This window comes from Theobroma cacao, chromosome 9 (assembly GCF_053813885.1).
Source record: "Theobroma cacao isolate CCN51 chromosome 9, ASM5381388v1, whole genome shotgun sequence".
In the NCBI taxonomy this organism is placed as follows: Eukaryota; Viridiplantae; Streptophyta; class Magnoliopsida; order Malvales; family Malvaceae; genus Theobroma; species Theobroma cacao.
The window spans coordinates 48,526,706-48,665,319 of NC_142647.1; the positions used below are offsets into that span (position 1 = coordinate 48,526,706).

At 34.4% G+C, this 138,614-nt stretch overlaps 17 protein-coding genes, 3 non-coding genes and 2 pseudogenes across 41 annotated transcripts; 15 read left to right on the forward strand and 7 right to left on the reverse strand.

Moving 5' to 3' along the window:
• Positions 1 to 631: 631 nt before the first annotated feature.
• On the forward strand, positions 632 to 3,885 carry LOC18590754 (Protein-tyrosine phosphatase-like, PTPLA). Its single transcript, XM_007016463.3, has 9 exons — positions 632 to 791; positions 884 to 969; positions 1,207 to 1,254; positions 1,362 to 1,450; positions 1,685 to 1,738; positions 2,438 to 2,505; positions 2,585 to 2,634; positions 2,809 to 2,906; positions 3,543 to 3,885. Exons 1-9 carry the CDS (start codon positions 733 to 735, stop codon positions 3,645 to 3,647), a joined length of 657 nt encoding a protein of 218 aa, XP_007016525.3. The 5' UTR covers positions 632 to 732; the 3' UTR covers positions 3,648 to 3,885.
• A 596-nt stretch (positions 3,886 to 4,481) lies between these two features.
• LOC18590755 (aquaporin TIP1-2-like) lies at positions 4,482 to 5,743 on the reverse strand. Its single transcript, XM_007016465.3, has 3 exons — positions 5,523 to 5,743; positions 5,118 to 5,368; positions 4,482 to 5,034 (listed from the first exon to the last, which is right to left on the reverse strand). Exons 1-3 carry the CDS (start codon positions 5,653 to 5,655, stop codon positions 4,660 to 4,662), a joined length of 759 nt encoding a protein of 252 aa, XP_007016527.3. The 5' UTR covers positions 5,656 to 5,743; the 3' UTR covers positions 4,482 to 4,659.
• Positions 5,744 to 16,741: 10,998 nt separating this feature from the next.
• LOC18590758 (uncharacterized) lies at positions 16,742 to 18,992 on the forward strand. 6 transcript variants are annotated; one of them, XM_007016468.3, is made up of 2 exons: positions 16,742 to 16,901; positions 17,946 to 18,992. In XM_007016468.3, the coding sequence occupies exons 1-2, from the start codon at positions 16,866 to 16,868 to the stop codon at positions 18,852 to 18,854; spliced, it is 945 nt and encodes a 314-aa protein (XP_007016530.1). In that variant the 5' UTR covers positions 16,742 to 16,865; the 3' UTR covers positions 18,855 to 18,992. The 6 variants fall into 6 exon arrangements, with proteins under 6 accessions (XP_007016530.1, XP_088665496.1, XP_088665495.1 ...); XM_088809370.1 differs by lacking the exon at positions 16,742 to 16,901 and adding an exon at positions 16,984 to 17,083; XM_088809369.1 differs by lacking the exon at positions 16,742 to 16,901 and adding an exon at positions 17,096 to 17,119.
• A 1,830-nt stretch (positions 18,993 to 20,822) lies between these two features.
• LOC18590759 (RING-H2 finger protein ATL8-like) lies at positions 20,823 to 21,535 on the forward strand. Its single transcript, XM_007016472.3, has one exon. The coding sequence runs from the start codon at positions 20,823 to 20,825 to the stop codon at positions 21,453 to 21,455; it is 633 nt and encodes a 210-aa protein (XP_007016534.3). The 3' UTR covers positions 21,456 to 21,535.
• A 340-nt stretch (positions 21,536 to 21,875) lies between these two features.
• Positions 21,876 to 21,946, reverse strand: TRNAG-GCC (transfer RNA glycine (anticodon GCC)). Its single transcript has one exon. It is a non-coding gene; the product is annotated as a tRNA-Gly (tRNA).
• A 643-nt stretch (positions 21,947 to 22,589) lies between these two features.
• On the reverse strand, positions 22,590 to 24,730 carry LOC18590760 (large ribosomal subunit protein uL23). The gene is made up of 4 exons (XM_007016473.3): positions 24,615 to 24,730; positions 24,480 to 24,520; positions 23,374 to 23,731; positions 22,590 to 22,901 (listed from the first exon to the last, which is right to left on the reverse strand). Exons 2-4 carry the CDS (start codon positions 24,490 to 24,492, stop codon positions 22,817 to 22,819), a joined length of 456 nt encoding a protein of 151 aa, XP_007016535.1. The 5' UTR covers positions 24,493 to 24,520; positions 24,615 to 24,730; the 3' UTR covers positions 22,590 to 22,816.
• A 480-nt stretch (positions 24,731 to 25,210) lies between these two features.
• Positions 25,211 to 28,514, reverse strand: RIBA3 (monofunctional riboflavin biosynthesis protein RIBA 3). The gene is made up of 7 exons (XM_007016475.3): positions 28,354 to 28,514; positions 27,929 to 28,253; positions 27,545 to 27,766; positions 27,093 to 27,418; positions 26,442 to 26,571; positions 26,043 to 26,339; positions 25,211 to 25,654 (listed from the first exon to the last, which is right to left on the reverse strand). Exons 1-7 carry the CDS (start codon positions 28,407 to 28,409, stop codon positions 25,388 to 25,390), a joined length of 1,623 nt encoding a protein of 540 aa, XP_007016537.2. The 5' UTR covers positions 28,410 to 28,514; the 3' UTR covers positions 25,211 to 25,387.
• A 1,341-nt stretch (positions 28,515 to 29,855) lies between these two features.
• LOC18590762 (UDP-N-acetylglucosamine (UAA) transporter family) lies at positions 29,856 to 34,327 on the forward strand. Of its 2 annotated transcripts, XM_088809436.1 has the most exons (12): positions 29,856 to 30,358; positions 31,082 to 31,195; positions 31,454 to 31,546; positions 31,707 to 31,772; positions 32,070 to 32,168; positions 32,524 to 32,603; positions 32,950 to 33,062; positions 33,170 to 33,258; positions 33,453 to 33,539; positions 33,639 to 33,707; positions 33,782 to 33,907; positions 34,121 to 34,327. In XM_088809436.1, the coding sequence occupies exons 1-11, from the start codon at positions 30,245 to 30,247 to the stop codon at positions 33,896 to 33,898; spliced, it is 1,041 nt and encodes a 346-aa protein (XP_088665562.1). In that variant the 5' UTR covers positions 29,856 to 30,244; the 3' UTR covers positions 33,899 to 33,907; positions 34,121 to 34,327. The 2 variants fall into 2 exon arrangements, with proteins under 2 accessions (XP_088665562.1, XP_017981985.1); XM_018126496.2 differs by having other exon boundaries at positions 29,859 to 30,358; positions 33,782 to 34,327.
• Positions 34,328 to 34,713: 386 nt separating this feature from the next.
• Positions 34,714 to 34,785, forward strand: TRNAH-GUG (transfer RNA histidin (anticodon GUG)). The gene has a single exon. It is a non-coding gene; the product is annotated as a tRNA-His (tRNA).
• Positions 34,786 to 37,163: 2,378 nt separating this feature from the next.
• LOC18590763 (glutelin type-D 1-like) lies at positions 37,164 to 39,650 on the forward strand. The gene is made up of 3 exons (XM_018126480.2): positions 37,164 to 37,665; positions 38,523 to 39,243; positions 39,347 to 39,650. Exons 1-3 carry the CDS (start codon positions 37,470 to 37,472, stop codon positions 39,498 to 39,500), a joined length of 1,071 nt encoding a protein of 356 aa, XP_017981969.1. The 5' UTR covers positions 37,164 to 37,469; the 3' UTR covers positions 39,501 to 39,650.
• A 1,078-nt stretch (positions 39,651 to 40,728) lies between these two features.
• On the forward strand, positions 40,729 to 46,802 carry RAD51D (DNA repair RAD51-like protein). Of its 8 annotated transcripts, none has more exons than XM_088809836.1 (11): positions 40,729 to 40,880; positions 40,979 to 41,058; positions 41,161 to 41,276; positions 41,353 to 41,434; positions 42,066 to 42,200; positions 42,327 to 42,440; positions 42,527 to 42,614; positions 42,864 to 42,934; positions 43,082 to 43,231; positions 43,434 to 43,480; positions 44,820 to 45,294. In XM_088809836.1, exons 1-10 carry the CDS (start codon positions 40,793 to 40,795, stop codon positions 43,464 to 43,466), a joined length of 957 nt encoding a protein of 318 aa, XP_088665962.1. In that variant the 5' UTR covers positions 40,729 to 40,792; the 3' UTR covers positions 43,467 to 43,480; positions 44,820 to 45,294. The 8 variants fall into 8 exon arrangements, with proteins under 8 accessions (XP_088665962.1, XP_088665963.1, XP_017983560.2 ...); XM_088809837.1 differs by having other exon boundaries at positions 44,824 to 44,895; XM_018128071.2 differs by lacking the exons at positions 43,434 to 43,480; positions 44,820 to 45,294 and adding an exon at positions 45,415 to 46,802.
• LOC108663488 (Tetratricopeptide repeat (TPR)-like superfamily protein) lies at positions 46,567 to 48,206 on the forward strand. Its single transcript, XM_018128069.2, has one exon. It carries the CDS (start codon positions 46,567 to 46,569, stop codon positions 48,019 to 48,021), a length of 1,455 nt encoding a protein of 484 aa, XP_017983558.2. The 3' UTR covers positions 48,022 to 48,206.
• A 343-nt stretch (positions 48,207 to 48,549) lies between these two features.
• LOC18590765 (dirigent protein 10) lies at positions 48,550 to 49,617 on the forward strand. The gene has a single exon (XM_007016480.3). It carries the CDS (start codon positions 48,621 to 48,623, stop codon positions 49,524 to 49,526), a length of 906 nt encoding a protein of 301 aa, XP_007016542.3. The 5' UTR covers positions 48,550 to 48,620; the 3' UTR covers positions 49,527 to 49,617.
• A 763-nt stretch (positions 49,618 to 50,380) lies between these two features.
• Positions 50,381 to 51,405, reverse strand: LOC18590766 (dirigent protein 24 pseudogene; annotated as a pseudogene).
• A 3,386-nt stretch (positions 51,406 to 54,791) lies between these two features.
• On the reverse strand, positions 54,792 to 56,179 carry LOC18590767 (Chloroplast-targeted copper chaperone protein). The gene is made up of 3 exons (XM_007016482.3): positions 55,650 to 56,179; positions 55,375 to 55,450; positions 54,792 to 55,189 (listed from the first exon to the last, which is right to left on the reverse strand). The coding sequence occupies exons 1-3, from the start codon at positions 56,067 to 56,069 to the stop codon at positions 55,020 to 55,022; spliced, it is 666 nt and encodes a 221-aa protein (XP_007016544.1). The 5' UTR covers positions 56,070 to 56,179; the 3' UTR covers positions 54,792 to 55,019.
• Positions 56,180 to 59,634: 3,455 nt separating this feature from the next.
• On the forward strand, positions 59,635 to 61,840 carry LOC18590768 (large ribosomal subunit protein uL29-like). The gene is made up of 4 exons (XM_007016483.3): positions 59,635 to 59,792; positions 59,903 to 60,038; positions 60,139 to 60,295; positions 61,581 to 61,840. Exons 1-4 carry the CDS (start codon positions 59,681 to 59,683, stop codon positions 61,653 to 61,655), a joined length of 480 nt encoding a protein of 159 aa, XP_007016545.3. The 5' UTR covers positions 59,635 to 59,680; the 3' UTR covers positions 61,656 to 61,840.
• Positions 61,841 to 62,795: 955 nt separating this feature from the next.
• TRNAR-UCG (transfer RNA arginine (anticodon UCG)) lies at positions 62,796 to 62,869 on the reverse strand. The gene has a single exon. It is a non-coding gene; the product is annotated as a tRNA-Arg (tRNA).
• A 10,332-nt stretch (positions 62,870 to 73,201) lies between these two features.
• Positions 73,202 to 75,379, forward strand: LOC18590769 (exocyst complex component EXO70H1 pseudogene; annotated as a pseudogene).
• Positions 75,380 to 85,442: 10,063 nt separating this feature from the next.
• LOC18590770 (3-ketoacyl-CoA synthase 12) lies at positions 85,443 to 87,396 on the forward strand. The gene has a single exon (XM_007016485.3). The coding sequence runs from the start codon at positions 85,655 to 85,657 to the stop codon at positions 87,050 to 87,052; it is 1,398 nt and encodes a 465-aa protein (XP_007016547.1). The 5' UTR covers positions 85,443 to 85,654; the 3' UTR covers positions 87,053 to 87,396.
• Positions 87,397 to 97,565: 10,169 nt separating this feature from the next.
• Positions 97,566 to 101,323, forward strand: NUDT9 (nudix hydrolase homolog 9). Of its 4 annotated transcripts, none has more exons than XM_088809387.1 (10): positions 97,566 to 97,758; positions 97,868 to 98,036; positions 98,143 to 98,217; positions 98,293 to 98,349; positions 98,587 to 98,669; positions 98,879 to 98,937; positions 99,363 to 99,511; positions 99,650 to 99,793; positions 100,390 to 100,548; positions 101,054 to 101,323. In XM_088809387.1, the coding sequence occupies exons 2-10, from the start codon at positions 97,953 to 97,955 to the stop codon at positions 101,147 to 101,149; spliced, it is 906 nt and encodes a 301-aa protein (XP_088665513.1). In that variant the 5' UTR covers positions 97,566 to 97,758; positions 97,868 to 97,952; the 3' UTR covers positions 101,150 to 101,323. The 4 variants fall into 4 exon arrangements, with proteins under 4 accessions (XP_088665513.1, XP_088665514.1, XP_017983978.2 ...); XM_088809388.1 differs by having other exon boundaries at positions 97,909 to 98,036; XM_018128489.2 differs by having other exon boundaries at positions 97,915 to 98,036.
• A 6,802-nt stretch (positions 101,324 to 108,125) lies between these two features.
• On the forward strand, positions 108,126 to 111,937 carry LOC18590772 (ankyrin repeat-containing protein At5g02620). 2 transcript variants are annotated; one of them, XM_018128239.2, is made up of 4 exons: positions 108,126 to 108,592; positions 108,758 to 109,444; positions 109,537 to 109,949; positions 110,971 to 111,937. In XM_018128239.2, the coding sequence occupies exons 2-4, from the start codon at positions 109,102 to 109,104 to the stop codon at positions 111,847 to 111,849; spliced, it is 1,635 nt and encodes a 544-aa protein (XP_017983728.2). In that variant the 5' UTR covers positions 108,126 to 108,592; positions 108,758 to 109,101; the 3' UTR covers positions 111,850 to 111,937. The 2 variants fall into 2 exon arrangements, with proteins under 2 accessions (XP_017983728.2, XP_007016552.3); XM_007016490.3 differs by having other exon boundaries at positions 108,852 to 109,444.
• Positions 111,938 to 113,603: 1,666 nt separating this feature from the next.
• LOC18590773 (E3 UFM1-protein ligase-like protein) lies at positions 113,604 to 122,707 on the forward strand. Of its 5 annotated transcripts, none has more exons than XR_016028316.1 (21): positions 113,604 to 113,993; positions 114,342 to 114,653; positions 114,739 to 115,005; positions 115,519 to 115,566; positions 116,352 to 116,417; positions 116,535 to 116,638; positions 117,415 to 117,508; positions 117,596 to 117,652; positions 118,418 to 118,844; positions 118,961 to 119,115; positions 119,269 to 119,334; positions 119,418 to 119,486; positions 119,584 to 119,676; positions 119,768 to 119,833; positions 120,051 to 120,097; positions 120,219 to 120,282; positions 120,730 to 120,807; positions 120,894 to 120,956; positions 121,414 to 121,506; positions 121,766 to 122,165; positions 122,459 to 122,707. XR_016028316.1 is itself a non-coding variant. In XM_018128107.2 (21 exons), exons 1-20 carry the CDS (start codon positions 113,820 to 113,822, stop codon positions 121,865 to 121,867), a joined length of 2,445 nt encoding a protein of 814 aa, XP_017983596.2. In that variant the 5' UTR covers positions 113,604 to 113,819; the 3' UTR covers positions 121,868 to 121,908; positions 122,000 to 122,205. The 5 variants fall into 5 exon arrangements, 2 of the variants coding, with proteins under 2 accessions (XP_017983596.2, XP_017983595.2); XR_016028315.1 differs by having other exon boundaries at positions 122,540 to 122,707; XR_016028314.1 differs by having other exon boundaries at positions 122,666 to 122,707.
• Positions 122,708 to 138,614: the final 15,907 nt, after the last annotated feature.

Genomic DNA, 138,614 nt, shown 5'->3' on the forward strand with positions numbered 1-138,614 from the left:
AGTATATATATACTAAAAGTATTAATATATATAATATAGTAATTATATTTCTTATAAATGAATTCAATATATATAATGTATATATTAAAAAATATTTCAAGTTAATTAATAATCATATTTTTATGAATTAATTTAATTAACTATATGAGTTTGTTTTTAATTATTTGAAATTAAAAAAAAAATTAGATTCCAAAACTATTCTAATCTCAAATACTCTTTTTAAGTATATATATATTATAGGTTATAATTTTTGTAATATTAACATAAAATTAAAAAATAAAAATATTTTAATTAAAAAATATATATAATAGTAATTATATTCTTTTGAAATATGATATGATATTTATATTTTTTAAATATAATTAATAATTTAATAATTTTTAATTAAATATATTAATGTTATCACATTAATAATTTAAGTAATCATATTTTAAAATATATTTATCAGTTTTTAATAAAAAAATTATTTGTAAAGAAGGTAAAGTTTTAATTGTTTTTCAATCTAAACATCCGAAAAAATGAATATTTTTAATTTAATTATTTAAATAATAAAAAATATATATAAACGAATATTGAAACTAGATTCGGGACGGGTAGCATAAGGACGGTACTCGAACCCATGCCTAACAGACCAGAAAAAGGACATAAGGGGCGTTAAAAGATTTTGTTAAGTAAACTAATATCAAACAGAGAAACTGTAACTGTAGATAGGGCGCGCAGGTTTTGTTGACAATGTCTCAACTGCTGAAGCTCTATCTCTTTGCTTACAATTCTCTTCAGGCTTTTGGCTGGTGACCCATCTCTCTCTCTCTCTCTCTCTAAAATCTCCTTTCATTCTTGCAACTTATCTTAAGATTACTTCTTTCTTCTTGTTTCTTGTCAGGACAATTTCTCTGCTCAGAATTCTGATCAGTATCATAGCCACCAACTCAGTCAATGGAGCTTATGCTTCTGCTGGGGACTTAATCTGTCAGTTTTTTTTTTCTTTAATTTAATTACCCATTTTTGTTTCCCAATAAAATGAAGGAAAATGAACTTAAATTTTCAGTTATAGAAGGGAATATGAAGGATATGTAAGAATTTAAGATGTTATAGATTTGTCATACTTTCTGTTTCTTACCATTTCTCACTGACCTGGAGATTCATTTAGTGTGGAGACATGGGTTCAAAGTGTAATTTGAATGTTTATCTCTTTTTTCTTTGAAGGTTTGTTACAGACTTGTGCATTCTTGGAAGTTATACATGGAGCAATAGGTAATTTCTTTAGGGTTTAATACATTCAGCGGCAAAAATTTTTGGTGGGAATGGTGCTATAATTTTGTGATGTTATTGGTTTCTTCGTATCCCATTGTGGAATATAGGGATTGTTCCAAGTGGAGTGTTGTTTCCTCTGATGCAATGGGGTGGAAGAACACATTTCTTGTTAGCGATTGTCCGCCAGATTGATGAGGTTGTCATTTTTTGACTTAAAGTTTTGGTTTTTCGGCTTTGACAATCAAAATTAGCAAGTTGGCTGCTGATGCACTGGCTGCCTATGTACACAATACGATTTAAAGCTGAGAGTAACTAACCATTCTTTTCTGGTGGCCTTGTTCAAGCAATGACACAATGACCATTGGGTCTAACATAAAAGTATACTGATAAATGCCTGTTTCTCAATATATTTTTCATCTAATTTTAACAGGTCCAGGAGTTTCCTGCAGTTTTCATAACTTTTTTTGCTTGGAGCCTTTCTGAGGTGAGTATATTTATTAATCTATCTACTTGAATTTGGTATCTTTATGCATCCTGTAACAAGATGGGATTTTTTATGAGCTTCTATAGTGGCATGTTACCTAGTTATGGTAGAAGATGGGAAATTCATCACTGTCTTGTATCTTTTCAAAATGATTAAATTTAGAGTAATTTACTGAACGATATAATGTACACATTTGCCACCCACCATATTGTTATGAGTTGAATAACAGATATGAAGACAGTTAATGGTAGTAGACCATCTAAACCAACTAAATTCAATCTCAGGATTGACTGATCAAACTAATTACTACTTATGCCTTGTCATTGAAAGCCTGGTTGCTTCCAACAGGCCATCAATACCTAATAGTGGAATTCTCTAGAACTCTTAAAATAGTTTTCATACTAGATGTGTTTTGGTGCAATTATGGTTTGCACTGTGTTTGGAGTGTTTAATGTTTATGTGTTTGGTTAAGTTCCTTTTGGTTTACTGTAGAGGAATTGCAAGTTTCAATTTACTTACTGTAATATGCCAAATTTTGTTCACTTCATTTATTTTTTCTTTATTCAAATTATTGAAACGGTCACGAGTATTGGCTGTTCATCCTTCTAAATTCCCTTACTCATCGTGTTCCTGGTTTTACTTCATGATTGTTTCAGAATTTAAAGTAAATTACATAGAACACTAACATCCTATCTGCAGGTAATCAGGTATTCGCATTATGCTTCAAATACCTTTGGCAGTTGTCCATCTTGGCTCACCTACCTCAGGTCTGATATTTTCCTTTCCAACTAGAATTGCATACAGACTAACTTTCTGTTAAAATTTAACTTTTTTACTTCCTTCCAGGTACACTGCATTCATTGCGCTGTATCCTATGGGACTTGCTCCTGGTGAAAGTGAGTTGAAGATTTGCATTCATCCATGTTTAGAATTGATATAGTTATCTTGTTCTTTGCTTGGACAATATTGATGATGTCGACCATAAATTTATGCTACTCAATCCACCATCTTCGTACTTTATAATTGCTTTTCCTTCTGATTTATTTCATCCTTTGAGCACTTCATTGCAGTGTGGCTCATGTACGAAGCACTTCCATTTATAAAGAAGAAGAACCTCTATGAGGATTTCTTTGCTGGTCTTCCCTTTAGCTATTATAATTTTCTCAGGGTACGTACAGTGTTTTATATCTGCAAATATGAGAAACCTTGATTTTGCTTTAGCTATTGTAATACATAATGCTTATGTTGCTGGGCCATGGATAATATGCCTTGCACCTGTTTATGGAACCTGGGGTGGTGCATGTGTGTTTGGCCAAGGTCTTAACAGTTCTTATTTGGGGTTTTAAAATGTTTCTTTGCTTGAATTAGCCGGTCCAAGACCTGCCAACAGCCATTCCCAACTTAAGAGTGCACTCAGGCTTCAACATGAGTTCTTTTTTTTGAAAAATATAACTATGAGATAAAAAGGCTTACATAAGTTTTCATCATATTTGAAAGGCAGCAGCAAAGTGGCTTGTTTACCCATCCGTATTTGCTAAACTTCCTTGCTTTCTTGTTAGGTAGTTGTGCATGGACCTGGAATTATTTATTTTCACTTTCTCTCCTCTGTTTTCCCCATGGATTCCTGTAAAAGAAGATTGGTTTAGTCTCCTTTTTATCCACATTCCAGATATATCATACGCTGTGACAGGGTTCTGTTATTATATGATGATTAGTTTCATTTCCTTTTCTTCAAAGTTTATGCTTTTTTTTTCTTAAGTTTTCTATTGTTTTGCTAATGATCACTTCATATGTTTTGAATCAGGGTTTTCTTCTCATCTACCCTTTCCTTTGGTTGAAACTTTACCTCCATTTATTTAAGCAACGACGGTCAAAACTGGGCAAACACCATGAGAAGAAGAAAAGATGAAGGTTGGACATTTTTCCTATACTTCAAGGGCCAAATATGAGATTAACCCTTTTTTATTTACTTTTAACCAGTAATTCTGGAATATAAGTTACTAGAACTTTGATATTCATGATGATAAAAGATGGACTTCATCAATTCGTAGCGTATTTTTTATGTAACAAGCAAGGTGTACTTCCTGGGTTTGAAATGTGCCCTATATTAAGCAGATGAATCAGATCCTTCTGTTCTTCAATTTATATGCTTATGACTTGAGATTTTTAGTGAGTTTACTGCTTCTTGTTTATATCCCACGGCATTGCTTCTCGACCAAAATGGATACTCTGTTTTTTTTTTTTTTTGTTGAACTAACTTGTTCTAATTAAGTTCTAACTTGTGATTTGAAATACCAAAGCTCATTTTGATATCTTTGCTCCTTTGAATTTGATAGCCTCAATCTTTGAAATGGATGCAAGAAAAGTTATACTAATTGAAAGAAATATGAAGTCTTTTCCCAAACAAGAAAGAAAGGAAATTTGAACTTCACCAAGAGGGTTTTTTCGCCCTTTGCTCAGCCATTGGATTAGAAAAGAAACAAACAAAAAAAAAAAAGGGAAAAGCTTACATTTTGTGTATATTAGCTAATCATTAGAATGTTGTCGGGACTAAAGTTTAAACTTTTCTAGGGGAATTTGTGGCTAAGGATGACAAATATAAACAACTTGTCCAGATTCTTTGGTACCTTTCATATTTTTTAATCTATTAGGTTGTTGAACCTTATACTGTTTTTGTGATTGTAATCACCAAATTAAATGCTTTTTTTTTTTTGGGAGCTGAAATCTGTCAACTGAGCAGAAGTGAAGTGAGAACAATATCAAATGATTGAACAAAAAACAGAAGTTCACAGGAAAAAACAATTAACAAAGGAGAGATACAAACAACAAGGAAGCACCCACAACAATGAAACCAAAGTGACCCACCCAACTTTCAACCCCTTGTTCATCAAATGGAAACCAAGCAGAGACCAGAGGAAATCTTAGAAATCTGCAGATGGAAGCTGCTCATGTGTGTTTGGGGCGATGAAGAAGATCTCATAGACAACGGCTGCAATGGCAGAGCCAACGAATGGGCCGAGCCAGTAGACCCAGTGGTTGTCCCATGTCCAGCTGACGACAGCTGGTCCGAAGGAGACTGCAGGGTTCATGGATGCACCGTCGAAGGCACCACCGGCCAAGATGTTGGCACCCACGATGAAACCAATTGCAATGGGTGCAATGATCCCAATGTTACCTTTCTTGGGGTCAACAGCTGTCGCATAAACGGTGTAGACCAAACCGAAGGTCATCACAATCTCGAAAACAACTGCGTTCCATGCTCCCACCCCAGATGACAAGGAAAATGCTGATGTTGTCTGCATCAAAGCACGAAAATTTTCAAAAACGATTATTTTTAATCATTGAATTAAACTTAGTTTTTCCATCTCGATTCACGTACCAATCCACCAGTTGAAAACTTAAGAAGCAAGCAAGCAACCACGGATCCGAGCAACTGAGCAATCCAGTACAAAATACTCCTGACCAAGCTAATGTGCCCGCCAACAAAGGCACCGAATGTAACGGCGGGGTTTACGTGCCCACCTGAGATGTTAGCACCGACTGAAACCGCCACAAACAAAGCGAAGGCATGAGCCAGTGATGCAGCTACTAGGCCGGCCGGTGTTGATGAGCCATTGTCAGTGAGCTTGTCTGCCAAAGGTACACACACCCTTTAGTACACAGAACATACTAAACACGAAACAAACAGGAAAATTGCCACTGTTAACTTAGGACACGACATTTCAACACATGTTTTAACATTAAATACGTTGTCAAGACGGTGTGATGGAATCAGGATACGTACTGAAAGCCATGCCCGAGCCTTCACCGGCGAAAACAAAAATGAGCATGGAAATGAACTCAGCTAGGGCTGCCTTGAGGGCATCCGCTTGGCCAGCCTCAGCTGGAGATCCCACTGCAATTCGAGAAATCGGCATTTTACTTTTCTAAAACTGAAATTTTAGCTTTGCTTTTGAGCTCTGCGCCAATTTCTTGCTACTCTCTATCTCTTGCTTGCTTCAGCTTTCTTTTGTGTTAGTTATATATAGGGGTCTAACGTAACGCCTAGGAACCGGAAGAGCCGGTTTCGAACCGGTAAATAAGCCAAAATTTCCAACTACAGAAGGAAGAAAAAAGAAAAAGGAGGATGTCATTGTCTGGGAAATATTGTAGGCGAAGGGCCTCCAAATCGTTCCCATGATGCCACGTGTACGGTTGATGTGGACTTGGAGGCCCAATCGGAGCGTGGAGAATTTTGATCACCGACCAACAGTGTTGGCAATGGGCCCCCCAGTGATTGTCGTTGTTTTGTGGCTTGACCGACCTTTCGATTGTTTGTATTGTGGTGACGTGGACGGTGGTGGTTAGCTTTGCTGGCTTCATTATCATGCACTAATCGAGCTTCATTAAGTGGTAAATACTAATCATTTATGCTGTTTTTTCTTCTTTTCTTTTGGTTTAGTGGCGATCATGAAACAGGCAATGACATCAGGTGCTAGATGGAGTGGATGTGGTAAATTCCACCGTCTGATTTTGGTGATTGGGGCCCCATTAAATTTGTTCAAAAATCATAATAAAAAAAATTTCTTTTTTTTAATGATTTACTTTCCTCTTAATATCTAAACTTAAATATAAAATTAACTTACAATACAAAATTAAAAATTTTAAATCGAAATTCCTACATCACGTTATCTTTTTAATTTTATGTATATATGTACACAAATATTTATATATTTACATATAAATTAATTAATTTATTTTTAAAATTTTTAACTAACTGACAATCGGATATTGAAAATGTCATTATCATGAAATGATTGATACAATATTTGATCAAATACGTCACGTCCTAAGATACCTCGTAGAAACTAAATCTTAAATATATCATATTTTTTTATGCCTTTTGATGCTTTTTGTTATTTTAGCGTAATTGGAAAAAAAAAGAACAAGGATGCAAACGTTGATGGAAAACTACTTCTTAGGAATGGAAATGAATTGCAGGAAGGAAATTATTGCATTGAAAAAGAATTGCACTTCCCCACTCCTTTCCCACAATCTGATTAAGTTATACACTTTTGAAGTAAGAATCTCAACATAGATAGAGTTAAAACCTTAAAGCTATCACCCTAGGTAGCTAGCCCAGTGAAGTTAGCAAAAGATTGGAAATTGGAATCTCATTTTCCGCCACATTTAAACTATTTCTATGGCTAGTATTCAATCACATTAAACTATTATCTCATGCTCTTATCACTCTTGGCCAAGCATTGCCATGTGACTTCACTCCATGATCTTGCAACTATAATTAAAGAATTTCCATCTCCCTCTCCCTTTCTCTCTCTCCCCATGTGAGCACTTTGATCTATCTACATATCAAGATCAAGTCAACCTAAAACAACAAATAGAAAAGGAAAAAAAAAAGTGGGCAAATTTTTTTAGAGGGAAAAACTTGCTCAAAATCTTAAAAAAAGGGTATGCAATTAGAAAGTTTTTAAAGGGTTTTGGCTACTTTTATGTGACAAACTGACAATAACATGTTCACTTATATATGCTCTAATTTTAATATCACTCTATCAATAGTCTAAGCTTCTTTTGTTAATCGGATTAGATCAGGAGAAAAGCTCAAATGAGTTGTTAGAACTAATTGAAAATTAAGTAGGTAATGTGGGAAGGTGGACTTGAGGAATTCAATAGAAATAAATAAGCAAGAATGATTATCAAACCCAATATTTATTTCCCCATTCCAAATCATATGATAATATGTTTATAAATTTTAGTTTCATGCATTATCTGCTGGTTTTATCTTGTCCAAGAATAAAATTTGATCAAGTGCTAACTTCTTTAAGCCAATGTCTGACATCTCTTCTCCTTGTCTTTGCATATTTAATCTTATCTATGGTCATTGTTTAATATGGGCGGCTCAATTGGGAGTCCCACAACTTCATTCAAACCAAATGCCTCTCCCCTTTGTTTTTGTTCTTTATATCTTTGGAAGAAGAACAAGGCTATATATAGGCAATTCTCCCCTCGGATTAGATCACTGTCTCAATCCAATGCCTTTAGCCAAATTGGGTCACGGGGAGAACCTAATCCTGTAGAAAAAAGAATGGTTCTTTTGGAGCTTTTTGTACCTAAACTGATGTAATTTTGAAGTTATGTACAGCTACGACATAAAAAGTAAAAGATGTTAGCATCAATTGAGAGAAATCAAAGGAAGTAGAAGCTAATTTATGAGTTTGACTATAAATATTTCTGGGAATTGTCAGTTTGTCACTGGCCAAGATTCAAGCTAAAACCTGTGCTCATTGTGCTAAGTCTTGTAATGGTCAGTTTCTTACATGACTGTGACAGGGTTCCAACATTCAGTTTCAGTTGCTTATTTCAGTTTCTGGGAGGTCAATAACTTGACTTGCCATCTCATGAGTTCGCACTGCCTGTTTTTCTGTTTGCATCTCATGGTAATCCTATCCGAGTTCATATATTTTTCTGTTGATGAACTGGGTGTCTGTACTGTCTTGGTTCAAATCAGTCATGTTTTAGACTTTTAAGTAATCAACTGTTTCCTGTTTGTTTTGCATCAACAGAGGAGGCACTAACTCTTGAATTTAAGGTCCTTCCTAGCTAGTTTCCCAACCCAGGTCAGAAGCTTACACAACCTTTTTAAACTCTCATCTGGGCTTGAAGATTCCCAAACCCATCCTCAGATCCTCTTGGCTACTTCACTAATCAAGTTTTTTCACATTGACTGAGGAAACTTTACAAAGAAAATCTGGCCTCTTTGTTTCTAGTTCAGTCCAATTGTAAAGATCCTTTGTTTTGGATTGAAAAACGTTGCAAAGTTGGAAATGTCCCAGTCCAAATTAGAATGACAAATCTAAGTTTTGAACAGAGCCCAATTCTTTTTTCTTTCCATGGTCTCAAGCCCCAGTGCTTAACTCATCTCTTCTCCTATGTTTCTCGGGAAACATATCAATTATTTTGAACCAAAGAAAAAGGAAAGAGATCTCCCCATAATTGTGAGAAGAAGAATGTTGAAGGAACAATCCCTCCTATTTTGGGATCTTTCCCTTAATTCCCTCCTAATTATATGCTTCCTTAAAGTTTTTCAACTCCTTCCTACTAGGCTTTTCATTTTTTTTAAGAATAAATTTCATTAAAACCTTCTGTGATGTTAACATCTCTTATGTAATATTCTGTAATTTTTTTTATTAGAATTATATGATAACTTTTATTCTCACAAGAATTAGATTATTAATTTTACTTAATAAAATTACAAAACAATCTTAATTGCGAACAAATAAATTAGTTTTGAATTAAAAATATTTTGATAATTTCACCTGATAAAATTGATAACTTAACTTCCGACAAGAATTTAAATGATTTACGGAATATTAATTGAGAAAAAAGAAATCACATATCAATTGAAAAAAAAGTTAAAACGGCAAGAGGTGTAAGTAGAGTGTACTATTTTTTTTAAAAAAAATTTAATTAATTTCTTATAAAGTTAAAGAATAAAATTAATCTTTTTCATTTCATATATATATCATCTTTAATAAAGTTAAATTTAAAATCAAATTACCAACAAAATCCACCTTATAATATATATTAATTAATTAACTTACATATACGTTTAAGTTCTCGAACATGTTAATTTCCTTGGTTTTTCTTGTTCTTCTTCTTCCAATGTGTTTACAGGCTGTCCTTGAGTCCTGCTGGAGCCACATTTAGCCAAATAACGCGTCTAAAATCATCATCATCATTCGCAATGATTTTGTTGAAAGGCCGTATAGCCTGTTAATGACTTTTGCTGACCAACAAAAATCCCCACCGCCTCAAACTTCTCGAGACTTTTCCTCGTCATTTTCCCCTTCCAAACTTTTTCCATGGCTATGAGATCCAGACATCTCCATCCTTCTTTTTATATTTATAAATTTATATTATATACAAAAGAAGTTACAACGGAGTTTCTATATTTAACCACATAGAGAATTTAGGAAGATTTTTAACAAAATTTTCAAATTTTATTATATAAATTCTAAAAAAAGAAGTTGTGATGTATTTAATAAATGACGCACGAATTTACTTTTAATATATTTTAATCCAAATCTTTGTATTTTTCACTTCTTGTCCACCTTGGTTGTTGGATCTTCTTGCCGCCATGCAACAACTTATGGATCAAACAGGCATTTCAAATTTAATGCAGATGTACAAAACAAGAAGCTCATCATGCACTTTGTTCAAACTTTAGACCAGCTTTTTATTATTAGGCAACAAGTACAGAAGGGAATGTTCTCATTGGAGATCTTCAGTCAAACCATATCCGACCCTGTTTTCTATGTTTGGTCAAATCTGTGTTGAAAAATCGGAAAGCTCTTCTGTCGAACAAATGGGTTAAGAGGGAACTTGGAATGGTGGGAATCCTATGACACAAGCATACTGCAAAATGACCTTGCTATTGATTAGTACGTGTTTGGAATGGGACTTGCTTCTTATCTTTATGATTTGCTTGCCTCTATTTAAAGTTAGGACTTATGTCAAATATAATTTGGTTTAAGTTCTTGTTTTGTTGCATCTGATCTTTGATTATTTCCATTTCTATGATAATTAATAAAGTTAATAACTTACCGTCTAAATATAGTAAAATAAGTTCAATTGCCTTGTTCAACTTCAAAATTTTCTGACCCCATTTTAGACAAAAACGTATAAAACTTTTGTTTTGCCGAGTAAAATTGGCATCTTGATCTTCCCCTTACTACATGTGAAGCACATGATTAGCTAGCATAAATAGCATCGGCAGTACAATAAGCAGACATACCATGCCAGTGTCAAATTTAGCAGAGGAAGCTTTGAGAGGGCTTTGCTCTAAAGGGTTCTAGTTTCAAAATCATGGTGTGCACGAGGTCGGTTTGGATAGAGCAAATGAAGAAAAACTGGGGGCTTTCAAGTTTCAGGTTTGAACCCCAGGAAATGCGCAAGGTTTGCTGTCTGGCTTCATTCACCAATGGAATCAATGAAAGAATGAAAATTTGACCAACAGATGATGACAGTGCAACGTATAGGTACTGAATTATGCATAAGGCACTTATGAATGGGTTCAACACGTGACATTAAATCAACTTTTCTTAATCATTTCTCGTTCAGAGTTTCAATTTTAGTCAAACACATGCTCCTCAATAAACCCTTTTCCTCCCTCTCCTTCAACGTTGATTGTTCCCTATCCTCGCCTACACGGTATCCCTCTGGCAATCACCATCATCACCCACCTTCATGAACTGGAAGATGGAGTAAGCATATGATAGCAGCCGTTGCTACAGCTAGTCTTGTTGCCCTGCGTTATAGTTAGTTCCATTGCACTTGATCATGACAATTCCGCGACTTTAAATTTCTATGTCCCCGTTAGATACTTGGCTTGGAAAATGGGTGAAAGCTAAAATTAGACTGCTGACTTTTATTCTGCTAAACCGTTTTGTACGATCCCAGCTAAGAGTCGAAGTTCCCTTCGGAAAGACTTACGGAAGTCGATTTTATGTTTTTTTAGCACAAGCATAAGATGTAAAAAAGTAAAATGACTTTAAAAGTTAGTAAAAGGTCATAAATTCAATAAAATTTGATAGACAGATTACAAATTATAATTCAATCATATATTTTTATCGATTTTTTTAATCAAACAATTTAATTATGTTTGTAAGTTAAATTTTGTAAATATGAATACGAAACTGTCGAATCAGAAATGAAATTACGTATCTATATATATCTCAAAATCGTCATCTTGACCTCGTAACAGAACCGTTTTGTTTTCGTATGAACGGAGGCAATGCCGTTTGTGGACTGCATTCCTTAAAGAGGACTCCCACCGCATATGCCAACGCAGAGGAAAGACCTCGGTTGTTATCTTGCGCGGCACTTGTCCAAGTCAAGTTTCTAGTTAGCAACCTGGGGCGCGTGCAACCTACCATCTTAGCTAGCATAGAAATAGCAGCGTTGGCATGTGCCACGCCGCACGGTCCTTACGGCAAGTTCGTGCGGCTTCGCACGGTGACTCCGTCTCCTGTTTACAAGTGTCATACCGCCGAGGCCTCGCACATGACCGGTACCTAACCGCCATGTGCAACGTGCACTAGATGACAACTCCATCAGCTAGCGCACTAGTTCCCAAAGCCCCACCCTTTGAGAGACTTTTATTTCTTGTCTCTTTGCTCATGATTTTCCTTTTATTTTTTATTTTTTGGCTTAGAGAGCCAAAAACCTTAAAAAAGTGCTTAGAGCCAAATATATTCTGTTGACAAAAGAATTTTATCTTTAAATTTTACATTTATGTTTATATTTATTATTAGAGTGATAATAAAAAATTTTTAGGTTTGCTTAGTTAAAAATATGTTAAATATATAATTATGTCCGTCTTGACGTATTTCAATCGAAATTTAAATCATTTAATAAAATCAGTTAAATTATACAATTGATCTATGTGCTTTATTAAAAATATGAATATATTCTTTATACAATAATTTATCTAAATTAATTTATTGTACTTTTTTAAGTTATTAATTTCAATCCAAATCTCAATACGATTTAATTTTCATCAGTAAATATACTATCGTGACATTTTCATCGAATTAACATAATATTGATTGAAATGATGTAACATTTTTTTATTAATATCAATTTAATCAAAACATCATGTCAGCATATATACTTAACAGTGAAAATTTAAAAATGTTAAAATTTAGATTGAAAATAATAAATTAAAAAAATCTAAAAACTAAATTAACACAAATTATTATGTAAAGATTAAATTTATAATTTTTATAATTTAATCAATAAAATCTGATTCCGTTAATAAGGAAAGTCATTGTGGCATCCTAAAAATAACAAAGTAAACTTGGTTTCTTTTTCAAAGAAATTCCTTCTGTTCGGTGATAAATAATAGTTGAATTCTCAAAGTTTCACATGAGTGGGTCGACAGGTAAAGTCGTTACCCGTTAGGAAACTAGAAAAAATATATATATAGATAGTAAAAGAGGGAAGTTGGTTTCCACTTTATTGGACCGTTCTTCATCTTAACCTTATTGCAATTACTGGGATAACCTTATTTATTTAGTAGCCCTAGGCCACTGTTACTCCCCTCCCTATAGGTTAAGTTTTTAATGCATTGCATTTTTCCATATCTTATGGCTTTTTCTTTTCCTTATATTAAGTATAGCTCATTAGATGCTAATTAAGCTAGTGGGTATATGCGCCAAGAAGATACGTTAAGCAGTTGAAAAAAAAAGGGGTTTGAATTGTAATTTTTTTTCTTTATTTTAATGTTGAAACTTGAAAGATTTTGTTGTTAAGTTTTGTTATTCTTTATTGTTTATATAGAGTGACTGATAAATTATTTAATTAAAGATAACAAGATTGAAATAGTCAAAGATTGAATAAAACGTAATTATTTTGGAACCTAAAATGTGTAAGCAATTACATGCAAATTTAAGCACTTGGTTTAGAATTAAATAATTTGAATCAAGATCAATTGCTTTTTTAATTTTGATTAAAAAAGGAATTAAATACTAATTTTTTCCCTATTAGAAATTGGGCATTATGAAAACATATAAAATTACTCGAACATATCTCTACTTCAATCCTCTTAATTTTTTCTTAATTAATCAATCGATATAACTACTAAAGCAATATTTTCTTGTTATTACATCTATATATATATATATATATACATTTTATTGTAATATATTTTCTGTACATATTTAATCAAAACATTCTTTGTATATATATTTTATTTTTTAATCAATACAAAATAGAATAATTTAGTCTCAAATTTATCCTCGTAACATAATATAGGAATGACCAAGACACTAATACTATAAATCAAGCTTCCAAGAATATGAAGCTGGTGTTGTGAAAGGGTGGTAGAGTGTGCTTTGAAGTAGCAAAGACCATTGCGTTCTCTATCGAATCCAGTCACCTTGTTCGTTATAAAGTTTTGAAAAAAACAAAAATTGGAAAAAGACCTAACAAAACAATTCAATTGTTTGATAATTTTGCTAATGGACAGAAGATCGAATTCAACCATATACTTTTCTTTTAGCATACACCATATACTTTTCTTTTAGCATACTTTTACACCCTACTCCCTAATTTTAAATTAAACCCTTTAGTTTTTCCTAATAACTAATTTGAAAAAAGGTTGATTCTAGCACCCAAAGTCTCTTTTTGAGTAGAATATTCATTTTTGACTGTTAATTAGTGGATTCAACTAGAAGGAAATATTTGATAAGAGGGAGTTGAAGTCTATGAGGGCTGAATTTTTCTTATTTGTTCAAATTAATTTAAGTTATTAGTTTTACTGATCAAATTCAGAGGATAATTAGGGTCAACTGATAACTCATGCAAGTGCCCAACCGATAAAGCAAAAGATTAAACAATGAATTAAACACAATCTCTCATACACTCTCACAAGTCACTACATTCATTGTATTAAGCACACCAAAAAAAAAATATATTTACATCTTTGTCTTAAACCAAATATATTTTATAATTCAGCAGCTTTTGTCTGCTTCCTAAGCCAAAAACCAAAACAATAAATAAATAATTTATTTATGAAAAGCTAGCTTTTCCATTAATATTAGCATTACCCAGTTGTACACAGTTCAAGTGTGCTGCGAAGAGATTAACAGTTGGATTAAGGAACAACGCCATGATTAGTAAAGAATGTGGCATCATTATTGAGGGTAATGATGTGGGGGTATGGAGGCTTTTGTTCCACAAGGAGTTATTTTATTATGTTTTGGTAATAGAAAATTGGAGATGACATGTGAAAGAGTGCCGAAACCGCTTGTCGGGGATAAAAGAAAGAGCTTCTTGGTTTCGTCTAACATAATTCCTCATCCATGTTCATCGGCTCTGTCAGAACGAGGTTTCATCAGGTTGGATTTGTACCTTAAATATATGAAGAATGTATTACAAAAAGGATTTTTTGCTTTGCATGAATTTTTGTTGCGACATAAGGATTTGTGCCGTGTGGCAATGGATCACGAAAAGTGATTGGTTACTAGGAATTATTTAATCATAATTTTAGCTAATTATTTCCTCTCGAGTTCAATGAATTTTTACATCTATAAAAATTACTCTCGATATTAAATATATTTATATTATAAGTTTAATTTTACCTAATTATTTCATCATGAGTTCAATGAATTTTTACACTATAAAAATTACTCTCAGTATTAAAAATATTTTAATATTAATGTTATCTAATTATTTCATTCTGAATTCGATTAAATATTACATGGTATAAAAATGACTCCTAGTATTAGAAATATTCTAGTAATAATTTTGATTAATTATTTCATTGCGAATTCAATTAATTTTTACATGTATAAAAATTAGTCTTAATTTTAAAAATATTTAGAGCAATAATTTTAATTAATTATTTTATCGTGAGTTCAATGAATTTTTATGTGTATAAAAATTCAAATAAGTAAAGAACGATGAATTTTTACAGGTATAATTTTTTTTTTAAAAAAAAGAAGAGGGTAAAGAACAGAACAAGCTAAGCATTGCTTACTGTTAGTGATGATCGGAAAGGCAAGAAACTTGATAATCGGAAATTTGAAGTTATTTTGTTCTGAAATTAAGGGTAATGTTAAGGAGTAAAATAGACAAGGTAATAATTTCTCCATGATTATAGCTAGAATTTTGAAGCCTATTCCAATTATTTTTGGTATGCCTTCCTGACAAAATGTCGAAGAAAAAACAAATAAAATTTGATTCTCAAAACATAAGGAATCGAAACACAGACACCATCTGAAAACTTTGATGGATTACTTGTCACTAGTTTTATGCTTATTCGGGATGCTGACAAAAGACTATACAGAAATCATGTGGAAATAGGGGAGAGAGAAATCTGCCGTGGCTAGACAGCTATAAGGAGCTTTTTGAGAGAAAAAAAGTTTAGCAGATTAATATTAGAATAAGCAAGCCGAATAAGTCAAGGCATTATATGGTTGAGTTTTTCAGTTTTCTTGGGCAGTTCACGAATGCAATCTAGGACAGACCCTAAGGCAGATAATATAAAAAATTCTGGAAAAACCCTGATCATGTCCATGGTGAAGAACAATCCAAAAACCATTTTCATGTTTAAGCATAAAACAATCTTTAAAACCCCATGTTCACAGCATGAGATATATACACACTCAGTACAGATTCAACTCATCTTTATCAAAGATTGCCACATAAACTCGTGTGAGTTGTAATTGTTCAATCCTGGTTGTCGTGTATGACAAAGGAGCACGAAGGTTTATGCATGGAAATAATTAAAGATCATATTAAGAAATTAGTTCATTTGAAAAATTTCCCTCCCTTGAGCAAAAGCTTGTTTGCAAAGGGTATATCTTAAGCATTTAAGAGCATTAAAACCCAAGATTTCATTCTACTAATGAAAGCTAAGACTACCAATTACCATAGTTTAGAGAAACCAATGAACGGTGTTGATCAGCTGTTACTTCCTTGATTAGCCAATGAAAAGAGGGGATACCATTGCTGACAATGGTTTGGTTTCTCATGAACAAACAACAAAACCGCGTGAACTAGGAAAAGGAAAGATTAAAAAAAGGGGAAAGGAGGGGGAAAAAAATGAAAACAGCCGTTTATTCCTCTATATAAAATGCCATACAGAAAGAAAAATCTTACTGGTTTAGTCATTGACCCTTGAGAGATGGCTATACAAAAAAAGGGATAAAAATAAAAAAATAATTTTAAACTATGGAGAAAGAAAGGGAGGGAGGGAATTTTGTTTCAAGAAAGAGACAAGAGTCCTGAAAGAGTGGGAAGAGCTTAATGGAGATAAAAAAAAGGCGAATCTCTCCAAGGTCTTTTATTTATTTTTTTTCTAATTGGAAAGTTTAGAGCTTTCCTTAATTTTTTTTTCATTTCCTTTGATGTGGACTTGTTCCTCTCTAACATTGTGTGTGTGTGTGTGAGAGAGAGAGAGAGAGAGAGAGAGAGAGCCATCTCTTTCTCTTGTCTTTATTGGCCTTTGAATGCTCTATAAATGACTGACTAGAGACCTTGTGATAACTCCCACCCTCAGCATTTTTGGTTTTTCCTCCTTTTTTTTCTTTGCATTCATTATTTTTCCCTTCTAGGACCCCAGAAAATGGAAGAGTTGGGCTCCTTGGGGAATTTTCAAGAGGTGGGTCTTTTTTCTGTTTCTTCATTTTCTGCTTTTATCTCAGTGGTCTTTCTTTCTTGTTCACCTTGTGTGGGTCTTGTTTAATTTTGAGACATCAAGTCCATTTCATTCTGTCTTGTTCACTTTATCTCTTTTTTTTTCCCTTAAAGCTATCATATTGGTTTCTGTCATTCATATTTCAGGTGTTCAATCTCAAAGTTAATGGTTTTTCATGTTAGGCCGGTGCCTTTCTGTTTCTGTTCTCTTCTCTGTTTTATTGCTATCCAAACTCTTTTTGAAAGGAGTAACGTTTCCGTCTTGAAATGAATAACTTTGAGTTGTCTGAATTCTGACATCTTTTCTTGTTTATAAGAAAAACATTACCACAATCAAATTTTCCTTCAAACAGCCCTGTTATGGTATATGCTACACCATTTTCTTTCTTCATTTTCTTTGTGGGGGTGTCCAAATGGAATTCTTGCAGCATATGGCATGTAGTGTAGTTTTTGGGTAAACATGTGCATTCGTTCTGTCCTGATATGAGCAAAACATGCATTGGTAGAAATTTTGAGTTACTACTTGTCGGTTTTGGTGGAAACTAGTGGTATTTCGTGGCGTTAGGAAATGGGGTCCAATGTCTTCTCATGGATTTTTTTTTGGGGGGTTTCACAAGGGTTTAATGAAACATGATTTCAAAGTGAATCATGGTTTGACTGAAAGCACTTAGGATCCACATGGGCTAAGCAGTGATTACACTGTTTCTCCTAACTTTGAACTGGTTGTTGATCCACTTGGTTTGTTTGCTTTATGTTCATATCTTGTTAAATATCTCTGCTTTTTCCAAAGACTAGTTTTGGTCTACATGTCCCCACTGAAGCTATAGGTTTGGTAAATGCAATTTTGCTGAAACCATAATGATTCAGTTTTAGTTCCATCTTTTTATGTTTTTGTCTTCATTTTCTGGTGCATGCTTTTAAGTGAGTGAGATGTTTTTTGATTTTGTTCTGTGCTTTGTTTTCATACTTGACGAAGTCTGATACTAACCCTTCTTTTCTGAATTAACAGATTTTTGATGAACTGAAATTGAAGCTTCAATACACTACAATTGAGCTCGAGTCTGTCAAAATGGAAGCAAGTGAGCAGATTTGGAAATACAGGGAGGAGGTAAAGCATTTGCTCAATCTTCTAAAGCTTGCGTACCAAGAAAGAGATGAAGCAAGAGATCAGCTGCAGAAACTACTTAACAAGTTATTGCCTTCCAGTCCAACTGAACTGCAACCCATCCTCCCTCATCCCCAATCTGAAAGTCCCCTTATGGTTGCAGCAAAAGCAAACTCAAGCATAACTGAATCTAACAGTTTATCAGACACATATAATCACCACTCACATGGCTCTTCCCAAGTGGATTCCTTCTTCGATGCGGTCACTTCACCAGAGTTCTCAAGCATTAACATGGCGGATTCAGGTAGCCTGGGGTTTGTGAATCAGCCCTTTGTTCAGGAGTATAACAATGGTTCTATGCCAACTGGGTTAGTCTCCTCAGGGGTGACCAAGATTGATCCTGCTACATCTGTAATTGATAATCTTGCGAAGGGGAAACCTTTGCCTCAAAAAGGAAAGCTCTTGCAAGCTGTTATGGAAGCAGGCCCTCTTCTTCAAACACTTCTTGTTGCCGGGCCCCTTCCTCGATGGAGAAACCCTCCTCCTATGCAGACTTTCAAAATCCCCCCTGTTTCCATCAAAGGTTGTGATTCTGAAAGAGCTAACCAAAAACCAGGGGCCAATCCGAATAGGACTATCGTTCAAAAACGATTGAACTCATCATCATATCCTGAGATGTCTCGTGGGTCACGTCAAATGTGTTCAGCAGCTATTTTGAATTTTGCAGGTTCTGCTTCTGCGTCAGGACTGTCGAGTGCTGGTGCTGGTGTTAGCACTCAAATCATAGCAGGAAAGCGCCAAAGGTCTCAATGAGTTAAAAGAAAAAACCAAAACAAGCTTTGCTTCATTTTTGTAAAGATTAAATTTGAGGGGTTTTATGGTGTAAATTGGATACGCTTTTTTGGGGTTTGAATTAAATGATATAGCATAGCTGCTTCAACACTTTTTTAACTTTGGTTTATTCTTGTATATCCTGATTTCACATTTCTTGTTCATTTTTTCCCTTTCTGTTGCATCAGAATTATGAAATAAATCAACTGCATAGTACAACCCTACATATACCTGAAAAATCTTCTCCTTCCAGAGATAGCTAAGCCATTAATTTGATGCTAGACTAAACTAAAATCTATTATGATTGGTAAAATGGCAAAAAGATAGTCTAAAACAGTGAAGTTTTGCCAGTATGAAAGGTGCAGATTCATTCAAGAGAGCTCCAAAGACTGCAGATGTTCATGTTAAAAGTTAATTCTGTAAATTCTTTGGAGTACCAGGAGCAAGCATTTCGAATCAATCATCCCAGATGCAAAGAAAAAGCCGGTTGTTATATTTGAATCATCAAATTAAAAAAAAAAATGTTCACTATCCTCTTTGGTGAAATTTTATATGATAATTTGTTCATATTGCTGGTCTAAACAATTTTCAAGCCTTGTCTCCGGCTTTTCTTAACTTTGTGATCCTGATTGATTCTAGCAGGGATACAAAGAACAATGCTAATGCATTTGAAAAAAAACCAATTAGTGGTTAAGCCAGCTTAACTACTTAACTCGACAAAAATGGATGAACTAGGCCACAAGATGAAGCCAAAACAGATATGGAGAATAAGGAGATGGAAAATTGGGAGACTGGTCTCAGTGCAGTAGAAACTAATTGTCAATGAAAATGGAAAGAGGTTGGAATGGTAGTTGAGTTGGTGCAGCACCTTGTCTCCGGATGGTGGCCGAAGATTTTCTGATTGTTAGGCATGAGTGATGTAGACGCCTTCACTGTTTTACCACCACCACTTTCGGACTTGAATTGCAGCAAATAAGGGCAACTTTCCACCCTGCTCATCTAGGGCCTATTTAGACTTAGAAGTATACATTAAGAGGTAATGCTCCAAGATATCTCAGATAACGACACGACTTCATAACATGACTATATTTCTTTATTTTGCCTCGAGACTTGGAGCTTCTGATGTTCTCAGTAGAGTAACCAAAAAATGAAAAATGTTTGTAACTCTGCAACATTTGATATCGGCTGTTGCTTGTCAAAATTTGAAAGGGCCCATCCTGATTGGTTTGGTACTGGACTATAATCCATTGCAATTGGAAGTCAAACCCAGATGAGTAAAATGCCCATTGATGAGTTTTTTCTGTATGGCTCTCCTGAGAAAAAGAAAGCCAATTTAGAGCAAACTTCCTTGCCAAGCAAAGTTTTGGTTTTTAAGACCCCTGCAGTGTTGAAAAATGTGGTACCAAGGGAAGACATAATATAGCTTACCATAAATTATAAGGTAAGGTTACAGGAATATGTCAATCATAGTGGGTTTTTCTGTTTTTCATTTCTTTTATTATTTTTTCATTATTGAAACCTAGCAACTTCTATTACTTGAAAGAAATCAGAACTCGGGTGTATTCTTGCTATATAAGAAAAATATTGAAAGTTGCATGTGTGTTACAGAATGGAAGAATAAGCCAATATTTGGCAGCCAATGGAAGAAGTTATCCTTGATTTTGTCTCCAATCTTAAATGTCAGTATCTAACTAGCTGCTGCACTATTTGGCGGCCGATGGAATAAGGCATCTCAATATTATCACCAGTGCCTGTATGTCTTTACTCGCTCCTTTCTAGTTTTAAACGATTCCCCATTTCAGCATTCCACTGGGACCGATATTCCTAGAGGCTTTCTCAAGCAGGTTTCCGGAATTAGCCACCATAAATCCATCAAGTTAGCCTAATTCAAAGCCCTTTTTGCATACTTTGCATTTTCACATTTCATTTAACTGTATCTTTGATTATAGCATGCCTTCAACTCCTTTTCTAGCTCCATCTTCACCTGCACGACCTGGGCTGTGCAGTCCTTGGGTAATTGCCTCAATTGCTATCATTTGCATTATCTTCCTGGTGTTTAGGTATTACGGGGAACTAAAACGTCTCTGCTGTGCTTTCACTGCTGCAACATACTCTAGAAACCAGGGTCAAAGGCGACTTCTAGATGACGGCGACTTTGATCCTCCTCCTTCACAGAACCAGAGCAATGCAATGGAATCTACCGTTATACACTCTCTTCCCATCTCCCAATACAAGAAGGAAAACAAAGAAGAACCACAGCCGAGCAACACTGATTGTGCAGTTTGCTTGGGTGAGTTTGAAGAAGGAGATTTGCTAAGACATCTACCAAATTGCACACATGCGTTCCACATTTCTTGCATTGACACTTGGTTTCAGTCACACTCAAGTTGCCCACTTTGCAGATCAAGTGTTTCTGAGCTACCAATAAGGCCAGAATGTTCTGTATCTATATCTATGTTCACAATGTTGGAGACCTTACGCAGAGAAGATTTTTCGCAGGACAGGGCAGCACATTACCAAATGCTACGCTCTGAGGTCCTACGACATTCAGCACTAAGGTATGAACCAACAGGTGGTCTATAACAATTTTGAGTAGAGAACACACATGGGAAGGAGTCGTCAGATAGCTTGGCTGGTAAAGAACATTGGAATTGTACCAAGAACTCGCCTTCCCAGGGCTAAATTAAGCTGCCAGAGTGCAATGAATCAACTTATAAGAGATAAGTTGACAGCAAAAAATCTCAAAACCAAGATAATTTAGTTCCTGTAGGATAAACGGATACCATTTCTGGCGAAAGCTATCTTCAATTTTTGTAGCAATACAAACAAAAAATGTGGGGTTGAATTTTTTGTAGTAAGTCCACATGAACGCTGCAGATTCTGCAATCCAAGCACAAAACATCAAATAACCAAATTTATGGACCTTCTAACTAGTTGAACTCTCCTAGTTAATGAGATGGGATCGAATGGTTCACGGTAGTCATGAAATTATTCAAAAAGAATTGCACCAGCCGGGAATCGAACCCGGGTCTGTACCGTGGCAGGGTACTATTCTACCACTAGACCACTGGTGCGGGTTTGTGCTAGCTGGGTGCACCTTTTTAATGCTCTTCGAATAATTTTCGAATAATTTTGCCAATTGAAATGACCAATTGAGGGATCTTTCATGGGTGTCCTCTACTCAAGTTCTTGTTGATATAAGATCATTTTCCCATTAAGAAAATTAGATACAACGCCCTTCACCACCTGTGATACTTGGGTTGAAAGCAGTCCTCAATCAGCGAGAAAGTGGCTACAAAAGATTCATGCAAACCTTAAGACCGCATCAAGAGGCAAAAGGTTATATATATATATCTTGCACGTATAAACCTTAAGACCAACCTCCTGAAATGCCCAACTAATGCAAATATTCAAACTTAAATTCAAGCAACACGCCTCCAAAATGCAATCATGTTAAAGAGGTTTTTGCCTTAAAATCTTTTTAATTAGTTAGTGTCAGCTCGCTGCAACCATGAAACCATCACCACGACTGGTCGCCTTTGTTATTTTGAAGCTTGCCAATCAAACCAGAATACACATGAAAGACTGATTGATGCACCGTCACCGGGATCATAACTATTGCAGTGGCTTTGAACAAATTACTGCTGGGGGAATAAATTTCAAAATAAGTGTAATCCATCACCAGCTCTCAAGGAGATCATGTCAGAAGCAAATAGCTAACTTTCAAGCGCTGAACCATTTTCAATAAAATTTCGAAAACACGTAAATCAAAAATCACCTTTTGTTTTACGTTAAACCACAGAAGATTAACTGGCAGTAAACACAAGATTACAACTTTAACAGCTAAACTTAAATCTCCCTGCTCAAAGTCTCAAAAGAACTGTCTTTACTCTTTGCAACAAAACAAAAAATAAATGCTCAAAACAAGGTAGCCACCAACTATCTTAGATAACTCCAATTTTGTTTGCTACGTCCAAGGCATCATAATCAGGTGTCAACCTAACGTATGCCTTCTTTGTACCATCAGGCCTGTATCATCAGAAACACATACATTAAGTCCGCATAATATCATAAGCATAAAAGGAGGGTAGAAAAGAGGAATATATAGAAATGAATTGAATGCATAATCAATAAAACATTAAAACAAGGAGACAAAACATTCAAGAACACAAAGTAACCATATATACTGCTTTAGAATATTCAACACATTGTTCTAAAACAAATGGGACAGAGAATACCATATCAACACAAGGAACAAATAGTTAGAAATACAATAACATGCCTAACTAATGTCTTATTCTTTTAAAGTCCTCCACATGTAGCCTTTTAATAACAAAGGAGTTGTCCAAATGTATGTCACATATTTTGCCAGTTATCAACAAATAACCTACTGGTCTACAATCTCATGAAGAAATGATCATATCAAACAATACAACACCCTGAGCTATAAACTAAAAGCTAGTGGACAATATAATAGGTAACAAGCACAAATAAAGGTTACCTGATCAACGTGTTCACTTTCTTGGCCTGAATATCATACATCTTCTTGACAGCATCCTTTATCTTCTTCTTGTCTGCACGAATATCAACAATGAAAACCAAAGTGTTGTTGTCTTCGATCTTCTTCATCGCTGACTCAGTTGTGAGGGGAAACTTGAGAATCTGATAATGGTCAAGCTTGTTCCTTGGTGGAGCACTAATGCGTGGATACTTAGGGTTCCTATCCTTCTTCAAGGTCTTTGGCCTGTGGAATGTAACCTTTGTTCGGATCTTCTTGGCCTTCTTCTTAAAAGTTGCTCCAGATTTCACTGCTTTCGCAGCCTTCAAGGCCTGTGCCTTTGGATCTGCCTTCTTCTCAACTGCATAATATACAACAGTCGATTTAATAAATGAAAAGAAAAGCTATAAATGCCATTATTAGAATAAGTTATATCCTGGCCGAACATTATACTATGCAACTCCAATGCCATTGCAAAAACCATATCCTACAGAAATCACTTAAATAAATTCTAATGAACCCCTCTAATCAAATACTCAAATGTGGCAGCAGTTACTCATCCAACTGGATTCACAACACAGAGTAATACCAAAATAGGAATAAAATCAACAAACCACAATAACCCAAAGATACAATCCTATAAATATCGAAACAACAAAGCTAACAATGTCATCAGCAAGTTCACATAACTTCCAATGAAAACAGTTAAATCAGATATGAGAAAAATTTCCCAATCCAGCATTCAAAGTTCCATAGCTACGCAATGAACAGACAAATAAAAAGAACATAAGTTGTGCAATGAAAAGCTATGCCATTTAATTAATTATCTCCCTACAAGAACTAATCCAACAACCAGACAGACATAAGAAAAATATCAGAACTAGACTTAACAGTAGCACTAAGTTTACAAAAGCAAAAGAATGCCAGCAATCTCCAACCAGTAGAAAATAAAAATACAAATTTAAGCCCATTTCAACTCATTGCATCTATCAACAACCAAACAGAGATTAGATAAACAAATCACAGCTAGAACTAGTATTATAAAGAAAAACAAAAGAAATGGAAGCAAACTATGCAGTTGGAAATCAGTTAAAGCTCAATCCAAATACCTTTTGGAGCCATTGGTTGATGCCTCAAACCCTTCTAAACCCTAACCAGAAAAAAAAAGAATTACCGAAAATGAAGCTTAAAATCTTTTTAAAAACCGAAATGAGAAAGATAAAGAGAGAGAGACGGAAGGAAACCTGTCGATGGGGAAAAGCGGTGGAGCCGTTCTAGGGTTTGCTGGGAGAGGTGGAGAGGAAACTAGGGTTTATATACATAGGGTTTTCGAAATTACTTGTAGTGTCCAATGGGCTCTTGATGCGGGCCTGCTTATCCAATTAAAAACACTACAAATAACAGGCCTTGGTCCGTTTTATAAGGGCCAGATTAGGATACCGGGTCATTTAATTATTTTATTTAAGAAAAATGAAAGTTATTTTGAAGTTTTAATAATTAAAAATAAATAAATTATATCTATTTATGTTATTAAATTTTTATTATTTTTATTGCACTTAAATGATTTTTTTTAATCTGAACTCACGTAACTTCAAAAAATTAACAACCGTTAGATTCAATATCAATTAATATTTTCTACCCACGTAATATATGATATGATTTTATAATGTAATCATGTTAATTCATTTCATGTCAATTGTCGTACAGATACATTTAACTGTCATGTGAACACGGTCATACGTTGCGTGCACGTAATATACCAATTATTATTTTAATTTTACGATTTTTTATTAAAAATACAAATTTTAAAAATTAAGAGAAAAAAAATCCGAAAGAAAAGTTTACTCAAGTATGTATATCAGTTTCAATTATTATCAATTGCCAGGTTGGTAAAATTTTATGTAGAACAAAAACAATAACTGCTTATGTATTGGCTTTGAAAATTTTTCTTTCTATGTCATGTGTTCCAAGTGAATTCTTTCTGCTTCTGGAGCAGAGCCAAGTTGGAACAAGTGTATCAGTCTGCCTTATACTCCCCCTCAGACGATTCTTTCTTATTTACAGTTGGTTTGGTGAATTCAGCCAATGGTCCTTGCAGATCAGAACCATAAATATGACCCATCTTGGTACGCTTTGTTTCCAAGTACCTCTTGTTTTCCTCTGTAATGGGTGTCAAGACCGGCACTCTTCCAATAACAGCCAAGCCATAACCCTTGAGACCAGTGAACTTGGCCGGGTTGTTAGTCATCAGGCGCATGGTCTGAATGCCTATGTCTCTCAGAATCTGCTGTCATCGAAAGTTGAAGAAGTTAAACGTTGTTGAAGTCTAGTGGTTAGATTACAAATAGGAACATTATCAGAATGGAATGATGCAGAAAACTACTTTGACAAGGAAACTTATGGACAGTAATTTTTAGTAGGTAGATTCTGAAAATGGTTCAAAATAAAGCACTCTGAAACCATCATTTACACCTTATGATGAAGCATGATTGCTATATATTAGTCAATATGGAGGTTAAATCAACCAGGGTCTAAGAAGTTGAAGGAGATGCATGAGGGAAAATGGTCTGTCTGATTTTTTCTGCTAAATACATGGCAACTTGTCTATCCCCATTGTTTGAAACTGAGTTCTTCTATTGATGATTGAGGGGGAAGGGGGATAAATGACTGACCTGGGCACCAATACCATATTCACGAGCATCCACAGCTAAACCAAGTTCAATGTTGGCTTGAACTGTGTCATGGCCCTGATCTTGCAAATTATAGGCCCGGAGTTTGTGACCAAGGCCAATCCCTCTCCCTTCGTGACCTCGAAGGTAAACCACAACTCCTCTACCAGCTTGTTCGATTATCTGCATTGCCAAATCCAACTGGTTGCCACAATCACATCTTGCTGATCCAAAAATATCGCCTGTTAAACATTCTGAATGAACTCTTACAAGAACATCTTGTCCATTCCCTATGTCTCCCTATTTGAGGTTTGAAAAGAGAAATCAGCTTGGCAGACGTCTTTGGACAGTGTGAAGTTAATAGAAAACAACTGAACCTTGTTTTACAAGGAGCAGTTTTACCTTAACAACAGCTATATGTTCTGTTCCGTCTAACTTTGATCGATAGCAGTAAGCCTGAAATAGACCCCATTTCGTAGGCAGACGTGAAATGGCAGTTCTTTCAACCAACTTTTCCCTCTTTCTCTGGTACCTTCGTAATAACAGGCCACACTTAGTGCAACTTGAGAAGACAATGGCAAGACGACAGGCATAAAATGTCCATAGATAAAACTTTAATTTAAATATATGGAGAAAACCAAAGCAAAGGTTCAATAATGAATTGACAAGCCGAAAGAATTTGAACTGGCAAATATATTGACATAGAATATCTAAACAGTTTTTGGTAAACTTTATGCTATATATGTTTATTTGTTTACTTGATAAAATTGTATTTGAACTAACAAGTACAAACAGGAATGGGCGATTCTGTAGGATAGAATGTTGTGTAAGTCATATACTCATATATTACAAGAATATTTCTTTACAGATGACTCACTCATAGCTTTCCATGAGTGATTAGAGACATTTCTGGCAATGTCAGTGCATCAAGGGTGAATAAACAATGTCACTGAATTCCCAATTAAACCCATGGAGAGAGCCTATGTAGTTGAAACTGAAACTGCAAGTTTAACACCGACATTGTTAAAACCAAGTTCCATTCTCATTGCTTACCTGATCAGATCAGTTATCGAGATAAGTGGTATGCTGTGCTCCAAAGCCAACTTTTGCAGAAAGGGCAAAGACGCTATAGAACCGTCCTCTGGATCAACAACGGTCGAAAGAACAGAAACTGGCTGCAAACCAGTGAGCATGATCAGATCCACAGAAGCCTCAGTATGACCAGCTCTCCTTAAAACCCCACCATTCCTATACTTGAGAGGAAATATATGACCTGGCCTTCTGAAGTCATCAGGCTTTGACTCTGGAGAAGACAGAGCAAGAACAGTCTTTGCCCTATCTGAAGCCGACACTCCTGTTGATGTACCGGTTTTTGCATCCTAACAAAACATATGAAGTTACCGGAACACCTTGAATTAAATTATTATGACAAGCTTCAAATCTTAGTATGCAACAAGTTAATTCAGCGCTTACAATTTAACAATCTTAAGGCTTGCAAAACATACCACTGTGACTGTGAAAGTTGGGGCAGAAGAATCTTCATCTTCACTTTCTGGTGACATGAGAGGAAGCTTCAGCCTTTCAAGATCCTCCTCTTTCATACCTACAGAAACAATGCCTGAACCATGCTTAACCATAAAGCCCATCTGCTCTGGAGTTGCATGAGAAGCTGCCATTATGAGGTTTCCTTCGACATCCTCATTCTCATCATCTACAACAATCACAAACTAAGAAAATAATGCAGTGATGATTGTCAACACTAGTCATGTTGTACATAAAACAGTTCTATAAAAATTGGATCAAAGTAATCCATTCAATTCACATTGAAGAATTTTAATGCTGATCCAAAAGATGCAAAAGGATTAAATAGAGTGACAGTGAGTCCTAACCTTTCCTTGGCGTAATGTATTTAATGCCTGCTCAATGGAAGCGAATCCCTTCGAAGGGCAGTCAGGATCGCCCTCAGCATCACTAACGAAAAAATCAATGGTTTCAGGGGTAATTTCAGCATCCACTGTTCCAAATGGTGCTGAAGCTGACTCATCAAGTGCACCCAACAAGGATCCATTTTCAGCCCCGTTCAAGGAGTTGTCATCAAACAGGTTTCCAGCTCCAATCTCAGATACCCCTAGAGCACAGCAACTAGAATTCAACCATCTTTTTCTGTATAGCCTGATTTCTACTCCACGAGGGATACCAAAACACCTAGGAAATCTGTAACAGCACCATCATTCCATCACAAAATTCAATATGGACACAACAAAATAGATCATAGTTCACATGTGACATGTATTATTGAGATATATACATATACCTTGGGTTTAGGAAGATATGAGGGAACAAAGGGTGAGGAAACAAAGCACATTCCATGGAATGAAAGCTTCTGGGGAAAAAAAAGGGATTTGAGATAGTAGAATCTCTTCTACTTGCTTTGTCAGTGTTTTTCTTGGTCCATAATTTGCATATAACGTGCCATGGAAAGAAAAAAAGCCCACCTCTAGTTGTGGATGGTATTTCACTTGTAGCCATCCACATGATATTAATCAAAATGACATGAATGCCCCTCTAACATGACAGCATCTGGCTGGAACCAAATTCAAGCCGAACTGTCTCTTTCTTACCCCATCCAAACAGAGTAATGAGCCAAAACAATGTTCTAATCTCCTCAGCCTAACCAATCCTTTTAGTCTTGAACTTATATTCTTCTGTCACATAGTGGAGAAATCACAAAAGGGATAAACAGAATTCTTTCTAAAAGGTTAAAAGGGTGCCCCGGAGGTTTCCCCACTTTGTTTCTCCAACGACTGGATAGTGGATACTTTTGCCATCAAAAAAAGTTTGACCATGGTTGGTTGCGACTTGTCTAAAGGACTTCAAAATTACCAGTAATTTGACAATATTTATTGCTCCTCTGTCTGTGGCGTTTTCTTTTGCATCGCAACCGGCAAAAATTTGTTCTGTTGAACACAAAACGCAAAACACAAAAGTGGAGTACATTTCAAGCTAGCCAAAGACTAAAACGCCCTGCTTTGCCTTCTTTTTCCCGACAGAGATATATTAGTAACAGTTCTTTAGATTTTGACCCTTTAAGCCCGTCAAAAGGGCATTCTTCTTTGCAATAAACGTTACATGAAGCCAAATTATTGCAGCAGCAGTCTGATTTCTTTGTTTCTACTAGTAATTGCTGTAGGAACCCGACATTGTCACACACTTCTGTGGGATGCCCCTTCCCGGTTTGTTTTTTGGAGCTCGAATTGTCTAATCATTTTTCTTTTCTTTGGGGACCTTAACCTGATCTTGACATAAGTCAGGTTGTTCTCAGTCCTTTGTTTCAATGGTTTGCCATTTGACAGTGGCTCCATCTTATGGTAAAATTGGCAGGAAAAACCCACAAAGAAAAGATTGGGCATTTGCCTTATTTCCCCCCCTGCTCAAAAGTTGTTTCAAGGTCCTTTCATTTGAGCTTGAAGTTCATGAAAGTTACTTGAATTTCACATCGAGTAATCTAAATTGATTAATGAAGAAATCCCATTGATCTTAAGCAATCTTAAGTATGGAAAATTATGGTCACGTGAGTTTGATATTGAGACCTGAAAGCAGCAGAGTTTGACAAATAACCCGTGAAACCATAGCCAGTCTCCATAAGGAATTGACCTTTAGGGTCATCTTCATTTAAAGTTTGAAGCTGTAGTTTCTCCAGGCCATAAATAGCCAACAAACCAAATTGAGTTGACTCATTCTCTCCGTTCTTGACCCAGAAAAATAAAATAAAAAAATAAATAAACAGACGGTAGAATCTCACGCGCTCGCTCTTCTTGCGTTAAAGCCCATTTCTCGGCGACTGACGTGGCAAACCCTTTTAAACCCTCTCGACCGCCCGACCGTACAATCCATTCAAAAAGCCAAAAGCTTTTATGGCCCAAGGAGAGAGACGGCAGCTGGAACTCGCCGGCTTAAAACGACGCTAACTCTGATCTCCCCAAAGCTTAAAAACGACAACTTTTTGTTTTCTCAGTCCCAAGCTTCCGCTTCTTCCTCTTCTTTTTAAAGACCCTCCCTTCCACCACGTATCCCGGCGAAAAAATGTCCTCTCTTTGATCCCCTTCCGTACATCGATTTTCTCTTCGCCTTCCAAAGCTTTTTTTATTTTGAAAAAAATAATTTTTATTAAATTAAAATTGGTTTGATTTAGTGCTGAATGGGCCATGGCCGAACAATTGCCGACGACGAATGGGGTGAAGGAGAACAACAAACTATGGAAAGGGATTTTTGCTGTCAGTGGAATCATGATTACTCTTGTTATTTATGGAATTTTACAGGTTCGTCTTTTCTAATTTTTCTTTTTAAAATTTCGTCTCTATTTCTTTATTTTTGGATTCTTGTCTTTATATTCATAGGATTTCTGTTGTTATTTTTTAGTTGCATCATTTGTATTTAAAAAGAATTTCAAAAGATTGAAATGTTGGGTTTATTTTGTAATTTCTATGTCTGTTTTCAATGTAAACTGCTTATATAAAGAAAGTTTTGATTTTAATATCTTTATCTAAAGCTTCTAGAACGATTGATTTAGTAAAATATGCAAGCCCAAATCTTTATTTGTAATAAGTTCTGATGGAGGATTTTAATACCTTTTTGGTTGGAAACTTGGAATATGCAAAAGAAAAAATGTAAAGAGGGAATTTTAACTGTGGTGATGGATATATCACAATGATTCTTATATTTTTCATCATAATCTAGGAAGATGTAAGTTCATTTTCTTATTTTGATAAGTACGTCCATGCTAGAATTGAAGATTGGAGTATTAATTCCAGCTCCAAGCAGGTTGATCTTTCTTGTTAAAGGGGTGTCGAAAACAGAAACTAAGAAATGTAGACAATGGCAGTTATGTCAATAATGTCTTACTTCGTTAATATTGCAGAAACATGGTTATATATTAACAGCAGCATGATCATGTTTAGTGCATATCGTTATCATCTATAAAACGGTAGTGTTGCCTGTGTTCTTTTGTTCCAAGGTCTTAATTGACGTTAACTTTCATGCAGGAAAAGATCATGAGAGTTCCATATGGGGTGAACAAGGAATATTTTAAGTACTCACTGTTTCTTGTTTTCTGCAACCGCATCACAACATCAGCTGTCTCTGCTGGTTCTTTACTGGTATGTAACTGTTATTGACAAGTTGCTGCATATGTATTTACTACTGTTGTATTTTTTTATTTGTGATTGGCATTAAGGGGAGAAAGAAAAGGTTTATAGAGATCATAAGAGGGTCACACACTCTGCATCTGAAATTTTGGCTTAATGTTAAGAGTGGCATGCCTTGTGACCGTACAGTAAAGCTACAAGATGAATCTCACACAGAAGATGGCAAGATGTGCTGATATATTTTCATTTGCTTTTATTTTCTCTTTCTAGGCAAGTAGGAAAGCCTTGGATCCTGTTGCTCCAGTCTATAAGTACTGCCTCATATCAGTATCAAACATCCTAACCACAACATGTCAGTATGAGGTAAAGCGTTCTTCTTATATCAGCATTATTATGATGATGTTGCTCTCCACAAAAACTCTAATCTGCAGACAGTATTTTTTATTGAACATATATTTGCTTTAATAAGCACCTCTAGATGCAGTTATGGTATAATTTTAATGACAACACTTGCGTGTTCTAGGCCCTCAAGTATGTCAGCTTTCCAGTTCAGACTCTTGCTAAGTGTGCCAAAATGATACCTGTTATGGTAAGTTAGTTTTGCATGCCTAATTATGAAGGTTTATGCATACAATTTATCCAAATGGTTGTGTAAGTTTTTGGGCTAAAAGTCATTGCAAACATCCTTGCTTCCTAATTTTATGTTGTATGTCTTATATCCTTCCATGAAATATGATGTTGCTCATTGTCTGAGGATGATTTTTTCAATTTCATCCAATGGATGCTTAATGCTAGTTCATCCCTTTCCCCCCTGCCCCCATATTTCTTATTATCACTTTCAAGTGGCAAAGTTTTCTGACTTCTTTTCTACTTTTGTTTCATACAGATTTGGGGTACTTTCATCATGCAGAAGACATATAAGGGTTTTGACTATTTGGTGGCTTTTCTGGTGACCCTAGGTTGTTCAATATTTATACTATTTCCGGTAAAATTCTGGTCTTTGTCTGCATCACTAATTCCGATTTCATTATTTTCCTTGTGGTCATTTATGCCTTGGATGCTTTGATGATTCTCAGCATGTCTTCATTTCCATGTACATGATTTGTTTGGTTTATATAAGAGCTTTATTGGTGGATGGAAGGAGAATAGATATATAAAATCGTGAGGCATTGAACCATGGTATTATAAATAGATATTGGTTTAGCTGCTTTATCTGATGGTTGCTGTAATACATGATTCATTCTATACATGATGGTTTCTTGTTATTTTTAGTGCAGATTAGCTGCTTTAGATTGTGCTATAACTCTAATATTTTTAAACTAATTCTGCTTTCACCGTAGGCAGGAACTGACATTAGTCCTTACAGCAAAGGAAGAGAAAATACTGTTTGGGGCGTTTCCCTGATGCTCGGTTATCTTGGGTATCAATCTGAAACTTATTCCTCTCACCATAAAGGATATTTTGTATTTGTTCATCCTTTCTGTAATTGGATATTCAAAATATAAAATCATGTAAGTACAATGGTAGGTCTAAACTCTCAATTGCTTATTAATTGATGATATCCGTTATTGTTCAAAAAAAAAATCGATGATATCTGTAACATTGATTTGACTTATATTAGTCAATAATGGCTCCTTCATACAAGGCTACTTTCGACTGAAGTATTTCTTTAGTCTCAATCCAACTAGCATTGCAATTCTGAATGCTTTCAGCTTTCAGGGGAAAAGGTTTTTGATGCATTAGATGCTTATTTCTTTGTTTCATAGGTTTGATGGCTTTACAAGCACATTCCAAGATAAATTATTCAAAGGCTATGATATGGAAATACACAATCAAATATTCTACACAACATTGTGTTCTTGTGTTCTCAGCTTGACAGGTAAAATTCCTTCTCATACTCTATTTTCGGAAGGATCCTCTGTTTTACCTTTAGGTTTGGTTTGTTTGCTTTTGCTGATTGTGTAAACTTTTTTCTGTTTGGTTTAGGTCTTATATTACAGGGACATTTGCTTCCAGCTATAGATTTTGTTTATCGTCACAATGATTGTTTCTTTGATATTGCATTACTTTCCACTGTAAGTGATATTTTGCTGTCCTGTTGTAAGTTTAATAGCCTCAAACAGACAATGGAATCTGCAGTTGTGCTCTTCGGTTTTTTTTTTTTTTTTTAATTTAGTTTTGAGTCCTATATGTCAAGTGTTATTTTCTCCATCTTATAGAGAAACACATAATGTGGGACTCTGAATTTGTAAGGGATTATTTCTTATAGGTAGCAACAGCCAGTCAATTCTTCATTTCTTACACAATTCGTACATTTGGCGCCCTCACATTTGCTGCCATAATGACCACGAGACAGGTATAGTCAAAGTTTCTACAACAAGTTTAATCTTTCATTTCCACCTAAAGCTACATTTTTTATTAATGGTGATTCCTCCGATTCTGTTTGTTGTTCAAGCTGGCGAGCATCATGCTGTCATGTGTGTGGTTTGTCCATCCCCTTAGTTGGGAACAGTGGATTGGGGCGGTAAGTCTTCACTGCAATTGTTCAACATCTTGTTGATTTCCAAAGCCTGATGATATATCTGATTCCTTGATCAGGTCATTGTCTTTGGCTCCTTGTATGCGAAAAGCTTCTTGAAAAAAGCATCACCAAAGCCCCCTCCTCCGCCACGAACACTGAATGGAGCTTCTAGTCCTTTGAAAGGGAACCCCTGATATCTACAGGTCAAATTTTGCACCAGTTGCTGCATCTAATTTCATTGTGATAAAGAGTTTGTCTGTGTTAAAGCTGCATAATACGAAGCTTGTCAGCAAAGACTCAGGGTCGAACAATTTCATGAAATCCAAGCAGCACCTGAGCTGCAGCTTCATAGCTGATGGAATTGAAATTTTGGAAAAACAAAAAAATTAAAATAGTGACACTACATTCTTCTGCAGGGATATGAATGATGAACAACACGTCAACTAAAGTACAGAAATGCTCTTTGTCCATCCTGCACCCTTTTCTTTTCTTCTGTGTTTTGTTTTACTAAAAGGAATTAGATGTATATGCAACTGCTCAAGCATATGATTGTAGGTCTTTCTGTCCAAATTTGAAATAGAAAAAGAATTGAAGAAAATTATTAAAGTGGATTGATTTGGTCAGGTTGCCTTTCATTGAAGTCTCTTAATTTGCATTATATCCAATTCAAGTTTGAACAAAGGGGGAGGGAAGAAAAGGCCAAAAGAAGAGTAATGAAGGTCATCATTTTAGTTGGTTGAAAAGTCATAATACAATGTTATGAACAATTTGTTCTTAATTTATTGCCTCTCTTTTATACACAAATTCCCACCCAACTTATAGATCAAATATGAAATTAGAAAAACATAAGGTCAATTCTAAATGATATGAATTCCATTTTCACTTGTTTCTAAAGCTATCAAATTCTATGATCAACGACCAAGGAGAAAGGAGTCATTTTCACGTGTTGACGTTGAATTCAACCTGTCATAGAATGGTACTTAGTTGGAGGAAGCCCACATTTGGGGAAGTGGCTGTAGTTTAGTGGTAAGAATTCTACGTTGTGGCCGTAGAGACCTGGGCTCGAATCCCAGCAGCCACATTTCCTCTTTTTTCCCCTTATTTTTTATGAACAAAGCTGTGTCACATGGATCAAATAGTAAAAGTTCAAAGACCTTTTACTTTTCTCATGGTTTTTCTCAAATAGTAAAAAACTTCTTTCCTATTGTTCATTTTTTAAAATTTAATTTATTTTTTATAAATTTATTTTAATTTATTAATTTCAATTTTATTTATAATATACATAAAAATTGATTTTAATCAAGTATTTAACGAATATATTTATTTAATGAATAGTGTCAAAGATATTCAACTAATAATTTAAAATTTAATCAGATATTTATAACGTTCGGACATAATACCTCAAAAATAATGAATATTATACCATTGACTAAATTCTCAAAACTGATGATGAGGATATTAGATTTTTTTATTTAATTTTTATTTCATCATTTTAATAATGTATAATTTTACAAACTAGAACCAAATTCAAATAATCAAAATTCATTTATCATGAGAATACATGGGGTGTCTTATTTTAAAACTTAACCAACAAAGAAAAATAAAATACTACTAAAATAGGATAAAAATGATAAAATTGAAAATGACAGCCAATCTTTCTTTAAATATCTCTTATAACCAAGTAACAATTCCTTTTTTTTTTTTCTGTTTTTGGCCCAAGTAACTTAAAACTTTAAGAGGTTGAAAATTCAAACATATAATATTTTTTTGGGTACGTTGCTATTTATCTTATATTATTATTATTATTTAACAAAACCAAGATTTGAATTGCTCATTTAATAATTTTGAAATGGACTCAAATTTATTTGTCAACATAATCCAAGGATAATTAGAAATATAATTTTTGCGTAGCTCACAAATAATGTGTGTGTATATATATAAACATTCAAACGTAGTAGACACCTCAATTTGTCTGAGGTGTTTATTGAATTTCAAAAATATAAAAAATAAAAAATAAAAAATAACAAAAAAGAAGAGAGATAAACATGAAGAAGGTAAAATAGATTTACACAAATCCTAATTCTATATGAACTTGAAAATCTAAAAAAAAAAATTAAGTTAGATTGAAAATTAAAAAGGACATTAAGTTAAATTGAATCAAAACTCAAAATTTATTTATTTGTCAACATAATCCAAGGATAACTAGAAATATAATTTTTGCGTAGCTCACAAATAGTGTATATATATAAACATTTAAACATAGCAGACACATCAATTTGTTTGAAGTGTTTATTGAATTTTAAAAATATAAAAAAATAAAAATTAAGAAAATAACCAAAAAAAGAGAGATAAACATGAAAAAGGTAAAATAGATTTACACAAATCCTAATTCTATATGAACTTGAAAATCTAAAAAAAAAATTAAGTTAGATTGAAAATTAAAAAGGATATTAAGTTAAATTGAATCAAAACTCAAAAAACCAATTTAAGAAAAAATAAAACACATGGGCTATAAATATACCCAAGAAGAGAGAGCAGTGAAAATAATTCTTGAGTTCTTTGGATTTTGGATTTTGGCTTTCAATTTTTTCTAAATCTAGGAGAAACGCCGCGTTTGGTATTTAGGTCTGCAAACCGGGTGAGTTTTCTTTTATTTTTTTATATTGAAAATAGTTTAATTGATTTTATTTTCTTTTATATTGAAATTAGTTTAATTGATATTTAGTGTTGATTAAAGTGTTTTTATAATTTAATAACTTTTGAATTAATTTTTTTAATTTTGATTTTGATTTTTAATTTTTGTCATTTAAAAATTAAGAATTTGCATAAATAAATTTATGAAAATTATCCTATAATAAATCTAAATAGTCCAAAATTATGTCAAAAGAGTTTGGAACAAAAAATAATAAAAAAATAAGTAAAGGATATAAAATTGAATATTGAACTAGCACCAGTTAAGGTATTGTGAAAGTGCTAATACTTAAATAAAATTTATTAAAAAAATAGATTCGCTTAGGTGTTGAAGTACTAATTAGGGTGAAAAAATAGACTTATATGTAAAATTGAATATGAAACTAGTACTAAAACTTACATGTAAAATTGAATATGGAACTAGTATTAATTAAGACGTTGTGAAGGTACTAATACCTAAACAAAACTCATTAGAAAAAATAAATTCACAATTAAATCGAACTTTTAGGTTTCAAGACTCATTAATTTATTATTAAGATAGGAACATTGGATTCATTGATAGTGTATAAAATTTATATGTGGGTAAGATTTCAAATATAAATTCTAGATTAATTTACTGATTATTTACTTCAGAGTTTAAAAATCATAAAAAGATTATCTAATTTGCTTATTACAAAAAAGAAAGAATCTCACCTAATAGTAATTAGTTTCGATCCAATCTCTTAATTAACTTCATCCCTAACGTGTCAAATTTACATTAACAGGCATTGAAAAAGTTTCCTTTTTTTTGCTCCATCAAACTTTATACCATGAATAAGAATCCCACTAAGAAACAACGAAAATCTTCAACGTAATCACAATTAATTTCCATTAATTGGATATCCTAATTCAGAATCCCTTTCTGTTGCTAATCCTTATCTGTATATCATCATGTGACCCTTGGACTGCTATAAATACTCTGTATCACTCCCTCAGTGTCACACTCCAGAAAATCAGTAGTAGATTGATAATTGTAGAATTTCATTTGATTCTGGGATTTGGGTTGTTTTTACTGACGCAAGAAAAGGGAAGAAGATGGATATTGATCTTACTCCAAAGTTGGCCAAGAAAGTGTACGGTGAAAATGGTGGTAGCTACCATGCTTGGTGCCCTGATGAACTCCCTATGTTGCGGCAAGGCAACATCGGTGCAGCCAAGTTGGCGCTTGAAAAGGATGGCTTTGCCCTTCCTCGTTACTCTGATTCTTCCAAGGTTGCTTATGTTCTTCAAGGTGATATCTTTGCAAATCTGTCTCTTTTTTTTTGTTTATGTTTCTGGGTTTTTGTCTGACTCTATGTTCCCGTAACTTTTTCTGGTTAGGGTGTCTGCTTTATCTGTAATCTGTTTTTCTTTTAATTTTTGTTGACTTATGATATATGATCAGAGGTAGGATATGATCAAAATATGTTTTTTTTTTTGTTTATGTTGTTCAGTGTATATGATTTGAATTTTGTATGGATTCATTTGCTGTTTTATTTGTGGGGAAGTGAAAAGAAAGGAGTCGGTTTTGTGTAGGAATGGTTTTTGGGGTATGGAGTTTACCGGAATACTTGATTTTCTTTATTCTTGATGTTTGATGTCCTCGGATGTGGTTTTCCCGTATGGAATCTGCTCTGTGTTTTTATTCTTTGTTCTTTTTTGTGTTGCTTTTATTTGGTAGGGAAAAGACAACTTAATATATTTTTGGAATATTGGTTATACATCAAATCAATCCTTGCTTGTGAAAGGGCCAAGAATGATTTATTTAAGTCCACAAGTCCTTCATTTTTTCATTTTTCTTATTGTTTTGTTGAGGAACCGACTGTTTTACATCGACAAATCTTTGTTTAATGGGTTTCCACATCAGTAATCACTGAGAATGGCACAGGCTGTGGTTTTTTTCCCAAAATTGTAGTTTTGATCTAATTGAAATACCAATAGGCAATATATCAGAATCGAAGGGCTATTTTGTAAAATTATAGTACTATCATATTTTGTTTCTGCAAGCAATTCATAGTCTTTGTTTCTGTAATCGAAATATCGCAATCCATCTCCATCTGTATGTTTGATCTCTTCACTGACTTAGCTCCTTGGTATGACTTTATGTAGGAGCTGGTGTTGGTGGAATTGTCCTTCCTGAATCAGAAGAGAAAGTGATTGCAATTAAGAAGGGTGATGCTATTGCTCTTCCTTTTGGTGTTATTACCTGGTGGTATAACAAGGAGGACACTGACTTGGTGGTGCTCTTTCTGGGCGATACCTCAAAAGGCCACAAAGCTGGTCAGTTTACTGATTTCTTTTTGACGGGCACCAACGGCATCTTCACTGGCTTCACAACTGAGTTTGTGAAACGAGCATGGGATGTGGATGATGACACCGTCAAGGCCCTCCTCGGGAAGCAAACAGGCAAAGGCATTGTCAAGCTTGATGCCAATGTCAAGATGCCTGAGCCCAAGCCAGAACACCGACAAGGATTGGCGTTGAACTGTGAGGAGGCGCCATTAGATACGGATATTAAGAATGCTGGCAACGTGGTGGTGTTGAATACTAGAAATCTTCCTTTGGTCGGTCAGGTTGGGCTTGGTGCTGATCTTGTCAGGTTGGAAGGAAACGCAATGTGCTCCCCTGGTTTTTCCTGTGATTCAGCACTGCAGGTGACTTACATTGTTAAGGGCAGTGGCCGTCTCCAGGTTGTCGGCGTTGATGGCAAAAGGGTCCTGGAAACCGTTGTGAAGGCCGGCAATCTGTTGATTGTACCAAGGTTCTTTGTCGTTTCAAAGATTGCTGATCCAGATGGTTTGTCATGGTTCTCCATCATCACTACTCCCAAGTAAATCAATTCTTTCCTGACCCAGGCTTCAACTTTCAATTCTCTAACATTCAACTGTTGTCTAATTCTGATATATTTCTTCTTCTTTTTCTATGTTTCCCAGCCCTGTATTCACCCATTTGGCTGGAAGCATTGGGACTTGGAAGGCTCTATCTCCTGAAGTGCTTAGGGCATCTTTCAACATTCCTGATGAGACAGAGAAGCTTTTCCGCTCCAAGAGAACCTCGGATGCCATCTTCTTTCCCCCGCCAAAATGAAGAAACAAAGCTTCCTTTTAAGCTACTAGAACTAGGATGGGGAATTCCAATAAATGTGATTCTGAACTGGATTTTTCCTTATGTCAGTGGATGATGTGATATCAAACATGGTTTAATTTTTCACATATGAGTTAATAGTTTACCCCTTCCCGCAACTATTGTTATATATATATTGTTTCGACAATATGAAAAATTGGAAAAAAAAAATTACATTCAAGTCATATTGTCTTTTTTTTTTTTTTTGCTTTCAAAATTGAAAGTGAAGCAATTTTTTTTCTTCTTGCTATAAAATAGAACAAAATTGTAGAACCAAACAAAAAAAAAAAAGAAAAAAATTAAAAGAAGTAAATCATAATTTGCTTAAAAATAAATTAATGGGTAATAGAATAGTCTTAACAAAAGTGCGATAAATTGTACTTAAGCCCTTTTCAATTAGTATCTTGTGGATAACTTCTATTTCCATTTAAGCTAAGTTGTAAATTTTGTTGAATGAAATTATCAAGATACATTGGATTCAAAATTCCCCTATTTATTTGGCAATTGGATAGTGGGATTTACCTATAAATTTGATACAAGTTCATTTGGACTCTTTGTTAACTATAGAGAAGATTGCTAGTTAGGTAATAATCTTGATTCAAATGGTCATCTTTATTGTGAATCATTGCGTAGATTCGTTGACTACACATAATGAAGATTTGCTTTTGGGACTTCATATATTTGAGTCCTTCCAGATGGAATATTTACATGTCTTTTTGCTAATAATTTAGGAGTTGCTTAGATTAGAATGATGTAATTTTTGTATTTGTTTCTTTCCCACTTATATATATATATATATATATATATATATATATATATATATAATCAACTATTCGTTTATACTTACAATTTTTTTTGTAATTTTATTGAAAAAGTTAACAATCTATCCCATTGTGAGAATAGAAGTTATTTACATATACTAATTAAGAAAAAAAACTAATTAGGAAAAATGTGAAAAAAATTGAAATAAGATAAATAGAATTTACACGAAAGTATAATGATATTTTTCATAAAAAATAAAATTATAATTTTATTATTCATTTGTAGATGTTGGGCTCTTTTATATCTTTTTGGGTTTGCATCCTTGAGTTTTGCGTTATTGAGCCCGAGGCGTTGGTACTCTCATGGGCTCGTTCTTTTAATTAAATCAAGCGCCGTTTTCGCATTTTCTTCTAATTTACTTTTCATGCCCTCTCCCGCGCGCGCAAAAAACCTACTCCCGCTTCTGCCTCTGGTCTCTCTAGTTTAGACCAAAAATGGCGCCGTTGAAAAATCTAGAGCAAGACTATACGATTATAGACTCCAATTTCCTAAATTTCTGCGCTTCTCACGGAATTTTCTCAGGTCTATTTATTTTCCCCCCAACAAAATTTTTTTCATTCCCTTCTTTTTCCATTTTGGGTCCTTCTAAATGTTTGATTTTGCATATGAACCCTTCGCAGTCGAAGATTTCCTGATTCATGATCTCTATAAGTTAGCCGCTTTCGCGGAACAAAATATTTCTTCAGAGAGATTAAAGGAGGTTAGATTTAAGAAATATCCTTTGTTTTATCTTTTCTTTTCTTTTTTTTTTTTTTAAATTGTAACTTACGATTTTTGTTTATTTGGGGGTGGGGGCATTTAGGGAATTACACAAGTCCTCTCTATCATAGATGATATGCATCAGCCATGGTTGAATGGGATGGAATTGTTGGAAGATGCTAAAAGGAATAAACACTCTTTACCAACTGGAATTCAAGGGTATAATTGTCACTTAATTTCTTATAATGTTAATTGTGGGTACAATGAGGAATTTGATGAAGTATTGTTCATGTAGGATTGATTTTTTACTCGGAGGTGGAATCCGTGTTGGCCAATTAACTGAATTAGTTGGACCATCATCCTCTGGTAAAACACAAGTAAGAATTAATTCCCCCTTTTTTTTTTATGTGTTAGTGAAAATTTATGCAGAAACTGTTATGTTATGTCTTTGATTGTACCTATATAAGTTCTTTGCGCAAGTTAATGATGACAAATGTTCTGGTTTTGGGTCATGAGAGTCACCAGTTTAGTACATTATGAGGTAAGAGCCCAATGTACAATTCTCCATCATCATATGAAGCAACTATTTTTGTTGTAGTCTCGATTTCATACTTTGCTAGAGAATGTTTAGTGGTTAGGTCTATTGTTTGTTTTTGTTTTGTTTGTAAATTGGGTTAGCTTGTTTTGCTTTGTAAGGTTAATAATCAGGTTCTACTTGATGACAAGAGTGGGAGTTCATTCGTTTCATAATTATCATCATTGATGTTTTTGCCTGTTTAAAAACTGAATTCTGGGTGAAGTTGAGGCTGGCCTATAAATTGCCTCAAAGGTTGTTTTTTGTTTCTAAATTAGGACAAGTTGTGTTGTTTCTAAGGACTAGGATGAACTAATCTGGTTCTACTTGATCCCTAAAATATCTTCGTAATGAGACCATAAGTCTGTTTGTTTCGTCATTAAACATTTTTTTTATCTGTTTAAAAGCTGATTCAAATTCTTGTTGATGTTGAGGTTTGCCTACAAACTGCATCAAATGTGGTGAGTAATCATATGGGCACTGTTGTGTACTTAGATACAGGCAACTCTTTTTCCCCTCAACGCATTGCCCACTTCCTTGGAGTGACTAATGACCTTGCATCTTCTGAGGTGAAGTATTTCATTTTTATTATTCTATTTATTTCTTAGTTCCTTTCTTTATCTTATATCCTTACACTTCCATTTTTCCTTTTGATGCTAACTCACTTTGGTCTCTACTTGTTTGTCATTTTGCAGATCAAAAACCAAATTCTGCAAAGAGTAATGAGCAACATATTGTGTCACTCTGTGTTTGACATCTTTGAGATGTTTGATGTGCTACATAAGCTAGAATATCAATTGAGATCTCAGGTTTCAATGAAATGAAGAATCCACACTGTTATGCTTTGATTGACTTTCATTTTCTAGTGTTGTTGACCAAGTGAACATCAGTTCAGGACAGAGGAGGCTGTCAGATGCGATTGCTAATAATTGATTCAATCTCATTGCTGATCACCCCTGTACTCGGAGGAACCAGCTCACAGGGTATATATACATGCATCACTATTTCCTCTGGTATATGATGTACTAATTTGCAGATCAATATTTAGATAGAAGGTTCTTTTTTAAGTAGAATGAAAAAGAAAAAAGAAAAACAAATGGTTTTTTCTTTTTCCCATGTTAATAATTAGAAAGCCTACTCTATGTGTTTCTTTGTTCGTTCATAGGACTGAACATGTGATATACTGCCAATATGCATATAAGGAGTTGTTAATTCAAGCTTAATGTATTCAGGGCGTGCTTTGATGGTTTCTGCTGGATATTTGCTGAAAAAGCTTGCAGATCAGCATAATCTTGCGGTGCTTGTAAGTTTTGCTCTTGAAGCAATTCTGTGCTAGCATGACTTGACCAATAAAATTCTAAAATTTGACTACCATTGCTTCCAACCAGTAATTTCTAGCCATATAACTATTTCTCCTTGTAATAGCTATTCATTAGGAATCTTGTTATAGGTGACCAATCATACAGTGGGTGGTGAGGGAGGGACTTCCAAACCAGCTCTTGGAGAGAGTTGGAAGAGCATCCCACATTCAAGGCTTCTTCTGTCCTGTGACCGTGGGAGCAATGTCTGCAATGTTTCCATTTTAAAACACTCATCCATGGTATGCTCACATGTTCTTGTTTCTCAAATTCTCCACATTCATAAATTATTGCTTTCATGCATGCCTTTACCTTGCGGCTTTTATCTTGTTTTAGTAATCACTTTGCATTGCCCCTAATTATGGTCTGCAACTGAAAAGCACTTAGCGGTCCTTACAACCTTCTTAACCATTCGTTTAATTTACTTTTTCACATTTATATTAGGCTTCTGGCGAGGCTGCAAGGTTTGTGATTTAGGGCAGACTATACAGGTGAGCTTGCGATGTAAAGAAAATAGTAAAAATGGAGCTGTTTCATGAAGTAAAAATGCTAGTTACCTTTTAAGCATAGATGATCTCAGCTGCATTAGTCAGGAACAGATGTAATTCAATTGTATACGGCAAGTGCTGATTGTTTTGACTGCTTTCTCTTCTCTTCTTCTTCTTCTCTCAATGTCTTATTGATTGATATAGGATGTTTAAGGGTCTATTATTGGTTTGACTTACGAAACTCTTCTCCTTGTATTAAATCAATGTTATTACCACCAAAGTCATGAAGGAAAGTTGTTAGTGCTGAAGCTTTTAGCTGTGTGAAGAACTGCATTTCAAATGAATCTTTATATCTATTGTCAAGATGAAGTTTAGAATCTTTCTCCTAATGCTGGCAGAAGTCTCTAAATCAATTTTATTCAAGGTTGCTTTCTTTTCATGATACCTTTCATGGTGGGTCAATTTCAGGGGGGGAGGGGGGGTTCATTGAAGTAAAGTCAGTAAGAGAAACCACCTTCAGATCCCCAAAATAAAACCAACATAGAAGATGGAACGGGTAAGCAAGTGTTTGAACATAGGCTCCTTCCCGGCCCCTTCTGTACCAGGCTCCCACCAGTTCTAGCCTCTAGCTGGCCAAACTTGATTAGGATTTAGCAGTCAGTGCAGGAGCAAGGCAGTTGGAGGTCTGTTCTTAGTCCTTAGCCTAGATGTAGAATCTAGATGAGTCTCTCCAATAGCCATGAGGCCGGATTAAGACTCATGATTTTACTCAATATAACCAACAAACTAATTGAGGTAAATAGAGGCCTCCAGTGGACTTTTGCAATGCTGTGTGTTATTCATAGTTTCAATCATGTTTGTTTACTGCAAAATGCTGAGTTTATTAATATCCCAAGTGCCATGGTTAATGAAAACCGCTGGTCACCTCGATTATAATGCCTCATCATCTCTTAGAATCGAATAACATAGTCAACTATCATCACCAAGAATTCCCGTTGATTGAAAAAGGACTCATGACAATTATTCTTGCTAGCGGCCATTTTGAACTCTCTAGGGGGACTCTTGTGGAGGACAAAAGCTAATCCTGCTGGTTCATAGAGGGCAACTTAAGCCAAATTCATGGTACTTCAGCTTACCATTTATGTACCTAACCTGAAAATTTACACTTCCAAAAAGCTCACTCGTATACCTTGCACGTAAATTTCTAGTTTAGTTTCACTCTAGTATGATCATTAAAAAGATGGCAGGACTCCTACTTCCAATTTTTTTGTTGTTCATTGGGTAAATTGCATGATGAGAGTTAGTTCTCTTCTTCCTATAAACCCTTCAATCTTTACTAAAGGCAGGGTTCACCACACATTCGGCACACCGTCAAAGGCTGTTGAAGTTTGTGATTCCAGTAGCTGAAAGTTCAAATAAGGGCGCGAATTAACAGTGTTGAAGGAGAAGACTGAAGGGTGTTTTACGGCATCGTTTTTGCTTCTTTCATTTTTATGTTGAAACGCAACGTGTAGTGTTGTTTCTTTTGTCATGCCTTTAGTTGCTTAAGTCATACGACTTAGCCTATTGTCGTTTCATGAGTCTGTCTGTTAAGCCGATAGAGGCTATGTGTTTATTTTCTTTGCTTCTTTTTTTAGCTGTTAAGAACCGTTGCTGGCGCAAAAATCAATGCTTTGATTGTTGTGCTCAGCAGTTTTTCTCTTCTTTTTTGTGCTCATTATAGATCTGAGCTTCGTGGAAGAGATTGTAATCACGAGGCAAGAGTTGGTATATATACTACGGATGAAAACTGAATCAGTGCTTGTTGGTTCCAAAAATTTCCTTTGTTCTCATCTTGCTCTGTTTCTCATATTACTCTCTGAAAATCATCTCTACTGAATCTTGTGAGCTTCATTTGCAATTTTCTTCAAAGGACACTTACAGCATGTTAGCCATAGACAGGTGAAGATAAGGGAGTAAGGTGGGAGAGGGAGATTAATATGCATTTAGATACGACAGCCACTGCAATTGAATGGGCACTGGCCGAGCTCATCAACAACCCAGCAGTGCTTGAGAAAGCGAGGCAGGTGATGGAAAAAGTTGTTGGAAACAATAGAATAGTACAAGAATCGGACACTGCAAATCTTCCATACATTCAAGCTATCATATAGGAAACACTTCGGCTTCACCCACCAGTCCCTATGCTCACAAGATAATCAAGACAAGATTGTAACATAAACGGATACCATATTCCTGCAAAAACAATAATATTTGTAAACACATGGGCTATCGGAAGGGACCCTAAGAACTGGGAAAACCCTTTGCAATTTCTGCCTGAACGATTCTTGCCTGGCCATTGAATTGATAATGGGACAAGTGTTTCAGATGTTAAAGGACAACATTTTCAACTGTTACCATTTGGTACTGGGAGGAGGGATTGCCTCGGCATCTCATTAGCCCTGCAAGAATTGGCGACTGTGGTGGCAGCCATCATTCAATGCTTTGATTTGAAGGTGTTCACTCAGGTGGTCACTCCTGATGGAATGAAATCCTGTGGCAGAGATGTTGTTGATATGACTGACCGGCCTGGATTAACAGCTCCAAGGGTAAACGATCTTGTCTGCATTCCAGTGCTTCGATGTAAACAACTTAATGTCTTGGAACCTGTTTGAAAAATATCTGAATCGTTCTAGATAACTCTCATAGTCCATAGCTATATAACTCTAATGGCAGTTTCCAAAATTTTTGCATTGTTGTAGGATGGTTAAATTTCTGTCACGAGATCCGAAAATTTAATATTGATTTTCAGATTATGAAGAATATTAGCTCTCCCAGGTTCTAACAAAGCGTACTGTATGGTATGATTTTTTATAGATTAGAATGCAGATCCTGCTGTATCCTGGAATATGTTAAACTAGAGTCTAGAGAGTCAGGACAGCCTAAGCAACCTGAAAAAGTGGAAAAAACCCGACCCAAACTGGCCGACTCCCGGCCCAATCACAACTCTAATATTGTGTTTTTTCTTCTCAAGCTCTTCATATTCTTTTTTATTTTCTTTCTGGGATAACTCAGCTCTGCATATTCTTTTTCCCATTTTCTCGCAATTTTTCATGGGAATCAAAACATTTTTTTCCCTTCTAATGTTCCATTCTTCCTCAAGAGTGTCAAGACCTATAAACCAAATACAACGAATTCTAGTAAAGCATTTCGTGATTATCCACAGACATTCTAAACATTACCACACTTTTGGTCCTAAAAAACCAACGACCAAGCCCGACCATGAAACTCCTCAAAAAACCACAAAAAACCGACGCAGAAAATGGCCACCGAACCCTTTTGTCACAAATTTGAAAGAAATACAAGAACCAGATGAAGCTTTGTCTCTTTTCCATGAATATTACCAAATGGGTTATAAACATGATTATCCCTCATATTCTTCTCTGATTTACAAACTTGCAAAGTCTCGAAATTTCGAGGCTGTTGAAACCCTTCTTGGCTATTTGCAAAATCTTAATATTCATTGCCAGGAAACCCTTTTTAATGCTTTGTTTGAAAGTTATGGAAAAGCCCGTTTGATTGAAAAAGCCATTGAACTTTTCCATAAAATGCCTTCTTTTAATTGTGTCCGCACGGTTCAATCTTTGAATTCGGTTCTTAATGCTCTTGTCGATAACGATAGGTTTTTTGATGCAAAAGTGATCTTTGATAAGTCACCAAAGATGGGTTTTCGCCCGAATTCGACAACATTCAATGTAATGATCAAAGGGCTGCTTAAAAGGGAGGCGTTTGATGAAGCTTGCTGTTTGTTTGATGAAATGCTTGAGAGAAACGTGGAACCCAGTGTTGTTACTTACAATAGTTTTATAGGGTTTTTGTGTAAAAAGGGTGAGATGGAAAATGCTGAAGGTTTAGTTGAAGACATGGTTAAGAAAGGGAAGTATCCAAATGCTGTGACTTATGCTTTGTTAATGGAAGGTTTGTGTTCTCTAGGTAAATACAAGGAAGCTAAAAAACTGATGTTTGATATGGAATATAAAGGTTGTAAAACAAAAGTTATTAACTTTGGGGTTTTGATGACCTATCTTGGAAAGAGAGGGGAGATTGAGGAAGCTAAATCATTGCTTCGTGAAATGAAGAAAAGGCGGTTTAAGCCCGATGTTGTGATTTACAATATATTGGTGAATTATCTTTGCAAGGAAGGTAGAGTTGGAGAGGCCTATAAAGTTTTGATTGAAATGCAGGTTAAAGGTTGTGAACCTAATGCTGCTACATATAGGATGATGGTTGATGGGTTCTGTATGGTTGGGGATTTGGAAGGGGCTTTGAAGGTTTTGAATGTGATGTTCACAAGTGGACATTGTCCGCGGTTGGAAACATTATGTCAGTTGGTTGCCGGGCTATTGAAGTGTGGGAAGATTGATGGTGCTTGCTTTGTTTTGGAGGAGATGGAGAAGAGAAAGATGAGCTTTGATTTGGAGGCTTGGGGAGCTTTGGTTAGGGATGCTTGTGGTGGAGATGATACTAATGACCTCCAAACTCAACTTATCTTGGTCGCTAGTGATTAGTTAACTAGTAGATTTCCCGTGCTTCTGTTGTTGCGCTCAAATTTTCCCTGTCAACCCCTGATAATCATTGTTTGAAATTCTTAGTTTACGGGGATCTGAATTCAGGTTCCAAGAAATGTATTGTTTGACTTCTAGTACTTGTAAATGCATAATAGTAAGAAAAAATCTTTCATCTTTCCTCTTTATTAATGTTTCTTCTATAATTACCTTGCAATTAGAATATGGTAGCTAGCACATGCGTACTTCTTCATCAAGACTAGCTTGATCGATACTGTGTCATTAATTATCATGCTGTATTTACGTGCGCTCAAGGTCTGAGGCAGTGGATTAGGTAGAAATATGAGACAAAACGGAACAGTATTGTTTTATGCATCCACTTTATTAAATCTACGTCTTAAAGACTGATAATGTCTTCAAGTTCTAACCAAAACACCATTGGGATGAAGACGCAAGCACCTGCTCCATCTGATCAACTCCACAACACGCTGTCTTGGATTTAGCTTCTATATATGCATTACTACCCACCTTAAGTCATTATATCTCCCCAAGGAAATCTCAAATCAGCAACATCGTAGGTTTTCATCTTACCTCCCAAATTCATGGCAACCTCCACGCTCCTTCTCTCCATCACAATCTTAGCTCTCACAATCACCTGTGCGGCTGTTGCTCGAGTCCTTGATGAGGAGGACAATCCTGTTCCCACCACTGTACCTGATGATCCTAGTTCAGTGGCACCACCCGTTGCTGGTGCTGCTCCTGTTGTTGCTTCCTCAGCTGCTGTCACTGGCACTACAGTGACCAGTGCCGCAGACCCCCACCATCCACTTACTTTCTTCATGCATGACATACTTGGCGGATCAAACCCCTCAGCAAGAGCTGTTAGTGGGATTGTCTCCAACCCAGCAGTCAGTGGTCAAGTCCCCTTTGCCAAGCCTAATGGTGCAAACCTTCCAGTTAACAATGGTGTTTCTGTCAACAGCAATAATAATGGAATCATTAACAACAACAACGTTCCCTTTCTCACTAGCCTTGGTGGTACTAGTGCAACCAATGCCGTTCAAAACAATGGAAACAACCCAATAAATAATGGCATCGGGGGGGTTGCCGTCCTGAGTGGAGGTCAAGTCCCTGCAGGAAGTACTATTCAAAAGTTCATGTTTGGGACATTGACAGTTATAGACGATGAGCTAACTGAAGGGCATGAGCTTGGTTCAGGTTTGATTGGCAAGGCAGAAGGGTTTTATGTGGCTAGTTCCATTGATGGGAACAGCCAGACCATGGCTTTCACAGCCATGTTTGAGAGCGGTGGCTATGCGGATAGCATCAGCTTTTTTGGTGTGCATAGGACTGCTGTTTCAGAGTCCCAACTTGCAATCATGGGTGGCACTGGTAAGTACTTGAATGCTAAGGGATCCGCCATTGTCAAGACATTTCCAACTACAAACCAGCATGAAACCGATGGATTTGAGACTCTACTGCAGTTTACTGTTTATCTTTCTTACTAGTGTGTTTTGGATTGAAGGTGTCTCTTCCAAGGTTGCTAAAGTACATGTACAAGTTTTATGAATACTAAAGGATCTTTGTGATTGAAATAAATGAATCTTACTTAAACAAAAGTTTCAATCTAAGGAAAAATGTGGTTGGCATAAACAATACTGCTCCGTATCCAAAAGTTTTATGCTGGCTCTTATATCTTTGGCATGATTTGGTACTACAGCATTCCACAGGCCTGAGACTTCCACAAGGTTTTCTTGTTCCTTCTCAACTCTCATTTCTCTTCATGAACTGAATGAGGTCAATGACCAACAGCCAGTCGGGTTTATGCTAAAACCTTGTATATTGACGATGCACTTATTTTAATAGAAAATTGTCAGAAAGAAAAACTGAAATGGAAGGACTCCAAATTCTATGACAGGTATGCAGTTTCCGAGGAAATCTGAGAGTTGAGATTCTCCTAAATTAAGCTCTACAAAATTGAAGGCTTAATTTGGCCTCAGTTTTTGAATTATCATTACTATTTTTTTTTATAATTGGGGAAGAGGGGATTCGAACTTTACTCTATAGGTAAGGGATAATGCACCAACCAAAATAGGGGGATAATGCACAACTAATGAGCTAAATGCTCGGGTGCGAATTATCATTACTATTTTGTTTGAACTTTTTTGCTTGAATTCTAAGTATAAATATGTGCTGTGCACATGTCGGCTCCACATTTTAGTTCTGCCAATCAATTCAAAGGGGAAATTTCCACAAGTTGCAGCTGGAAACACCAAAGTTGTAATCTCTCTTTGCTAGTGAACAAGCTTTTCTTCACTTTTATGAATATCTAGGGACTGCTTTTGTTAGCAAGATATATATATAGCACTTGAATATCAAGACTCAAGAGCATTTATTCCAACCAAAAATTAAGAACCCCAGCTTTTTTACTACAATTGCAAGAAAAAAAACCTTAACTTAGTGTGTTAAGAAGACAGTAAACTGAAGAAGCGTGTCGATTCCATCCGTGGTGTGCTCATTTGTGTGCTGAAGGGTCTGAATTACGGCATACCCTTGAGCATTCTCGTGTTTTCCAGTTCCACCAACTACAGCAATATGAGACTCAAGCGCAGCCGTGCGGTGCACCCCAAAGAAACTAATGGCATCATCCCCAGCATCATGATCATCACCATAGTGAAACATGGCAGTAAATGCCATTGTATGGCTGCTACCATCCATCGAACTTGCCAGATAAAACCCCTGTGCTTTACCAATTATAGAAGAGCCTATTTCATGCCCTTCAGTTAATTCATCATCGATCACGGTTGTTGTTCCAAACAAGAGTTTTTGCAGGGTAGCTCCTTGTGGGAGCTGACCAGCAGTGACAAATGGGAGTCTCTTGTTATTTGTTCTGATCAAATTGTTGTTACCATTGTTGTTAATTACAGTGTTGGCTGTTGCACCATTTAGCCCTGAAGGGAATGGAAGGTTGTTGTTGATGATGACGCCCTTGGTAGCAGTGATCAAAGGGACACCACCACGTTTTGGGAAGACGCCAGCATTGGGTTTCGAGAAAGGGATTCCGTTGACTTGGGGAATGGCAATGATCCCAGCCACAACCCTTACTGACGGAGCGGAGCCACCGAATATGTCATGCATAAAGAATGACAACGTGGTTGCAGCCAGGGAGCTGCTAGTGCTGGGGGTTGGAGGTGTGACGGCGGGACCAACTGTCGCAGCTGCGTTTGCTACAGGTGTAGGAATGAAATTGGTTGCTATGGTTTCAGGTGGCGGTACAGGTGGGAGAGTGCTATCGTCAGGAAGGAGCATTGCTCCATGCACATATTTTATGGTGATGGCTAAGAGCAAGAGGTGCAATGTGCCCTTCATGCATAGCTCTTTGACCATTTTAGCTTTGTTGGGGCTGAAAGAAAGATTGAATTTGCAGGCATTTATATTTGTAAGCTTGATGAATGAGTTAAACCATGGTGGAGCAGGGAAAATCGCGTTTGGAGTGGTTCATACTTGATACTTTTCTGTTTTCTTCTGTTAGTCCTGAACTTTAGGCAAATGGAGTTGTTAAATGTTCTAGAGTTGGTTTGGGTTGAAGAACTCTAAGCCTGCAAAGGTAAGTTGACCTAGCTATTGGACTTGGACATACCGATTGTGACTCAAACCATAGTCCATTTTGGGTTAGAAGGGGCTTACTCGAATTGGCCCATTTCCATCCCATCTGTGTGGAAAACATCCAGCCGTGAGCCAACCAGGGGAAAAGAAGAACATGGTCCAGACAGGAAGCATCAAGCATGAAATCTTTCTTTAGGGTGCAAGGAAGCATGAAAATCTTGGTTATGGGTCAAAAGATAAAAGCCTTGCCATCAACTCGTCTACTTGAATGTACCCCGCGGAGACAAAGAACAAAACAATTCAAAAGAAGGAATTGTACGACCCCCCCCTTCCCCCCCTTTTGTTGCTTGGAAAAGAAAGAAGCAATCCTCATAATATTTGCTCCTCTTACCAATGATAATTCAAAATTCATTCCCGAAACCCCAAAATTAGCCTGCACAATGCAAAATGAATGATTGATTGTCCCTGTATGAAATGTCTTTACACAGTGAGTTAGCCAAGTCCTAACCACTTAAATTGTCTTGCTCTTGGAAATTTTGTGACAAAGATGATCTAATCTTGGGGAAATTAACTAAAACTTTTTAACCCCATAAGACATAAATTAAAGCTTCATGTCTGAAAAAGGAGAGAAAACAAACAAAGATATTTTGGATGGTATAAGGGTTTGATTTTGACATTTTACAATTCTTTGGTCCCTCTTCCTCTTGGCCTATCGTTTTCATCTTTCTTTCTTTCTTTTTTTTTTCTGCCATATTGGGTTTGTATATTGGAATTCAAGTTGCTTTTCTCCTCCTACTTTCTTATTATTGAATTAATTATAGAAAATTTAAAGGTTACTTAAAGATACAAGGGTGGTGGAAATTAAGCCCAACTTGCCATTGCTGCACTTTCAAAGACAAGCAATTAGTTTAGAAAAAAGGTTAATATATATAATGGAAGGTATGATTTTGGTAACATAGAGTAAACTACTTGAGGAAGCAATTTAACCAATTTTGCACAAGTTAAATAAGGTGCCATATCAAAAGCAAATATTATAAGAGGTGATTTAATGAACACTAAAGCGTTGGGTTTGGTAAAATCCATTTGGTTAAAAACAGTTTCCTACATTAATATTCTTGTTGTTTCTCTTCTTTATTTTATTTATCATATCAACTTTTACTTCATATCTAGATGTGAAGCAAAAGCAACAGATCTTAACATAAAAAATATTAGAGTGAAAGATGCGATTATCTTTAAAAGAATTCTCAATCACTATATGATATCTCGTTTGATTTTTTTTTATAATTTTGTATGGAATGTATAGTAAATTTTTTACATTAAGATTTGAAAATTAAATTTTTTGATTGATAATATAAAATTATATAAATAATGTAAAATTATAAAAAAAAAAACGAAGGAGGACATAAATTTTTATTCGTTCATCCTGTTATCTGGTAGTCTATCTCATCCATTACGCAATCATTACCAAAAACATAAAAAAATGATCAAATTCACCCATGTTTGTTGCTGCAAGTCTTTGACTTGTTACCTAGCTTATGATTCTGATATTGCATATATCATGCATTCACGTCCGAAGTAAATCCAAGTGAAAGAAAATTTATCTCCTTGCCCAATAGCCGTAGGAAACCATAGGTGGTGCGCCGACCCAGTTGCAAAATTTCTCCAGGAAAATCTTATAATAATCCCTAGACAGTGGCCCCCTTTAACGTTTTTCTAGTATTTTCTTTATCCAGCCGCCCGAGATTAGTCAAAAATACTAAAGTTATCAAAACATTAAAGACCAAAGCAAAGAAAAGGATAGTAGAAAATCATATATATATTCTAATCATCAATGTGGTGAGAAATTTGGGACTTTTCTCACTTCCACACAAACCAAATGAAATTTCTCAATACCCTTTTGTCCCACAAGTTGGTTAAGGGACGATAAAGTTTCAAAAGCAAAAAATACAAGAAGAAGAAGAAGAAGTTGAAGAAGAAAAAGCATCTAGACATAGAGCTAGCCCCACTCATATTGACATGGACATGCAACCAAAAGTGTTCCTTGGAGTCATCATTTGGTTTATTGTGGGGGAAGGCACGTACAATATTTGCCCACACTAGGAAAATGATGTGCCACCCAAGGATTGATTGGGGGCAAATGCTTGGTGTTTTGTTTCTTATTTGATGTTCTATAGTTGTAGCTAGGAACCATATCAGACCAAAGAATGTTTTGGTTTTGGTGTTGGCTTTGGCTTTGTTTTCTATATACTTTTCTTTCTATGGATGGTTAGGTTGATTCCGAAGGAACTTCCAAGAGTAATAAGGTTTAAAGGGTGTCGCAAATGGTTGATAGATTTAGAAACAGGAATTCTGCTTAGGTTGCTCAGCTAGAAGTTGTATTGGTTAATCTCTATAGTAAAGACAAGGTCAAATTTGAAGCTATCATTGGTTTTTAATTACTGAATTATTTCCCAATTTCAGGGTTTTCCATGAAGGCGTTTGATCAAGACAAATTAATGAACCTTTAGGAGTACACAGCTAGTCTGACCAAGAAAAGAGAGATGCTGATACTTCATAATTGAATTTGATATGGAAAAGCAAAGGGCAGTGTGGATGTTTTAATGTGATATTAGTTATTGCAATCCCATACTTTGACCATCCGAACAATACACAACCAACCACTTGATTCTTGGTCATCCAGAAGAAAGAAGAAGAAGAGAAAAAAGATTATTACTAGAAAAGAAAAAGTGAACAACAATTTTGTCCCAGGCTAAAAATTCTTGTCCTGTCACTGACTGCAGGCAATTCCACTACTTGTCTCCCTAAATTGGTATCATGCTCCCTCTACTGTACATATCATTAGTGCATCAGAACACGCGAGGGCCTCATGCTTGGGGACCAATTATGTTGTTTGATCAGATTGCTGTAACATACAGGTCTGTTAATCCTGATGCAAGCTGTATAGAGATTTTTGGAAACTTTTTGCTCATTTTATCACCCTTTCTGCTTTCATGGTGATGGAAAATTATTGAAAATTTCACATGGTAAGTTCTGGTGTTGCCCTGAAATGCTACAAGCCTCCACCACCAGCTGGGGCCTGGGGGTAACATCTGGGAGAGAAACAGGAAAAGAGATGCCCCAGAGCTGCCAGCCTAAGCCAAGGTTTTTAAATTCAGGGAAAAGGAATATTTGAAATGATTCCATTTGCTTGCTCCAAAGGAATGATCAAGATGAGAACCGAGAAAGCACCAAACTTCCTCTTTAAACTGGCCCCTAAAAACTTATGGCAACAATCCCCATAAAAGCTTACATTAATTAAAATTTACATTACATAAACTGCTGATATGTTAAAGTTCACACTCTAATGCTACATTTAGAAAAGAAAGAACAAAACCACCTTTTTTTTTTTTTTGTTATCAGTGACTCATTTTCACCATTGGGGAAGATGGAGAGGATGATGGTGTTGTAGATGGCCAGAGCTGTGCATTCTTCACCCTGGACACGCTTGCTAGCACGCTTGAGGGAGTTACATCCCCAATTACTGTCACTTTCTTTGTGGGCAAATCTATACTGAATGATGTCACTCCTGCACAAAATGTACAAAAAACCATGACTTAAAATATGGTAGTGCAACTTCTTTATGATCAAAACCACTAACTAATTAGGGTTTTATGGATAATAACTAACAGATGTAGCCATTTTGGCTTGCAAAAGGGTTCCGAGATAATATTTGAAAATTTACTTACAATCTGTTGAACGTTTGAAACTCACCTTCCATTTTGGAGATATGCTTTCTTACTTTTCCTTCACATCCTTTGCAATGGATTGACACCCTTAAAACCACCACCTGCTATGCCAAATACAATAAGAATATGTTTGTTAGTGATTTAACATCATCAAGTTTAAGTCCTTCTGCCCTTTTTTTTTCCCTTTTCGGAACCAAAACAGGAGATAAAGGAGAACAAAGAGAAGACATATTGATTGGGAACCTTAACTTCATAGCTGTTTCGTATGATCTAAGAAAAGAAGGGAGCTTAAAGACCAACCTGGTCGCGAGACGACCGAGCCGATGAAGAAGACTTCAAAGCAGGAGAATCGTTGGAGCTTACATGCTCAGGCTTTGCAGGCTGAGCAGGAACCAATGCTGAGACACGATCAGATTCTGATAACCAATCAATAAAGGGTCTATCACTTAGAAGATACCTAGCGGAACCAGGAGGACTATTTAGATCATGGGTATCAGCAGAGCTTTTTCGACGTACATCACTTGGTTTGACAGAGCTCTTTCTATTCTTTTCATGGAAAGGCCTAGGGATTATAGGCAACTGTGATGAACAAGGTGCGTAGGGCTTAGAATTTTGACGGTCGATAGGCCTATGGCCACGGCGGACCATGGAACGATGGTCCACGCTAGAGCAGATGGCTGTGGAAGCTGGAGAAGCACAGAAAAAATCCATTCTTTTCATGTTTGGAGAAGAGAGGGAATGACTTTGAGAGAAGTCTTGCTTGAGTGAATATGCTATAGTTTTTGGGGAAGAAAAACTGATATAGAGTTAGGCAAATGAGGATCTTCCTAATAAGGCCAACTAATCTGCTTTTAAAGTAGGTGGATGAGGGAGGGAGAGAGGGGATTAAAGATACTAAAAAGAAGCAGCTAGGTCCCACTTGAAGTGTTGATTAATCATACCTTGGAAAAATATGTGATTAAATTCAGGACCTTCAAAAGTTGTGATTAACTTTAGATTATTTTAGTTTCTAAATTTTTCTATAAGGTGGGGTAAGAGAGTTGGGTTCAACTTTGTACGATATGATTACAACCACTACTAGTATCATGGGGGCTACAGATTTTGAAACTTAGGTAGCTGATCTTATTATTAACACATCATTGGGTTAATTGAAAGCATGCATTCATAGGTAGTGTTGCATTGCATCTTTCTATTTGCCTAGCTAGCTCTTGTTGAATCCATTTCCCTATCATGAACTAGAACTGATAATCTGACATATGGCTTTCCTGCCTATATAATTATGGGAAAACTATAACTTTTAGGTTAAAAGAGAGATTGATATTAAAAGGGTTAGTTTGCATAAAATCATAAGCTTGTTGTTTGCTGTTTTTCATGATTTCATCCCCAATCTGCAGCCTTTGATCAGAACTCCTTCCTTCTGCTTATAGAGTGATCTTTCTATGCTCCATTTGTTTTGCCCTTCCTCAATCATGGAGGTAATTTCACCCCTGAATCAAATATAAACAATTTTGTTTTTTATGATTCTTCTCTTATATGGTACTTAAGCTTGTATATATGCTTGAATATTGACTAATTAAGACGTGATCGGCACCAGCAGAGCAGCATGCTGCTTCATATAGTCTATAATTAATCTAAGTTTATTCCATATAATAATCCATGTTTTATTCCAAACACACAGTTAATTAGCTAATAAAGGACCTACTTCTTTTGTTCTCATTTCCATTGTCGTCTTCTTGTGACCTGCAAATTTGTAGAAAGCGTATACATCATGTTGATCAGTTAAAGTATTCATCAAAACTCTTCCAGGAACTTTCATTGAACTTTTTGTCCATGAACTATAGAACATTAGCTAATATTCTAGGTAACCAGAGTTCGAGAAGATGTTTTCTTGTGGAACAAATTGAATCTGGTTAGAGCCTAAATTTTGGGGATTGCAATTAAGACCAGACAAAACAACGGTCAGAAAAACCAGTAATTTATGTCAAAATCTTCATGCATTAGGCAAGTTTTTTGGGGCATAAGAACCAGAGTTGGAGCACATGCAGTTCTCACGTAACCTGTAATAAATACAACAGAATATTCATTTTCTTATTCATAACAATCCAGATTGCAGCTGGAAATGTGATCAGTTCTAAGCAGTGTTGGCACCCTGACCTCTTGTAGAAAAATTCAAGACATGTTGAGTTATAATTCATCTGAAACTTAACTGGCATGTAAGAGTAAGAGATGTTCAAGTTGTCCCAAAACATGTGATCCTCATTTGACATTGGATCCCGAGTTCATCTAAGCTTACATATACTCTTGCATTTGAATGTAGATAGCATTAAATTAAAGCTGTGAACTGCTCACGACTACTGTTAAGCAGTGTCAATATATTGTTAAATTAGATTGTTGTAATGATTATGCCTGGGAAATGGCTGAGGTGTTTCCCATCAGAAGGCTGCAGCCCTCGTGGGTCCAGTCCTTTTTGCAGAACACTTAAGTGTGAATTGAAGTTGTTGAAAATCCCAAGTACCATCATCGATTGCAAACTGATTAGCATTAGAGTTGGCCACTTTTGTCTTGACCCTCTCTCCCACTCTGCTGCCTCTGCATTCTAGGAAGCATGAAGTAACTAACTATCCTTTTAACGGCCGTTGGTTTTAGAGGGAAAGGTGCTTTTTTTTTTTCACAGGAAAGATCAACCCCACAATTTACAGCTTCTTTGATTATTAAAAGCTTTTGCTGCAGATTGCTGAGTACATTTAAGTGGGGACTGATCTAGACCAAAAATAATTTTATTGATCTATGGAAATGCTCCCCAAAGAACATCAAGTTAGTGTCTATTATTACCATATCATTTGAAAATGTTTCTTTTGCAAGCAATGAAACTTAAACCCTGAACTATCCATCAAACATGGAATCTGGTTCAGCTGAAATGTTGCTCATCAAACTTTCCATATGAAAATCAAACATGAAAATTGCAGAAAAAGTGTGCATATAAATATAGATAAATAAGAATAACTGTATATCCATGTTTTGCTAACTTTTAAGCCAGTCATGATTCTTCTCTCTGTCTCTCTCTTCCATTATTTCTTATGTGATCAGCTACCTCCTTTAAGCTCCTTGTCCATTGCAATGCTGTGGGTCTCCCCTAATTCAAACCATTTGTTTTATAATCACGCGTTTAAAGATGTGGGGGCTTTAATCAGTGGACAGATTAAAGGGTAGTTAATTTTTCTCCTTTTCCTCAGCTCTCTTTTCTGCTTTCTGTTCTTTCCTCAGTTTTTAAGTTTCTTCTTTCTTTCCCGTACCATATGTATACGAAACAAAAGCAGAGACCTGGCTACATGTTTCCAAGCAGTTGCCTCGAACTCACAGAGTCACAGTCCAGCAAAACATTTCAGTTATATAATCTTCTTTTTCTATTCCAAAGCAGTTCTTTTGTTTATCATAATGTTAAAGCCTTGTAAGAATTATATATGTATATCACTACTGAAAAGAACCTCCAACCCCACATGCATTTGCTTGTTTTATAATTTAATTATATGATCAAACCAGCATTTGCTTTAGAAAGTAGATAAACTCTTTTTAGAAGTTATAGCATAAAAGTATTTGCACCATCAAACGAACTATACTAACACTGCTTGTTGAATGCAAGGCACACCTGATTGGTAGGAAATGGAACCAAACAAAGTGGGCTCATGTACTTGCTCAATAAGTTAAATCCTTTTCTGCAATGTTAAAATATGTGTGTAGGTTACAAACCAACAATTCCTTGCTCCCTATTTATAGCAAGAAATAGGTTGCATCAATCACCATCAGGGTTGGAAAAGCATGTCAAACATGTCATCCTGGAAAATCTATATAAAAATGTTTGAAGACAAATTATAGCAGAATTGGCAAGGTTGATTTGCAGATCAGGTTGATCTCTTTTGCTTTTCCTAAAGGTCAGGGTAGGTGACCCAGGTGTCCCCAACGTATCATCTGAAGCGAAAAGCTGAGCAATCCATGGCAACAAGGAAAGCGCAAAGCTGACCATCAATTGTTTTTGTTATAAGGCAAAGTCGATCAAGGAGACTTTCGCTTGTCCTTTTGGTACAAAGAAGGATCTACAGCATCCTGCCATCATAGTTTTTGTCTTCGAAGGCCCAAAACCAATTAGAATGAGGAACTGAGCAAAGTCCTGCACTTGCTGTCAAAGTTTGATTCTTTTTTTGATAGGTTTGGATTTTTAAACCCATGAAAGGGATTGGGTTCCCATCAACCAAAACACTCCTCAAAGCCCTGGAAGACCTCGGCCCAAGAGAAGTGAAAGTCCAACAACTTCACAAGTGCAATTCACACGTGTGATGAAAATTAGGGTTTTGGACAAAATGATATTAAAACCGCAAACCCTTCCACTTCTCTCCCTCCAGACCTTCTTCGCTTCAGAGAGAGAAAAACAGAGGCAGGCAGCCATGGGTAATGGCAATAACAATCAAAAACCCATTTGTCATTTACTTTTGAATTTGTTTTGTATCTATTTGTTAATGTCTTTCTTTTTTTTTTTCTTTATTTTTGCATGTTTACAGCAAGGATCAAGGTACACGAGTTAAGGAACAAATCAAAGACAGAGCTGTTGAGCCAGCTTAAGGACTTAAAGGCTGAGCTTTCTCTCCTTCGTGTAGCCAAGGTCACTGGTGGTGCCCCCAACAAGCTTTCCAAGATGTAACTCGATTTCTCTTCATTTCTTCTTTTCCTTACTCGTTTTCAATTTGTCTTCTTTTTTTTAACGATGGGTTTTCTTTTTCCGGTGTTGGGGTTTTAGTAAGGTTGTGAGGCTATCGATTGCTCAAGTATTGACGGTGATATCCCAGAAGCAGAAGGCCGCATTGAGGGAAGCCTATAAGAACAAGAAGTTTTTGCCTCTTGATCTCCGTCCCAAAAAGACCAGAGCTATTCGCCGCCGCCTTACCAAACACCAGGTTAGTTTGCATATTTTTCATTATCCTTTACTTTTGGTGTAGCATGGCAGCTTTGTTATTTGATTTCATTGGCATTTTATGATGTAACTACGTTTATTTGTGTGGAACTGAAATTTACTAATTTGTGTTGTTACGAACTTTTCTAGATGCTTTTATTTTAGCTTTATTTTTTTTAACTCAAGATGTCTTAGTATTTGCAATTCAGAATTTCTTAATCTTTTATGAATGATGGAGTATATGTACAAAGTGAAATAATCTTGGTTTGCACTATGTTAATGATTAAATTCTAAGCTTTCATATTCAGAGCTGTTGCCAAAGCTGTTAATATAACTTGCTTCCCTTGAGGCCTGATCAAATGTGCTGCTGCCTTTTCCACCCTTAATTTACTCCAAGTACTTTCATTTATGCATCATCAGCGCATTGCTGAACTTAATTTGTCTAACTTTGGCTATTCTAAAGGCTCAAAGTCTTGTAAGCACCGTCTAACTTTATCTCGTTGGTTAACGTTTGGTCTTAACACATGCTTTCTTTTTTACAGAGTACAGTTGAACTTAACTATGATAAAAACACTCCTTTATTAAAGAGTTCTTATCATAGTTATGTTTTTGTTTAGGACATGTTCTGCAATAAAAGCACAATTCTAAAGTTGCTTTGTAATATCTTCCTCCATTTCCATTCAGAAATTGGTGTATGTCTCTGATAGTTGTTCATATTCGAAGAAAATTGGTGATTTTCGTTCTTAGATTGGAATAAATTCTATTGTTCTAGCTGTCTATATTCTACTAAATAATTAAACCCTTTTTACCACCTTGATCAAGCTGATGAAACTCCAAATGTGTCTATTGACTTCCTTTGTACTGCACCTCAATTTTTTTTTTTTTTTTGATTGGGGTGGATCTTAGCCGGTTAATGTTTCAGGACCATGAGGTACTTGAGTTCTCGCATGCCTAATGGTCTAGATAGCATAAGGTTGAAGGACAATGAAATAAATTAACTGGTAAAACCACATAGATGACAAATTGTTCAGATAATATCTAAGTTTTAAATTGGAAGCTGTTTTAGAATCTTGCCCCCAATTTAAGTTCAATACTTGTCAACTGTGGGTTGTTTTTCATGGAGGACCTGCTTCTGTTTACCAAGTATCTCCAAAAATGTGTGTACTGCGCTTTTGCTTTCTCCTTAAACTATAGTTTCAGTGATCCTTTCTACATGTTAGTATTATTTGGGAACAAGACTGGATGATGTTGCTGTGTTGAATTGACCTCGTGCATTTTGTTTGATGCAGCAATCTTTGAAAACAGAGCGGGAGAAGAAGAGGGAGATGTACTTTCCAATGAGGAAGTATGCCATTAAGGTGTAAGCTTGAGATTAATTTAGGAAGGGATACCTTTGTGTTAGATTCGATGTGCCTATTGGAGGATATTATTTAAATTTGTTGTTGTTGAATTTTCATTTTTTTTATAATTTTTCCATTTCCCTCCCATCTTTCTCACTATTATGAATTATTGGAACTTAATGAGTGTTGGTCGAGCCTTTCTTTTATAATTCCATGGTTTACTGCTTTTATCAATGCTTGGTTGTGGGCTTGTGGCAGATTCAAGGGTTGGCCCCCCCTAACCCTCTTGAGCAATGTTGCATATACACACAGCTTAAAGAACTACTTCCAGTGTAGCAAAACCTAGGATATATCTCCCAGTTCCCATTGAAGTGGAAAATTTGATGCGAATTTAACAAGGTTGTTTGTAGTAGAATGTGTTCATATCTTCTTAATCCAAAAAACTTGAGGGGGGTGTGGGCAATCAGTCACAGTAGGAACAAAGAAGAGAAGGCAACCCCTTTTGCTTTGATTGTTGTTTACATTGTAAATCTCATGGAAACTGGGGGCTGGCTGATGGCTAGCAACTGAACCAAGATTAAAAGGAATTTGAATAGAATATGAACAATAAAATTGAAGTGGACAAGCTCTAACCTCTGAACCTCCACAAATTGTAATATGCATTATCTACTGATTAGATGTCAAAGGTAAAAGGTGTTTCTTTCATAATTAAAGTGATATTTTGTGATTAACAAGTTTCCTTTACAAGTAAAGTACATTTTGTGATTATAAGTGATATAGCATAAACAATTGAAGTGATATTTTGTGATTATGTAATTAGAATATAAGGATTATACGTTAATAGTGTATCAAAAATAAACTCTTATTTATCAATTGTGAGTTCTGACACAGGTCATTCCATTTGGGTTACGAGTGGAATGGATTTTTGTGGTAGATTCAAGATATCCCATAAAAACTTTTTTTTTATTTGTAGCTGTGACATGAGTCATTTCATTTGACTCGTACTGGATTGGATTTCTGTCTTTAGCATAAGGATTTTGTGGGGTTCGTCCAATTCAACCTAAAGGATTAAGCCCAAAACAGAGAAAAAAAGATAAAAGGAGACGAGATGAGTCAAAGATTAACCCGGCCCAATCATTAGGACCCAGAAGATGCAAAAGGAGCCGACCACAGTGGGAGTCGAACCCACGACCTTTTGATCCGAAGTCAAACGCGCTAATCCACTGCGCTATGCGGTCTTTGACTTACAATGCCTCATATGTTGCATATAGAAAACAAACTTTTGAAACCCTTTCCATATTCCATGCATGTGAATATCTCATCGCATTTTGACTTAACAATGAGTTAAATTTTAGTGCTTCACCCCACCCCCCCTAAAGTAATGTAGTTGTCACACTTTGAGGGTGGGCTTCAATCCTGGTTCTTAGTTCAACATCCTCGCTCTAGGTTAACTGAACCTCCTCACTGGAGTCGATGGGCTTTAACAATAAATTTTGTTTCATCTAAACTGACACATGGTTCCCTCCAACACCAAAATTGTCCCCCCCTAAATCCCTTTCTTTCAACACCAAATATCAAAATACGTACTCACAACGACTAAGTCAGAAAAATTTGAACTCAAAATCTCTCGAATAAATGCCATGTTAGGTCGATGGACTTCAATAATCTGAACCTTTACCCACATGCAGCACTCCATGTGCTTCACGACTTTTCCTTGTACGTATGGCTGCAAATTTCTCAAGAAGACGATGGAAAGACCACACACGACTCTTCTTTCAAGTTTCTCAACTTTTTGTGAACTAAATGTATCACAGCTAAAGTTCGGTTAGTCGGTTCAATGACGAGTCAGGATTTCGTGGGAGGTGAAAACAAACACAATCATACTAAAAATTCAATATTTGATAAAAATATAAAATAATTTAAATAAAAAAATTTATGTGAAAATTATACAAAATAATTCAAATTATATGTTAAGTATAAAATAAAAATATTTTTTAAATAATTATTGCATGTTAAGATTGAACATCTTTAATTGAGCTCGATAATCTTTTATAGAGTTACAAACATCTATCATTGAATTAATAACAAAATCTTGAATGATTTTCTCTTCAATGAAAAGATAAACAAATTTCTAAGAAAATTATGCAACATTTTACTACAAGACTTGTTCCCTACAATGGAATGAGTTTTATTCAACTAAAAGTATTTGTTGACTAATTACTGAAACATCTCATTAAATAAAAAAAATTCTCTTAAAAATAATATTATAAAATTTTTAAAACAATTAAAATATATTATGAAATTTTAAAACTTGAAGGTAGGGACCCCTAGTAAGTCAGTCCATTCTCTTACGATTAGGTGCAAAGGTTCATCATCATTCACGTTTGATCACAAGATAGACCGGCGGGATTCGGTATAATCCATCTTTGGTTTTTGTCTGTTGGAAAATTCTTCCAAGTTTCAACTTAATTTGTAATTATCCATGAATTTTTTTTTGGGTACATATATACTTTACTTTTAAGTTTTCATACTATTCATATTTATCAATTTTTAATTTCGATGGAGATATATATTTTTTAATTGAAAAAGAGGAATTGAAATTTGTTTTTTAGGTAAAGACTATACACTAATCAATAAGTCAAATGTTCGGATATAATTTAATTAATAGACGACAAGAACCTACTTGTACTTTACTACTCATAACTGAATTGTGGGGATGGGGTGTTGCTTAGGAAGTTTCTTGAGTTGACGAAAAGTAAGGACGCACTGAAAATGATGATGAAAAATAATTATTATTATTAATATGTAAAAAATTTAAGATATATAATTTCATCGCATCTAATTAAATTAAGTAATAATCACTTTTCATATAAAATTTTAAATACGTCATTGACAGAAAGTTTATCCACAAATTTTATTTTAATTTTGTTAAATTAAAGATGAAAACGTTATGGATTAAGTTGTTTTTTTTTTAACCAAATTCTAATTTTGGTGACAAGATAATGGCTCTAGGAGAGTATTGGGCCAACTGGTATATATCTCTGATGGCTTTGGCATTTGCAAATGGATTTATTTGCAAATTTCTAATCTTCCCAAGCGATGAAGTTTAATTTTGTTTGTATAGCAATTGTTCCAAATATGGTCCAATTTTGAGGACTACAAGGTTTTATTCGGCTTAATATAGAACTAGAGATTTGACCTAGCCAACCTGTTAAGTAAGGAAAAACAGTTCTTTTTTGGAGTGATTAATTTGGACACGTTGATAGCATAATTGATCATGACATTTTCATTCAGATACGCTTCCTTTTCCTTTTGGCAATGGTTTACCTTCCTAGAAACCATGCATAATTTCAATGTAAAATACAGTTGAAAAACAGCAGGAAATGTTCACAGGATTTAATGTTTGAGCCCAAAGGAAGACTCCTCTTGGCTCTCGCTTCTCCGTGTAAACAATGCAATCAACATCAAGATATTTTTCCTTTCACTTGCGTTTCATTAGCTGGGGTTTACTCTCAAACCTATGACCTCGATCATTTACTTTTCAACTCGGTTTTGACTGAGGTACGCGTCTGAGGTTCACATTTGTCCACATTTCGGACAATGTCTTGCTTCTAAAGCTGTAACATTTTGAAGTGGAAATTAAATTCGCTTTTTGTTCATATATTAACTAATCCATCGTATACTTCGTTAATATGTCACATCAGAATTATGAATCTTTGTCCCTCTTTCCTCGTCTTGTTCTTACTCCTTAGATTTGACTACAGCTTTCATTTTCAACTTCTTTCTTCTATAATTTAGACTGCCTCCCATTTACATATAGCTTATTCTTGCAGGTGGGTTGTTCCAAAACTTAATTGTGGGTGTAACTGTTGATAGATTCTTGATGAGAAATGGCAACAAATTTGTCATTTCATGTTTAATTTCCTTAAAGCTCAAGATCTTATAATGTAGAGATCATTCATGCCATTGTGAGAGAATTTCACTCAGTTTGGACACATTAATGACACATGCACAGAAAAAGAGAGCCTTCACATTATTTCGTTGACATAATGATTCTCTTCAGTTGTTCACACTGAAACTGATCGATTAAAGACTCATTGCATCTCGAACGACTTTCTCTTCTTTTTCTTTTCTCGAATCTTTCTAACAAAATGTCGAAGAAAATAATGGGTTTGCTTTTGTTGGGGCATTAATCTGTTAATTGTGGAAATTAGAGGCTTAGGTGTATAGGCTTGTCAGCTAGTTTAATTGTTGCTTGATTATTCTTGGTTTAATCATTGGCATATAGCCAAATTAAAGGTACTAAGAAAGAGTTTGTCTCTCTATGTATTGAATTCGATTAGCTCTCCAATAAGGAGATGTTGCATGAAATCTTTTAGTCATTAAAAAGACTCAGAAGCTATGGGTTCTTTCTTTTTGTGATAAATAATGGATTCCCTTTGGAAGAATAAGTGTAGCACAAGTTCACACATTAGCAGGGAACCAGGTACATGCCCATAGGCATAGCAGGTTGTTTTCAATAGTCTAAACGGAACAGTTGAACCCTGGAAATTTGTCTCTTTTGACTCTTGTTAGATATATATATATATACCTCACATTTCATCTATCTACACTGAAAAAGCCCCTCCCTTCCTTTTCCATAGGCCACAAAAAAAAGGGCAGGCTGTTCATTGGACCGCCTTTGCTGCTACCGAACGCGGTGGGGCTGATATTTACGTATGCAAACAAACATAGCTAGGGCCCGCAGGATTTTCTTGGTTGGTATCTTTTAAATTTCAGTGGAACTGAAAGTGAAAGCTTTTTCCAGCATGGGAAACCTTTCAACACAGTCACGTCATGGCCAGCCTTCACATTAGGTTTTTTTTTTTTAAATATTTGAATTCATATTTTTTTAAGTAATAAAATCATATATTAATTAATAAGTTAAATATTTAGATGTTTGTGGGACTTTTCTTAATTGCCGTGAAGTAATTTAGCATAAATCTAAATTCTTAAACTAATTAACTAGATCATATTCAATTAATTAAGAATAAAATTTTACTTAATTTTTACTGTTTTTAATTAAAGATTTTTTAAGAGATAAATATTGTAAAATTATATTGATTTTTGTATACAAAATAATTGAATTAAAGATGGAAAATTATGTCTATAAATTTAAACTTGATATATTCTCCTTAATTAATTTCTTATCTATTTAATGGCGCACACCAATGATGAAACAGTCAATATTATGATTTTTGGTCTCTTCAAAATGGACCACATATTTTGGGAGTTAGGGGCCTGCAAATTACTATATATATCAAAGTTTATAACTAATTCATCACTTACAAAAGATTGATGACCCCATGAGCATTAATTAAGCTCAGAAATCAAATTGTCATGGATTGGATAGGTATATAATATAATGCTAATAATAAAGACAAAAGCCAAATTATATAAAAAAAATTAATGGGACAGAGCACCTGATGATTCTCATAGCAACCAATTAACTAGACGATGGCTATGAAGAAGGAATTGGTGTAGTGCTCCTTTCATTTTCCTATTATTTTAAGTGAAACTCAAAAATAGAAAGAAAAAGAAACCCCAATAGGATTTTATAGTTTATTTATATATAAATTATTAATTTCTTGACTTAATCAAGCCTTACGATGGAGCAATCCTTTGGGTGCTTCGTCAGAAAAAAAAAGAAGAAAAAGGCATCAAAGTGATGTTTTTCTCATTAATAATTGTGTTTTGTTTATTAACCAATAACCACTTGCTTCGTCATTTCTTAATTGACTCTTTGCTTGGTTGTTACTTTATTAATTAATCTAATCTCTCTAATTCCAGGCACGTTGAACCTAATTTATACTTTGTTTACAAGAAAGTCTGCATTAGAATTTATTAATTTGATCCTTTTGTAACACATAATATTACTAGATATCTTCATCACACATCAATATAAGATTAAGAGACACCGCAATTTCCAATTAACATTAATCTCAATAATAATTTTTCTTTTTTGAGATTTTAATTTTAAAAACATCTTATATATATATATATATCCGTTTTGAATATATAAAATTATCTTTGAATATTTTTTTTCATATTTAAAGAAAAAATATAAAAGTAAATGTCAAAAATTTTCGGATCAACGACATTAAATTCGTTGATCTATGGAAATTATGTCACGTCCTCTCCTCTTTTAACTTCTTTTTAAAAATTATTTAAATAATAAAAAATATTAAATTTTTTATTTAAAGATTTTACACAAAATCTAATTTTTTGGCTGTACGTACCATGGCCCCTACGACACAATTAATGATCCAGAAACCATTTCGGCAGCGGAAATTGCACTTTCTGGATCTCAATCATGAAGCACAGCTACCTGTAATTTCACGTAACTGTTTGCCTTTTAATTTTGGAGTTTTTGAAGGGTGCATTAACCAGTGCATGCATGGTCCCCAGGCTTTAGATTTTGCTTTTATGAGAAAATGAATTAAGTTTTTTATTTAATCAGGCATCTATCCCACATGCAACTGATGCTTTCAACAGGAAAAAGGCGATTGAATTCATTAATTTCTTTTTGAAATTAAAACTTAGGCTCTACCAAATTGGGGAACAAGTGAATCATTCAAAGGCTGCATTTTTTGATTTGATGAATAGTTCAATATATCAGTTTAAAGTCGAAATCCTTGACATTTGACTGAATAATTCCAAAATTTTGAAAAGTCTAGCTTGTAAGCTAGAGAATTCCTTTTAATAATGAAATATAATTAAAATAAACAAAAAAAAAACCTCAAAATCTATTAAACTTTAACTGGTCCCTAACACCAATTACTTATAAAAATCAATATGTTCACTTAAAATGGATATATATAATGAAAACCCAAATTACTTGTGAAAAGCAAAATGCCAATGAAATTTAAAAATATTATTGATTTGATTTTTGAATAAAATCAATCATGCAACTCCACTGAAATTACTGTTAAAAAATATTATATTAACTTTATCTGTATGATATATTTTCACAGCACCTTTTACTCTAGTAAAAATTTTTGTATCAGTTCCTACGATAGAGCATTTTTATATGATAGAGCATCTGAAATCCTGGGCAAAATTAGCTCATTTCAGTGATATGAGCATCTGAAAACCTTGGCAGCTGAAGCAAGAAAAAACTACGGAAAGAAAAAGAGCAACAGAAATGAAGTTCTGACAACATTTTTCAAAGAATATTTTAATGAAATTGTTTCAATAATCCAATGATTTAGAATTAGTTGAACATTTCTCAGTTTGAAGAAGAAGAAGGCGAAGAAGGAATATAGATATTCCTTTGCTGATTTATTTAATAGGAGCACACCAATCATGAAATAGTCGTTCTTTTCAGTGCCTTAGTCTCCGGGCAACTGACCGAACGCGTGGCTGTTGGAGGCCTGCAATTTAAAACGTGGTTTATTCCCTTCATTCTACCTCTTAGTAGAAAAGTAGAATAAACGTAGACAAGCAACGACCAGCCAATAGCCCAAGAACAACGTTAAGTCAGATATCAAAATTCCCGTGGATTAGTTTTCATGGTGTTATTTCTTATGCTTTAATTATTTTGTATATTCTCAAAAAAAAAAAAAAACGAATTGTAGGTTAAATTAGTATGACTTTATTAAATTGCACGATTCTTTTCAATTACGATTATGTAATAAAATTATATTTATTTAACTTATAATCTGTATAATATATAATTATTATAATTATATTAACACTCACTACCTTAACAATTTTTTCTCTCTATAAATTAGCCACTATTTATCCACTACATTCTTTTGTCACATGGTTTCTAGCAGATATAAGGATTAAGTGGGTTTTACTAAATGATATTTAACTAAGCATGCGTTTTTATTTGCTTCGTTTCCATTTTTGTTTGTTTGCGAAGGAATTGTTTACATTTCCATGCCTTTTGGCTTTTGCCACTCTATCTAATCAAAGCTAGGCAATGTTGGACCTACCATAGAAGCCACGAACTTAATCACATGTATAGCACCCGTTAATTATATTTAATCTAATGTCAATTTAATTATCACTAATTAATATTCTATTCATCCCGAACTAATTAACTTCTTAATCAGACATTTAATATATATATTATATATATAAAGACAAATGCATTAGCTCCTTCATCAAGGAACTCAAAATAAAACAAAAAAGGGTAGCTTCAACCACAAAAACAAGTGAGAGAGAATATTCAACCGATTACATTATCTAATAAACTATGTTGCTGTAGGGTAAAGATACCACAATGCTGTCAACTTTTGACTAAATCAACCCATTTAATTATTATCCATTTTTTCCTCCTGCAAAAGGGGAAGGAACAAATGAATTCTTTAGATAGTGGTGACTTTGGAATCAAATAATTGACATATACATAATTAATTAATTAATGTTATTAATTACTGTCATAGTCTCTGTTTGATTAATTACTACTATTACTTTAATCTAATCTCCCTAAAGCCAAATGGTGCATTTCACATATAAAAGCCGAAACTGCAATTTCTTTTCTGAACAATTAGCTGATTGGTTTTAAACCTTTTGGAATCTGGACCATCATGAAAACAAACAAATCAACTAAGAGAATGCAAACGCCATCGGCTAGAAGTCTGCAAAGAGCGGAAAAAATTGGGATCTGTATGCCTGCAATCTCAATTATTGTGTGGCCTGGTCAAGAATAAGTGAAAATACAAGCTGGGGGGTTTTCTTCGTAACTTTTGTAACATTAACCTTGGTTAAGCTAGCTAAGCCTTGTTCTCACAAGGCATGTTTTGTTCCTCTTTGTGAAGTTTACCAGGAATTTACATGCATCATGTTGTCTGTTTGATCATAACTACAAAGCATGGCCGATCCGAAAAGGAAAAGGAAAAAGATGAGAAATTCAGTGGGAGTGACGATCGCCATGACGTACGGCCGTCATGACATATTTGGTGATGTAGAGGAAAACAGCAATTATCATGACAAGGACGATTGCTTTCTCGCCACAAGGTGAGCCTTTTTCTCCTTTCTGCTTGCCCCTTACTTTAATAACATACCGGCATTTGTTTATGCTCTCAAGTGCATGGACTTCCCAACTTCCGAAGGCTATGTTTATATCAGAACCAAAGTCCAATTTGGGACGTCTATGAATATTAATGCCATGTAAAACTTGGTGGATTACCATTCCAATGCTGAAAATATTGACTGAATGATCTAAAATTCCATTGAAAGGGTTGAGAATTAATTAGCCAAATACCTCCAAAATTTGGAAAAATCGAAGTAAACTAGTGAAAGAAGCAACATAGAATTGGATTTGAAAAGTCCCACCTAAATGCAGTATCCGGACAGCTGTAATTTTTTTGTTCTTGTTACATCATTTATGATTTGTAAACTTGCATCTTCTGGAAGTGCATTTACTCGGTGAATAATTTATTGTGGGCAAATGCCATACCCCAAAACTATGTTCCCTCCGTCAAAATATATATATATATATATATTTGGTTGACTGCTGCCTCTCAAAGGTATCCAATTTTTTGACTCGGTTAACTCAATCAAACAGTTTCTGAATTCCGACCACAAAAGGACAATCCAAAACATAAATCTTTTCAATGCCAACTCTGAAACTTCAGACAATCAGGAGCTGGAAGAAACAGCAAGATTGCTGATCATAATCAACTTATCCTTAAGTTGTTTTTGTCTATTTTCGTACAAATTGGCTGCAAAACCAGAGACAGAAACCATTGTGAAAACCGTCACCATATGCATCTGCATGCGGTTTTGGTTTTGTCAATAGAGATCGGTCATTGTAACACTGGTCGAATGCATGCATGCATGCATGCAAAATTTGGGCCATGGAAAGTGAAAACTTGTAGGGATGTATCGATTTTGTTTTAGGCTTATTGAAGTAATTATTTGTACATATATTATGATAGAATATTAACTAGCTATGTTCAAAAAAAAATTCAAAAAAAAATGCATAATTTTAACGTATAATGATAAAATAAAATAAACAAAAGAGGAAGAAGAAATCAATAAGCACGGTTTCTTAACTTAATAGAAGGGTAAAAGAACAAAGATTATACATCTAAATATGTAGAGAAAAGATTATTAAAAAGCGTGTTTAAGGGTAAGTAATTGGAGACCTAGAATATTTCGATAATATTGAACAGGTCCAAGACTCTTGTGCAGCGAAGGCTTCCTCTAAATCTGCTGGCTCCATCGTCAAATTTCATGAAATTAAAATAAGCTTATTGGGGCGAGGGTAGGGCCGGAGCAATAGCAATTGGAAATCTTCCAACTTCCAAGTAAAATAATGTGTGCGTATGTCATTTTTTCTCTCTTTAAGGTCAAGTTTATACATATATAAATCCTTCCCTGGATAAGCACTCGTTTTTTTTTTTTTTTGTTTAATTATTGACTACCTGACTATTAGTTAATTAATTACATAATTTTAAATCACGTCAAGTAATATTTTAGGGTTAAATTGAGGCCTTATTAAGTGAAAAATTAAAAAATTAACTCATAAAGAGTGTCTTCTCTTTTTTTTTTTTTAAAGCGAAGTATCATATTTCATAAAAAATGAAATTACAAAAACACCGATCAAGTCTCTAATCTTAAATCTTTCTTTGTTCTTTCATTTATCTCCCGGATTAAAATTGGCGATTTTCTTTTAGTGAAATTGATTTACGATGGAATCAATAAATCCTAAAGATTGGTGTGGCCTAAAAATTGACAAAAGAAAAGGAGTGGCTGAAAAGGAATACAGTCCTTCATTTGTAAAATATTACATGGTGGCCCAGCAGTAAAAAATTATTATTTTTTTTTAAAAAAAGTATTAATCAATTGATTAATAGTAACACGAGAGCCTTACATCTTCATATATTAAAATTCAAAATAAATGGGAATGAATATATATATCTGATTGAAGTTGATGTTTTTGTATAATTAAAGCCAAATACTTTCGTATTTTCGGGACAAAAGATATATATCAATTTCAGTAAATTGTAGAATTAGACAAATAAGAACACACAAAAATGCTAGGTTGGCTACAACAAAAATGCTAGGTTGGCTCTATTTATAGTAATTAAATGAAATTGATTGGACCTCAAAAAAATCCATGAAAAATACTAAATCGTTTAATTATATATTCTTTCCATTAGTGAAAACAAAAAATCTACCTTCCTTTCACACTTTACCAACAAAATCTAATCAATCTTCTAGACCTTTTCTGCCCCAGAAAGGAGAAAGAAAAATAATGTAAATAAATCAAATTAATTTCCATTGCAAGTTCAATAATTAGTAATGGAAGTGCAAGGAAAGCTAGCTGGCTATCTCAAACGAGCAATTTGACAAAGGAACTGGTCATTTTCAGGCTCACAGAGTCCAATTCCTGGACGCAAAACTTCATTTGTACAAAAGCAAAGCAAAGCAACCCAAAAATTAACGCTACAGTTATGATATTCAACCGCGTGGACTGTCCCTCCTCACCTTGTTCGCAGTCTTCTTGTTTTGACCTTTCCCCGCGCCTTCCTAGCTGTCGCCTACTCCCTCTATATATACCCCCCACAGCACCCCATAATCCACATCAGTACTGCTCTGCAAAAACATACCAACACATTTCTTCTCTTCTTCGACATCACTACTTCTTTCTGTCTGACGTTTAAATTTCCATCAAAGCTCTCTGGAAGAACTGGTTGCATGCCAAGGAAAGGAATGAGGACCGTCTTCTTCAAATCCCCATCTCCTACTAGGATGACTCCTCCTGCTTCTCCACTTCCCCATACTTTTTCCGAGTCTTTAATGGAGGAAAACATTGAAGTTGCCGAATTCGTCATCACTAAATGGGACTCCTTATCGGAAAGCAATTCATCCCACTGTAACATCGGTTCTCTTTTCTCCGACGACAATCGGGAAGAAGCGAAGCTGTACTTGAGTTCCGTTAAGGGTCTGCAAAAAGCCATGCAATACTTGGCTTCACACCAAGCAAGTTCCGAGAAACTTGTCCCAGCTCAGACACTGATGCAGACTGCCATGAAACGGCTCGAGAGGGAGTTTTACCAAATTTTAAAGTCGAACCGGGATTATCTTGACCCGGAATCCGTTTCTACTCACTCTTCTGCCAGACCTTCGACTTCGAGGTCTAGCTTTTCAGACTTCGAAAATGAGTCTGAAAACGAGAGGGACGAGGATGAGTCGATACCCGAGGTCGAGAGAGTTTCCCTAGCCGCAATGACCGATTTAAAAGCCATTGCCGATGCCATGATATCAGCTGGGTACACTAGGGAATGCCTCAAAATTTACAAGATTATTCGGAAATCGATCGTCGATGAAGCTCTTTATCATCTGGGAGTTGAAAGTTTGACTTTTCAGCAGATTCAAAAGATGGATTGGGAAGTCTTGGAGCTTAAGATTAAGAATTGGTTAAACGCTGTTAAAATGGCGGTTAAGACCCTGTTTTATGGAGAGAGAATCCTCTGTGATCACGTGTTTTCGGTTTCGGATAAGATCAGAGAATCTTGTTTTTCTGAGATTTCGAAAGAAGGAGCTTTGGCGTTATTTGGATTCCCAGAAACTGTAGCAAAGTGCAAGAAAACTCCCGAGAAAATGTTCCGTATTTTGGATTTGTACGAGGCTGTTTCAGATCTTTGGCCCGAGATTGAATCAATCTTCAGCTTCGAATTAACCTCAACCGTCCGATCAACCGCCGTTAACTCCTTAATCAGGCTCGGTGAGGCCGTTAGAACGATGTTAACGGACTTCGAAATGGCGATTCAAAAGGATTCATCCAAATCGACTCTCGCAGGCGGTGGAATACACCCTCTTACACGCTACGTTATGAATTACATCAGTTTCCTCGTCGACTATAGCGGGAGTCTCTCCGACATCCTTGCAGATTGGCCGTTAACGATTCCATCTCCTTTACCCGAGTCTTACTTCGGCAGCCCCGACAACGAGGAGAGCATTTCATCGCCGATTTCGGTCCGTTTAGCTTGGCTCATCCTCGTCATGCTATGCAAACTGGACGGGAAAGCCGCGATGTATAAAGACGTGGCGCTTTCTTATTTGTTCTTAGCAAATAATCTCCAATACATCGTCGGAAAAGTCCGCCAATCGAATCTGAAGTTCCTTCTAGGTGACGATTGGGTCACGAGGCACGAACTGAAAGTGAAACAGTATGCCGCGAATTACGAGAGGGTGGGATGGAGCAAAGTGGTCGCGTCACTGCCTGAAAATTCAACGGCTGAGATTCCAGTTGATCAAGTGATAGATCATTTTAGAAAATTTAATTCAGCCTTTGAAGAAACATACACAAAACAAACTTCTTGGGTCATACCCGACCCGAAACTCCGAGATGACATCAAAATCTCGTTGGCAAGACGGATTGTCCCGATCTACAAGGAGTTTTTCGAGAAATACGGCGGAATGCAGCTGAGGAAGAAAATGTGGGTTGAGTCACTTGTCAGATATACCCCTGATGATTTGGGAAATTACTGGTCGGATTTGTTTTTCGGAAGTGGAAGTTCAGGAAGTGTTTCGTCAAGTTCAAGCCGAGGTGGTCGGAGTCGTTGAAACCGACCTTTTTTCGGTGCGTGGAAAGAATGGCCGACCACATTGGATTTTAGGCTCGTGTTTTGTTTTTTTGTGGATAATTATAAGAAGAAAGAGGCGTGTAGTGAATCTGATTGACACGTGTATAAAGAAAAGATTAATTCAACTCAATTAATACAAAATTCTTTGATTAATCATATTAATTAATTTCTGTTGATTTTATTTCTATTTGTTTGGTTTTTTTGGTGGTGTGTTGGGGTGGATTAAGTTAAAAAGGAAGCTTCTAATTAACAAGATGTTGGGAAAGAGGTAAATGCCAATGATGTGATACTTAGCAAATCATTCTCATCAGAAAAAAGTGATTTTCATCAATATATGAATGACTTCATTGCAACAATTGTTTAACTATACTAATTGTTGACTTAAAAGTAAAATATTAGTAATTATTTTGATAACCACTAAACTTTTGGTCCTTTTCTTTTATCTTAAATTTACATATTATTCACGTGAAAGTTGAGAGTCAATTGCATGAAAGTTAAGGATGATAAAAGATATTAGGTAAAACATTATTTGATATGTTTCAATAGAATAAGAGTTTGAGAAAGATACAAGTAGTAACTTTAAAGTGTTTATTATTCTAAATCGATTATAGGCTATGAATTTTTAATATTTATATTATTTTTTAAGTACGCATTACTTATAATTAATAAATCATTTATTTATAAATAGTATAAACATAAAATTTACTTTGAGTTTTGTAATTTAATTTTGATTAAAAAATACATAAAATTAATTAAATTTTATTTTTTATTATTAAATTAAAGTCTGATCAAATTATATAACGAGTACTCATATAATTTTTAACTAAATAAAAAGAGTTCAGATTTTCATAAAATATTGTTAATGGAGTTCAAACAAGATATAAGTATTAAATTTTATAATCAAATTCACATATAAATACCTAAAAATTAACAAATATTTATCCGTCATCATTTTTATACAAGCAAAGAGAAGCGCCTTTCATATTAAAAAAGACAAAGCCTGATTTTTTTTTCCTTCCTTTTTCAAAATTAAGTTCTAGATTAATATGATTTGAAAACTTCACTAAGTTGATCTTTCTTACATTGATAAGTTTTCATGAATAACATATAAGGCTAGAACGAGCAATGTGCTCATTGCTAGGTCATGGAGATGAGTTCAATAGCATTGAAAACAAGCTTTTACATACATTGACTTTGGCAAAATCAAACTTATTTTGTTTGACCGCCCCAAAGGATTAGGATTCAAGGACTTCTTTATACTTGAAGATTAAGCTTCGGCAGTCAAACTATATATATATATATATATATATATATATATATATATATAAATAGCTCAATTATTGTTGGAGTTAGTTATCAACCTGCCACACCACGACTTCTTACTACAAGAAGATCAAAGACAAAGTAATACAGGATGTCTACTCAAAACTCTTACCAGTCAGTCAAGAAGTGAGGCTTAGAAGACAGAAGCGTTGATCACGAGACGTGCTGTCCAGGGGAGGCACGAACTTGGACATGTCAAGTTTAAAGGAGTGCATGGCCATATCTCTTTGGAATATATTCTGAAAGTTACCTGCAAGCTAATTCTGATAATATATTATTTAATTAGTGGCTTTAATCAACGGGCGGGAAAAGCAAAGACGTTGCTTAGATTATTTTAATTCAACCTTATCCCAGAATTATTTTCTAACCCGAAGAAATTGCAAAGATGCACAAGAGTTTGCTTGCCTACAACCGAATTTTGTGTGAGTTGATTTGGCAGCCTACTCCGAGAGACAAAGCCTGCTGAATTGAAAATGGTTAGAAGGAGCTTTTCTTTTGATAGAATGGAAAAAAGAAACAAGAACCAATAGATCTATTCTTGAGCAAGGTGACTATGCCATGAACTTATACTTCCAACATAAAAGATGTATTTATCTTTGACATTCAACTTTATCTAATTGTGTAACATTTTTATTGTATTAACTTTTTCATCCATAAAAGAAATTTTTTTTTCTTAATTTGGATTTATCTCAATGCTAATATCTATTATGAAAATTAACATTAATGAAGGTTTGAATAAATTTTGATATTTCTTATTACGAGTTCATGTTTTTAATTCAAAAAAATATGTTTTTTAAGTGGTATTAAGTGAAGGAAAGTCTCCAACACTCATCTCATTTCTTATAAATATAGGATTAGTGATACTTAGACTTAATCTAATTAGGGTCAAATCTTAAATAAAATTTTTTCGATTTGAATCTATGAAAATATTATATTATCATATTTTTATCTTTTATGTAATTTTAATTCTTAGATATGTTTACAAAATCTTGAAATATTTGAATTAAAAATAAAATTTATACAGACTTATACAGACGAGCCAAAGTCAATTCCAAATTTCATACGTGCCAACTAAATCTATCCCGATCTGTGGACGGCTGCTTTAATTTAGCCGAAGCAAAGGAGGTTTTGGGTTTTCATTCAAGTCCATAGGCTGCAGGGTCCAATAGAAGGAAAATTCCGGGGCCAACCTGCATGTCCATGCTGAACAAAATTCATCAATCCACTGGACTCACCAGGCCTCATCTTGTATGAAATATGACCCATCCAGGTCTCAGGCTCATGGTCTATAACACTTCCTTCTGTCTAGCAGGCAGTTGGATTGTGATGTATGCCTGTTGCTAATTTATAGACCCATTCAAATCCAACAAAATTCTGGGCAATAAACAGTGTCATCTCGTTTTCATTTATTAATTAGTAGTAATAAATAAAAAAAATTCAAACAAGGAGTAGTTCAGATTATTCATGAGTTATAAATAAATGGGTATTTAATGACCTTTAGTTACAATACACTCAAAGTCTCAAATATATATTCATACTGATCCTCCCCATGTTACTCATTTAATGTAAGCAGGGTTCCATCTATTTTTTTTTCCCCTAGTACATATAATATTTAATGAACAGTTTAAACCTATTTCTCTTCCTTATTTTACGATGAATAATAAAATTTATTCTTTTTAACATGTGATGTGAATTTTGTCATAATTTTGAATCATGGTGGGTCTCGCGATAAATAAAAATTGACATATTTTGAAAATTTAAAATAATTAAGATGGGAGCAATTTAAAAAAATATTAATAAATATTACAGTTGCTCATCTTTTGCATTCATCTTCAATCTTAAAATATTATTGCTCGTTGCCGATAATGCTTCTATAAACGTAAATCAATTCCGATTTAAGGATGGTGCTTTCATCTCTTTCACAATTTATTTTGGATGGAAATTTACTAGTCTTGTATGTGTGCTACTGGTTGATTTTCTCAATTTTCCAGGATGGGTTGGTAAATGGTGATGGCAAGGTTCTCAACTTCTACGGTTAAGCTATCACTAAACCGAGTACTTGCAATATTTATAGTATGTGGGTATGTGCTTGGCCGTAAGTAGTGCTATTTTCTAACAGGGAAGATGATTTTTGTGGTTTAAGCTGTATTCAACTTTGCTAAGGGGTGGTTGTGTCATTGTTTTGATGTTTCAGATATTGAAAATCTTATGGTTATTACGCTAACTTTGATTTAGCATTTTAATTATAGGTTTCATTTCTGTAATGGGGTTATCCCTTTCATTATATTAATAAATAGGGTAAAATACTTGATTTTTTTAAGTTTTAACCATAATTCCTTATGGGACCATTAGATTTGAAAATAAACAAATCGTTCCAAATACATAAGTTTAATAATTAATCAATCGTTAATGTTTCTATTAATTTGATGACGTTATAATATTTTTAAAATAATTTTATTTTTTATTAATTTGGCGCCAAATTAAAGGAGCTAATCACTGTCAAATCTAGTCATGAGGTGACCAATTGATGTAAAAGAATGCTGTTGATTGGCTTGAGAAAAAAAATTAAAAAAAAGAAAAATATTTTAGAATTTTCACATTTAGGTATTATTGTTATTTAAATGTTTGAGGTAAAGTGTTTATTTTGAAAATTAATAAACCCGCATGAAATTATAATCAAAACTTAAACAAATCAAATATTTTACCCTAATGAATAACTTTAAGAAAAATTTCAATTTATTCTTTTTTCACCTTATATTATATATAAATATATATGTACACTTTATATGGAGAACATTTTTCTTGTAGAAGAATTAATTGAAGCCATATAGAACCCAGGAAAATTGAAATTAATTAGTTCCAAAAATAGCAAGATATGTAATACACCTGCAATAGTTATTGAATGTTGACAACTATAAATGAAAAGTATTTTAAAAAAGACCTATAAAAATGAAAACAAAAAAGAAGAAGAAGGCAAAAGACGAGTGTGGAATCCTGGAAAAGAAGAAAGGGTTTGGTTGACATACTAGAAAAATAATACATTTACAGCTGCGAACACCCAAGCCATGGCCGATGTTTAATTAAACAGCCGCGCTATACCCTACTTCGAATCACGGGCATTTTGCCATGAATGTGCAGCATCAGTTGCACTCAACCAACAGAAACCTAAAAGGTTTGGTTGACTACCAGGCAGATATATATATATACTTGTGCATGTGTAAGCTTTTGCAAGTCACGCGATGCTTCATCTTTGGTTATGGTTGTGATAAAGATATTTCCATATATGGCAAATCAATAGCATTGCTTTCTAAGCAACTTAAGTATGAAGCAAGGCTATAAATGTATTTGATTATTGATGATGGCACTTTTCTATTCCAATAAAGGAATGGCAAGCACATGCTGAGAAAAAAATCATTTTTTTGAAAACCCAGAAGTTTCGCTCTATTTTTTCTCGATATATTTTAAAATGTTAAAGTTGTTAATTAGGAGAGGAATCAAAGAAAATAAGAAGAGAAATCTTCTGCATTTATTTATGTCTCTTTTATAATTTTACATTATATATCTTTTAAACTTTTTATATTAAAATTTAAAATTTAAAAGTTAAGATTTTTGAACACATAGTGTAAAATTATAAAAAAAATATCAAACAGAATACTTAATAGGGATAAAAAATTTCGATCCGGCATGTAATCAATACTTAGGTCTCAAAGCATAAATGATGTTACAGTTTGTATAACATAAAATCCAAAATGCTTTAAAATCACCTTGATTAATGATCAATTGGTCACCTAAAACAGTAGTTGTAGCAAAAAAAAAAAGTTTAAATACTTGAGAAATTAGTTGAGGCATTAAGAATATGATTAATTAAACTCAAACAATGTGGCCGGTTTTGTTAGTATCTCCTTATAGAAACTCTGTATTTTGAGTTTAGGTCTTGATTTTATTAACCATACATTCGACATGTCAATGCTATTCTCGCGTTGTAATTGCCTGAAACTCCCGTTGGAATGAAAATCGGTTTGACAAATCGCAATACATTAAAGCTTAACTGCACAAAAAGGATCTGGCAGTTGTCTCAGCTGCAAAACAAAACATTCGAAACAAAAGAACATTGCCGGCGCCCCAACCAAAAAGAAGCGGCAGGAGAACGAGCACCTAAAAAACAAGAACAACCATAATAAAGGACCAACACTTGGGACCTTCAAAAACCACAAGGCAAAGACAACCAGCGCCGTAGACAGCCAGAGAGCCAGCATCAACACCACCTAAAAGCAGACCCCCAGACCGAACAGACGTCAACCAAACCATGCAAGAGAATTACATATATATATATATATATATATATATATATATATACATACATACATATATACATATCTATGTTTTTTTTAAAAATATATACATATACATACTTGTATATATTTGCTCAATTAAGGATACAAAAATTTCATTTCAATGAAATTTTGTGTATCGGGGTATATATAATCCATTGATTGGATAACATAATTAAATATTCTTGTCATATATATATATATATATATATATATATATATATTATTCAATCAACGGATTTTAATAATATGATGTCACCGTAGTCTGTGCCGTAGCCCAAATGACTTAAAATTCTAGGTCTTCATTCAAGTGGGATGTATCATGCAACTTGTTATTGTCTGATGCAAAGTACTTTCTCCTTCAATCGAGCAATGTGACAATGCTTATTGCCACCGAGAACAATAGCATTTCTCCATGTAACTTCTGGTGTAATTCCCAATTTTCTTTCTCTTAAATGTGAACTTTAGTTACATTAATACTTAGCTTACAAATGAAGCATGTTACCACCAAATGGACATTAATTAAAGGAAGACTTAGTCACACATCTATATATATATATATATATATATATATATATATCTTGCATTTATTGAATTCATGTTGACATGCCCTTCCTTTTCAATCCAATTTGGTCGAATTTATGCTTAATTCGGTATTTAAAAGAAAAAAACTGAACAAATTAGAATTTGGGATAAGTCTGTGTGAGAGAGTTAAACAAGCTGCTATTTTCAGCTTATAAATGCAGTGTAACCTTATATACCTTTCAACTGGAATAGTCCATTTTGCTACTTTAAGCCAGTTGGTACACCGGATCTCATCCTATCAAAGACAGGTTGTCGTCCAGTTCCTAGCCTTTCTATTGGACTAAAATCAACTCAAAAACTTCACAATCTTGATAATTAAGCACAGGTTAAGGCAAATACAGATAGCCTTGCATCGCCATGTCCTTATCTCTTTTCAATCCTTTTCCTTCACGAAAATGGATGCATTATACAAGCGACAAGATGAAGAATTGACTTGAATCCCTTTTGCTTGAAACTTTCAGCAAGCGGATTTCTCCTTTAATCCCACCACCCATTTTGCCCTTCAGCAATCCCTTGGTTCCTTGTCTTGTCAAAAGAGTGTTGGACTTTTAAGTACTCTTACTATATTCAATTAAAAAACTCAATTTTTTTTTCATCCATGACCTTTCAATTTGTTTTAAATTCATCTATTATTTAGTACTCCATTAGAATTTTCCAATTCAAGGAACCTAGAGTGATCTCAAGAAAAGGGTGAGAAAGTGCATATTGACGATGATAAGAGGAGATTTTTGTATTGATATATCAAAATAGGATGAGTTATGTTGTACCCAATTTTATTTCTATATCTAAAAGATTAGAGATTTAATCGGCATCCTTGTAAATCCAAGTTAACAATGAATACAAATATAAATGCTTTTCTAAAAAGAAAACTCCACTAGAATTTGGATGAAATGTGGACAAAACTTATCATGTAGTACTTTGGTGAAAAACACGTGATATATTTCATCCAAATTTTAATTGAATACTGATGAATAGATGAATTTAGAATAAATTTGAAAAAAAAATTATCTCAAAATAACAGGTGGAAATGCAATTCTTATAATATCACTTTGCAAAATTGATGCGGTACCTCTAGAAGGATTACTGAGAAATATATATCATGCCAACAAAGTATTGAAAAATTACATTTATAAAAAAATTTGTCAAATAATTAAATTCATAATACATACAAATGATACTGACTTATATTTTTTTTAAAGATATTTTAAAGATATTTTTTATAATAATTAGACATGAAAGGAAAGAGAGAGAAGATCCCAAATCCTCCAACGAAGCACTATTGGGGTGCTATTAAATTGGGTCAGTGATCAGAAGCAATCGGCTAACATGATTTGACGGTTGTTTAGCTACAAAGATATTATAATCTGCTGGGACCCCTTTATTAATTAATGTATCGTAGTGGTTGCTTTCTAATGGATCATGATCGATATCCAGAAATGGCTGAGAGCCCTCGTTGGGACCGAAAGCCAAGTTTTAAATTAATCAATGTTTGCTGAGTTGTTATATAATCCATGCATATCACCCTATTGGAAGCAATGTACAGTAGCACTACTAGTATTAATTAATTAGGCAGTAAAAGTTATGGGAGGCTTCGAAATCATCTAAAATGAACTCGTAATGTGATTACGATATCAGCCCTTTCTTCCACAATTATTGTCTGCTCTAAAGTCTCTATGCAGTCTCTTGCAGTTTTCTTGCCTAATCGTCTCTAGTGTCTTTCAGTTCCTTTTTCTGCATAACAAGTTTATTTTATTGCCCTTCAATTAGGTAGATGTATATGCCTCTGAACATGTTAGAACCTTGTTAATCTGTTAGTTTAATCTAAAATTTTTCCCAATTCAATATACTGATCAATCTGTAGAAATAATACCCTGTAAAGACCAAGATGCACAGCTGCTGAGAGGAATAGTGGCCCAAAATAAAGCTCATGTGCCTCGAATTTAGACATTGTGTTTCTTTTGTTGTTTTTTTTCTCTGCAATAAGTTTATTATGCTTATGATGTAATATTAAAGTCGAATGATAGGTTTATTATTCAGTATTATCTTTACATGTGAGAGAGTAATAAAGTGATGATAAAAAAAAATATAAAGTCAATTCAATTGATTGATTGCCAAAATAAATATAGATTAAATTAAAAGTATCTTTAACATATAAATATAACAAAAATCACTCCATTTATTGTTATTTAATTTTTTGTTAGATGCTTGTCCTTAAAATTTAATATAAGGTGAAAATTATGTACACATGATAATATTTAAGTTTTTTTTTCTCTTTTTTGTGTTGTTGGGTGGTCACTCTTTAGGCTAGCTAGCTCTTCATGGTTCGTACGTGACTGAGAACTATGATAATATTTAAGTTGTCGATAAAGAGAACTCGTCACTCAATACTAATAATCGTATAAAAATTATAATCTAAAAATCTCGTATTTGAGTTTTTGTATATGAGGTAATTTTACATGATAACATCTATCAAAATAAAGAGCAAAAATCGAATAAAAAATAAGAAATGATTAAATTGATGAACTGTTTGTTCTTCTTGTTATTTTAATACGTAGTAACTTTTGTTAATGTTAATCTCAAATGAAACAATTTATCTAATATAATATAGAGTATATAGTAATTAATTAAGTAGAGTAGAGTGACAGAGCTAGGCTTCTTCCTCCATTATTGAGTTTGAAAGTCTAATAAACATCTCTGTAGATGGAAGTAGCCAGTTGACTGAATTAGGAGGCATCTGATAATATATGCTATTAATTCCTTCACCTAACTATTACACTGTCCTCCCTATTTAATGCCCCCCCAAAGCAATCTGAGGTATGCATAATCTCCATCTTTCTTCTTTCTCTTCTCCACCGAATATTGCTGAAAACTGTAAAAAATTTATAGTACTGCTTGACCAAAATAAGAGGCTTTGTACTTAACCTATCTAACAGTGACCATCTTCGTAAAAACATTCGTTGATACTAAGGTTAAAAGTCACAGTTGGAAAGGGAAAAAGATCGAGGAAAAGCAAAACCATTTCTGGGTTTTTGTTTTCAAAACGTGCGGGTTTACTTATTGCAAGAGTTGACTAGTGGAAGTTCTTAATTTCAAGATAAGTACGAGAGACTGGAGAGTGGAGAGTGACCTCGCTCAACCGCAAAGTTTTTCCACAGGGCCTAGTCTTGATAATGCTTCACTTTATCTTGATACTGGCCCTAGCTTGACTTTGGATGCAGAACATATCTAAAGGCAGAGAGTTGCCTACCTTGAAAGTGATGCTATAAAGTCAAATCCAAACTCTTTCAATTCTTACACCAAGAAACTACTTCGTAATTGAATCAGCATATTTAGAAATTAATCAACACAATGCTGGAAAATGTTCCAATTACTATTAAAGAAAAGGGTTCGACTCCAATGCAATGAAATTGTTGAAGTTAAGCAAGTTCTCTAACATGCCAAACGTGTATTAAGAAAGGAGCTATATTGATGCATAAAGAGCTTATTTTTCTCGAATTGGTCAAACCTAATTCGTAACACAAGTTAGACTATTTAGTCACCGTTTAATGGAATTAGCTTTGCTTGTTGGAATGACATTGCAGCAGGGTCTTGTTTTCTTCCCTACCTTTACATCGCTAGCCACTACCTTCGTCCTTCTTAAATGTGGATAACCCTTGTTGGGTAAGCTGCTAACTGTGAACTATAATGGCTTTCTGTTTGATGACAATGGAGTTTGAATTTTGAACACTTTGCTGACCCAACTGGAATTACGAAATTAAACGAAACTAAAATCAATAATAAAAAAAAATATATGGTAATATGATGACATGTGCAAGGATTGCAATTTGCCCCTCTTGGCTCTTAATTTGGGTTTTGTTGATCTTGATGAGAAGATTAAAGTCGTGGTGTTTCCCTTTGCTCTCACTCACATGCCGAGCTCGCTAAAAGGGGTGGCTAGTGTTCAACTTTGTAATAAAGATTGATACGAAATTACACACAAAATCAGTTGGTGGGAGTTGAGTGATGGCAATGGGTTTTAAGCATATTCACATGCCCAACTCATTGTGGTCTCTCCTTTATAAGGGCTTTCATTTGATCCCCCCATCTAACCAAGTATAGCTTCCCACAAAGCACAAAAATTTCATCTCCCTCTGTTTCTATATCTCGTTCTTTGCCTTTTAACGTCCTTTCCTGTCTTCCTTTATAATTTTTTTCTCTCATGGAGCTGCTCTCTTTCTTGCTGCTTCTCCCAATCCTACATCTCTTCTTCACAATTTGGAAGTGGGTTGATAACAAGAGAGACCAAGATTGTTACATTTTAGACTACCAATGTTTCAAGCCAGCTGATGATAGAATGGTTGGGACTGAGTTCTGTGGGGAGGTGATAAAAAGGAACAAGAACCTTGGCCTCAACGAGTACAAGTTCCTGTTGAAAGCCATTGTCAGCTCCGGGATTGGGGAACAAACCTACGCCCCAAGAATCATGTTCTCTGGCAGAGAAGAGAGCCCAACATTGTCAGATGGCATCTTGGAAATGGAAGAATTTTTCTATGATAGCATCGGGAAGCTCCTGTCCAGGTCTGGCATTTCCGCTCAGGAAATTGATCTTCTAGTCGTCAACGTCTCCATGCTATCTGCGGTTCCTTCTCTGTCTTCTAGAATCATAAATCACTACAAAATGAGGCAAGACATTAAGGCTTTTAACTTAACCGGCATGGGATGTAGTGCAAGTTTGGTTTCTCTCGACATCATTCGCAATGTTTTTAAGTCCTACAAGAACAAGTACGCGTTGCTAGTAACCTCGGAGTCTTTGAGTCCAAATTGGTATGCAGGCAACGACAGATCCATGATCCTTGCGAATTGCTTGTTCCGTTCGGGTGGCTGTGCAATTCTTTTGACAAACAACAAGTCCTTAAGGCATCGTGCAATGTTCAAATTGAAATGCTTGGTGAGGACACACCACGGAGCTAGAGATGAGTCCTACAATTGTTGTATCCAAACGGAAGATGAGAAAGGAAGGATGGGATTTCACCTTGGCAAAAGCCTTCCCAAAGCGGCTACTCGTTCTTTTGTGGACAATTTGAGGGTGATTTCCCCTAAGATCCTGCCTATTAGGGAACTACTTCGGTTCATGGTAGTGTCACTTGTCAAGAAATGGAACCGCCATGGTTCTCCCAAGGGAACTCCCCAGGGACCAATCAAAGCTGCAGTGAACTTCAAGAGTGGAGTGGACCATTTCTGCATCCACACAGGAGGCAAAGCAGTGATTGATGGGATTGGGATAAGCCTTGATCTTACTGAGTATGATCTGGAGCCGGCTAGGATGACTCTGCATCGATTTGGCAACACTTCTGCTAGTAGCCTCTGGTATGTTTTAGCATACATGGAAGCCAAAAAGAGGTTGAAGAGAGAAGACAGGGTGTTGATGATAAGCTTTGGAGCTGGTTTTAAATGCAACAGCTGTTTGTGGGAGGTGGTGAGGGATTTAGGGGATGGAAATGTGTGGAAAGATGAAATTGACAGGTACCCACCGAAGTCATTGGCTAATCCTTACATGGAGAAGTATGGTTGGATCCAGAATGAAGACCCTAGCACCTTCAAAATTCCAGAGGACTAGAAAGAGTTGAAAGGAAAAGAAAAGAAAGACAAACAAAATAGAATCAATTTGAAGGTCTTGTTTTTTTTCTTTTCTTTTCTTCCCTTTGATTTCCTGTCTTTGATTATTAAATTACTGTATACTATTAAGTTATTGTATTGTTAAATCCCATGGTGGATTCATCACCGATACGGTGGGCAGCTTCCAATATGGTTAGAAGTTTGCCATATCCTATTGGAAGGCTGGGGTTCTTCTTCTTCTTCAATTTTTTTCTTTTCCCTTCTACAGGGTTTGATTAATTGGCACTCCTTATTATTGCAATTTAAGGGAAATAGAAAAGATTTGGCTTATAGTTTGTATCACCAGTGCATGGATTTATTATATTTAGTAAGAGTTTTCTCTTACTCATACACATGCTCAAGTTCTACTGTTTTTTCTTGCTTCTTTTTGATTTGTTTCCAACCTTTAGCATTTAAGATCATACACTGAGAAGAGGGTCCATAATGGATGATAATCCCCAACATGTATACCAGATGTCCTGATTTCAAGTAATTGAAGTGAAAGTTTTATCTTTCATTTTAAAAAATTGTTTATTAAAATTCTCGTTAGTAAAATTTATTAAAAATTAAAATAAATATGTAAAAGTATACTCTTTTAACAAGTGAATTATTTATGAGACATTGAAATATATAATTAACACCCAAAGGTGCACAGAAATTGGTCAAGTAAACCTCAACTCAAGCTTTTATTAGTTAGAAGGGATTAGTGCCAGCAGGCAATGGCTATCTGATTTAGAAATGATCTTAATTATATTCTGTACGACTGTGTTGCATTTAATGAAGCTTTTATAGGTCGAAATGTGAAGAATATTTACAGTTGGACTTAGAATAGAAAGAGTTAGCTGGAAGTTATATTTATACTTGGTTTGTCATCCACAAATTGTCAAATTAATTGAGGCTTTCCTGTTTTTGCTTTCTGAGTACTTCATCAATGATAATTCATATCTTTGTTGAAATTTAAGTGAAATTCATGAAAGGTGTTTGGTCAAAAAGAAAAATTAATGAAAAGTGACTACTGACTTCCTACTGTTATTTGAGTTATTTGACCTATGGTCATGTATCAATTAAGGAAGAATTGAAGAGACGTATAAAATTGTAAGGAATTCTGCATTGTAACATTTAACTCCATGGTACATATATTAACTATCTTCCCATACGTCCCTGACAGCAAATGCCAGCCAGCCCTAAATTCTTAATGATAGCAATGAATCATTGGTCTCTAGTTAGCAAGTCACAGTGGTCCATGAACTACCTTTTACACTTAAAACACACCATGAATTGGTCAATTCAGCCAGCCTAGGCTCCATTTCTGCACTGCATTGGCCAGGACAAAAAGGCCTTCATGGGTGCATTTCTTGTCACCACCACTCCCATTTTCAACTGGACAGGTAGTTAATCCTCTTTCTCTTTAATTCTATCCAAGAAAGAGAGATGAAGTTATGGAGAATTTAATGGCCTTTGCCTTTCTTGTGATTGCTACTGTGAACAAATACATTTCCTCTGACAGACAGCATGAAATAAAATATGAAAAAACAAAGGGAAAAAGAAACCATTATTATTTTCACTTGGAAATAAAAACGCTAGAAAAAGATTGTTAATTATTGTCTCCCCTCTAATTCAAGTCCAATGATATACTTACCTGTGTTCTCCTAAGTGATCACAAGGGAGATTGGCAAAAATTTCCTTGACAACAGAGAAATTTGTTATCACAAAGAGACTAAACATGACGGATAGGAAACAAGATCAGAAATGTCATGATCCCAAGTACACAAAACCCAGGCCCCTAAAGAAGGTCTATTTAGTAAAGCAAATTCAGATGACAAAGGTGGACCATTGGGTATGAAAAGAATTAAATAAATGGCACTACCATCATAAACCACCTCACGTCCACCCCCCAACAAACATGTACCGCTGATTAAATAAGAGTTGGCCTGTTTATATAGTTTCATTGAATATGTACTTTCTAGTACAAGATAAAAGATTCAATTTTGTTTTTATTGAATTAAAACATATAAGACTACAAGAATTACTATGTAATTGGGTTGTTTTACTTTAATTTTTCATATACAGGGTATTTCTCATTTCCAATTTGGTTATTCATTCATGTGTGCTTTAATAACACGTTTGGTTCACGGAATAGATAGAAATAAAATTGAATAACTATTACGTGAGAATAGAATGAGGTGAGAATAGAATAAAATAGGTATTACGTAATTTAGTATAATGAATGGAATAAAGCAAGAATAATTATTATGATTTATTGCAGTGTTTGATTGGTAACTATAATTTTGAAATAAGAAAGGAATAGAAAATAAAAAGATAAAAATACCCTTAATTATATATATGATTATTTTATTTTTATTTTATTTTTAAATATTAATATTTTATTTATAATCTAATCATTAATATTAAAAAATACTAATATTTTATTCATAATTAAATGTTATTATGATTATTTATTTTTAAACATTAATAATGTATAATTTATTTAAAAATATTAAAAATTGATAGTTTAAATATTAATATTTTATTTATACTTTAATCATTAATATTAAATGTTATTATCATTATTTATTTTTATTTCAATTTATTTTTTAAATATTAATAATTTATATTTTATTTATAATATTAATAATTTATCATTTAAATATTAATATTTTATTTATAATTTAAATTTTATTGTGATTATTTATTTTTATTTATTTTTATATTTTAAATATTAATAATTTATATTTTTTAAATATTAATAATTGATTATTTAAGTATTAATATCTTATTTATAATTTAATCATTAATATTATAAAATACTACTATTTTATCTATAATTTAAATGTTATTATGATTATTTGTTTTTATTTTATTTTTAAAATATTAATAATTTATAATTGATTTAAAATATTAATATTTGGTAATTTAATTTATAATTTAAATATTATTATGATTAAAATATTAATACTTTTAATTAATTTTTAAATTTAAAATATTTTATAATATATAATTAATAACTTAACCTTTTTATTATAATAAGATTTATTTTTCTCAATTTGCATTTTTCATTTTTTGATTTAAATTTCACTTAATAATTTAAAAATTAATATTTTAAAATATTAATTTTTATTTATAATTTAAATATATCATTATTAAAATATGAAAATATTAATAATTTTTTAAGTTTAATTAAAAATATTAATTTTATAAGTTTAAGTTTGTAATTTTAAAAACAAATAAGGACATTTAAGTCCAAAACATTTGAATTTTATTCCCATGGTTGTGGAATAGCTAATATCATGGGGGAAGATGATATTAGCTATTCCAAGCTTTTACCCAATTTTAAAGAATAGCCATTCCTTTTGGAATGGCTATTCCTTCCCCACATGCAAACCAAACAAGGGGATAAAATTTTGTAAGGAATAAAGAGGGAATGACTTAGCTATTCCCCCAACCAAACGTGACCTAAATGTTTTAGGTGATCTTTTCAATGTTTACCTCCTTTATTACGAAACTTAGCTTGGAGTTCACGTAAATTGGTCATGGTTTAATGTTACAAGATCATTACCTTCTCTCAAAAAATTAATTTGATGGACACTTATATGTCCAGAATCTTTTTGTTTATCCGATGTGAGATTGCATAACATTCTCTCTTATTTGAATTCTGGATGCCTTCATCACAAATTAGATCACCTTGCCTACTCCACTCGAGTGCTTAGCCTGATATTGGAATCGAGTTCGGGCTAGCTTTAATACTACTTTATTACGGAATTAAGAAATGCAATGTTCACTTTTATAGATTTAGACTCCTATCTTATCTTTTTGAGAAATTTTGTAACATGTACATAAAAATAATCATTACTAGTATTTTCTTAGAAAAGTAGTCGGTAAGCACATGAATATATAAACAAATGATAAACCATGACAAGTAATTGCCACGTTTCACAATTTAGATTAATTTTCTTTCAGCCATTGACTTACAAGAAAAGGTAATTATACTACTTGTACTTGGCATTATCGGGTGTTTTTTTTATTCCCAATCATGAAAATAGCATTTGTCTATGAGAAGATAAGCTTTTAAAGTTCAATCATTTTCCCAAAGCGTAAAGGTCAATTTTGCATGATTTAGTCAAATTGTGAAAGCCTGGGGGGAAGTATTTACTATTGGTATATACCCTTGAGTCAATTGGATTGGTCAATGAATATATATTATCATTTAATGCATATTTAATCGCATAACTACATGTGATAGAAGTTTTTTTTCATATTAATGCAATAATAAGGAGTTATTAAGTACTAATTAGATGAAGTCCATGGAATATAAAAGCCTTACAAAAGAATTGCAAAGTTATTATAATTATAAAATCACTATGCATCAAAGCCATGTTTTTAAAATTATTCCTGGTTATTGTATTGTCAAGATAGGGCATTGACAATACTCAAAGATTAGTATATGTTAAATCTCCTTACTTGGAAAGTAAACAATCAATCTCATAGATTGAAGTATATGAGATACTTGAGGATAACATGTGGGTGCTTGTTAAAGATCAAGTTCAGTGCACATGACCTGCTATAAGAACTCCATTTGATATTTACTCAAGTGTCTATAGAATATGTTATCATGTAATAGTCGTACAACTAATCCTCGGACTTAAGACACCATGTCATCTTATATGTAAAATGATATACTTTGATTTTACCTTTACGGGTCTGGAAGAAACCAAATGCCTAAACAAGGTGTTTTTAGGTATGTCATGAAGCACACGAAGGTGGATGAGTGATCAAGAGATGACTCATCACTCCAAGTGATATGAGGGGATGTGTCTCTATTGTTCTTAATTCTTGATTAACTTGTATAAATGCTTTGGCAAAAGCATGATGAATTTAAGAAAAGTTAGTTTCCTAAATTCATAAGGTTAGTCATGAATTATGAGAACTAATATGGAATGTTATAAGTAGACACTGAGTTATGCTTTATGACATATCTAGGATATTTGATGAAAGAATCATATTGCACTAATAGGTTTATCATTGAAGGGTTTTGTCAAATTCTTTAATTAACTCTCTAACATTTGGTTGGTCATGATGTATTGCTAAATGCCGCTCATGATTTATAAATATAAATTAATTATCAAATTGATATTTGATTAGGATTTATATTTATTGCCAACATGTTAAAAGCCTAATAAATTACACACATTAAGTGACATAATTGAAATTAAATAAGGATAATCAATTAAGTTGTACTTAATTAGAATAGACCAAAATAAAGTGGGAAGTTAATTAGGTTCACAAGGACCTAATTGAATTAAAATACAACTGTTGTATCTAGGGTTACAACTTAGTTTGACTATATAAATATGTTATGTTAGCAAACTAAAACTCGAAGCCTTTAGCTACTTTTTAGCTGTTTCATAAAAATAAGAAAAAGAAAAATAGTTTTCTTTGTCTAACAGAAACAAGATTCGGCAAGAATTTTTTATCTTTTTGTTTTAGAAACAAACTTATTGGTACAAATAAAATTCTACCTTTAAGAAGGTCTTATTCGGTCGCTATGTGAATTACTGTTAGAGGCTAAACACTTGAATGACTGAAGATTTGACAAATTCTAAAGGTAAAGAAGTAAAGATTTCGATTGTAGGATTTTAGACTATTTTATTCTTTTTTTAGGTTACTTGCTTCATCACAAGCGTTTTTTGATTTAATTGGTTCTTGATTACTATATTTTAGAGTAAGGTATGTAATACTTAAACTTATAAATATTAATAATTAATTTGAAAATTACATGAAAAACATAAACATTAATTTTATAGAATTCAGCTATTTCATTGATTAAATGTTAGTTTATTTTTTCGTTACATTTGTCGTAACGTGCTAGTCCGGGAACTCGACCGATAGACGTCGGTTAAAATAAAATGGTTTAGGAGTCGCCACCAATCATCTTTTATCTAGATGCGATTGGACACTTATTAACCCGATTCTAATCAACGAAGTCTTAAATTAATTTTAAATTCGTCGAAAGAACGAGAATTGATCCACGTTTTTTAAAGATGGGTTCGGGAGTGCGGTTACGCACGGAGAAGGGTTATCACCTCCGTGGCGCCCGTTCCACGAACGGTACCATTTAATCTTAAGTTATTTTATTATAGCCTACTTTTGATTTAATCCCTGCTTATTAACTAATTTTTTAATAAACTGACTGCCTGAGTCTTTTATTTGGTTTTACGTATGCACATGATGTAAGCGTAAAATGATGTCATGGCTTGTTTATTTTAAATAATGGGGTCGGTAATCTTTTATTAGAAAATCATTCGAAAACCATCCCAACGCTTTGGTGAAGTCTCGAAATTTTTCTCACCTAGAGATATCCCAAAAAGAACTCGTCTCTACAAGCTCCTCGGGGAAATCCTGTCATCGAAACTCCTGCACCATTTGCAAGATAACTGTGGCATGCTGTGACAGGATAAAATAATGATGTCTACATGCAGGGGTTTATTGACTTAGATGGTTCATAATTCATCCAATTATGTGTTTAATAATTTATCACCTTATTCATATATTTATTTTGTCATTTTTTTATGGATTATATATTTATTTTATTTTTTTGTTTTCTATTTAAATCCATATCCTTTAATTAACGTTGTTGATTAATATTTTACTTGATTATATAACTTATCAAATAAACAATTAATTAATTTTTTTAAACGATTAAATTAACTTTATTTAGTAATATTTATTTAAGCTAATTAACTAATTTAAGTTTGGATGCAACATTATGCAAATTTATTTTTTTTAACAATGACTATTTGACTTAATGGGTATTGGAGTTTAGAATTCAGATTTATCCCGACGCTTCGGTGAAAATCCGTCTCAAACTTCGCACTAAAAAAAAAATCCACTTAAAAGAGGCAACTCTTTGCCTTTCTTATGTGGAATTTCTTAAACAATTATATCATTTTTCTTATAATTTTTTTATATTTGTATCATGTCATTTTTTTGTTTATATATATATATATATATTATGTTTACAAGTATCTAAATATGAATATTTCTTTCTTTTTTTTTTTTATTCCTCTCATTTGCTTACTATCATTACTATTTTTAACATAAACTAAACCTATGATTAGTTTTCTTACTATTTATTTTATTTATTTTATGTATATATATATATATATATATATATATATGTTCTTCTAAACTATGTATCTTTACTATTTTTTTTATTATGACTATCATTGTTTTTTATTTTTTTGTTATTTTGATTTCCTAACATTAAATAAAGCATTCATATTATATATATATATGTATATATATATATATATATATATATATATGTATAACTTTTCTTAATATGGTTTAAATTACAACAATAAAAGCGAAAATACATTTTTATTTAACAAAAATAGGCTAGACACAAAATCAATTAAAACCAGAGAGGAAGGTTACTTTTCTAGGCTCAGATTAGCCCAATTCAATAACCCACAGAAGGCCCAAAACTGCTATGCCGGATCTGCTTCTTGAGATCCACAAGGCTGAGCTCAAAACGCACCATTTTGTGTATTTGTTTGACAGCTTTTAATCCACCAAAACATCGTCGTTTTGATCCTAAACCTAAGTATTTAAACCTTCCTTTTCCCTTCTCTTCTCATTTTCTACCTTTTTTTTCTCTCTCTAGCCACACCCTCTCTACCTTCTCTATAGCTTCAAGCCACGACCCCCCCTTCGCCGTTGGCCTTCACTCTCCCTTCCTTTACCACAGATCGGGCCTCTCCCTGCCGTTGGTGCCGCTCGGATCTGCTTCTTGACCTCTTTCCTTTCGTCGACGACAAGCCCAAACCCCTTTTTCCTAATCGACGACGAAACCAGCTCCCCTCCTCTTAAGCGGTGGCAGCCCCAAACTTAAACACCCCATCGACGGGACAAAACCCCCTCCAAAATCGGCCACAACCACCCAAACTCCTCTTCCTTAAATACCTTAACCAAAAAATACACTAAAATCACCGTCTAGCCCCTTTTATTTTATATATTTTTTGTATTTAAATGTTTTTGTTGTTGATTGTGGTTAAGGTAGTTGGCTTCTAGATCTTAGGATTTTTTTTTATTTTTGGTTGTTGGATCTGTGTTTTTTGGAGTATTTTCTCTCTGTTTCTTTTTTGAAACTTTTTTGAATCTCGGTTTTCTTGCCATCCTCTCCCCGGATCGGTTTGAAACCTCTCCCTTTTAAGAATTGAATTGTCCAAAAATTTGGACAATCTAAAGGTGAAATCATGCTCTTTTGAGCATGATTTCACAAGGCTCTGGCAAACAGGAAGGGTCGGTAGCCGGAGGTGACCACTCTTCCCCAAATTCGGTTACCTTTCAGGGGCATTAATGCCCTGTAATGATGAACTGGAAGAGCGGCTGAGCACACCCTCAGTCCCTTCCTGTTTATTCATCATCATTTTTTTTTATTTTTATTTTTTATTATTTTTATCTATTTTTATTTTTTTTATTTTAAAGCTTTTTATTTATTTTATTTATTTTTTTTAAAGTAGGTGTCTATAACATTATATTTTTAATTTTTTGATTATTTTCATATTAGAGCATAAAATCAGATCCCAACATTTACAGACAAAATTAGCTTACTAACAACTGCCAACCGTTGCAGCATTTCACATTATCAGATATCTGTCACGAAAGTCACTTCATATATAGTCAAGTACCTTGCATATTTCTCTTTAACCAAAACAATCTTTTACTGTAAACCAGATAGACCCTTGGCTTACAAGACCACCCTAATTTTTGGAAATGTCAAAATAAAAAGAAAGAAAAAACTATAGCAGTCATTTTGTCTCACTACGTTACATCCTCACGTGAAGTTGTGCGAATTATGGCTGCTCAATTAGTTGAATGCAATAATAGTCTCCACCAAATATTTTGGAGGATTTCGCCTTAATCAACTTAAAATTAATGGCGGCATACAAGTGGTCAAGTTCTTCTTATGCTATAAAAGGAACATGGATTTGGACAAGGGGTTGTTTGATCTTTCTTTCCCTTATGTGCAATCTTGGTTCTTAAGCTAAACAAAAATAGTTGTTTCATTTTTTCTTTTTGGTTCGCCATAGATGTTGACAAATCTGCTCCAAATTAAATTGAAGAGTGTGTTTCAAGCCCAAGCTAACTTTGCTGAAATCAGTGAGTTGTCGTGTTATTTTAGCTTGCAGCTGATACCAGAGCTAAGCTTGGATGCTGGTTAAAAGTTGCTGATGATGAGCCTTTTACAAATGAATTCCCTTTGCTGGTTTTGGGGTTCAACCCTTTTAGTTTGATCTTCAATGGTGTTACCCTGTTAAAATACTTGATTGTAGAGATTCACAAGGAAAATGCTTCACTGTTAAGATATTGTAGTTTGAAATCTTGAAAGAATCTATCAAACAACATTTCTTTTTTGTAAAATTTAATGTTCAGTAAATGTTAGGACGCTTGAAACGGATAGGCATAACATATTCATATCAAAGGTAAAATATCTTAATTTTTTTATCATAATTATACGAGAGTCTATTAGTATTTAAAATAGATAGTTTTTTAATTTTTAGTTACAATCAAAATAGACAGTTCATCTCAAAAAATATCCTTCACGAGATGCATAAATCTTGCTGTTAGTCAATCGTTAATATTTTTTATTGTTTGATGACATAGTAATATTTTTAAGATAATTTTACCCTTCATTAATTTTAAAAATTATTATTATATAAATTATAATTTTTCATTTTAAAAATTCTCTCTTATTAAAAAAATTCTCTCCTGGTCGACCCTCCCACGATCGAATCTAGCCAAGGAGCGTCAAATGTGGTCAGATCGAGGGAACGCCAATCTGGTGCTCTCATGAGGAGATTTGGCTGGATTTAGCTATCTGGTGCTCTCATGAGGAGATTTGGCTAGATCTAGCATTCCATAGCTAGATTCGTTCACGTCGATCGGTTTGAGAAAAAAGAAAAGGGTAGAGATAAAAAAGTATTTTAGATATTTTATATTTAAGTATTAACGCCGATTACAAGTTTGATATAGATTGTTCATTTTGAATATTACTAGATCCGTGTATAATTATAATTAAAAATTAAAAATATCAATATATGTTACCCTAGTATGAATGTCGTTGAACAAACTTAACCATCTATAGAATTAGCTTCCGAGTAACTCCGAGCCTTACTCAAGCTCACATGTTTTTGGGTAATTTTCAGGTTCAAAATTGAAATTTATGTTACATGGAAGTATTTGCCAAGAGGCAGGAGGAGCTCAGCTGCACCTCAAATTTGTTGGAGCAGATCCAACTTTTGTTTTTTGGGCACTTAGCCCACCATATTGGGCAACAGAAAAGAGGTATTGAAGAAAGGTCCTGGTCACTCTAACCCAAGTTTTGATAGCAAGGAAGGCCCATTTTAAGCACAGTTTGTCGTCCCCATAAATTTCATTATCATTTTCATAAAAGCATCATAATTATGAGCTTTGATTACAAATTAAATTGATGGCTAATGACATTAGGTTGATGGGATTTGATTGAGATTACCATTTCCATGGATCCCATGCCATGGGAATTGGATCAATCAAGTAACCATAATAAAAAGAACAAGAAAACGTGCCTAGGTTGTCAAATTATTCTCTTCAGGCAAGTATCTGATCGCTGACAGGATCAAAATCTGGGTATAATTACATTTGCTTTGCACCTTTGAAACCTGAATTGAAATTCATGTTGTCTTTTTACTTTCGAAGATTTCTTAGGATTAAACGAAAAAAAATAACAATAATAAAGTTGTTTACTTGTCAAATTTTTCCTTGAAAACTTTCATCGAGCACTAGGCGCCGAAGTCGTGAACTTTCCATTAAAATTTCTCAAAATGGAGAAGGAAGCGATTGATGGGTGTTCTTCTCTTGCTTACAAGCTTTTATTCTCATGCCCTTTTGGTCTTTCTCCACCACAGGTTTTAACTTCTTTGCTTTCCTTCTCTTTTGGTCTTTAGAGTTCATTTTCTTTCACCAAATTATAAATATTCATTGTGATTTCGTTTGTTGGTTTGGTGGATGAAGCTGTCAGTGGTTTTCGACGAATCATACGACAGAACTCCTCATTCAGACATAAGTTTGGAGAACTCCATTTCTGAGGTAAACTTCAAATTATTTAAGTTTTTGATAGTCAAGTTCTTTTTTTTCTCTAATGTTCTTCTCTTTTTTCCTTAGATATGGGATCTGAGGGTTCAGAAAAATGCATCTTTATTCAATGGCAAGAAATTTAGGGTATGTTTTGACCCTGCTTACCTCTTATGCTTTAAACTTTTAGCTCTCAGGGCACTCTATTTCATTAATTGAGATGCAGGGAAAGAAAATTTGATACAATTGCTGTAATACGATAATTTCAAAAAAAAAAAAAGTCTGTAATACTATCATGCCTGAACATTCATGAAGTTATTTCGTTTTGATAAATTTTCTTTTGAATTAGCATTCATTATTGTTGGCATTTTGATAATTTTACAGTATGGAGGATATAGTCAGAAGAGTGGAGATGGATCAAACCAAGAATCATACGTATGCCTTCACCTTGGGTTGACAGATTATAGGTCTCTCCTTCACTCTATTTGTTTATGAGTGCATTTAGTTTTTCATGCTGCATATGCTCTAACTTCACTATCGTTTCGATTTTGTAATGTCTGTATCCACCCATTTTGGTAAAGCATGACATCCATTGCTAAAGCATTTACTTGTATCATATCTTATTGATGGGTCTTCTTATATAAATAATGATTCAGTACCCTTTACTTTATACCAGAACTTTCGTGGGAACAAACTTGAATCCTTCGTGGGAAAAATTCTTGGTTGCATCAGAAGGTATCTCAATACGAATTTACAATATTCACTGAAGATGAGCTTCTTCCTCCTTGTTCTTCTTGTTATAGCAGTTAACACAAATTGATATAGCATGCAAACCCACAAATTTGTCTCTATTTGTGAAGTCCTAAATCTTCACAAAATAATCAGCTAACAACCTAAATTATGATAGAAATGAAACTGTTCAGTATTTTCCAATTTTTAGTAAAGACAGTCTCCAAGAAATCAATTCCCCAGTAAAAGGCATCAATTAATACATTTTATTAATTTCTTGGTGCTGAGTGTTACTTTTTTATTAAAACTACGTAATACTTTGTGTAGCTAAGTTTTAACTTTGATGTTACAAACACAGCTGCAAACTTTTTGGTTGTTTAATTGTACATGCGGTTCCATATCTCTTGACCAGTAGCTTTACTATTCTGCAGATGACTCAACACGGTGTCAACACACCTCAAGCCCTCTAGGTAATGGTGCAATTGTGGAGACATCTGACAAGAAAATAGTAGTGCTGCAAAGAAGTAACAATGTTGGTGAATTTCCTGGGCATTTTGTTTTCCCAGGAGGCCACCCTGAGGTAATAAATATCAAATGGAAAATAATACATTTGCACACTTTTTGATAGCAAGGTCCTGTTATTCTTTTGCAGACAAATTAATAATACCATGCTCATCCGCATTCATTGGTGTATTTGTACTTTTCTTTGGTCTGACAGCCTCAAGAAGTTGGCATAGAAACCCATGAATACGGTAAGGACTCAAAAGATTCTGAGCTTGTTAATAAAAGGGTTGCCCAAGAGATGTTTGATAGCATTATTCGTGAAGTTGTTGAGGAAATTGGAGTACCAACTACATCCCTAGTAAGTGACAGTTAGTTTGTCGTTGGTGCTGCTTCTTTTAATCCATTGTTATGAAGTTATGGTTAATTTTAACTGTCAAAATATTGGGAATAGAGCTCTGCTAGTCATTTTATTTATGAAGGACACAATTTGAAGAAAATAATATTTAGACCTTACAACTGTTTAAGTCTGAAATTCATAGTAGATGAGGTTGAATATCTAGTCCTTGACACAAGACCCTTCGAGGAAAAGATATACACTTCGCCCAAGTAGGCTGTCATTGTTGTAGCTTTATTTTGTCAACAATAATTGCATTTTTCCATCAAAATCTGTGCCCAAAAAAAAAACCGAAGAAGACCCTATCATGATTCATCTTGAGACAGTTGAAAAACAACTTTGTTATAACTTTGTTATTTTCTTTTAGCTGTCATCTCAGTTTCTATATTGAGTTAATAGCTTTTTTTCTGTTCAATGAAACCATATTGCTGGCCTTAGTTGCCTTCATGGTTTCTAATGCAGTATGTTTCCCTTGATTGATTTTCTTAATGTTCATGCGTAATTTCATCCTCTCCTTGAAAAATATTTGATATTGGCTTTAATATTTTTTCTTCTTGCAGTCAGATCCACTTTTTATTGGCATATCTCGCAGGGTTTTGAATGTTAGACCAGCTATCTTTTTCTTTATTAAATGTAGTCTTCAATCAAAAGAAATTCAGCAGCTGTATTCTAATGCTCAAGATGGCTATGAATCCACTCAACTTTATACAGTCTCAATGGTCAGTCCTCCTCTTGTTTTCTTCTTTTGAAATGTTAGAATTTGATTCATTTTTGCAGAAATTGCTGGGTTTTATTTATTTATTTTTTAAACTACTAGTCAAAATCTTGTCAATATTTTGGTGGTGGCCATGGTGGCTCATTTTTTCGGTGTTGTGGTTCAATAGTGCTCTTGTGATGTCAATTTTGTAGCAAAACCTTTGGTAGTGGCCGTGGCATAGCATGCACTGGTTGAAAGTGAAGGAGGGGTCGATTTTAAAGTGTGGTAGGGCTTAAAGTTGACTGGAGTGTTTCTTACCCTCTACGCCCTTTTCACCTGCTGGGGACTATGCTGTAGAGTAAAAACCTTTCTTTTCAAAAGTTGAATGGACAGTTTTAAAAGCTGAGTCTTCGAGGATTGAGTCAAATATCCCAACTAAGAGCTTTGTATTGTACTACTCAGAGTTAATAAATTTATATTCTTTTTATCTTTTAAACATGTTATTGCATTTTGTTTCTGATAATCAGATTGAACTAGAGCGTATGGCATTAAAAATGCCTGGCTGCCATCAAGGTGGATTTGCTCTCTATAAGCTGATGGTTGGAGCCTCGATGAATATCTGATGATGGTTCATAGCTTACTGGTCTATTCAAGATTTCACCAATCCATTTTCAGAAGCTCTCAGATTTAAATTTATTACTTCAGTTTGTGATCTTTGTATCTAGAAACATTCCTTTCATAATATGGTTGCAAAAGGACAAAGTCATGCTCGAATGTATCACTCTATTTTTTTTTTTTTTTTTGAAATGCAGAATTCATTCATAAAGTAACAAAGCTACATCCAAAAGGAGGAGAAAACCTCCAGGAAAAGCTGCACAATTACAAAATATCAATTCTGCAGCAACAAGACCAACCCCTGCCTTCCCCAGAAAAACAGCATATACATCCCCCATCAAACAAAAAGAGGTTAGCAAACCTCAATCAAACAGGCAGAGGTGATTTTGTCAAACACAAAAACCAGATCCACCCACGGAACCAAAATTCGTACTAAGAATCAGCAAAAGAAAAGAATCTATGCTGAACTCACAAGTCAAGGTTTTCTTGTGCTGAACACACAAGAAAATAAAGGATCTTATTTATCATAGAATCTGTGCACTTAGCCAAGGCTCTCCGAATGTATCACTCTATTTCCGTCTTAAGTTTGCTATTTAATGTGGAAGCAACATTAAATTCATAAAAATTTTGGTGAAGCAATAATATCATTTTAGTTTTATCAATTCACACTATGGTAAATTCATTTCAAACTACTGCTTTCAAGGGATTTCCAACCTAGTTGTATGCAGTCTGGTGTCTGTTACAAATTATGGACATTCAATAGATGCTATATATGTAGGAATCAGAATAAACAAGATAGTTTTCCTTGGATCCATCTGAAAGTAGAAAACCAAAGGAATTACTTATTACCCCTATTGAGGAAAGTTTCTTCTGCTGGATTGCAAAATTTCTTGAATCTGACTTGCGTTGTTCTGGAAACGGACTTCCCAGCTTTTCTCGAAGAAGTATCAGGGTAATTCAGGCATCTTGCCTTTTGACAAACATTGTCTATCTCCAACAAGTTAACATGATCAACTTTCTTTGGACCAGAAACTCACTCTAGAAGAGTGTGCTTGGGCAGGATGGCCTCAGTCAAGAGTGGGACCATCTATATTGGACCATAGCTTTCTACTTTATGTGTTGAAATTAGATTGGATTAAAGAATTCTGTCATAACTCAAGAGTTATGTTTGAATTGTGTTCTTATTTTGGGTTTGCTTAGTTAGTTAGTAGGTGTCTGAAGTTTGATAAATTTTCTCACCATTTAAATAAATAAATGTAATTGTCTTCACATATGCAGCTTGAGAGGAAATGATAGCTAAGAACTTAACAGTTTTGTCATTGAATTTGAGATGGTTTGTACAATAGGAAGTCATCATCAGCTACTTGAGCAGTTTAAAGCGTTCATTGTAATCAAACTTGTGTCTTCCATTCATGGCGGGACCCATGAAAATTTAGCTTCCAACCACCGAAAGAAAGCTGCCCCACTTGCCGATGAAAAGTAAGAAAGTTTCCAACCCTGCTGATCAAAGTCAAAAGTTCTCTTCTTAAGATTTGGTCAGTGAGAAGTACAGCAAAGGAGTATCTTATCACTACCATAGTTCTGTTTTAACATGTCTAGCTACCTTATCATGTATCTATAGTTTGTGGCTACATAAAATCAGTGAAAATTTACACATTATTCTGAAGAATTCTTGTGCCTGATCATGTTCAGATGTTTCCTTTACATTCCTGATCAAGTTCTTTTGTTCTTTTACTGAGAACAGAGCTTCTGATGTAAAAGATTCCTTATTATCTTGTTGTTCCAGGCTTGTTTTTTGACTGATGTAGTCCCCATTCTTACCGACCGTGTTGAGGGGATCTCCCCACTGCATTTGATAAATGCCATTGGTTGCATAATTGATTACTCTGCCCCCCAAAAAGGTTATAATTTTCCAGTACAAAACTTCTCTTCTCGTTTTGATGGACCAAGGCGTCAGCACCCAACATTCCAAGACTATATCTGCTGCTTGGGAGCTGTTTAGACAGATTGACCTCTTCTGTAGTTCATTGAAAAAGAAATAAACATGAAATATTCATCCTTTATTTCTCTCTCCAAGCCACAGCCATGAACCATTTGTTACCTCTTTCCTAGTAGGACCCCTCCAAGTCAAAAAAATCAATCTTTCGACTTTATCCGATGTCTCCAATTCAATAATACAAAACTTCCATATTGCACTGTTTTAACCATTAAAATAGATTTTTTTTATTGAAGTGGTGATAACAATATTTTCATGTCAATTAAATTGAATGTCAATTTTAAAATCTTAACATGATATCAGAATAGACGTTGTTCCTATTCATTGACTTTTTTATAATTTATGTCAAATGAAAAGTTTATAATTCATTTTTTACCTAAAAATTCAACACCTTTATTAGCTCTCTTTCCTCTACATATTGATCATGCCGATGACAAAACCTATTTTTATCTGGAGAGTCAAAGGTCAACAAAAGCCTGGTTATTCTCTAAAAGCAATATGTTCATAGTTTTTAAATATGCGTATATCAGTCTATCTGCCTCTGGTGTAAGAAAAGAATGACAACAACATTATATATGCAGTGATTTAAGCAAAAGACACCCACATGACATAAACCATGTCTGGAAACAGCACGTGCGTTGGTGGCGCTGACTGGCTGATTCCCATTTGTCCTGGAGCCAAACCCAATTTGCTTTCAATTTAACCATGTGAAGGGAGAACTGCAGGGGTGGCCTGGTTTTGGACTATACCATGGATGCTTGCCCTCCATGTGAGATTTAAACCATACTTTACTCAATCTGCTTTTAAGCATAAAACCCCAAAAAAGCCTTTGAGGGTAAACAAATCTCCTCAGATTTTTTTTAAGCAATCAGTGAAGGCCTTTTTTGATTCCTTCAATGTGAAGTAGTTGCTTTTCCCCCCCTGTAATTTGATTGTAATGCTGCTGCCCTTTCCTTTTTGATGCCTCATCTCTTGCACCTTTTGCTGCTTTCAGATGTGTATATTTGTTTAATGGTTTATGGAGATTGCATAGCAATTGTAGGGTGAAAGTTAAACAAGGGATGGCCGTTTCTTTGAACATACAATAACCCATGAAATTAAGCAATTGGTGCAATCTCTCTTTTTTTTTCTTTGAAAAATAGTCCCCTGATAATGGATCATAAATGTATAACTTTTCAAACGTGTAAAATGATTTTTTGCAATTCAATATCTCTTTTTTTCTTTGAAAATTAGTAATAATTTATTATTGTTATTATTGATCTTGAAAAAGAATCTCTTAATCGAAATTAAACAAATCTATATAATACTGTGTACTACAATACATTCAGTGATTGATGGTAAAAAAAAAAAAATTTAAAAACTCTTTAAATAGAGATTTTACAAATTGACGTAAAAAAATTTATTTCATGGATTTCCCTGTTGATAATTTTAAATTAAACTTGAATTAGATGTGTTTAGAAAACAACAAAGTGATTTTGTTTTTGAAAAGTTTGATGAGATTATAAAGAATTATATCCTAAGTGTAAATTTATATTTTTTGAACCACTTTTAATTAGAATAAAGATGGACGATAATCCATGGAGTGGTGAAGTCGAAGACGAGAACCTCCTTCCTTGATGGCCACAAACTCTTCCAGGCTACTCGTACTAGGTCCAGCATGACCTATTGATAGCCCCTTTAAAACTTGTTTATTCGTTTCTTGTAATGTTCCGTTCACATTAATGTAGCTTGACCTTTCACTTTGCTCTATGGTTTTCTCAACTTGGATCATTGCACCCAATCTACTGTGTCTCGACGCCACCCTGCGTGATCCATGCTACCACCAAATAAAACACCATATTCATATAATAATATTGCATGATAATGACATAAACCTGATCGCCTTAGGACAAAAAATTGACTTTATCATCTTCGTAATTGAAATAAAAAGTTCTTGAATTTGTCACGTAAATAATATCAACGAGTTTCATCCATTAAAGTAAATGACAAAATTAAACAATCATAAACACAACAACTATCTAATCACAATGTGTAATATATTTGACTATGTGATTTAACCTATGTCACAATACCATTTTACATGATAATGCATTTTACCTAATGCATTTTCACTAACATGAATATTCAATTATATTAATTAATATCTCCTATTATGATATTTTTCTGTCGTGCGTGTGTGTGTGTTATGAGCAGGGAGAGTGCTTAGAGATAGTAATGGTATTGTAATAAGTCTGTTTTTTGATGATGAATAAGATCATAAATACGAAGTCATGGATTTTATAAAAAATTTGGGCTGATATTGACAAATTATAACAAATAACCGATGAAGTAAATTTACAAAAAAATTAATTACTTTGCGGACACATTTACAAAAATGAAAATGAATCGACTTAACATGTTCGATGAGTCTTGGTGATCGAATATATGCGGCAAGAATTATTTTGTTCTTTGCTAAAATCAAGGCAAAAAACAATTCTGGAATCTGAAATTAAGGCAAGTCCTGTTCGTTTTTGGTCGTTTGTTTGGTACATATATACATATGGTTAGAATTAGAATATCTCGTTATCTGTTAATTGGATAGTCCCATTATGGTCTGTGCCAGTATTTGTCGGGCATTAACGCGTGTGGCGCGTGGGTGTTCCCGTGAATAATTTTCGAAATGGATTTAATTTGGGAATTTGGGGAATTTTGTTTACCATTGGTGTGGTCACCACTCACCAAAGTTGGCGTTTCGGGGAGTCAGTCCAAAACTGCACTCGCCTGTTCTACCGCGTGGAGCCCACGTAAGGACCCATCGGCTTTTTTTGGGGAGCTTGGTCAGCTTTGTGTCATTCCTAATCTTCACATCTGCAATCATTGTGACACTTTGGATTACTAAATGTATTTAGTAATCTAATTGACTAATGATTAAGCTCCCGTCATTTCTTTCTATTTTTTGCTTTGAATTAGTCTATTTTTTCCACATGAAAAATCAATTTAATAATATTTTCGTCTCAAATTTTCTACATATTTATTTTCTCAAGAAGGTTTTTTTTATAGTTTTTGTTAAAAAACATATTTTTCATGCAATTAATAATTTCAAATAAAAATCACGTTAACCCATCATGAAATAATTTCAAATAAGAAATTAAAATTGATCCTAATAACTAATTAATAGTAAAAAATATTGAGATTATATCAAAAACTAAAAAAGATATTAACTATTATAATTAGTCAAAAAAGGATTTTACCAATAAAAAAAAATTTAATTTATTTAATTTTTATATTGACATAATATGTTAATTTAAATATGTAAAGATATCTAGATGCTGTTGGTGTACTAATGAAGTCTTGCCTTTTTGAAAATCCTATGTGCCTAACTTCTATCCCTTTTCTCTCCCCGTGGAAAATATAAGCAATTATGGGAAAAGCTAGCTCACCACCCTCTCTTCATTTTGCAGCAATATTGTTGCAAGATTTATAAGAAAAAAAAAGCCCTTATTTTGAAGCAATATGCAAGTATGGGTATTATGACTTTGATTAGTAATCATTAACTAGTATTCTTTCAATAAAATAAGCTACGTGTTTAAAATTATTTTCTCGTGTCATTTTATACAAAAAAAATAACGATATTATCATAAAAAAATGGCATTTTTAATCGAGAATTTGAAAAAAAAAAAAAAGAAAAGAGAGAAGAAACTTTGTCTAGAGTCTTGTCCTTTATGTAATCGTTTTCCATATAAATAAAGACTTCATTTTGGACCAAGATATAAACCACCGTATTATTCGAATTAAAATCAAAATTGTGTTTTTTTTATAGAATATTTAATTTGAAGCAAAAGTAAAAGCAAAAGCATAAATCACATGTTTGAGTTTAACAGAAACATAAATCACATGTTTGAGTTTAACATTTAAGTAAATAGTACAGAGTAAAAATATTTATCATGAATTAATTTATCGAGTTTTTATATTGTAAAAACAAGTTTTTGATCTACTCGAGAAAAGTTTTTGTATCGTTTAGAAGATGGGACCGACGTAATATTAAGGATCAATCATAAACTTTATTGGAACATTGCATGTAGCTATGAATGTGATTTTTGGGGTACATCTTAGTATTGGATTTCACCTTTTCTTTTTTGTCCGAAAATCTTCGTAATGGTCAGCCGATGATTATTGTAGCTGTGACCCACTATCTAAAATTCATGGTGCTTTGGCCACCATTAAAAAAATAAATAAATTTCATTTTCTAGCATTATTGATTCTAATAAATTTATGCAAGTGGAAAAAACAGTCTGTTGTTAATGGTTAAACCCACGTTGGCTGGAGCGCGTGATTTTCACCCACAACGGGCTATTTTGCATTTAATTCACCTACCATTGGATAAAACAATTTGACTTTTTCCTACTTGCTTGCTTTGGTGTGTAATTTATGGTAAAAAGGGCTTTTACGTTGTTGAGTTTTATTTATTATTTTACATCAAAATTTTTTATTTTTTTCTAAATATATATGATCATAGTAAGAATAAATGGTGTAAAAAAAGTGTCTTTCAAACACCTTATGTGCAATTAAAAAGTCTATGTAAATAAGATGGAATTTATGATAAATTACATAAAATTTTGAATTTAATGTAACTTTATCTTTTTATATAATACATTGATTTTGACCTTAAAAATAAAACATATTTAATCCATAATGCTTTTATCAATTGAGTTCATTTTGATATATTTTCGTTAAACTTTTATTTTAAAAAAGATTATCTTAACAGAGTATGTAGTATTTAGATTTATAAAATTTTTTAAAGTCTCTTATTATAACTAAATCTTTTGAAATGCTTGAGCTGAGGTTATAAAAGAATATATAAAGATAATTCGATGGAGTTTTTTTTTTACAATTTATAGAAAAAATAGCAAATATAGAAAGAGTTTAAATAGGAAAAAGAGTCATTCCAGTAACTCTGGACACTAACAAGTGGCATTACATTCAAACGGCAAGAGAGGCGCGTGGGGTTCTGTTAATTCAGTTGGCCATAAGCCTACATCGCTCTGGTTTTGCCCTCCTTTAGTTGCGTTTTTTTCCTTAAAAGTTTTTCGATTCTCAACAGAAAAAAGGGTGAAAAAAGAAGAAGAAGAAGAAGCATTATTTTTTTTCCGTAACATTGTATCATTATCACCTTTACAAAAGTCTTTCTTTGATTGGTTAGATTAGGCTTGTTTATAGTTTCTGGGTTCTGTTTATAGATTCGCATAAGGTTGTAAATACATGGGCTTTTTATGTTTATAGAGCCGAAACATTCTTTTCTTGTTCTTCTTCTTCTTCTTCAAACAAGAAGAGAAAGGTCATAGAAAGCTTTGTTGGTTTTTTTTATTTGGTATTTTGATCATCTCAGATATTCAATTGAAAACTGTTTCCTGGATTATATGGGTGGCTTTGCTTTTTGATAGAGAAGAGCAATAGCAGCTTCTTCCTTTAAACTCAGGTAAATATGATCATGCTTTTGTGTTCCTCCATTTTCTTGTTCTTAATTCAATTTTATGTTTTTTTTTTTAAATATGGAAGATGAACAGATTACAGAAGGGTACACAAAGTTCATGTTTTGTTTGTTTTTGGTTTTTGGGGCCTTTTTTTTTTTTTTTTGGTTCAGATTGGTTGGTACAGCTGTGATCTTATGTGTTCATTGATAAAAAGGTCGGTTTATGCTTTAAGGAAGCTGAAGGGTGGATTTTCATTGTGAACAGGCATATTATTTGGGATGCAGGAGACTGCGGAACCACACATTGGAGGAAGGAATCAGGCTCCAAATTCTTGGGGATCATTGAGATCAAGAATGATTTAAGAATCTCATTTTGATTAGTTGCTTTAGATGAATAATGGTTTTAGTGGATGACATATGCAAATTTTGATCCGGGTTTTTGGTGGGAGATGAAGAAAAGGTTTTCCAATTTATAATTAAAATTAGGCAAAAGGAGAGTTTTGCTTTAGATAACAATGGAGGCACCAGCAACCGAGCAGCCGAGTGTTCCTGCTCGACGGAAAAAGATGACCAAACAGTTAACAGGAAAACGAGAAGATACGCCTCTACATTCTGCTGCAAGAGCTGGAAATCTTGCTGTGGTGACAGAAATCCTTACAGGTACACCGGAGGATGAACTGAAGGAGCTGTTACCTAAACAGAACCAATCTGGTGAAACTGCCCTTTATGTTGCCGCGGAATATGGTTATGTTGATTTGGTTAAGGAGATGATTAACTATTATGATCTTGCTGATGCTGGGATCAAAGCTAGAAATGGTTTTGATGCATTCCACATTGCTGCTAAACAAGGAGATTTAGGTATGTTTTTGATTCATGAATTTTTTATGTTTTTCTTATTAAGAAAGTTATTTTGGAGGTGAATATGAGGTTTTAGTCTGGCCTTGTTGCAGATATATTGGCAGTGCTACTGGCAGTTCATCCAGAATTGGCTATGACTGTTGATTTATCTAACACCACGGCTCTGCACACGGCTGCAACACAAGGCCATATAGGGATTGTGAATTTTTTATTGGAGGCAGGTAGTAGCCTAGCTACAATAGCAAGGAGTAATGGTAAAACAGCATTACATTCTGCAGCAAGAAATGGGCATGTGGAGGTTGTGAAGGCACTTTTGGCTAGTGAACCTGGGATTGCATCAAGGACTGATAAGAAGGGGCAGACTGCACTTCATATGGCAGTGAAGGGGCAGAATGTTGAGGTGGTGGAGGAATTGATCAGAGTAGATCCTTCATTAACGATAAACATGGTTGATACCAAGGGAAACACATCCTTGCATATAGCCACCCGGAAGGGTAGAGCTCAGGTAAATCAGCCTTTTAGCCTTTATCAATCAGTGTAGCCAGTTATGTTTGCTCTGCAACTGGGTCACTGTTTCACCTAGAATTTGGACTTCTGGTTGATTGCTGTTGAAGCCAGGCATAGCTAATTAGCTACTCTATAGTTTAATTTTGGGTTTCTATGGAACCAGTTATATTCATTCTCTGTCTTGCTCATCTCCCATTGTCAGAATTTAAGTTTCAATTAGATTCACAGTTTAGTCTTAAGCAGTAGTCCTTATTCAGTTTATATGCAGTTCATAAAATCATTTGTTTGCAGTAATTGACATATAAATAAACTGAAAGGACCAATTATTGGTAAGAAGCAGAGCTAGAATTGATAAGGGCAAGTTGTTTGAAATCTTCAAACAAAATCCCCTTATTGCTGAACAGGGCATTCTGTTTAATAGTAATTAAATTCTCTGGCTGCTGACTAGATGGCTTATCCTGTGTGTTTGAGATTAACAATTCTGAATTCTGATACCTGAATGATTGTACACCGGGGATTAGCATCTTCCCTCTAATAGAATAATTTCAATTATTGTCTTTATTATTTATTATTATTAAGAAAAAATGCTTCTGATTATTTGTTCTGCCCCTGCTGGTTGACTTCTTAACAAAAGCCTCAAGTATCTCACAATTTGCCCAAAATTTAATTAAACTAGTGGATTAATATGTTGGAAAGCTCAAAACTAGTTGTAATTTTCAACTGCTTGGGGGGGGTTGAGATCTTGACAATAGCTGAATCTGTGATGAACCAGTTATGAGGCGTGGAATGCTCAATGCAACTCTTTAGCAACAACGGTAAAATGTCTGGTCCTCCATGAATTGTAGTAGAGGGTTATCTGAAACTCCTTTGACTAAAGTTGCATTTACCCCCCAATAAACTCATGAGAGAGCAACTTTAATGGAGCAATTTCAGAAGATTTTTCATCATTACTTCTTCAGTTTATGGAGTCAAATAAATGGAATAAGGCAAGAAGCTAATGTAATCTTTTCCTTGTGCAGATTGTTAAGTTGCTGCTTGGATACAAAGAAACCGACACAAAAGCTGTTAACAGAAGCGGTGAAACTGCTATCGACACTGCCGAGAAAACTGGGCACCCTGAAATCGCAACCATTCTGCAGCAGCATGGGGTTCAAAGTGCTCGAACCATCAAACCTGCAGCACCAAATCCAGCACGTGAGTTAAAACAAACTGTGAGTGATATAAAGCATGAGGTGCACTATCAACTAGAGCACACCCGCCAAACCAGAAAGCGTGTGCAAGGCATTGCCAAGAGACTCAACAAAATGCATGCTGAAGGTCTTAACAATGCAATAAACTCCACCACTGTTGTTGCAGTCCTAATTGCCACAGTTGCCTTTGCTGCCATTTTCACTGTCCCTGGCCAATATGTAGATGACCCAAATGACATTCCTCCGGGTCATTCCCTCGGGGAAGCTAATATAGCTCCAAATCCTGCCTTCATAATTTTCTTCATCTTTGATTCCATTGCCCTCTTCATTTCTCTGGCTGTTGTGGTGGTTCAGACTTCAGTTGTAGTCATTGAGAGCAAGGCAAAGAAGCAGATGATGGCAATCATCAACAAGTTAATGTGGTTGGCTTGTGTGCTTATTTCAGTGGCATTCTTAGCCTTGTCATTTGTTGTAGTAGGCACAGAGGAAAGATGGCTTGCAATCGGGGTGACAATCATAGGAACAAGTATAATGGCCACAACGTTGGGCACCATGTGTTATTGGGTGATTAGGCATCGGATCGAGGCTTCAAACATGAGAAGTATACGAAGATCATCACTGGGTAGCAGGTCACGCTCCTGGTCATTGTCTGTGATGTCAGATTCTGAGATTCTAAACAATGAGTTTAAGAAAATGTACGCAATTTAATAAAGATCACTCACGCCAGATCCTTTTTTTCCAAGCATATGGCGTTACGGATCCTTTTTTACTAAATGTATATTTCAAGTTGATCATAGTCTTCTTTCCATTCTCAATGCTCTCAAAGGCAAATTAATGTATGACTGAGCAACTGCTGAGGGCAATACCTTCGGCCTCAGAGGCCAACGGCCATGGTTGAATATATGTGGTTCTAATTTCTATATCTTTCAAAGCCACCTGGAAATTTTGTAAGCATTTGCAGCAAATGGGAAGAATCTGATAACATGGTGGCAAATGCAGCCAAATCATACTGATAACATGGAGGCAAATGCAGCCAAATCACACCAGAGAAACTCTACTGTATAGCCATCAATTGGAACATAATATCATATAGCTAATAAATTCTAGATTACCCAGGCAAATTTAGCATTGCAGCCTGGAGGACTAAAAGTAAAGATGGTTCTCTCCTTTTTTTTCTCTTGTTTTCTTTATCCCTTTTGAGATGCAGTTGAAATCAAACTGATCTGTCAAGAATATGCAGACGGAAGCATAGTGATGAGAAAGACTACAATTGGACCCCATTCAATGAACAAAAAGAGTATTTTGCCTGAAAAGACTTTCCCTACTGACTGAAAATGAATAGATTGCAAAAAGATCCGGACACTGGCCTTCCACTAGAAATCGCAAGAAAATGTGGACAAATTTGATTATGGGAAGCTACTAGATTGGTTGATGACTTGGGGATGGGCCATTCAAATGGAAAGTTCAGATCATAAGGATAAATTTTGACAACTCAAATCAAATCAAATCAACAAAGAATAGAGCAAAAGGGACAAGGCTTGAAAGATTATGCATGGGATGCCTACAAAGAGGAATACAAAAATGGACATGGCTGCTTTTTTTGCTTTGGCTGAATGCTGAAGCCTAGAATTTTGGCAAATATGCATGGGGGGAAACAGGCCAAACATGAGTGGACTTTCTAACCATTTATGAGTGGAACCCATTGTGCATTTAGCATTGGTAAAACTTGTTGGATTGTTGGGTGGCTTTTTCTCCCTATACACAATGATTAAATCATATTTTGCTTAGATTATTTTATAAACATATTTAAAAATTAAAATAATAAAAAATAAAGTTACAAACATACTATTTTTATTTTTTTATTTTTACATAAAGAATATTGTGTTGAATCAAATTCTTGTATTTTTATTTTAGGTCAAATAAACCTTAATGAATAATAATAAATTAATTGTCATTAATCAAAATATTACCTGTCAATTTAGACTCATGTGAGATTGACATGACATTAACGTGAAGGGAAAAAATATTATATGACCATATCATTATACCACATTAGTATATCACGTTCAATATGCCATATCAACACTATATAACATAAAATGACAAATAACATTTTGATTAATAATAATTAATCAACTATTAATTATAAAGATTTATTTAGTTAAAAATAAAAGTATAATAGTTTGATTAAACGTAATAAAAGAACAAGAGATTATTTGAATTTTTTTAAATAATTCATGAGAGTTTTTTTAAGTATTATGCATTATTTTTACTTGATACCAAAATAATAAAAAAATTTGTATAAACTCATTTTTTTAAAAAAAAAATAAAAAGGTTAAAATGGGCCTCCAGAGTCGAGACTGGTTCAGATCAGGGGGGCCCAATAAGTTTCACTTAGGCTTTCTTTAAGGCCCAAAAAGCTTCCGTAGGAAACCCGTTCCTAAAATCAGCTTCAGACTTTCAGTCTCTCTGACTCCGAGGCTCTCTCTGTCTCTCTCTCTCTCTCTCTCCTTATTTTCGTGCCAAACTGAAAATTTTCTTCTCATTTTCGTTTCTTTTCTTCTATTTTCTGTTTGCATATAAAACGTCGAAAAGGAAGGAAAAATATTAAAAAAATATAAAAGCCTAAAAAACAGTTGATCTTCGTTAGCGATTGGAATTTGGAATAGGAAACAGAGATGGATGATGAATTGCTGGAATTGCAGAGACAATTCGAGTTCGCACAGCAGGCGAAATCGAGCATCCGGTTATCCGAACGAAACGTCGTCGAATTGGTCCAAAAGCTCCACGAGCTTCGAATCATTGATTTCGAACTCCTCCACACTGTTTCCGGCAAAGAATTCATCACTCCGGTATTGCTCTCTCTATCTCTTCTGTTTGGTTACGGAGAAAATATGAAGGAAAATGATAATAAGAAAACGCATTTGGATTTTTGACGTACTGATGATTTTTTATTTTGGAATCGTAATATGAGTATTAGCAGCAGTTTGGTTCTCATGAAAATGATCATAGCCAAATGCACTTAATTCCTTCTGGATTGTTATATAAGTTTTAACGGCTGATTGGTTCCCACGAAACCGAAGGAAAACTCGTTGTCTGCGTGTTTAATATCATTTTATTGCTTTGCAATGTAATATTGGATTTGTTACATGTGAGTTTTAATTTGAATTTTATGGTTGCGATGATCTATGGTCTTGTAGGAGCAATTGAGGCATGAAATTGCTGGGGAGGTGAAGAAATTAGGTCGTGTTTCTTTGATTGATCTTGCAGATACTACTGGGGTGGATTTATATCATGTTGAGAAGCAAGCTCAGTATGTAGTTTCAGAGGATCCAGGGCTTATGTTAATCCAAGGAGAAATAATATCGCAATCTTATTGGGATTCTGTAGCTGAAGAAATCAATGAGAGGTTGCAGGAATGCAGTCAAATTGCTTTGGCTGAGCTGGCTGCACAGTTACATGTTGGCTCTGAGTTGGTAGCATCTGTCTTGGAGCCTCGCCTTGGGACTATGGTATCTTATTTTCCTAGTTTTTACGTTTTTGATTTTGGAAACTAGAGGAAGAACTATTATGACAGTTTTATTTTTGGTCTGTTAGGTGAAAGGTAGGCTTGAAGGTGGGCAATTGTACACCCCAGCATATGTAGCTCGCGTTAGTGCCATGGTTCGTGGTGCATCTAGAGGTATTACAGTTCCAACAAATTTGTCTGTTTTGTGGAGCACTTTGCAGCAGCTTTTGCAAGAAATGGAAGGAGCCACAGGTGTAGCAGTTGAAGGTTCATTCTTCCAATCCCTTTTTAATGGGCTAGTGAAGGAAGGCGAGGTTCTCGGAACACTTCGTGCTGGACTTCATTGGACTCCAACTGTATGTGACATGATCTTTTTACTGTCTGATTTTTGTCAGGATTCACATCCTAGAATGAACAAATTCTGATGGCTATCAAATTCCTCATTGATAGTACTTTGTAGCCTAGTTGTGATTTTGTTTGTGAAGGATCATAATCAGTTGTGAAAACATTTTGTAATCTAGACTAAGTGGCAGTTTGTAGCCTAACGTTACATCATAAAAGGCAGCTTCTTACTGTTTTCTCAAGGTATCAATTTGAAAATAAGAATTGAATGATTTTATCTGCAAGATAATTATTATTTAATGAATTTTTTCAATGCTCAAGTTAAATATTTCTATTCTTTCAATGGGTTCAATTCTTTTTTCTTTTTCCTGGTAAACTCTGAAAAAAAAAACTAAAGAAATTGGGAGATAAGAGTGCAGAAATAGGGGAATATGGGGAGGTCGCAAGTTTATCTTCTGATGAAATTCAAGTTAATTTATAATGTCCTCTTTTTCATTTTTTTAATACTTAGTGTGATCATGCAACAGGTTTTTGCTATTGCTCAAAAGGAATGTGTCGATTCGTTCTTCTCGCAGGTTTGTAACCTTACTCTCTGAATTTATTTGTCATGTTTTGATGTTCAGATGCCTATACAGAGGTATTGCGTGCATCTCATATGACATATCTCTCAAAGTTGTCCATTCATATAGTTTTGTGATGGTTTTATTCTAAATGTTTATTCTGTCCCTCTTCCCCCAAAGTCTGTTGTTTTCATGATCTATAGCTGTATACAATATATAATGCTCTATCGTTTGTATGGTCTTTCACTAATTTTATACCAACTTGAAGATTGTATATTACTTACTACCTTGAAGTCAAACAAATATTTAGACCTTGCACTTTACTACCATTTTGTGTCTTTGGGCCTGTAAGTAAACATATATCTACTAATACCATGAAACTGTTGTTTTCATGATCTATAGCTGTATACAATCTATAAGGTATATTGTTTATATGGTCTTGGACTAATTTTATACCAAGTTAACTTAAAGATCTTCATATTACTTATTAACTTGAAGATTTTCATATACTACCTTGAAGTCAAACAAATTTTAGACCTTGTAGTTTACTACAATTTTGTGTCTATGGACATGTAAGTAAAAACAAATCTACTAATGTTACAGCACACACACATGTATTTGTTGAAAATTTCATTAATATTTCCAGATTATTAATTGTCATTGCACATAATCTTTAGTCATGGTATATTTGAAAATGTCACTGAATATTATTACTGATTATGTTTTCTTTGCTTGTTAGATAAACATTTTTTAAGTATTGCTTGTGTTTATATTCATCATTGTTTCCCTTTTGCTTACAGAATTCCTTTATCAGCTATGATGCTCTGCAGAAACTTGGTATTTCCCAGCCCATCCAGTTCTTGCAGGTAATTTATTGCATTTGACTATTAAGACAAGGAACAGTTTGTGCAGTAATTATGTCACATTTGATGATTTTATATGGTTTTTATTTAATTAAAATTTGGTTGTATGCTCCAATGTAGTCCAGATATCCTGAAGGCATACCTCTAGTTACAGCATTTGTTCACCCTTCACTGACTGAGATGTTGGATGCTGCTATTGAAGATGCAATTGAACATGGTAGCTGGTAAGGACTACAAATAAGTTTTCACTAATCATTGCCCATTTATTTTTTCACTTTATGGTATTTAACTTATTCTCTTATTCTAAGATGGAAAATTTGAGGATACTAATTGTTCATGAAGTTTTGAGTTCTTGTACCATAATCATAATGGACTAGGAAAACATAACCATCAACTGCTAGTTGTCTCTGTAGTTCCTTGTCTTGAGACCTCCTCTCATTTGTCAATTATTGTAAGCATTATTAGAAATTGAATAATCAGAATATAAAAACTGGAGTCATCTCCTAGTCCTGGTCTCTTTCTAAGCAAGGTTCTATAAGGGGTGATCATGGAATAAGCTATACCTTTATTTTGGTAATGCCAAGATATATATGTTTTTTCATTAATTTGTTTCACCAGCATTTCAGTAAATAGTGTGTATTAGTTTTGATTTTTTTGACTCTTTCTGTGAACCACTGACCACTCTGGCTTCGTGATCGGTCATTCTGCTTTTACAATAGAGAATTGGCTGATGATAATTACTTCATGTTGTTATTTTTTCTCTACTGGATTATGGTGGAAAGTTGGTGACCAAAATATGGTTGTGATTGCTGATTGATTGAGTTCTTCATCCATTTAACTGTTCTTCATATTCTGGAATATACTTCTTGCAGATGACATTTAGATTTACATAAAGAATGTTTGTGAAGTTTTTCAGTGTTATCTTATTGCATTATGTGCGTCGAGGTTGTTGTTCTTTTTGTTTTCTTTTTCCCTGGTCTAATGGGATTGAAAACTGCAGGCTTGATTCTCTTTCTGTATTGCCCACATCGTTTGGATCCCAAGATGCATATAAGATTGTGTCTGTTTGTCCTTCTCTTCAGTCAGCGCTCAAGGTAACTTGTTGTCCCTTCTGTGTTTGATCATGTACTTCATGTTTATTATATTTATTACATAGAGATTTGTTTTATGTTTCTTGTCAGGCTAAGAAGGTACTCATCATGGGGGATTCCTATATATTTAGCAGCAGCTTTGTGAAGGTAGGGCTTTGGAGATGAATTGTATTAAGTTGTTCAGATTAGTTATTGGTATTAGTCTTTAGAAACACTTTTCACCCCTGCTCTAAATTATAATATCAAAAGGAATTACTGTATCTGCATACCATGTAAGCCTACCTATATTTATTCCAACATGAAGTTTCTGAGTGGGGCTGGCATATTTGGTCAGATCAATGCAGTTTGCCAGCTATGATTTCCAATGAAAAACAAGGCAATGAGGAGTCAGAGATGTTAATTTTGGTCACTAATTATAGTGTTAGTTATGATGTCTTGCATGGAAGCCAAATTTGAACAGCAGCCACCTGATTTAATGCAAATTTATGGAGAAAGAGGAAAACTAGTTTTATCAGTTGAATCCTCAGGATGGAAATCTTTTTGTGTTTTCAGGTTTAATATGTTATGGCTGAAATAAATGTCTTTCCTTAAGGGTCCATGATCGCACACAACGGGATGTTGACATGTTCACTTATTTACTCTTCAAGGCTTAACTTCTCAAATAACCTATCCTCTGCAATTTTGGGACTTTTGTTTTCTATTTTTAAGTTTTATTTTTCCTCCTTTTTCAGGCTAACTTTTCTTAGCCAGATTTGACACCCAACAGCCAATGCCTAACCTTCTCTTCCCTCTCCATTTCTTTGCTTTTTAACATTATAGGTTTGGATGCTTCAGTACTATTGAAGTATGTCTGCATTTATATTATGCCCTCTTTGATTTTGGTGCTCACAACTTTGTCTCTTTGTTGGTTAGGATGTCTATGATCGTTTGGAGAAAGAGATGGAAACCTTTAGCCACTCAGGGTCCTCCGCTAACATGCTGGGTGATGATTCGCATCTGGTTAAGGAAGCTAAAGCCAGACAAGATTTAAGCCCATTTGAAACTGGTAGTGAGAGTGGCAACAGCAAACGTGGTACCGAGAAAGGATCTAAGAAGAAAAAGGGCGAATCCTCTGTGACAAAAACAGTGTCAGCTGAAGGTGATTCAGAAAATGAGGATTACATCCCCACCAAATCTAAGAAAAACCAGAAGAAACGCAAGGATACGTCTTCCTCTCAAGTTTCAGATTCAAGAAAAGGAGCTAAGAAAGATTCAATTAAACCACAAGAGGAAATTGTGCCTTCAGAAGAATGGTTAATGCAAAAGCTCATGGTCCTGGTTCCTGATTTCGAAGAACAAGGTCTATCAACTTCTAACTTTAAGGTTTTTTTTTTGTACTCGATCAATTAGCTGCTTAGGTGTGGCTTTTCTCTCTAACTTTTGATATATTTGGTCATTTGGTGGTCTTTTTGTCAGGTGTTGATGATCCTCAAACAATTCTTAAACATCTGGCTGACTATTTAAGACCTATGCTTATAAATTATTGGAAGGACAGGAGAAAGGCATTGTTTACAGAAAATGTGGAGAAAATGAAACGTTTGCTCGACAATTTGCAAAGGAAACTTGATGAGGTTGGCATGGTTGCAGTTGCTGTTTTGTTTTTGGTTGTTTTTTTTACCTAGCATTCTGTAACCATGTCTCTTGAAAATGTTGTTAATTTTCATGTTTGGTACCTTCAGTTAACTAAACTGCCTCCTCTCTCTACAATTGTTGTCTTGTGGCAGTCTTTCTTAAATATGCAGCTTTACGCGAAGGCATTAGATTTGTTTGAAGATGACCAATCCACTTCTGTAAGTTCTTCCTACGGTAGTTGATCTTCGGAGAGGTTGCTTTGTGATGAAATGGGCTATGAAAGGCTTTCTCTGTTTTATAGGTTACTTTGCACAGGCACTTACTTAGAACTGTTGCCACTTCAATCGCTGATATGCTTTTCCAAAACCTGGTAGAACTTATGTACTGGTCTTATTTTATTTTGCTTTCTATGGTTCTATTCTGATGATAAGAAAGTATGTCTAATGGTATGTGATTCATCTTTGTAGGATGTGCACAACAAATTAAAAAATGGAACTCAAGTTGAAGATTCTCAAAGTTCAGAAGGCATTTCACTTAGCCCTGGTGAAAGGACAGCTATGGTATGAAACGATTTATTACCCATTTATTTTTTATGACATGAAAAATGCTCAGTAGCCAGTAGTTTTGATATATTGCCTTTTGCTTGTTCAGGCGAAGAGCTTTCCGGGATCTCAGTCAAAAAGGGCTCTTGCAGTGGTTGAAGCTTTGGAAGGGAAGGTCTGTTCTTGTTTGTTAAAACATGAATTATGAGGATTTACCTGATTATAAATCACTTTGACAAACAAGTTAAGAAAAACATCATGTTCTTGTTCCTCTTAACTTGTGATACTCCGTGATGGTTAATAGATTGCAGATACTCTCCATGTATTGCTTCTTACTATATTTTTTTAGATATACTTCCTTGAATACTAACTTGAGACATTGTATGCATCAGCGGGTGGAGACATTCATGGCCGCACTGAGAGACCTGGCTGAGGAGAGGTTGTGTCCTTTCTATTAAACTCTCTGTGGCATCTTTGGGGGCTTTGGGCAATTTTTTCCCTTGAAGTTAGCAATTATGTTGATTATGCATAAATTAACATTTTGTCTTCCATTTTTACAGTGGGTTACTCCTGAAAAAGCTTGACAAAAAATTGGAAAGAACTCTTTTGCATTCATACCGCAAGGTATGCCTGCTATTATCTTTTGCACAAATGTTGATATTGCTTACTCTACTTGATTATGTTGATTTGTGAAAAAAAAAAAAAAAAAACTTATATTGCGTCCATATTGTTGCAAGACCTATATGTTAAAACTTTGCAGCAATATTATCAGGTTGGGGTGGTATGTCAAGGCATGTCAGTACACAATTCTCTTTTGTTGCTATTAAAATTCAAGGTTGCACTTGGACTCAATGGCTTTTTCTACTAGCTCATAGCATGATCAATCTTTCAATATGTTTGTGTTTGTCAAAATCTTCTCTTAATGGTTTCTGTCCTAGTATACTATGGCTGAGTTAGAGAGATGGCAGATCCTTCTTTTTCTAGATGTTGGATGTAGAACTTAATAGAAAGCATAAAGTGGCTCTATGACAGATCTTCTCATGTGCATGGTCCTTGTTTTGTTGTTTTCAGGAGTTGACTTCTCAAGTTTCTGCTGAAACTGACCCAGTTTTACTTCTGCCAAAAGTTGTTTCTCTACTTTATATAAAGGTCAGTAAATATAATACCTAATCACCTACTTTTGAATGCATTGTTTTCATTCGTTTGATCAATGCAAATATGGATTCTATCGATAGGTTCACAGTAGAGCTCTTCAGGCCCCTGGAAGGGCAATCTCTGTTGCTGTAACACGATTGAAGGTATGAAGTTGTAAAGCTGTTCTTTGCATGTATGTTCTTTTTTACGGTATTTTTCTTGAACTGTGTAAAGATGTTTATACAATATTTATGTCCATTATTGTCTTCAATATGCCTTTTTTTCCATCAGCTTGAACAGTCTAGGATATGTGCAGGACATTCGTAAAATCTAAAAACTTATCTTGTGTTACTGTTGATTCAGTATAACACAAGCTTGTGCGTTAAACACAAACTAGCCAGTGTGTTTTGTATATGATGATTGCAAAATAGAAGGTTGTTATACCTACAATAAAACTGGGTGTAACCAACAGGCAATTACAAAAGAAGGATTCTCTCTTCGTCTAGCAGAAATGCACGCAGGACACACAAAATAACACATAGATAAACTTCTTGATGTCTAAATCATGTTTTGCAACTGTTTCTTATTTTGCATGCCAAACATGTGGCTTGATTGTTTCAGGATAAACTAGATGATTCAGCATACAAGATCTTGACAGATTTCCAAACTGCAACGGTGACACTTTTAGCACTTATGTCTGCTGCAACTGGTGATGTGAGTATAGTTATACAATTCTCTTGATCTTGATTTTAAGCAAAGTGTCATTGGTAATTTGGTAGAAATTTCTGAATGAGTTTTGCTAGTTCACTGGGTGACAGTACTGTTTTCATGTTAAAAAATATCTAGGTTTTGACAATGCATTTCAAGTTTACTTTCGAATTCTTTTCACCTACTTCCATCTTTCCAGTCCTCTTTGTTTTTGTTTTTCCATACTGGTCATTACTCCATGTAATTCCCTTTTCGGTCTTGGCAGGAACAAGACTGTTTGTCTGATAGAATTTTGAGTGAAAAGGAGCTTTTGGGGAGCCAAATGCCGGCACTAAAAGCTTTGGTTTTAGGCTCCTCACAATCTTGAGCTAGGATGGAATCAAATCTCAGAAGGCTAAAGATTGAAAGGTTTTTGCTTCGATAAAATCCCTAGCAGACAGCTGAAGGCTAACATTTTTTCCTGAGGCCAGCCATTCAATATTTATTGTTTCATTGACAGCAATCGGCTTGGCATTTGTTTTCTTCGCACAATCCCTTTTAAGCCAGCTTACTTCCCAATGGGAGCTACTAAGGAAGAGTTGGAATAGTGAAAAAGTTATCCTGCTTTGCAACTTTCTCTCTTTCATTGTATGCAATTTTCTTTGCTCAAAAAGCCTTTTCTCAAGGTATGCTACTGATAACTCATCTAGAATCTTTTATTTTGTATCTTCCTTACTTCATGTCATAAACTTATAATTGGCTTAGAAAACCCCAGGTTCCTGTAATGGTTTGAAGCTCAAATTCGTTAGAACACACTGCAGATGGTGTGTACGGCTCATGAATGAAACACCATTAACCAAAAGAAATGTTCACCAATATTTCTCAGTTCAATGATTAATCAAACTTGTCGTGCATAACAAAATATGATAACTCAGTTAAAGGTAGGTATACGAGAATTAAACAAAATATGTTTTGACAGGTAGTAACCTGTCAAACATATTGTGACACCAAGCATTACAGAAGTACCAGTCTCTTCTTAACTCTCTTCTCCTCATACTAGATCTCAGGTTCTGCAAAACTGTCTTTGCACTCTTTCCTTACAAGCCTGCCAAGGTGGGAATCCTTTTACCAAAATGTCCTTGAAATTATCTTCCACACTGATGCATACTTTGAATGCCTGTATAAGGTACATGGGACTGGGTGAGGATAGACTGCAGATCAGACTCAAGCTATAAAGATGCAAACGGGATATGGAGGTCACACACACTTCTTAAGTTTTGCCCATAAATCAATTTTCAAAGTGTTCAGTCTGATTCAAAAAATTATCTTTCACGAGAGACATAAGTTTAATCATTAGTCAATTATGAATATTTTCATTAGTTTGATGATTTTGTAATATTTTTCATATAATTTTTATTTTTTATTAATTTTAAAATTTATAATATTATATAAATTATAATTTTTTATTTTTAAATTTTTTTTCCTATTCAAAAAACATCTCTATCTACTTCTTGTCAGCCGATCACCCCAAAGTGCGAGATTACAGTTTCGGGAAAAATCTACCACCACTAAATTCTGATGTCCACTTGAAAAATTCCGATTTCTCTGACTATGTTGCACAATGCAGACTTTAGGATCTTATCGAAGTACGCACGAAATCAAAAGTCAATAAAAAATTTAAAATACTCAGAAAGAAAGAGAAAGGGATCAAGTCTCTCAATTGACATGACACACCAGCAAGCATGAAAAATTCTGAAACTTCAGATCTAGGGCTCCAAATCACCCCAATGAATGAAGCAGGCCAAGCATGAGATTTTGCCAACCAGATTGGAATTTCAGATCAATGCTGAGAGTAGAGTATTCTCAACAAAATATAGGCAATGATAAACACCAAATCAGGCAACTTATCTGAGCTGATGTAAATATTTATCCGCAGCATTTGTAAAAATGCTGGCCTAGGGGGCGAGATTCTTAATGGCTTTATGATCTCCCAAGTGCAGTGCTTATTTATTAATCCGAGACAAAAAGTAGGGGTATACTAAATGGATGGTAAATAAGAAGAACAAAAGTATGAGTTAAATCATATAATTAAGCAAAGATTCGAGTCCCACCATTGGTTTTTTAGTCTATGGCTATTGAGAATCTTGCCCCGTAGGCTAACATTTTTCAGTCTACGACATACTTCTTAGCCATTGTTATATCAATGTAAGTAAAAATCATATGTATCTTTTAATTAAAGCTTTTTTTGTTTAAATAATGTATGAAGAAGTGATAACTTATTGTAAAATTCTTGGCAGTCCTCAAATGTTTGTTTTTTATAATTTTATGAAAATTAAAATAAGACTTTTAAAATGTCAGTGTTTAATGTTTTTTTAATCTTTTAATTTAAATGCTTAAATTAACAAGCATGGAACAGTTGTTTGTGGAGGAAGTGAAACTAACTAAGAACAAGTGGTAAGGTTCATGAGTTACTTTTATATTTGAGATTTTCTAAAGATCTTGGTTTGGTGGTTTAGATATGAAGATAGTTAAGAGGACTTTCTCATAACGTTTCCTTGAAGTACATATGTTGTACTCCTTTGTCTTTCTTTACTCCTTAAGATTACACGTGGCACACTATCAAGTGTCACTATTTTATTATCCATAACTTACGCTCACTACCCAAGTACATGGTCATTTTTTTATATCCTATAAATTGTTCTTTAATTGCTCTTTCATGATAAGCACGTTATCCCATGATTGAACGCGCTCTCTTAACTATTCCTAAGAAAGTGCTCATGTTCAGTATAAATATGAGGGTCTTGAAGGTCGGGAGGCAATCAGAAATCATTAAAAACTCAACAGAGATTATCTCGAAAGCTCTATTGAAACTCCTCTAAACATTCTCTCTATTAACCATTGGTTACACCCTTTAATGAATTTATCTAATTTTCAAAAAAAAAAAGAAAAGAAACAAACATCAATTACTGGTATACAAAAATTTTTCAAAAGTGTTTACAAGTCATAAAAGAAGTTAGTTTTTCTACCATTGAAACACCTAATATGCCTAAAGAGATGTGTGGATAAATGATAGATGAAGATGTGACCATGCTAACTAGAATGACTATAAATTCCAAGAAATGAAGAACAACAAAAAATATAATCCTGAAATGGAATGCCTAATCAAGGAAGTTGGAAGCAACTGTGATCATCAACTTGTTTTTGATCTAGTTAATGAGGCACTTCTTGACACAGCAAATAATTTGTTATTGTTAGTTTTTTCTGAGATTTTAGAAGTTTGCTTGTGAGACAAATAGATTGCTTCCTAATGGAATGGTCCAATTCCAGATTTCTGGGAAAGTTGCCTAATCTAAGGCTGCTATGAGTCAACATATATGGATAAGTAACATGAATCCTTTATCATTTCAGTTCAATGATTTTGCTCTCTTTTTCTCAGTGACCTCCGTGATAATCGCTTTACTGGGGATGTTTCGCAAAGTATAACGAGTAACAAGCAACTAAAATACTTGTAAGCAAGGCCTATAATTTAACACTTAACTCAAATTCAGCCATGGAAAATCCCTGTGATCAAACCTTTTTTTTCCACTTTTATTATTTCTTTGCAAGATTCAGAACAAAGGAATGAATCAAGCAAGGGGAGAAAGATTGGCTTTGATAATCAGGTTGACTCTGAGATTACCTATATGTCTAGTATTTGTTATTATCCTTGTTTACTTCTTAGTTTGAAAACTGAAAACACCCGCTCAAGGACACAAGGACAAGTGACAGAAGTGGAGGTAGGCAGAGGATAGCCTCAAGTGCGAATGGTTTCCACCACTCCAAGCATAGAAGCATAAATTAGGTAGCTATCTTCAAATGGAGATAGTGTCGCAATTGATCCTGGTTTTTTTTTTTTTGAAAGTTCAATTATATTAAAGGTCTGAAAGAACTTTACTTCTCCATAAAAAAGATTTGCAAGGCATACCCCTTACAAAAGAACATTGAGGTATGCCATAACAAAATCACACGAGGATCAACCCCTGTACATAAGCTAGCAAAAACCCCTATACAAACCCATTTCCCACACAAAACCAACCCCTATAGATAAAAAGGGAACAAAACTCAAGAAATACAATGTGAACTTTCACTCTCCAAGACTATTCCCAGAAATGGGCAAACACAAATATCCTTTTGAGAAAAAAAAGAAAGGTTACAGTAGGAATCAACACGTAATTTAACTACTACTTCTTTCAATTGTGACAGAACCCCTTTGCCCAAACCATGAACAACTCTATTTCTCTCCCTATAGTAGATTTTGCAAGAATATCAGCTTGTTGGTTTGTCTCCTTCAATGTGTATTTAACTTTCTATTTTTTCACTCTTCTTTTTAAAGTTTCAATATGAAGAACCCACTTTTTTACCTCCATGGGGCTGAGTCTATTGTCTTAACCCATTATATAACATTAAATGAATCACTTTACACAACTAGTATATGCGTTTTAGCCCATTGTGATGCCGGAAATCTAAAAAAAGCCTCTCTAACAGCAAGCATCTCTGCAAGATTTGAATCACCCACTCTTATGGATTTGGAAAATACCATTTTAACTGCTTCAATCGAATTCCTTAAGATTCCCCCTATCCCCGCTTTTCCAGGGCACCCATTTGTAGCCCCATCCACATTGAACTTTATCACTCCTTCAACTGATGTATCTATTCTTTTTCTGTTTCACTAAAACTACTCCCAGATTTGATGCACTAAAAGTATCCAAGACCGTACCATACTCATTTGGCCACTTAGCATTGGCTCATGTAGCAATCCATAGTTTAACCAGCATATACTATTGATTAGCATCCCAAAATTTTCCATTAAGAACAATATCGTTTCTACATAGCCAAAGTGACCACACCAGAGCACAAAAAGCCATCTTCCACACTTTGACTTCACCTTCCTTTACCACGACCATATTATAAGAACAAAGTGTTTCCATGCCATTTGACATCACCCACACAATACCCCAATCCTTGCACCATCATGTCCAAATGGTCCAAGTTTCAATATAGTTAATAAAAAGATGGTTTATTGATTCCTATACCTAAGTGCACAAAAGGCAGAGAGCAGCTGTGTTGTTCATTAGACCATGCCTCACTAATTCATCTTTAACTGCTATTCTACCTTGCAGCAGTTGCCACACGAAAACTTCAGTTTTAAATGGAGCGAGATTAGACCAAATACTCAACTGCATTGTTCTTTTGTCATTCTCTCCTTCAAGGTTTTACTTACAGAAATCTTTGACTGAGCACACCCCCAAGACAGTCAATCTCCACACTAATGTATTTGAGAAACCCTCACATTGTTGGTAATATTCAAAACTATCATAAAAAGCCTCCATTGCTCTTCCTCCCAACCGAACAACCTTCTTCGTAACTGTATTTCCCATCTCCATTAACTATTTGCTAGCTGCCATAATCCTTGACTTTTTCGTTTTTATTAGCTACCAATGCAAACACTCTAGGACACTCATTTTTTAAAATAATTCCATACACTCATTCTTCAGACCAGAAGCAAATGCTAGTGCCATTACCCACAAGCATGCTTAAATTGTTTGACACTTGCGAGAAAAAAAGGTTAGTAGGGGAAAGAGGGGTGGTGATGCTACGCCAAGTGGTGGACGTTCTCCTATTTCTTTCCATAGATGACAGAAGGCTATTTAAGATCCTCGCCATTTTTTTCAATGATGAACTCCTTCCAAAAACTTGTTTTTTCTCTTCCATAACTCTATAGCCATTTTGTCAACAAAGATATATTTTTTAAGCCCAATATCTATAATCTCTAATCCCCCATTTTCCTTATAATTGCTTACCTTCCCCCATTCCACCAGATGCATTCTTCTTTTCTCCTTTGTTCCACTCCAAAGAAATCTCTTTTGCATTTTTTCGAGTTCTTTTTTAACTCCTTGAGCAATTTGAAAAAGAGACATGTAGAATATCGGGAGACTTGCAAGCACCGATTTAAGGACTTTAACCCTTCCACCCATAGAGAGCATCTTTGACTTCCAACCCACCAAACTCTTTTATAACTGGCCTCCAAGTATGAATTAATCTGTTACTTGCACTAAGTGACCGTCTCAGATACACATTTGGCAACAGTCCAACTTAGTTATCTATACTTTCAGCCCATGTAATCACATTAGCCTTTTCCACCCCAATCTCAATGAGGTTGCTTTTCATAAAGTTGATCTTCAAACCTGAAGATAATTGAAAACACTTCAACAACCTTTTCACATTAACCAAGTTGCTCAATCCTGGTTGACAAAACACCATGGTGTCATTTGCCAATTAAAGGTGAGATATTGACATCTCATTATTTCCAATTTTGATGCCTTCAACAAGACCCTCTTCCTCTACTTTGTGCATGACTTTGTTGAATGCTTCTACCACAATGTTGAAGAGAAATGGCGATAATGGGCAACCTTGCCTAAGACCCTTCTTCATAAGGAATGGTTCCGTTGGCACTCCATTAACAAGGATTGATACTTGAGTAGTTGAAATACACTCTCTCATCCATTTTCTCTACCTTCCTCCAAAGCCCATCTTTTCCATAATTAAGCCAAGAAACTCCCAATTAACGTTATCGGAAGCTTTTTCAAAGTCGATTTTAAACAAAAGCCCACCCATCTCTTCTTTTATCAGCAAATCAATTACTTTATTAGCAATAAAGAAGCAATAAAAAATCTACCTACATTTGGTGAATGCAAATTGATTAATTTTTATAATTTCTCCAATGACAACCCTCAACTAGTTAGCAAGCATCTTAGCAGCGATCTTGTAAATGCTTCCAACTAGGCTTATTGGCCTGAACGCATTCAATAAAGTGGGATTAGATATCTTAGGAATGAGCGCTATGAAAGAATTATTAATCTCCTCTCCCAATTTTCTTGTCTTATAAAACTTCTCCATAAACACCATAATGTCTTCCTTAATTACCTCTCATTGACTCTTAAAAAAATTTAAGTTGAGTACGTTGGGCTCTGAGGCTTTGTTTCTGTCACAACTCTGAATATGTAGACACCTAAAAATAATAATAATAATAAATAAATAATTTAAATTATAATAAAATAAACTAAAATATAAAATAATATATAAAAATATATTAAAAAATATATATTAAAAAAAAAAAGGGGGATGGCTGGGCGTACGCCCAGCCATCCATTCCCCCAACCACCACTCGTGATGGGGTTCTGGCCACCAACTCCCTGGTGCCAGAACCCCATCGCCGGGTTGTCCAAATTTTTGGACAACCCGACTTTTTAAGGGCTATCTACAAAACCAAGGGGAGCGGGGGAGATCAAAAAATTGGAGATCTATCAACAGCAACAAAGAAATAAAAAAAGAACAAAAAAAAATCCTAGATCTACCAGCAGCAAGCTACCTAGCCACAGGAACAAAATAAAAACAAACACAAAGCAAAAAAAAAAGAAAAAGGGAGTTAGATCTGAAAATGAGTGAGAGGGGAGTTTAGGGGTAGAGAAAAAGTTTTTTTCGGGTAGGGGAGAATCAGCAAGGAGACCGACGACAAGGGAGACCTACCGGCAGAAAGTTGAAGAAGGAAGAAGGAGAGAAAGGCAGAGAGGAGATCCGTCGGGCAAGAGAGAAATAAAGAAGAGAAAGTCGAAGGAGAGGGAAATAGAGGGATCGGCTGGCAAAGGAAGTTGAAGGGAGAAAGAAACGAAAAAGAAGAAGAAGAAGAGAAAAGTTAGGGAGAGAATAAAGAGAGTGACGGCTAAAGAGAGAAAAAGAGAGCCAAAAATGAAAGAGGAAGGAGAAAATAAGGTTTAAATACCTAGGGCTTGAGGGCCAAAACGGCGTTGTTTTGAGCAGCTCTACAGGCACCAAACGGTGCGTTTTGGGTCCTGCTTTGTGGGCCTCAAGGGGCGGGCCTAGTGCAGCAGACTTAGGCTCCTGCGAGCCACCAAGTTGGGCTAGTCCAAGCCCAGAAAGGTAACCCATCTTCCTTGGTTTGGGCTCATTCCAATTGATTTTGGGTCAATCCATTTTATTAAATTATTTGCAATTTTTGGTTGTCATGATTTAAAACATAGTAGTAAAAGTTATTTTTTGAATGCTTATATTTAATATCAGAAAATCAAAAAAATAGTAAAAAAAATAATGGTAAAAACGCATAGTTTAAAAGAATATATACATAAATATATATTAAATAAATAAATAATAATAAAAAAAATTTCATAATAGATTTAGTTTTTTAAATAATAATAATAATAAATAAATAAAATAAATATAGTAATAATAAGTAAATAAAAAATGAATGAAATGATTATTTGAAAAATCTCACCTAAAAGAGGTAAAGAGTTGCCTCTTCTAAGTGGGATTTTTTTTTACGCGAAATTCGAGAAGGATTTTCATCGAAGTGTCGGGATAAATCCAAACTCCAAACCTCGATACCTATTAACTCAAATAATCGTTACTAAAATAATAATATATATTGAGAAAAATAAATCTACATTTAAATCTAAGTTAGTGTAGTTAATTATTTAGAATTAAGCTAACCATTGATTTAATTAATTGTTTATTCGATTAAATGAGGAAAATAATACATAGGATGAAATGTTAATTCACCATGCTAGTTAAAGAATATAGATTTAGATAGGAAACACAAAAAAAAAATCATACGAATAAATAATTAATAACAAATAATACTAAGTATATAAATAAGGTGATAAGTATTTAAATACATAGTTGGATGAATTATGGACCGCTTAAGTCAATAAACGCGTGCATGTAGACCTCATCACTTTATCCTGTCATAGCACGCCACATTTATTTTGCAAATGGTACGAAAATCCCGATGATGGGATTTCCCCGATGAGCTTATAGAGACGAGTTCTTCCGGGGATATCTTTAGGTGAGGAGAATTTCGAAACTTCACCAAAGCGTTGGGATGGTCTTCGAATAATTTTCCAATAAAAGATTACCGACTCCATCATTTAAAATAAACAAATCATGACATCATTTTTACGCTTGCATCATGTGCGTACGTAAAACCAAATAAAAAAAATATGTCTGTCAATTTAATAAAAATTTAATTAATAAAGTAGGGATTAAACTAAGAGAAGGCTATATTAAGATAACTTAAGATTAAATGGTACCGTTCGTGGAACGGGCGTCACAGAGGTGCTAACCCTTCTCCGTGCGTAACCGCACTCCCGAAACCATCTCTAAAAACGTGGATCAGTTCTCGTTCTTTCGACGGACCTAAAATTAATTTAGAACTTCGTCGATTAAGAATTGGGTTAATAGGTGACCAATCACACCTAGATAAAAAAAAAGATTGGTGACGACTCCTAAACCATTTAATTTTCGCCGCGTCTGGCTGACGGGTTCCCAGACCCGCACGTTACAACAGAATAGTCTCTCATACTTCTTCCTTTATGAACTCTCTCTTTATTCGATACTTGGATTGTTCCCTAAGTTCGTGAAATACACAATGCAAGTCCTTCAACCCCATCACACACTGCTGGTTGTAGACATTTTTAAAGTGATCAGCAACACCCTTCTTAATCTCATCTTGATTTTCATAAATCTTCCCTCCAATTTCAATCTTCCCCATAAAGTTACATTTCTTTCTAACCAATGCCATAGTATGAAAGTACCTAGTGTTTTTATCCCCTTTTTCAATCCACTTAACACGGGATTTTTTATGCCATTGCCTTTCTTGCAAAGTATAAGCTTTCCACAAATCAGCTTTTTTTTTTATCACGGTTCTTTATACATACAATAACTACTCTTGGAAGATGAAGATCTTGGATCAATGTCAACTGTGGAAGAAACATCAATGGATGCTAATGTTGGAAGCGTTTATTATCATCCACCCATCATGCAAGTGATTGATGAGGAAGAGCTTAATGACCGGCTTCGACGGCATGGTCAAAACTAATTTTGCATTATGTTTATGCATCACATGTATATGTTACTTGGTTTCAAGTTTGGAATGCAATCAACTTGTCCGTCTTAGAGAACAAAAGATCATCCTCAGGATTCCAAGCATTTCGCATTTTTCCTATTCATTTCCATTGTTTTAGGAAGCAACATAGTTATTGAATTGCATATAAAGTTACCCGGCACCAAATATACTTCCATGTTAGAAACTTGAAAGTGCTGGAAAGAATTGAATACAAATGGAGTAATATCTTTACAATAGTTAAAACCAATAATGCTAATGATATTTTAAACAGAAAGAGGTTGAACCATTGAAGGCGTTCAGATAAGAGGACTCTTAGTTTGAAAATTGGCATGCTAATCAGTAAATTCAGTGGTTGAAAAAACACAGGGGGTGTTAAACAAATTTCACTCATCCTGTCAGTTTGTTCATTATAAACTTGTTATAACTTGGTAGTCGTGTCACTTTGTGTTCAATTTCTGTCTTCATTTGCTTGGCAAATAGTGCTGATAGGCAACTTCCCATTATCTTGACATTGTTATCGGACAATGACAATAACAACACTCTGCTGTGTCCTTTTACTGCAAAATCAATCTGAAAGGGCATAGCTTGAGGCATTTCCTGTGTCACTATCCTAACATATACTTGGCCCTCTTCTCTTCATCAACCATATCACTCTCGTTCCTTGTAACTTCATAGCTTATTTCGCACCTTTTATGGAATCTAGTCCTGATAACTAAGAGACATATCTCATGTCACAATCTGACAGATGTGCTGTTAACTCATAGAAAGCCTGTTTAATAAGATCACAAGACTTAGAATTTCAGAGTAGTTTCTGTTAAGTCAAAAGAGGGTTTCAACTTTCAAAAAGCTTTCGCCACCATTTCTTGGACGAGAATACAAATGGAGAAACAATTGGGTAATTCAAGACTAGATCCGATCGGTGTGAGAGAGAAAGAAAAATAGTGAAAAAAATAAGAAAAGTATTTTAGACATTTCACATTTACTCGTTAATGCTTACATTTTAGAAACTAATAGAGTTACATGGAATTATGGACAAAATTTAGAGAGGTTATTGTATTTAACCAAAAAATTTAAAGGATTTTAGTTTCAATTAAGATATCCTATTTTTAAACATTTTTTATTTTGGACAATTTATTTTTAATTAAAAATTATGTATTATGTTATAATTTGTTTTCCACCTTCAATATAATGCCATTAAGTTCATGATTACCGGGAGCATATTCCTAATAAAAACCTATTAGCAAAGAGTAGTCTAACCAATATACTATATCCTCATTCAATTAGGTTTATAACACTATAGCGGCCATGCACATACATAAAAAGTTATCCTCAAAGACCAATCTAGTAACAATCAAAACAGAAATCCTAAAAAAATTTTTGTTTACGAGTTGCCTGACTCAATCTCTCAATATTTCTCTGGAGATCTTTCTCTTACACCATAACCATGTTATTGCCAAAGAATTGGGAGTGGATTTTAGAGGGATTCGCATTAGGTGTATCAATTGGATTATTTGTCCTTTGGGTAGTTTACTACGTGTAGGGAGGAACGGAACGTGAATTAAAAGATATAGAAACTGGACAACAAGGCAAGCCAGTACGTCAAGCAATCTTGGTTGGTACCAATCAAGAAACTAAATCAAACCACATCGAGTGTGCTATATGCTTGGAAGAGTTCGAGGAGGAGGATAATTGGAGGGTTCTTTTTCAGTGCAAACATAAATTCCATAAACTTTGCATACATCAGTGGCTGGTTAAGCATGAGAATTGCCCACTTTGTCGTAGTTGTGTCCAAGATTTGGAACCAACCACTGAGATTGTCGGCAGTTCTTAGCGTCTTGGAGCCTTAAAGGTTTCAGTAGGGTTTATATGTTGCTTTAATATTTTATATTTAGTAAAATTTAAACTTTGTTTTCAATAGAAAAGCTTTATTAGGTGTTCTGTTTCTGTAGATTTAATTTAGAACAGAATATATTTAAGATTTCATTGGTAAAATAATAATTTATCACGATTGTTGTTCTCAAGTTTTTTGTGGTTCTCAAGTTATTACGCATCTCTTTTAACTACAAGTTTTTCGGAGTTTCGGTATTCACATTGTTTAGCCTAACTACCTTCATTAAGAATTTTCAACCTCACCCCACTGACAAAGATATAGTGGTGTGGAAGAAAACTACTAGTGGTCTCTACACTCCTTCCTCTTTTATTAAAGCAAGCCATGGTACCCCCTAGCTCTACAAGTTTTTGGAAAAATGTTTGGATTGCCTACGCTCCCCCGAAAGTTGAAACTTTCTATTGGCAAACCCTCCATGGGAAAATAGCTGCCAAATCTGTTTTGATGCATCGGGAGTTCTTGCGGTTGATGACGCTAATTGCTCTTTCTGCACTTCTCAACTCGAGACTCCTTTTCATGTCCTCTTTGATTGCACCATTGCTTGGAAAACATGGTCTTCTTATTGTTGCTTATGGGGTATCACTTGGGTTCAACCTGGCGATGTTTTGTGTTTTTTTAAGGCATGGTTTGAACTTCCCATGCCTACGGGCAAGAGAGATACATGGAGAATGCTCTTCTTTGCAACACTTTGGACACTTTGGCTTTGTAGAAATGAGGTTATTTTTAGAGGAAAAAGCTTCAGTCCAAACAAAATGAGAGACATCGCCCTTTTACGCCACATGCTTCGGTGTCGACGAAAATGGGAACTTGGCCATGTTCCTGCTGACCTATGTCTCATGGAGCCTCTTTGCTCCAACATCAACACTAAAAGGAAGAACCAAATAATGGCTACCAATTGGTCAACTCCACCACCTGGAACTCTCAAACTTAACATAGATGGCGCAGCAAAAGGCAAACCTGGACCTGCTGGTATTGGAGGAGTGATTAGGGACCACCATGGCTTCATTCGGGGAACATTTTCTGAAAACATTGGAATCGAGGACTCAAATTTTGCTGAATTTTATGCCATACGGGAAGGAATCAACTTTTTCTTTTCATCTCCCTGGGCTGCCACTCATTCTCTAGTTGTGGAAAGCGACTCTGCCAATGCTATCAATTGGGCGCAACACCACTGCAAAGTCCCTTGGCGGATGAAAAATATTTCGAATGTCATTGAAACTTTCTTGCGTAAAAGCACAAGAATCACTTTCAAGCATGTAATGAGGGAAGCCAACAAGGTTGCAGACGGATTGGCCAAAGCAGGGGTATTAAGAGACTCAAACTTCAAAGCCTACTTTCAAAACCAACAGGGGGAGAGCACATGAACTATTCTTCCATTGCAAAGGCTTTATTATTTTGGTTAACCTTCAACTACCCCTATGTTTTTTCTTTTGAATATGATTTCTCACTTCATCCTCTGTTTGTCATGCTTTGTACCTCAATGCTGGAAGTAGCAGATCTCTTTTTTGTAATCTGCTACTCTTTTGCATGGCATTCTTGAAGTGCCTTTTGTAATTTCTTCTTGCGAAATCCTTGTGATTAATAAATACTACCTTTCAAGAAAAAAAAACATTGTTTAGCCTATGTGACTGGCTTTTATAATTTAAATAAGAGTTCTGCTCCAATCCAGGAAAAACAAGTTAGCTAGTATTTTAGTGTTTTAAATTTCAGAAGCTGCAATACATCTACAGATGATGATATAGTCAGGCTTACGAGACAGATCACAAACTCTAACATATGAAGAACAATGGAAAAGTAGAATATGAACTTTGGCAAACGCTCATGAAAAGACGCAAGCATAACCATAGTAATCACAACGATTGCTAAAGTAACCATAGGTGATATTTGGGATGACGAAGGCAACACGTTCTTTTAAAGAATGAAAACTAGCTACGACACTGCTGCGGTTAATGAAATGATTTGTATAGATAGATTAATTTACTCTAATATCTTAGGCTTGTAATTTTTAATTTATGTATTGAAAAATAAAACAAAAAAAAAATTAAATCATGATTAAAATATCATCTTAAAATAACAATTTGCTCTCTATATTTCATAAGGATTGTTTTATCTTACCTTTTCAAAATTCAAACCCATGCTTTATAAACAAAAAGCATGCAATAATTGAGATTTTGGTCATGAAAAGCTTATGGTTTGAATAGCCGAAAAAGTATGCTATCTTTTTGTCAATAATAAATGTATGCATTCCTTTTTTGCATTTCATTTTTGAATAACTGCTTACTCCAAGTTTATGTAAACTAATTGATTTTGTATTATTTATATAATCATATACATGTTGCATGACACACCATTATAAAGCTCATCATTCAATCAAATATATAAATTTGTGTATATAATTTAAGGGGAAAAAGAAAAAGATGAAGTAATATTTAAATATCATAATCTTTAATATTTAATTATTTCAATAGTTTGGTAAGGATTGGCTTAACCAATATTCATAAATATATATAATTTATACATTATGTTCACAATTCAAAATTACATTACTATTAAATATGATGCTATTATTAATTAATTATATTTAATATAAAAATTAACTAATAAATTAAATAAATTTGTAAACAAACATAAATTAAATAAAAGTCACATATTGAGATATAATTAACCTCATTAGAGAGGTGTTTTCAATTACTCCTAGTTAATGATATCTTCAAGTTTGTTCAGCTGTGACCTGCCATGATTTAAGTGCTAGACAGAGTAAATATTGATATGTCTTGAATTGATATTCGTTATTCGAACTTGATTATAAATAATGAGATTTTTAATATTTATTTTAATTAATATATAATTTAATAATTAATGAATTATTCATTAAATATATAATTTATCTAAATATAAAATTTATTTTAAATTTATTAATTTAATTTTAATTAATAAAATATAAAACTAATGAAACTCTTTTTTCATTATTTAATTCCAATCAAGTTGAATTATGTAACGGATGTCCACATCGTTTTTAACTAAGTTAATATGATTAATCGGATTTGAGTAGATATGAATATTAAATGTTTTAATCAAATTTAAATACGAATATCTCAAAATTAATGGACACCTTATTCATTTCCTTATTCATGAAAAAACCATGTGAATATAAGGATTGAGTGGATATTTTGACCAAAATATTTTCCACTAAAATGTAAATATGTGATAGTACTACATCAGCATGTTAATCACACATCCTTGCCATGTCACTAAAATATGTCATGTCAGTGCCACATCATCGTTGACATTATCCCCTTAATGACAAAATGGAATGTTGTTAGGAGGAGTAATTAAATTAGAGCAATTCTCAAAATTAATAAATTAAATTACTTCGATTTTGAATATAGAAACTAAATTGAATAAAATACATGAATATAGAGTTTGGATGGGTATTTTGACCAATATTTTCCACCATCACTTGTAGAGTTATTTGAGTATTAAAATGATAAATCACAACGCAACAATATCTTTTGGTTTTCACTAATTTGGGATCAAAATTAAGAATAAACATGAAAATGAACAAAATCAAGTAATATTTCTAAAACCAATTAACCACTTATTTATAATTAAAGTAAGCTCTAAATTTAAAAAAAATTTCTATCCCATCACTTTTTTACCATAACACTATAAAAATATCCATATTTGTCAGTTGTGTAAGATATCTAAAACCTAAACTTATGTGTATTTATCAAATGATAATAATTGAAATATTTTTTATTATAATTATTAATAAAATTTATTCAATTTATAAATAAAAAAATTTAAATGCATTACCTTTCAAAAAAATTTAAATATATTAAATGATTTTATTAAAAAATATTTTTTTAGAGTCGGTTTATTTTGATGTAAAATATTTTAAAAAAATATTTGTGAAGCCAGTGCCTAACCTTCTTTGCTTCCCTCTCCATTTCTTTGCATTTTAACATTATATAGGTTTGGATGCTTCAGTACTGTTGAAGTAAGTGTGCATTTATGTTATGCCCTCTTTGATTTCGGTGCCCGCAACTCTGTCTCTTTGTTGGTTAGGATGTCTATGACCGTATGGAGAAAGAGATGGAAACCTTTAGCCACTTAGGGTCCTCTGATCACATGCTGGGTGATGATTCGCATCTGGTTAAGGAAGCTAAAGCCAGACAAGATTTAAGCCCATTTGAAACTGGTAGTGAGAGTGGCAGCAGCAAACATGGTACTTCCATGTCATTTTGAGTGTCAGCTGAAGGTGATTCAGAAAATGAGGACTACATCCCCACCAAATCTAAGAAAAACCAGAAGAAACGCAAGGATACACAAATAAAAATTGACCTGGAATCCAGACAAGTGGGGATGTTAACTTCCATATATTGCATTTCTTATTTTGAGCTTCCTTCCTGTAAAATATATTGGTAAAATATACTGTTTGCAAGAGTCAATACTAAAGCTTTTATTTTAATTTTTTTGATATTTCACTAAATCAACCATTGTATTTGATATTCATACATAGTTTAATTGATGGAATGATTATAGATATTTGATTAGTTTGAAAATTGGCATGCTAATCAGTAAATTCAGTGGTGAACAAAACAAAGGGGGTGTTCAACAAATTTCACATATCCTGCCAGTTTGTTCATTATAAACTTGTTATAACTTAGTAGTCGTGTCACTTTATGTTCAATTTCTGTCTTCATTTGCTGGGCAAATAGTGCTGACAGGCAACTTTCCATTCTCTTGATATTGTTATGAGACAATGACAACAACATTTTGCTGTGTGCTTTTACTGCATAATCAATTTGAAAGGGCACAGCTTGAGGCATTTCCTGTGTCACTATCCTAATACATACTTCGCCCTCGTCTTCATCAACCATATTCACTCTCATCCTTGTAACTTCTTGTCTTATTTCGTACCTTAAACGGAATCTAGTCCTAATAACTAGGAGACATATCTCATGTCACAATCTTGACAGATGTGCTGTTAACTGATAGAAAGCCTGTTTGATAAGATCTCAAGATTTAGAATTCCAGAGTAGTTTCTGTGAAGTCAAAAGAGGGTTTCAAGGAACTTTCAGAAAGCTTTCGCCAGCATTTCTTGGTATGGGACGGGAATGCAAGTGTGAAGGCAATGCAATAGGTTGTTTTCATTACATTTTCAGAACAGTAGATTGTTCGGCTTTGATGAAACAGACAAAAGAGAAGCCTCCTAATTTTCTTGCAATCATCAGAAGTGTAAGGTCCAATGTATCCTCGGGCGCTACTATGCAATCGGCTTGGCAT

What these genes read in the sequence shown, in the direction of transcription:
- LOC18590754 (XM_007016463.3), top strand. Translation starts at nt 733, where the DNA reads ATGTCTCAACTGCTGAAGCTCTATCTCTTTGCTTACAATTCTCTTCAG. An exon ending in TCTCTTCAGGCTTTTGGCTG is followed by an intron (nt 792 to 883) that starts GTGACCCATCTC and finishes GTTTCTTGTCAG; the next exon opens with GACAATTTCTCTGCTCAGAA. An exon ending in TTCTGCTGGGGACTTAATCT is followed by an intron (nt 970 to 1,206) that starts GTCAGTTTTTTT and finishes TTTTCTTTGAAG; the next exon opens with GTTTGTTACAGACTTGTGCA.
- LOC18590755 (XM_007016465.3), bottom strand. Translation starts at nt 5,655, where the DNA reads ATGCCGATTTCTCGAATTGCAGTGGGATCTCCAGCTGAGGCTGGCCAA. An exon ending in AGGCTCGGGCATGGCTTTCA is followed by an intron (nt 5,369 to 5,522) that starts GTACGTATCCTG and finishes TACCTTTGGCAG; the next exon opens with ACAAGCTCACTGACAATGGC. An exon ending in AGTTTTCAACTGGTGGATTG is followed by an intron (nt 5,035 to 5,117) that starts GTACGTGAATCG and finishes GCTTTGATGCAG; the next exon opens with ACAACATCAGCATTTTCCTT.
- LOC18590758 (XM_007016468.3), top strand. Translation starts at nt 16,866, where the DNA reads ATGGAAGAGTTGGGCTCCTTGGGGAATTTTCAAGAG. An exon ending in CCTTGGGGAATTTTCAAGAG is followed by an intron (nt 16,902 to 17,945) that starts GTGGGTCTTTTT and finishes CTGAATTAACAG; the next exon opens with ATTTTTGATGAACTGAAATT.
- LOC18590759 (XM_007016472.3), top strand. Translation starts at nt 20,823, where the DNA reads ATGCCTTCAACTCCTTTTCTAGCTCCATCTTCACCTGCACGACCTGGG.
- LOC18590760 (XM_007016473.3), bottom strand. An exon ending in AAAGTGAACACGTTGATCAG is followed by an intron (nt 22,902 to 23,373) that starts GTAACCTTTATT and finishes CTGATGATACAG; the next exon opens with GCCTGATGGTACAAAGAAGG.
- RIBA3 (XM_007016475.3), bottom strand. Translation starts at nt 28,409, where the DNA reads ATGGAATGTGCTTTGTTTCCTCACCCTTTGTTCCCTCATATCTTCCTA. An exon ending in ATACATTACGCCAAGGAAAG is followed by an intron (nt 27,767 to 27,928) that starts GTTAGGACTCAC and finishes TTATTTTCTTAG; the next exon opens with TTTGTGATTGTTGTAGATGA. An exon ending in AACATATAGCTGTTGTTAAG is followed by an intron (nt 26,340 to 26,441) that starts GTAAAACTGCTC and finishes AACCTCAAATAG; the next exon opens with GGAGACATAGGGAATGGACA.
- LOC18590762 (XM_088809436.1), top strand. Translation starts at nt 30,245, where the DNA reads ATGGCCGAACAATTGCCGACGACGAATGGGGTGAAGGAGAACAACAAA. An exon ending in CAATATTTATACTATTTCCG is followed by an intron (nt 32,169 to 32,523) that starts GTAAAATTCTGG and finishes CTTTCACCGTAG; the next exon opens with GCAGGAACTGACATTAGTCC. An exon ending in CTGATGCTCGGTTATCTTGG is followed by an intron (nt 32,604 to 32,949) that starts GTATCAATCTGA and finishes TTTGTTTCATAG; the next exon opens with GTTTGATGGCTTTACAAGCA.
- LOC18590763 (XM_018126480.2), top strand. Translation starts at nt 37,470, where the DNA reads ATGGATATTGATCTTACTCCAAAGTTGGCCAAGAAAGTGTACGGTGAA. An exon ending in GGTTGCTTATGTTCTTCAAG is followed by an intron (nt 37,666 to 38,522) that starts GTGATATCTTTG and finishes GACTTTATGTAG; the next exon opens with GAGCTGGTGTTGGTGGAATT. An exon ending in TCCATCATCACTACTCCCAA is followed by an intron (nt 39,244 to 39,346) that starts GTAAATCAATTC and finishes TATGTTTCCCAG; the next exon opens with CCCTGTATTCACCCATTTGG.
- RAD51D (XM_018128071.2), top strand. Translation starts at nt 40,793, where the DNA reads ATGGCGCCGTTGAAAAATCTAGAGCAAGACTATACGATTATAGACTCC. An exon ending in ATGACCTTGCATCTTCTGAG is followed by an intron (nt 42,201 to 42,326) that starts GTGAAGTATTTC and finishes GTCATTTTGCAG; the next exon opens with ATCAAAAACCAAATTCTGCA. An exon ending in CGGAGGAACCAGCTCACAGG is followed by an intron (nt 42,615 to 42,863) that starts GTATATATACAT and finishes TAATGTATTCAG; the next exon opens with GGCGTGCTTTGATGGTTTCT.
- LOC108663488 (XM_018128069.2), top strand. Translation starts at nt 46,567, where the DNA reads ATGGGAATCAAAACATTTTTTTCCCTTCTAATGTTCCATTCTTCCTCA.
- LOC18590765 (XM_007016480.3), top strand. Translation starts at nt 48,621, where the DNA reads ATGGCAACCTCCACGCTCCTTCTCTCCATCACAATCTTAGCTCTCACA.
- LOC18590767 (XM_007016482.3), bottom strand. Translation starts at nt 56,069, where the DNA reads ATGAAAAGAATGGATTTTTTCTGTGCTTCTCCAGCTTCCACAGCCATC. An exon ending in CTCGGTCGTCTCGCGACCAG is followed by an intron (nt 55,451 to 55,649) that starts GTTGGTCTTTAA and finishes TTGGCATAGCAG; the next exon opens with GTGGTGGTTTTAAGGGTGTC. An exon ending in GCATATCTCCAAAATGGAAG is followed by an intron (nt 55,190 to 55,374) that starts GTGAGTTTCAAA and finishes CATTTTGTGCAG; the next exon opens with GAGTGACATCATTCAGTATA.
- LOC18590768 (XM_007016483.3), top strand. Translation starts at nt 59,681, where the DNA reads ATGAAAATTAGGGTTTTGGACAAAATGATATTAAAACCGCAAACCCTT. An exon ending in CCCAACAAGCTTTCCAAGAT is followed by an intron (nt 60,039 to 60,138) that starts GTAACTCGATTT and finishes TTGGGGTTTTAG; the next exon opens with TAAGGTTGTGAGGCTATCGA. An exon ending in GCCGCCTTACCAAACACCAG is followed by an intron (nt 60,296 to 61,580) that starts GTTAGTTTGCAT and finishes TGTTTGATGCAG; the next exon opens with CAATCTTTGAAAACAGAGCG.
- LOC18590770 (XM_007016485.3), top strand. Translation starts at nt 85,655, where the DNA reads ATGGAGCTGCTCTCTTTCTTGCTGCTTCTCCCAATCCTACATCTCTTC.
- NUDT9 (XM_088809387.1), top strand. Translation starts at nt 97,953, where the DNA reads ATGGAGAAGGAAGCGATTGATGGGTGTTCTTCTCTTGCTTACAAGCTT. An exon ending in ATTCTTGGTTGCATCAGAAG is followed by an intron (nt 98,938 to 99,362) that starts GTATCTCAATAC and finishes ACTATTCTGCAG; the next exon opens with ATGACTCAACACGGTGTCAA. An exon ending in AACTTTATACAGTCTCAATG is followed by an intron (nt 100,549 to 101,053) that starts GTCAGTCCTCCT and finishes TCTGATAATCAG; the next exon opens with ATTGAACTAGAGCGTATGGC.
- LOC18590772 (XM_018128239.2), top strand. Translation starts at nt 109,102, where the DNA reads ATGGAGGCACCAGCAACCGAGCAGCCGAGTGTTCCTGCTCGACGGAAA. An exon ending in TGCTAAACAAGGAGATTTAG is followed by an intron (nt 109,445 to 109,536) that starts GTATGTTTTTGA and finishes GCCTTGTTGCAG; the next exon opens with ATATATTGGCAGTGCTACTG. An exon ending in CCCGGAAGGGTAGAGCTCAG is followed by an intron (nt 109,950 to 110,970) that starts GTAAATCAGCCT and finishes TTCCTTGTGCAG; the next exon opens with ATTGTTAAGTTGCTGCTTGG.
- LOC18590773 (XM_018128106.2), top strand. Translation starts at nt 113,820, where the DNA reads ATGGATGATGAATTGCTGGAATTGCAGAGACAATTCGAGTTCGCACAG. An exon ending in AGCCCATCCAGTTCTTGCAG is followed by an intron (nt 116,418 to 116,534) that starts GTAATTTATTGC and finishes GCTCCAATGTAG; the next exon opens with TCCAGATATCCTGAAGGCAT. An exon ending in TTAGCAGCAGCTTTGTGAAG is followed by an intron (nt 117,653 to 118,417) that starts GTAGGGCTTTGG and finishes TTTGTTGGTTAG; the next exon opens with GATGTCTATGATCGTTTGGA.